This window comes from Halictus rubicundus, chromosome 3 (assembly GCF_050948215.1).
Source record: "Halictus rubicundus isolate RS-2024b chromosome 3, iyHalRubi1_principal, whole genome shotgun sequence".
Classification (NCBI taxonomy): Eukaryota; Metazoa; Arthropoda; class Insecta; order Hymenoptera; family Halictidae; genus Halictus; species Halictus rubicundus.
The window spans coordinates 19,968,636-20,112,814 of NC_135151.1; the positions used below are offsets into that span (position 1 = coordinate 19,968,636).

General features: G+C 43.0%; 1 long non-coding RNA gene across 1 annotated transcript; it reads right to left on the minus strand.

The window, feature by feature from the left end:
- Positions 1-28,561: 28,561 nt before the first annotated feature.
- LOC143352926 (uncharacterized) lies at positions 28,562-111,946 on the minus strand. The gene is made up of 4 exons (XR_013082020.1): positions 111,342-111,946; positions 105,780-106,068; positions 75,824-75,957; positions 28,562-29,226 (listed from the first exon to the last, which is right to left on the minus strand). It is a non-coding gene; the product is annotated as an uncharacterized LOC143352926 (long non-coding RNA).
- Positions 111,947-144,179: the final 32,233 nt, after the last annotated feature.

A 144,179-nucleotide genomic window follows, 5' to 3' on the forward strand; every position in this document is an offset into this window, starting at 1 on the left:
AGAGAAACGCAATTGTGCCTCGAAATTCGTACGGTGAAAGATATCCAAACACGTTTCCGTCTAAGCTAAAGTTTGAACGACGCTGAATGACCTCGAGTGACCTTGCAAGTCGAGAGTGTTATAGAACAGTGAATTCGTCTCGGAATAGGCTACACGCTCATCCAAATAAAAACGTACAGTTCCGTATAAAAAAGAAAAACAGAGGTCACCTTGAAATCTTGTAAGCACATTCGCCTAGAGAAGATTTGTGACCGCCATAACATGTCTCGCTCGAAACAGAATAATTTGAGATACTTCTCACAACGAGCTGTAGTTTGAAAAATAATTGCGTGCGAAACTTCAAATGCAACACGAGTTGAAATAATCCGTAAACGTTAATAAAACACGGGATCATCATTTATGAGAAAGTACAAGATAGAACGGGGAAAATCAACAGAGACAGCACGGCGGCTGCGGTCGGATACGTGTTAATGTTTATCGTCGCTACTTTGCCTCAATGAAAAAGCGTCGTTATCGCCGAAAGCATTTAAAATAAACTAAAGTGTCGGGGGGAGTAATTAAGAGCCTCCGTTTCGGAGAGCTTAAAACATTTCCGAATGTGAAGGTAATAAAGTGACCGGATCAAGGTGTCGCGTTCATTTAGGAAACGTTCGGCCGTGTTTTCTTCCGGTTTGACCTGGTCGTGGGCTGGAAAAACCAAGTGTCAGGGAGGGGCGGGGTAAGAGAGAGAGAGAGAGAGAGAGAGAGAGAGAGAGAGAGAGAAGGAGGGAAAAGAAGAGAACGGAGCTTACTACCGGCGATAATGTAAAAATGAGAAAGCGGTCCCAGCCAGATATACGAGGGACGAAATGCTTTCTACTTGTATTCCGTGTGGCTTCCGCTAAAAACGAAAGCGACAGCACGGAGCTGCGGGTTTAATGACGTGAAATGCATTTTCCAGCCAACCAGTTTAAAATGAAAGGCAAAAACGGACTAAAACGCCTGGCCCCAGGCTTTCTAATTAAAATCAGTTTAAGCGGAACGTACGGCCGCGCGTACAGTACAATCGTTCTTTTTTTTTTCTTTCTTTTTTTTTCGGGTACACCGTTACTGTCGACCCGCGAACTCTTCTCTCGTGGACAACTTTGTTTTCAATCCTGGAACTTTATTATGGGCTTCTTTTTAATGCCCGAGAAACGAACAATCAGCGAAATGGTCTCCGCGATTTCTATTTTAAACGTTCACTTGCTTCGTTAATACTGTGGACGTAGTGGTTATCCCAGAATTCACAGTGATTTCTCGATATACGTCGCCAAGGCCTGGGTGATAAACGTCGCGGAGTTATCCCCACTACCGCGAGGTATACACCTCGGACAGAGGAGTGTAAACATAACACGGCTCGGGTATGTCTCCTCTATCTATATCATGATCCGTGTTGCCGACATATATCGAGTTTTCACTGTACAATCAGAGAATAATTCTACATGAAAAATATGTTAGACGAGACTTCATTTTCGAGAACATCGAGGTTTTAAATTCATCGGGTTCTCGTGTTTCACTATAGAAGGTGTATCGGGTAACTGAGCCAAATTATAATTCGATTGTTATCGAAGAAAATAATTTCAGAGGAGAGGGAGATAAGCGTAAAATGCATTATCAGAATTTCTATAAAACGGTCAATCAAGCTGGTTTCTTCGAACTTACTTTCAACTCTTTTCTCGAAAAGAATCATTTGAAATTTGATGCAACTTGAAGCATTCGTTGTTTCGTCCCCCTTTGTTGCGTCCTTCTACGCAAATAAGAAAATAGCGAAACATAACCGAGTAATTATTTATCCCTTACCTTTATTCAATGAAATTTTTATTCTAATGATTCCCAATATTGAATGGAAAACCGTTGGCATTACCGCATACTGATTTCAGGGAGATCTCTAAATCGCGTGCTTTCAATAACACCAATGAATATATAGTTACTGAAGGTCGATTCAAGGGCAGAAACTACTTTAAACATTTTCACGACGAAAGAAGGAAACCCTGGTACACGAGGAAAAATTTATCTCGAGAAATCATTGTGACCATTAAAAGAATTAGATCTGGTCATTATAGTCTTAACTTCTCTCTAGCTAAAATCAATGTGGTAAATAACCCTGGCTGTTCATGTGGTCATGAGACACAGGATATTGATCACGTCTTATGGCAACGTCCTCTATATGACACGCACAGATTGAAATTTATACAGGGTCATCCGTTTTTAAACGGCCAAACGTCAACCAGCTATAGAGGACCCCAAATGAAACAACTTTCACTCCTAACACTTTTTTTGATTCGGTCTTGATTTTTAGATAATTGCAAAAACCCGTCATTTTTTGCGTTCACTTAAGATTAAATATATTAGGACTGCAATTATGTATCTTGATGATTTTTCCTTTGTTTGGTTTAAAATAAATAGGGGCATCTTTTTTATTAAGTCAACTTTTTTCTATGACCTTTGGATCTTGGTTTTTTTTTTGACATGGGGCACGCCGTGGAGACTGAATGAAATAACTTCGAATCAAAAAAAGTGTTAGGGGTGAAAGTTGTTCCATTTGGGGTCCTCTATAGCTGGTTGACGTTTGGCCGTTTAAAAACAGATGACCCTGTATATAACCTGAGATTACAGGGTTGTGTTCTTCCCATGTCGTGCAACGTACTACTCCACAGACCTACAAACACTCAATGTAAGATTTTGTGTTCCTTCCTGAAAGATTGTGGATTGTGTATATAATGTCACCATCACGTCCATTACCAATTAAGCGACTTCAACTGATATGTATCTATTACGTTACCTTCACATTAGTATAAGGTTATTATTGTAATATTATGTATGTAATACGGATTGCAGGATAACCTCACATCGGAGGTTACAACTGCACAATAAAACCTCATGTCAGGAAAAGTTTAGCGTCCGTAACGTCGGTTGGAGAGCTTGTTTGGTTTATCACCGTGGAATTTGATCGAACTGGTCGTCGTGCTCGTTACGGACAAGCGATCGAGAGCGGATAGGAAGGGTCGCCCTTGCGCTTAAGAATTTGGCGTAGAGCGATCCGCGGACCTAGCCGGTATTACGGCTGAAGGGCGGACGGGCGGCGGAGCGATCCTAAGGGTTAAGCTTCCCCGGGGCAGCCATAATTTAAAGGACGAACGTATGCATCAGCCGCCGCGCGTCCCGGCAAGAGATTCGCCGGCTATAAATCAGGGACTTCCTGCGAGCGTAGTTTTTCGAAATCTCCTCTCCGCTCCGGCGGAATATTTTTTCGACGAGCACCATCTTCCCGGATCGAGTAAGACGATCCGGAGGACAAGTGGCTAGAAATTCTTCTGACCTCTCGAACTTTATCGTCGCGATAACCTTTTTCCACCTTCCGTCTGATGGAAACACTGAATCAGTATGATCGGATATCGCATGGTACGTTGGATTCACTTGGTTACTTCTCTACTCCTATTTCTCTTCTATTTTCACCGTAAAAGCATCGCCGCTTCCTCCACCTCCTCCTCCTCCTCCTCCCCCTTCTCCTCCCCCACCGCTCTATGCCGGTTTTACTTTTTCCCTGTCGGTCGCGCAGTCTTCTTCATCGTGTCATCGATCGCGATATCGTAGAAAAAGTCGAGTGAAACGCGACCGGTCGCCTCTGCTTTATTCGCAACAGCTGGCGAGGAGAAGCCGGAGAAGAAGAGTCCAGGGGAAAAAACGGTACAGTCTTCTTTCGCCGGCCAAGTTGGGTTCATTCCGTTAATTGATCACCGGTGATATCAGTACAAACCCATCTCTCGGTCCGTAAATTAATCCCGGCAAGTTTTTCCGCAGCCATCGCCGCCGTCTTACCATTCTCCTGTCGTATTCCCTCGATCTTTCTCTCTCTCTCTCTCTCTCTCTCTCTCTCTCTCTCTCTCTCTCTCTCTCTGCTGCTGCTGCTGCTCTCTGGCTCTATCGTGCTCTCCTTTTATCGGTTCCCGAGCGCTTCATCGGTCGATCCTCGAGAAGTTTCGGCAGCCACGAGCTACTGATCAGGGCGGGAGTAAAACTGGATTTTCACCAGGATAAACTTCCAGAAGTTCGTGATCGAATATTGTTTCTTTGCGAGCCCGGTTATTTCCGTGGCCGTTGTTAATTAATTGCTTCGATAAATTGAAGCCGCGGGACAAAAACCGGGTAGGGGAAACGTCGATACTGGGACGCGATAGCGACGGAGATTCGCCGACAAGATGGAGGGTTTCATCGGCAGGACGTTTCGTGGAATAAAGAATGTCACCGGACAATGTCGCGAATGGCCATTGTAGGTGGAAAGAAGTCAGAAAATAGATACAACATTCATATATTCTTCTTTCGGAATGTTTACTGAGCCTAATTATACCCGTAATGATTCATTTGATAGCGATATAAGTATCGAAATACGTGAAAACTCCGAACAGTAATGCGGCAAAATCGTACGATTATATTTGTTCTGAAGAAAATTATGTCAGAGCAATAAATATGAATCTTTAAGCTTCTATGCACGATATTCTATATTCACATAAGTAAATATTTACATTAATGTTCACAAAGTTCGTTAATAAAGTCCTTTGCAATCATTTTTAGAGATTTCTTATGTCGGTTAGTTGACTTTAATAGAGCTGAACTAGAAAGTCTCAAATGATCCCATCTTGAAATTTTTATTGCATTAAGTTCAAACTATATAGAAGGGATTCTGACAAAAATCAGCTGCAAATATCTGCCAACCTGCCTGTCACAATTTTTTAAAATCTTTGTAACAACGTACGGTGGACCGAATGGCCATTCCAGGAAAGCAGGAGGAAATGGCTCCATAAATGATGGTAACACGGCTAGACGTATCTTCAAAAACTTTGCAAAAACTTCGAAAATAGCAGGCATTATTAAGGAACTTCTTGAACGATTTTTTTATATCTGCTCTTTCTTCAGGTCACGACATTAATTTTCTAAATTTCGAGAAATTTGTTCGCGAAACAAAAGATTTATATTTATATCCTTGGTTTTATATGCCCGTTACAGTGCACAAAGTATTATTTCATAGAAATAAGTAAATCATGTTTATTGCCGATTGGCATGACGTCTGAAGAGGCTTAAAAAGCTCGCAACAAAGACATAAGAAAGTTCAGGATTGGCCACACAAGGAAGAATTCCCGTGTATCTACAAACTACGACTTAATAACAATGCTGTTAATTACTTGTGATCCCATCATAAATTATTATAGGATGATACCGCAAAAAAATACAAATACCGAAAGATGTGTTAGATCTACTTTTAACAAGAACTTCCGTCTAATCCCATAAGTAACTGATAGCGACAGCGATATCAGTGAAGAATTATTATTATATTGTTATATTTAGATATTATTGTTATACTTATTTAAAATTATATTTTTCATTTATTTTTATATCTGTTTCTATAATTTATATAATATTATTTATAAAGGTTCTACATATGTTGAATCTGATTTCATGACCTAACAAAAAATTTCGACAGTTTGAAGAAGCGTGAAACGATCTATGATTTTTTTCCTTCTAGAATGGCCATTCGCGATACTGTGCGCCAGACGTCCCGGGGTTCCTCTTTAATTGTAACACAAATGTACCGTAAATGCGCACCTGTCGCCCACCTGAGAAAATATCGATGCCCATGTTTACTCGTCAAATATTTTCCGTTCGAACAATAATATATAGTTTCTACTGGACCGTATGGAATACATCGGATAAAAGAGTACATACCGTGTGGATATGGGCACGGTCACTCGAGAGACCGATCCACGAGACAACGCGCGCACGGGAACACATTTTTCACCCCAGGATCAACGATCTTAGGGCTTCGACCTTTGACCCAGGCAAATAGGGATTTTCCTCATAAACCGGGATTCTCCTATCAGAATAACATTTCTCGATCCCCGGGGACAGTTCTGACTTAACTCGCTTCGTAAATCATGCCGCTGTTCTACGCCGCAATTTGAAACACAAATTAATAGATATTTAAATATCGATACAAGCCCCAGGCTAAAAAGATTCATGATATTTCGGTGGGAAAAATTGATAGCTCGTGCAAACAGCGGAGCGGTTTAGAAGAGGTAGATTTTTTCACCTTCATAGTTTATGCGGGAAAAGTAAACTTTTACTTGTATAAATACGAACGAAAGTATCGATGGATTTTTTAAGTTTCAGCTTTGGGATATCGGCGATACCTTTTACAATTGTATCGCTCCTCAGTCTATAAATATTGTAAGTGATATAAAAGTGTATGTATCTTTTTTTTTGTAATCGCTCTCGACAATTTTTTAACCCAGCAACATTTTCACATTTTTAGCTTCGCTATTCCCCATTTAGCTTCACCTTCCTCAATTAAATTATTATTGCTTTGATACTTTAACTTTCACATTATGATTAATATCACATTAACTTTCCCGTTATGGTAATATCACATTATAATTAATATCTATTAATATCTATTAATATCTTTGTTATCTGTACAGATACAAAAAAAAATCTTTCAGCAGAAAGTTACGGTATTTGTAGTGGTGCATAGGTATATGGACGAAGGTCATCTCAAGGTCACATTTTCCGAGCTCTCGCGAACAGTAACATTTCTTTAAACGGAACGTACCGAACAACTGTGACCTGCAGCATTAAATAAATGAATAGCAAAGCTAACGACCACAATCAGATTATTCCGACAAAATGAAATGCATTTCAGCTTCGTCCGAGGAGATCGGGATCGCCGTCGGTATGCTTTAATTCCCGTCACAGCTTCGCGAAGCAGTTCGTATGCATTCACGAAAACTATCTCCGGGATCGATCGTGATCTAACGTCCGCCGGTTAGAAATGGAAGGACGCGCGGGGGGGGGGCTGGCTGTTCGAAAGAGGGAATCCCATAATCAGCGCGTTCAATGCCAGCACGAATTGGAAATCCTCGGCGTCCTCCGGCATCCGACCGCAAGCAGGATCGTGAAGGTGCAAATTGCCGTCTAATTTGTCGTCTCTTTAGAAAGGCGGCCAGCTCCCCGGCGGTTGGCCGAGGGCACGAGGAAGGAGCAAGGGACCGTTGTAGGAGGAGGGGAAGGGGGGGAGGGAGCATTCTGGTTGCGGTTCGTCATACCACGGAATATTGGAAAAGCGTTATGAATTTCAAAGGCCCGCTGTCAGAAGTACCCGGACACCGCACAATGCGAACAGACCGCAATCGCCACTGTGTCCCCTTTGCATCGCTCGCAGGCTCCCCGTGTCCTGCACCTCCTCCCCTCCCCGCGATTTCATACTCATCCTTTAACCGCATACCAACGGGACGCCCGGAATTAATAGCGAAAAAATTTCGCGTGCAGAAGGCACCGAGGGGTCGAACGGAGCGAGGGAGGACACCGGGGGGGTTGTTTGCGCGCGGCTTTCCAATTGGCGCACGTGTGACGAGCGCCGGGGACAATGTCGAGAAAATGGCGGTCAGAAGTCCACTTTGCGATGCAAATGGACGATCGAAACATTTGCCCGGGCCATCGCAACTACACAAAAGCCACCGAACTCTTTACGACTTCCGATTTTGCGGAATCGCGATATCGTTTACCCCCCCGATTCGAATGGCCGGCGAATGCCCGCGCCTGCGGAGAGAACCGAACGATTTTCCACAGATGGAAATTCGAGTGACACCGGAAATCGTACCTTCGAACAACGTCGCACCGTTTGTCTGGTCATTGGGGCAAAATTATTGCCGTCAATGCGGTAGAAGAAAATATAAGTTAACCCTTTGCACTCGTGTGGTGACTCTGATGCACCACTAGAAATTATTGTGGCATTATTTCAAAGAAATTACAAAAAATATTACAAAATATTTGTTACATTACAAAATTTCTATTTAATAGATTACTAAACATTTAATTATTATATGTGGTAATCGGATTAGTTTCGTATAAATAAAGTGAAAATATTCCAAGACGGAAGAAAAATTTAGTTTTAGAATGAAAATAGCGCCGAGTGCAAAGGGTTAATGTATTCACCGTGTTGTTTTAACCCTCAGCACTCGAATGGCGACTGTAAGGCTCCACTAAAAATTGCTGTATCATTATTCAAAATATTGTTTACATTATTAAATTTGTTAGTATCTAATAAATTACTGCACATTTCGGTATTGTACGAGTAAGCTGCACCATTTTCGTACGTACAACATGAAAAAAATATATACATAGAAGGGCAGTATTCTAGGTCGGAAGAAACGTTTCGTTTTGGAGTGAAAATATCTTCGAGTGCAAAGGGTTAATATCTTTGAGTTTGGAATTTCTGACAAATACAACAGTTGCGGCATTATTGATTGTTGTATCGAAGCGAGAAGAGATTTTCCAATTGCTTGCATATTCATTATTCAAAATATTGTTTACATTATTAAATTTGTTAGTATCTAATAAATTACTGAACATTTCGGTATTGTACGAGTAAGCTGCACCATTTTCGTACGTACAACATGAAAAAAAATATATATAGAAGGGCAATATTCTAGGTCGGAAGAAACGTTCCGTTTTGGGGTCAAAATATCTTCGAGTGCAAAGGGTTAATATCTTTGAGTTTGGAATTTCTGACAAATACAACAGTTGCGGCATTATTGATTGTTGTATCGAAGCGAGAATAGATTTTCCAATTGCTTGCATATTCATTATTCAAAATATTGTTTACATTATTAAATTTGTTAGTATCTAACAAATTACTGAACATTTCGGTATTGTACGAGTAAGTTCCACCATTATCGTACGTACAACATGAAAAATATATATATAGAAGGGCAGTATTCTAGGTCGGAAGAAACGTTTCGTTTTGGAGTGAAAATATCTTCGAGTGCAAAGGGTTAATATCTTTGAGTTTGGAATTTCTGACAAATACAACAGTTGCGGCATTATTGATTGTTGTATCGTAGCGAGACAAGATTTTCCAATCGCTTGAATATTGTAGCAAAATGTTCCCATAATTTCAGAGAAATGATGTGTCCGGTACGTTCGCAAAAATTCGTCAATTTCCGGCAGTTCGAATGAAACAGCCTCCCGAGCTGCTTGATGACAGTACGCTCGATATTAGCCGGTAACTATATGCAGGTATGTACATTTGCAGGTGGGCGGGCGTGAATTTTCCGTGTGACAATGTAACAAATTTTCGTTTGAGCGCGAGAACTTGTTTTCCCGCCGTTTCCCGGCGCTCCTAACACGACAAAAGCATTATCCGCGGGAGAAAATGTTTCCGGTGGATCGCAGGTGTGACACGGTTCCCACGGGAACGATGCTAAAAAATGATTCCATTTTCCTGCGCCGCGAACGCGGCGTTCGGGCGATTAATTCGCGGCTTAATCTGGGTGCTCGCCGATTCGATTTAATCGGACGTCACGCGTCACCTTGCCCCGCGATATCGTCTCGGTGGTTACGGGGGCAATTGCCCGCGAAATAAACGATAGAACGCGGATACAGATAATTTACGGCCGGCAGTAAAGCGTCCCGTTTTTTCCAGAAACCGTGAACCGGCGCGGCCCGGTCGACAGGAAAAAGGAAGAGCTGGTATCCCACCCCCACCCCTCACCCCCCGGTTGGGGGATGTCGAATGAAACGGGACAGGGATTGAAATATAAATAGCCAGGGACGGAGGGTATCGGGGCAAGATTTAAGGGCCTATTTACGCGTTAATTAAGATCGTGCGCGCATTATCCTGGTATGGCGTGTGCTAGATGAATCGGGGAACGAACCGGGCCCGGTAATAATTCTGGCAGTAAAGCTTTCCGCCGACACCCGGGCCATATACCGTCAGCAACCCCCGTAGTTTTATGTTCCGTCGTTCCATCGCGAAATGATCGTGATACAGTGTGTCCCCGGGTTATTTATTATATTTCGATGCTCTCATTCCGGGATTACGTTCCGTCGCGCGAGTGCGCGCAAGCGCCCACACCCCCCCCCCCTATCCTGAGGCCCTTGTTTCCCCGATAATGCTACCCAGACGATTCGAGAAGTGGAGCACTCAAGAAAATGAACCGATCGACCGATCGCCGAGAGGAGAAACGCCGAGCCGCACCGATGCGGAATTACGACTGTATCGCCATCGAGGGCCCGACGATTGGTCAATCGATCTTAATTGTGCCGCTTGAATTTCCACCTGTTTTCGTTGCTTGATTCGAGCGCGCTCTCCAACCGGGACGTTCTTCCGCCGATAACCAGGGACGCGAGAGACTAGAAGAAAAGTGCTCGAATCGAACAGAATCGACCGTGCGTTGTATGGTTAAATTTTCTGCGGACACATAGTTAAATACGAAACACCTTTTCACGTGTTTCTTTAACTCATAATTATAATATTTCGTATGTAGACCCTTATTTTTAGACCGCAGCACACCTTCGCGGCATGGATTCGATAAGTCTAGCACATCTGCCAGCAGAATTCCATGCTTCCTGCACGATAGTGTACAATTCATCAATATTTTTCGGTTCTTGCTTTTTTATATGTTTGTCGACATCAATCCACAGCATCTCTGTCCACTGTCAAAATTATTTGTCCACTGTATTATATTTACATTCATTGCACCAAATCTGATTAGGGCCTGTAAAATGCAAGAAAGTTGGAGGACCACTCAATATTGTACATTTAATTTTTTCAATTTTTTGCTTCATTAAATAACTTACTGTGATTTCATGGAATTTTTCAGGTTTCCAACCCTTAACACTAAACGGAGCACCACCGGTCCAATAACCGGTTCTAGATTTTTTATTTGACAATTTTTGAAATTATAAAGATGCTTTCGCGAGCAATGATTCAGTAAATATCTTTAGTAGAGCACGCATTGCAATGGGAACCGCGCAAAGTCTAAATAAATTAAATCTTGTCATTTTTATAAGGCAACCTGTTACATTTATAGCTCGGCACGTTTAGTGATAACACTACATAAAACTACCGCGGTCAAAATGACCGGTTCTCTATTTCATAATTATTGAAATTATAAAAACGTTTTACAAATTACTGTAATGACTTCTTCATTTAAGCACGTATGAAAATCGTCCAAAGTTTAAGTAAATTCATTCTTCTCCCTTCTATAAGGCGTTTCACTTTTACATGTTTTGTGCTTGGTTGGTTTGTGCCCGCGCCCATAATTTTTTAATGACCAACGCGAAACAGGAGAATTTTTCAAATTCACATATTTATAACACCTAGATTTCTCGCGTCCCCTGTGATCACTAACACGCCGAGTACCTGGTCGTTCTAACTTGAAAATCAATTTTGACAACAATTTATTAAGTAAACCAAATGTTACTGGGACCCACGAGTCCTGAGCATGTTACAAGAATTGTTTTTACGAGTGACTTTGTCATTTTAATTTTTATATTATCAAACAAGCTGTTCTGATTTTACGACTTGATTTGTGTGACTTTTATGGGCACCGGTGTGGCACTCGCCGTGTTAATGACATTTTGACACGGCACGTAATGGCACCGTGACAGGATATTTGCTAACTTTATATTCCGGTTCTGTTTATTCCATCCTCGATGCGACAGTTTTACGAGGCAATGTTTTAAGAAATACTTTTTCAGCCGCACTACTAGTCACTTTTACGGCGTAAGTGAAATCTGTAAATACTAAAACATCCTGCGAGATTCCAATATTTTAGAGCTTTAATTCTCACAGTATTTTTCACAGGTCGTACTAATTAAAGAGCGATTTTTTTCAAAGAGCCGTAAAGCGTGGAATACCAAGAGAAGAATACTGTGTCCCTTCGAAAAGTACCATTACTACTTCCTGTGGAGGTTCGCGTTCGAAACTGTCATCTTCGTCTGCTAACAAGAGCAGCGGAACATTCACAGGCGTTATGACGCAGGTACGAGCATTTCGATTAATCTTCGATGGGTCCCGGTTTTTCTTCGTATCCATCCTCGTCATCCCGTCCGCCTATGATTACGAGGACGCCTATGCAGCGACGCTTCAATTAATCTGCATAGACTTGTGAATGTCGGGGAACGATCGCGGCCCATTGAAACCGAGTTTAGTTGTCTCTCGGCTAGGAATTAATCCGGCGAAGTGACACGACACACTGTAAGAGGACTCGAGAGTCCGCTTTTTTCCCCCCCGGCTGGTACACACGGAAGACAATTTCCTCTCGCTTTTTCCGCGCGCGTCTTTCCACGGGGAGAATAGGACAGTCTAATTATTTCAGAATCAACAGCCGGCTCGTCTCTCCAATCACCGAACCATCGTTTAAATAACGCATTCAATTTGTTCGAATTAATTGACGCAATTTCTTGTGCAATCTCTTCCTGCAAATTTGACTTTTCTCTGGTTATCCCCGCGCGATTCGTCGACCCTGAAAGGATGCACGCGTCCGCCACGAAGAGACGCCGAGATTTACCGACTTCGCCACGTATTCCCACGCGGCCATGTCCCCCCATTAGTCCCAACCCATCCGTCATACCCATCAAAAACGACCCTTGTCTTCGTTCCTTAAATCGACCCTCGCGCAAAAAAAGAATCCACTTTGCTCCCGCGGGTCAGGCTAACATTTCTGAATCGTTGATCCCACGCAAACAATTCCCCGCAGAGACATTACCGGGGACGTCTGCGTTAACGTGATTATCAAAAATACCACCGTTATCTCTCGAAGTACAGGGAATCTCGCCAAAGAAACACGCGCGGGTTTTCTGCACGGATAAACGGGGCCTCTAACGATAATAGGATACCATTTGCGAAAACAACAACGGCAACGACTCCTTTGTCACCGCACTGTGTATTCAACGTTCATGATTTTTCCCTTCGATCGGCAGAGCTGTTTCCTTCGGTATTTCCGTATGTTCCTGTCGCGTTCATTATTATTTTTATTAGAGGCGCTCGGCGATCTCAGAGGAACGTTTACAATATTCGCGTGGACCTCCTATAACTCGGTTAATTGGTCCCGTGCAGCATCGAATAGATTTCGCATGGATTTTTGCATCTATAGTTATTATAGATAGAAAAACCATCCATCGCCCTAACCTCAAATCGGTGAAGTCGTAGCTTTTCGTCAGGTTTACTATGTACAACAAGTATACACCACACGGTGACATTTTCAATATGTACCCACTGTTGATGAAGTACGTTTCACCTCTGAAAACTATTTTCTTAATTTTTTAACACCAGGTTTTCGGAATGAGGGGTTCTAATATTTTTAATTGAAAATTATTAAGATTCCAAGGATGCGTACACGAGAAATTATTTAGCAAATTTATTTATTTGTATTATTTTTAAAATATTGCTAAAAATCTCGGAGTATCACGCTCTTGTTATTTTTACAAAGTAATGCAAAATCGTCGCTTTTAGTGATCCCTGAACCTAGTGTTAAGGAACAACGAGTCTTCCGGAGGTCACTCAGGACATGTGACAGGAGGAATGACAGAGTTAGTCAAGATCAAGGTCAAGGTCATTGAAGGTGAATCTTCAGAACGTCGTATTTTCTGTACTCAATTCCGAAGTATTCCTGGGAGTCGGTGCGAGGCACGACAGAGGTCGTCCCTGTGGGGTTAAAAGTAGAAATATTGAGATTTCAAGTCCCGGTCCGGGAACGCGGCAGTTCCGGGAGCGGAAGAGCGATACGGTATTGTGATACGAGCTGAAAGAGTAATCTCGAAGGTCTTTAAGAAGGCGGGTCCACTTAGCGGAAGGCCGAGGGCGACGGGGAGCATCGGGAGAATCATATCAATTAAGTGATATCTCGTCGCGTCGCGACCTCGAACTTTCACCCTCGAGCCTTTCGAGGAGAGCGCGGAAGTTCGCCGAGTGGCAACGCGGCTGAAAAGAAGCGAGAAAGGCGGACGGCGAGGAGGCGCAAGGAGCAGAGAGACCCGAGTGACTTACGAGGCCGGAGCCGCCGCTTCAGGGTGGTAGGCGGCGTTGTTTACCCTTTATTTATGACGAAAGTTTGCCCAGATTTCGCGAACGCGCGGTCCCCGGGTCGGTTAAGCTGCGGAGGCTCGGTCACAGTAGTTGAACAAAGAGGGATGGAGGGTTAGCTGGCGGGGTATAGAGGGTGCCGGCACCCGGGGGTAACGGAAGGGGTGCGGGTGGCAGAAGCTCAGCCGTGCAGTCATTTGTTAATGTCATCCCAGCGTGCCCCCTCCCCTCCCCTCCCCTCCGCCGCCGCCTGCACCTCGGCAACCCTCTTCATCCCCGTTAACGGAGCCAGCCCTGTCCTACGGCCGATGTTACCCGTCTCATACGCGATAATAAGCGGGCTAGTTAGTGCAGTCTGTAGAGCCGTGCCAACGAGCCTAACGATTCTTTTATTTTCCTTTTTCCTCCTTCCCCTCCTTCTCCTCCGCGCCACTCGTCTTGGAGAAAGTGCGTCGTGTTCGAGGGTGACTTTCGTGGAACGAGGAAACGGTGAATTTAAACGTCTTAAAAATGTACTTGGCCCCGAGATGAAGTTCTGAAGAGCTGGAAAGTTAAGGATTCTCATCTCGTTACTGTTTTAATTTTACAGCCGCGTTTGTCCGGATTGTAGAACGCAGACGGTCATTCATGTTTCCTTGCGTCTAATAGGCTCTTTAGAAAAGTGGAAACTAATCGGATACCCATTAATGAGTATACTCCTTTGGAAGATAGGCTGGGGTAACTCATTTCGCTGTATTTTAATGTACAGCGAATTCTCGATCCATGTCAACAACACGACTCTTGCCAGCGTCGTGTATCGTCCAGGAGACATACCCCAGTCGTGTTATGTTTACACTCCTCGACGTCCGAGGCCCCTCGGAGTATACCCCGCCGGTAGTGGGGATCATTCCGCGACGTTTATCATCCAGGCCTTGGCGACATATATGGAGAAAAATTTTGAACGGACAAAAACATTGCAACAATTGATTTATGCCAATTCTTACACATGATTGGAAGGTAGTAGTGCCACTCGAGAGAAATTTTGGAAGTGTTCGACTTTTTCAATACGACAGTCTTTAGCTCGAAACGAAAGAAACTTTCCAGGAACCAGGAAGTAATGAACGTCGCTGTGATCATGTTTAGAAGAAACAATTGGCAAAGCGTATTAACGCTTCACAACGGTTTACAACTACAAGCAAAACAGCCCAGGTAGAGGAGACGGTGTAATTGCAAATCTTCTCCGACGGTTGCCGCGAATCGCTTCTGCAAGATTTCTCAAAGATCCTTTTCTTCCCTCGACTGTCCGCTCAACGCCCACCCTATTGTTTTGCCACGGTAGTCACAGTTCCGTAGGAAATTTTGTTTTCCTCTGCTAATCCAACCTCGGCTGTTTCAATTCTTTCGCTAAAATGATACCGTGGACGCTTTTGTTTCGTTTCTCCGCTACTGCGTGAAAGTTTTTGCCTCTCAACCCCCCCCCCCTCCCATCCCTTCCCCGTCGTTCTTGAATGGTCTTTATCGAGGCTCCGCGGACTGCGCAAACAATGCTATTTAACCGATATCGGCGTAAATATTAAAAGAGATTTTTCTTCCTCAACCGCTTCCGCGCCGAGCTGTCGCAACTTGAGCGGGAAAGTTTCTCGTCCGCTGCGCAGACTGTTTACGGTCGCTACACTGCCTCCGCGGGATTAAATGGATCGGCCCAGATGCCGAGCTCTCTAATATTAAATTTTATTCCGCCGACATTCCCCCCCTCAGGTTCGTAAATTTCCCCCGGCGTGGTTGGTCGTGCGACGAGGGCGCGAACTGTAGACCCGTTGCCGCGCGACGCGGAGTACGGTAGAACCTCGCTCGTTGCACGAAGCGGGACCGAAATTTAGTGCGAAAACGAGGTTGTGCGACGGAAGAGGCAACCAACCCATTTTCCCACTCCGTATCTCCCCACTCCCCAAGCTGCTTGGGATATCACGTGGGCTGTTCTTAAGGGGGCCGGCATGGCTTGAAATCCATATACGTATGCAAGGGTCAAAATCTAGACAAACTGCCGCTTCAATATCGCAATGAGCAGTTTAGAAGTGGTCAATTGTGTTTCCTAAAAGTCCAATCTACGTCTGTATGGAGCCCAAATTGCGAATTTCTACCTCGTCGTGGAGTAATTTGTAATATTCGGCAGAAAATTCGAATTCTAAAGCAAGTATGACGTCACAAGATGGCTGCTGCTGAGAGATTCTCTTAACTTCGAGAGATTTAGTGTTCGTATCCAAAAAAAGGCTCCATACAGACGTAGCAAAGACATGTACAAACACGGTGGTATGCACTTTTAATTGATTACTTACTTATTTAAGACGTAAAATGTCTAGAAAGAAAAGGCACAGCGTAACATAGCGTGACAGTCAAGGCCAAATGCCTGCCGGCCCCCTTAAATTTTAAGCGTGTTGTGATACTGAAGCTTTACAATTGCGAAGGAAACTTCTGAATTATCAATTTTTTAAAATATTAATCACCGTGCAAATATATTCGATGTAAAAGTAAAATCAGTTCGGAAATTCTGACACGCCCACCCAGAAAATCATAATAAATAAATTATAATATTTGGAAGAGTGGGCGAGAAAGAAATGCATCCCAAAAATCTCTTAACTTCCAACGAGCCACGTCTTTACGCGAATAATAAAAATATTCTTTCTTGTTTAAAGTTTCTCAAATTGATTTATTTTTTTTTTTTTTTGGGCCAAGTGTTCCACTGTGCAACGGACGAAACGTCTCGCGCGCAAACCGCGCCGCGTTCTTGTTCCGTGGATAAGCGATCGATGGATTCGCGAAGATGCAACCGGGTAGTAAATCCGCGCGGCTAAATTGCTAACTAGCCCCAGCGCCATTTAAATGTACGACGTCCCGGCCAATCGGTATCTCACTCGGAGCGCATAAACTTTATACTTCATTCGCCTCCTCCTTTCTCCTGTCCCCTCCCCCCGACGACGACTTTTATAATTTTAGCCAGCTCTTAGACGGCTGAGAGACTCGTATCAGCCGCGCTGTCCGGTCTAAAGCAAAGTCTTGTAAACGGTCGGTGCACTTGATACAGAGTTGCCTGGTCGAGTGCATTTTCCACCGATGCAAATCACGATAGTAACGCCTACGGTCCGGAACCGTGTATACGGAACCTGGAAATATTCCATGGCGTCGCGTAGCCATATATATTCTCCTCCCGAGCGTTCTGTCTACCTCTTCAGCCAGCCACGAACGATACCGTGAAAGACTGTCGTTTGGTTTATTCGTTGCGTGTTCTTTTTTTCTCTTCGAAGTTTACTACGCTCTTCGCTAAATTTAACACCAAACCTACACTTCCTACACCGACACTTCTTGTACACCTGTTCCTATCGTGCGTGGTCAAAATGACCGGTCCTTGAAAAAAGTGATTGTTAATACATTGAACGTAGATAATAGTCAATTCGTTGCTGAACGAATTAGTAGACGAACAACTTCCATAACATGATGATACAAAGTAGGAAAATACTCGCGAAACATACAACGACGCCATCCTTCGGCAACAGGCAAGACTATACAGGACGTCCGACGTGTGTAAACACGCAGTGGACACATCATGTAATCGTCTAACCCGAGATCATTCGTTCATGAGCCTATGTATCGCAAACACGTTGTATATAGCTGTATCACAGAATTAAACTTGTTTCAACAAGCTGTATCACAGAGTTAAAGTTATTTCAACAAAATTTCTTTTTATATAATTGCAATTGTATAAAAAATACTGCGACGCTCTCTCCTCGATTTACAAAATTGTACTGTGTTGTCCACCTTTGCCGATGTATTTGCCATGAAACGCCATATTCGCCAATAAGGAGTTGCACATGCCACAATTGGGAATAGCCTTTCTTTTATACTGATTGTTTAGGTTTAGAAGAGTAAATACCATATTATCCCGTGCGCTCAATTTGACCGGCCGCGGTAGGTTTAGCGTTAAAGGATAGTTTACCGTCGCTGTGGAACCGATTAAAACTGCGGATACTGCTAATCGTTTCCTTTACGGTCGTCTCGCTGCGAGGCGTACGTATGATGGAGTTTTAGCGCTTACTGTTCCTGCGAATTTTATTTCACTCGGATCGCCTTTGTACACACCGGAACAAAAATATGGCACACACTAATAATTATTTCATTTATCTTTATGGAGTAATGTGGATTTAATTTCGTTTGGCTTTTTATCGAATAAGGCATAGCTTTATTGACACTAGGGTTACGGGACCCGTGAAAATAACGGGTTCTAATATATGTAAGTTAAAATTATTAAGATTCTAAGAATGTGTACATGAGAAATTATTTTGCAAATTTATTTCTTCGGATATATATTATTTTAAAAATATTGTTAAGAATGTGGGTAGCACGTTCTCGTTATTTCATCAGTGAGCAGGATGTAAGGACCGCCGGAGACTCGTTCATTAATCGTTAAAAAAAAAAATTTGCTGAAGTTGCTGGACATCATTTTGGGTACTTGTTCAAATAAAATATCACTCACAAATCCTTCTACCATAGTTCTTCCACTATTTCCCATCAACTGCCTAGTGTTAATGAATTTTTCGTACTCAAGGTCATGCGAAGGTCATGGTATTATAAGCGGTTGGCTGTAACTTGATCTCGGCTATCGTGCCGCGATGGTGAGGATATATAGTTCCGCTTACAAAGAAAACTCCGACGACCTTGAAATCTCGGAAAATTTGTAAAAATCTCTGAATTTTTGAAATTCTCTTGACTGCGCGTTTATTTCGCATTCCCTCGCGAAATCAATTCTCTTTGTCGTGTCATGCTCTCCGTGAGACACTCTGTGAAACGCTATCCTGCGACGGAAGAATTTCACTTCCGGTTCCCGAACTTTGCTTCGAGCGAGCACCACCGGCATTACGATGTTCCGCGTGATCAGCGTTCACCCTAAATACCAGAAAAATTTTTCTGGAAAATTTCCCTGCGAGTGGAACGAACGGCAGGGATCGCAAACGAGAAGGGTCGCGAGAAAAAAACCGAGGGCAGACATCATCGCGCGTGGGTCGCTCGAAGGAGTTCCGGTTCGAAACGAGCGGGCCCCGTCTTGCGATTGGGGGATCGCGGCGGTTGATAATTGGACACGTGTTTCGTCTGGTGGCGACCGCAGGTGAAGTGGTTCTTGATCGGGCGCGTGCGCTAATTGGGAGTGCAATTAAAAACGGCGGCCCTGTGTCCCCAAGGACGGGACGTGAGGGGGGGGGGGAGAAGAGGGGCGGTGTGTAGAAGTCGACAATCCGCGCGCGACCCGGCTCGGTGTGACGTGATCAAAACAAAGTGCGGCCTCGTACGAGTCGCGACACAAGGGAGTAACCAAGGGGCGTAGATAGCGGCGGCAGAGGGGCGGGAGGGAGGGGGGCTGAAACAAAACCAACGGGAATAAAATAGAAAGACGAAGCACGTTAATTGACTGGGCTGACACGGGACCGGAAAACAAAACGCGTCGACGCGCCGAATGCGTCGATGCTGACACCCCGCGTGTCTAGCGCACTCTCGAGTGCGTTGCCGTTTGAATACTGATTTTCATTTTTTTTTTCTCCCCGCCGCGCCGGCCAACCGGCACCTACGCGCGCGCACACAAGCGCGCGTGACTTGTTTCGGTGAAAAATAAACAGCAGAAAAAAACACAACAACGACTGCGGGGAAAAAACGCGGGAGACAAAAACAGAAGAGAGATGAATCGCGTCCGCTGCGAGTCAACCCCGTCGCGTGTCCGTGCCCGAAATGGGGATTAAATAGCCCGCCATTGGATCGGCCATTGGAAAAATGAGTACGTGGGAAATATTGTAATTCCCGTTCGATCGAATCGTCGCAGCCGGATATTAAATGTATCGGAGATTAATTTCATCGGGCCCCGACGAATTCTATTAAGAATCGGCGGATCGAATGTTCATCGGACGCGGTTTGTATATTTTTTAGTTGCAAATTCGGACGTCGCCGACAAATTTTTGACGGTGAACCCCGACGAACAAGGTGGCGCCGCGACGCCTATTAATCGCCGGTTTTTTTTTTTACCGGTGTAACGTCGAATTGATGGCCGCCGCCCGTCAAAGTGAACAAAATGTCGCGGTGTACTCGTCGATAATTTATTTACACCCGCGGTGTTTTCCACTCGATAGGACCCGAATGAACGCGAAACCCTGACAGTTCGTTACCTCACGGCGGAGCCGTTCGCCGCCGATAGCCGTCGATACGTTTATGTTTATTGCGTTATTTACCGACGCGGGCCCCCCGGTCGCAGTTGGCGGGAAAATATGTTTCGCATCGTCATTATATCGAGAGAAACATTAAACGTTGAATGGAAATCTGATTTCATCCGGGTGAGAGCGACCGAAAAAAAAAACGCAAACAAACCGAACGAAGGAAAAACGTTTCACCGGGATAAAATTGAGGCCAGAACATCTCTCTGATAGCGTACACCTATTTCGTTGTAAAAACAAAACAATGACCCGCGTTCGATCCATTAATTCTACAGGGTGTTTCGGAAATGGTGGGCGAAACTTCAGGAGTGGATGTCCTAATGCTTCGAGAAGACAAAAAAGTTGTATAAACATTGGTCCGGAAATGATTAGGTTTCGGGCCACAATTCTCGTCGCATGGTCTTCGAGAAAATGTTCAAGCCTCAGCTCGTCTCGTTGAGCTCCCAATACGCTCCGAAATAAAATATAAACTGTAAACAAGAATACAGTGAATGCTCGATATTTGTCAACAATACGGGTCTTGCCAGAGTCATGTATCGTCCAGGAGACATACCGAGCCGTGTTATGTTTCCTCGCGACACTGTGCGTCTGAGGCCTCTCGAGCTCCGTGGCCCCCCACGGGGTACTCCCCGCGGTAGTGGGGATAGTTCCGCGACGTTTATCATCCAGGCCTTGGCGACATATATAGAGAAATCACTATAGACCGGCGATTACTTCAAAAACACTGTTGACGCCTTTAACACTAGGTTTACGGAGCATTAAAACTGAGTATTTTACATTACTTTATAAAAATAAGAAGAAAGTGTCTATCCAAGTTTTCAGCCATTTTTTAAATAATATATACCTAAGGAAATAAGTTTGTTGAGTAATTCCACGTAGATGGATCTTCACGATCTCAATAATTGTAAATTAAAAATATTAGAACCCTCCATTTTGACGGGTCCCGTAAACCCGTGTTAAATGGGTCTTTAAGATGATGTAACTAGAACTAGATGATGTAACTTTTAAGATGATGTGCTAGGATGTAACAATAACTTTAATAACTAGGAAACTAATCTTTTCCGGACCTATATTGATATAACTTTTTTGTCTTCTCTAGGCATTAGGAATTAATTCCTGAATTTTTGCCCACCATTTACGAAACGCCCTGTATAATTTAAATGACGCAGACCCGGAGTATTACATTTTAATTTGGCTCACGTTTGTTGTTCGTCGGTCGATACAATTGCGCGATCGTAAATTCGAGACGGTTTCACTGCGGAGAATCGCGATCGAACCGCAACATGCATTCAGCAGGATGAACGAACTTCTGTAATATCGAGATCGCTATACAGGATGTTGCATTGCGTGTCGGAAGTGCAACAAGGGCGAATTCGACGTGCTAAAATAAGCAAAAAATGTCGGTCGTATAAACGTACACACACTGTACGATCCTGCTTTCGATTTACAGCTTATTTTATGTTGTAATCATATCTTATGTGGCTTCGAAGCGATCGACGTGGAACATCGTCTACATGCCAACCTCTCTATTCATACTGTAATACCTAATGACGATCACCAATTCGTGTGATCTCATTGCCCCCGGGACGTGCAGAAAAACAGTAAATCAATATCCAATTTCGTTTCCCGTGTGCATTTATACGCGGAGAAGATTGTTGCAGCGCGAAATGCATTATAATTCGAAAACACGATCGTGGACGATGTGTATTTGTATGAACTGTTTTTTTTTTGCTACTTGTTTAAATTCGCCCCTTCGCCAACTGCATTTTCCGCGTGCAATACTATACTTTGCATAATACCGTATAAAAGTTACAGTGAAAAATGTATATGCACGTTTGTCCGAATGTGTAATATGTATTATGAAATATATATACAGGGTGGCTGTTTTATCCCAATACAGTTTTAATCTCCGTACACTGAGATCTTTTAAAAAATTAAATTGATTTTGATATTTTAACAGGTACCAAAAATTGTTTATACCACATTACATCCCCCTTCATACCAAACAACTTTTGTTGAAACATTCTTTTCGTAAGGTCATTCCCTTAAAAAATATCTCGCTGCACTGGGATAAAACGGACACCCTGTATATATAACACGCGAATTTAACAAATTTAATCTACGCATTTAATGGAAGCAAAGCGAATAAATTTACTAAATTGATCACGTATCGATGCTAAAATAAAATGTATAGAAGATTCTTAATTCATTAAATTCGGGCATTGTGTACTAAAAATAAAATTAAAAATAAAGGGAGATGATAAAAAAAAGGGAGTATTCTAAAACTTTAGGTGCAAATTTAATTCTGGATGAATGTGTAGAATTCCTACTTCCTCGATTATTTCGAGTGACATGCATTGCCAGATATTGCAAAGTCAAAAAATTAGTAACCATCATAAAAATAGTAAAACATTTTCTTCTACCATTATTTCCGAATATTCTACGAACACCCTGTACGCTGTGCAAACTCCGATTTGCAACGCACCATGTTAGTTTATGGTTTATGGTTTATTCTTTTCTTTATATACATAAAGATGGCGTTGAAGAGCCTGAACTCTATCTGCCCAATACAAAAACAGTCCTCATGTAGTATTGTTGATCTACATCTAATTACTTATATACTATATATGAAAATATCTGTAATTCTATATATAATAAATTCGTTTCGCCTTACTTTGTCTATTATATAATCAATAATCAACACTTATAAACTGGGTATTACACCATGTTAGTAGTATTTCATTTTTTTTTTTTTTCAAGATCGTAGCAGTGTGACACAGTCAGCGTTTGTTATTTTCCGCGTTGGTCGTGCGCCATAACAAAGTGGATGAAAAAAGTCTTCCAATTCCGTAACGAACAGGATAACAAACAAGAAACTTGGCGTTTGGTTTTTGGGGTCCAACGTTCAAGCGGGAAGGATTGTTCTGCCAATTGCAGCCACAAAGGAAGCCAGGAATCGAAGCGCGCAGGGAAATTAATTGATTCGACAACGCTCGCTATTGATCGAGCGACGTGTACAAATGAAAAAAGTTCGCAGCAATGATAAACTGAATGAATGAAAGTATCGCCGGTAAATTACAGCTATCGAGATCCCCCGATGGACCTCGTTTCTGCCCATTCAGAAACGCATTTATCTCGGCAAAAGAGCTCTCCCCCGGCTCGCTGTTCGAAGAACTGCGAGAGAGAGAGAGATATCGATCTCTTTGATAATATAGATTTATACATAATAAACAATTTGCAAATGCGCCTAGCGTCGAGCGTGCCGCATCGCCGGCCATTATTCGCGCGTAATTGATTCTGCCGGTGACGCCCGGCGAACGAATCGTCCCGGCGCTGTTTTATTCTCGGTTACAAACCCCGCCGACAAAACCCACTGTGTTTTACATAATTGCCGTGAAAATTACGCACACGATTTCCGCCTACTATTTCTGACCTTTATTAATTCGCTGCGGCCGGCCGGCCGGCCCGCTAACTGAATCCGCTCAACGGACAGCGGACGCGCGCGACCTGCTGGCATATTAATATTTCAGCAATTAATTCGACGAATACGTGATAACGTCTGCTGTCAACCGGCGCCGGAGAGAAAGTTCGCATAGATCGCGCGGAGGCTGCGATTAGGTTCGCGGTCTTCCGTCGACGCGAATTCGATTACGGCAAGGATGAGAACTCCTGACAACGGCTAACTGCTGACAAACTGTTCAAAAAATTTCGCACGCCGAAAATATTCGCATAAAAATTGTATTTATTATTATTATTTCAGCACCGCCGAAAATGAGAAAACCAGTTGATGAAGCTTAAAATATAAAACTGAATATCTTTTTCCATTTTGGCATTATAATAAAAATAAATGGAATACGCAGAGTACAATAAAAATATCTTTGACACACCGGTGGAGTGTGAAAATTGGTACATTATAAACTGTTAATTACACCCCGCGACAAACCTAGAAGACATAGGGAAATGGATGAAATGTGTACTCTAGTAAGAATGTCCTCGTCCTTGATTTCTAATGTTATTGTTTAGATCGTGTAGTAACATCTTGAGCATAAGGGGAATTAATGAAAAGTGTATTCTAGTAAGACTTTCTTTATTACCTTTAATGGCAGGTTTTCTAATGAAGGCAATGTATTTCTTAAGAACGTATCTTTTTGGCTACTAAAAGTGCCGTCAAATAAGTACTAATGTGTATTGACTCAGCAACGGTAAGTTTTAAGACAAATACACTTTAGTACTTTTATGCTGAGAATGCGCCAATCTATCGAAAAGTGACCTCTATATCTTCTCTACGCCTCCACTTGCAAGAATATCATTTATTATGCAGTTTCTTAACCCTTTGAGCGCTATGAACGCATATATGGGTTCCCACACAGCCATTCAATTTGGGCCATTAATTTTGTTTATATTCTTCATGTTATTATTGCTCAGCGAACTAAATGGTTCTGTTAAGGTTTTTGCGGTCAGATTATTTCAGCTACAATCGACATATTTCGCAATGAAATTTTAATCAGCCCAGCATGCGCTTCTGTCGTAACAAGTAGGCGGTCCACAGCACACGCTTAACTTCGCACAACTCAGCGCTCAAAGGGTTAAACCCTACAACTTCTGTAAGTAACATTTTCTCGTACTGTTTGAGATAACCAGGATATTCAAGTTAACAGAGCTCGTGGGACACACTGTATATAGAGAAATCACTGTACTCACTTTTCTTATAGTTCTGTCGCGGGGTGTACATCGGGCCGCGGAACTTTCGCAACCTACTTACCATGATCGTGTAAACCCGATTGCGACAAACTCGTTCAACAGCAACTCGAAGGAGACATTGTCAAACGGAGAGGTTGTCGATATGAATCGTCGATTCCTTTCAATCGACTGGCGAATGGCTAACGGTATGAATGAAATGGTAAGCTACCGCGACGAGATATTGTTGTGTGCCGACAGGAATTCCGGGATTAAAGGGAGCCCAGGCGTTCCCGTGGAACTGGGGAACAAAGAAAGTGATAGCATATGCCAGCAGTTAATGAAGTTGTCCGGAGGAGTTGGGCGAACCACTCGATAGTTAAGACCCTTAAGAGCAACTATTTATGTTGAAGTTTGCACATTAATTCGGCTGTTGACCTAAGCTCCCCGAAGTTTCTCTGCTTGGAAGACATCCCTCAAAGTAACCGTTCGAATTTCCTTGGGAGGGGGGGGGGGGGGGAGAGGAAGCTGCCTGTGTCACACCACCATGTAAAAGGCTTTCATTACGCAAGCACTTTAGCGGAAGTTCTGCTGGATCGGCGGGACAACGGCGAAGAAACGCGCTCGCGAGGATTTCGGTGACCTGGCGAAATAATGTTAAGCTGCGGCCAGGGACCCCGGAGGGATCATTATGCCAGGATACGGTGCCAGCTGACGTTGAAGGATCGTCTCCGCTGATTGCTCGGTTCGAGAGCAACGCCTTTCCAACGGCGAAACTTTGTAATTCTGATGTGTATTGATTGGTAATATTTTCTACGCCACTACGAATTAATAACGTCGACGCTGCTTCGCACGATCTGCGAACGAAGGTCGCGGAGGGCACACGATGCATTCTCCTGCGCAAACATCCGAGAACTTTCGACTCGAAGGAACGTCGCGAATTAGTTAAAGTTTCAAGGGTACCCAGAATAAGAGACCTAACACTCGGCGGGGAAGCCCTTGCAGCGAGACCCACGTCAAACATTATAATTTAAAATTCTACGATCTATATTTTAAAGGGAAAAGTTTCCAAGAAAATCTCTGCAGGCGCGTTGATTAATTTATATAATTTGAAAATTATTTGAGTCATTTATACACAGGGCGTTCCACATAAATGGGAACACCTAAATATCTTTCGTATTTACAGTCCTCTCAGAAAACTTCAGAGGACAAAGTGACACTATTGCAGGGGGTAATTATAATGGTGAAGAAAAAAATTTTTTATGTCGTGTTTTTTCATGAAATTTCAAGGTCACCGATGGTTTTTTTTAATGGAATAGTATATTTTTTGACGATAGCATGATAGACAATAAAAAACTGAATTTAGTGGATACCACCTTTTTGACCTTGAAATGACCTTGAGCAAGAATAATCATGTTGAAGCGGATGAAATGTGGAAGTTTAAAACTTACGTGTTTCAGCAAAGATTGCGCGTTGTTTGCGTCGGGTTGACCTTTACATATCATAATAAATGTTCGAAATGTTGACCATCCTCATTTATGCAATATTGCAATCTTTTAATAAATGATCTGTAGGCATTGTCGATTTACCCTGTATTTTGAACATTATTTTTGGTGCGCAGATATGAGGGTCATTCTGTTTTGAATAATTACGAAATCAAAAACTCGAAACCGGTTATTTGACCTGCAGTGGTAGGTTCAGTACTTACCGAGATATTTTCGAGATAATTCGCCGTAAACTAAGCGCAGTTTCGTTTATGACGGCACGTTATGTTTCCGAGTATAGTTTTTGATAGATTTTAGATATTATCGACATGAGGCACCTTACTATCTCGTAATCGGTTCAGTCTCCCAAGCTCGGTGAACAGTAAAAGTTGTATATTGTGGAAGTTATTGCGAAAGATATTGCGGGCTACTTTTATGACCTTGTTTAGTAACAGTTCCAAATACGATATAATCATCGTTTACGGTGCATGCGATGACAATGCCGCGAGAACTGAAATATTATATGTCAAACTAAATATCCCGGTTCAAGTCGGTCGTCGCATTCTACTCTTTGAGATTCGGTAAAATGACGGAAGAGTATGTGTCCTTCGCCGTGCGAAAGCTTAATAAAATTGTAGAAAACGACGAATACTCCACTTTTGTTTTTGCACGGTACTCGGAAAATATCACATAATGTGAAACACAAAATCTCAGTTTCACAAATACATCCATAACTTCGCAAATGCATCCCGTATACAATGTTGCGAATGGTCACTGAATCGGATGCAAAATACAAATGGCACATTTGTAAAATTCATTTCATGAACTGTAGAAGCTATAATTAACAGATCGCAGGGAAGTAAATTTTGAAAATATGCACTACTGGGCACAACACGATCCTCGTTGCCTTCATGAAATCGACCGTCAACACCGGCGGAATGTCAATATTTGGTGCGACATAATTAGTGAGCAGATTATTGGACCGTATTTCATTAATGGGTCAAAAATACTCCACTTTCCTGTCCGAAGTATCGCCAGCTCTATTAGGAGACAAAATCAATGTTAACTAGTAATGAAACTTTGGTATCTTTTTTACGAGAGTAAAATACGATGCGGTAAAAAGAATTTCACCGTGATTTTCAAGATCAGGGACAATTTTATGTCAACTTTTCTTTACAGATCCTCACCGACCCGAAGTCATAGAATATGGCTACGATAGCTGAGATCAAACATTTCTTGCCATACCGATTTTTCAAAAAATCAATTTTATATGTAAAAATAATGTTTGCGGTTTCGTCGCTTTTAACTGTTCAGAAACGTACAACTTTCGCGAGATATGTTAAAGCTGCATATCTCATTACTTAGGTTAAAAGAATAATCGGAGAAGTGTAGGTCACTCGGAGAGGTTATAGATCATTAGGTTATTACATTAATGGATATGTATTATCGAAATAGGATACCAAGTTGCTGACCCACATACTAACTGACCGAATCAAATTCGCCGAGCCTGACGTAAAATCAAATTAGCTTGATTAAAATCACGATCAACCGGATCAATCCGGTACAGGTTATTATTAAAATAAACCTGTTATTTTGAGCTTTATCAAATAATTACTTTTTAAAATAATTAGTCTCTCCATCTCGAAGACTTCACTGTAACGCAGGGAGTTCTAGCATTGGTCTCCTTCCCCGCTTAGGTGCTTCCCCCACTTTTAGACTTCATCGTTATGTAGTAGTGTGTAACAGTGTCGCCAGATGAGGGGAGGGAGACATGAAGTATATCGATGACCCTTCTTCCGCAATCAGGAGACACAAAGGTTGCAGATTTATACTCTCGCTTTTTGACGTACAACAGATGCCAGGTTATACTTATTATACCTACATGTAATTATACTAATTAGCCGCCTGCAACTGTGATTAGTGATTCATCAACGCAAGAACATAGTCAAAGATTGTTTCAACCACCCGCATACAATTTCTGATAACAAATAGCTTAAAGATTTTACGTATTGATAAAAGAAAAAATAAGTAGATGAGATATAAAACAGTAAGAATTGAAATATAGAACAGTAAGAGTTTTTGTTCCGTTGCTAATCAGACGAGGTCGATGGCGTGAAGCGTTTATCAATAACAACGATCACAATGTAATTCCAAAAAATCCCGTTCAAACTCGTAGAAATTTGTTGTCAAATAACACGACATTCCGCTCTTTTTCCAAGCTCACTGATCCTTGAATAACCTTGTACTGACCTTTATTGTATATGTTGTGAAGGCTACGCTTTCGAGTGACCTTCAGAAGGTTTTAGCCGCAGTTCAAAGACTGTTCAAAATAGATTAACCCTTCGAGGTCCATTTCGAGTGTACCTCTACGTGCAACATCAACTAAAAGTTGCTGGTTGTTGCTTCCGCGTGGACGGTAGCTTTACCGGAATTAGTCATGGTCGAGAACCACGCTCGTAAGACAGGGCGCCATCGTTTGACTGTCAACGGGAGCCGAAAGAGCAAGTTGTTTGCGCCTTTGGCCTGGTCCGAGACATTCAGTGGGGGGGGGGGGGTTCATCAAGTTCGTTGGAATTACCGGAACGATGGTGCGCAGAGCGACGGTAGACATGCGTGTTTTCTCAGTCGCGGGTGGAATATTTGCACGATGTAACGGCGAGAGCCGGGTAAATATTTAGGATGCACGCTACTCGCCGCAATTTCCTCGTGTCGGAGCCTCCGGTCCCGAAGTGAGAATACAACGCAATTTCCACTTTACCGTCAACTTTCCTCCGTCATCAGCGAGAGCGAGCTGCCGCGCCGGGGAGGAAGAATAGCGCTGGAAGCGGTTTTAACGGAAAGCTCGTCCAAGATGACGATACTCGATTAAGTTTCGCCGACCCGCATCTTGTAGCAGCTTCGGCATTCGTTGGTAATGGTAAGTAATTTAACTCGACAGTCCTGTGCCGCGCATCGGCTGAAATAATGGCGGAAAAAAAGATTAGGCCGGGATAACGAAGTCAACGGAAACTACGAGTACTAATGTGTATTCGTCCTGAAACTTACCGTTGCTGAGATATTTGACTGTTTTCATGAAGAATGATCGAAATGTCGGCCATCTGCAACCTTGTAGTCTTTGAACTGTTGCGTCCCTTACAGGTCTTATTGTTGGGGCGTCTATTGTATCACACGCTGCGATAATTCGTTGCTTCGTGTTGTTGGTGCAACTCGATACACAAAATTTTTCATGTTTCCAATAAGAAAAAATCTAGGGGTGTTAAATCTGGACTTTGTGCTGGCCAGCAAATAGTGCCACAGCGTCCCATCCATCGATTTCGGAATATTTCGTTAAGTGTAGTTCTCACCTTTCGAGCATAGTGTGTTGGACATCGTGCTGATACCACATTGTCTGACGAGCGCTTAATGGCACGTTATCTAATAAATTTGGCAATGTATTTCTTAAGAACGTATCATATTTTTGACCAGCAAAAGTGCCGTCAATGAAACATAGCCCAATTATTTGTTGCCCTATGATTCCACACCATTAATGGACCAGCGTCTTTGATGATCAATTTCTCGTAGCCAGTGAGGATTTTGTATTGACCAATAATGCGTGTTATGTAAATTAACGCGCCCGGTGCTGGTAAAGGTAGCCTCATCGGTAAATAGTATTAAAGAGAAGAAAAGTGGATTGATTTGTAGCTGCTCTTGAGCCCATCCACAAAATCTAACACGATTCACATAATCCCTGTCATGCAATTTCCGGTGAAGGTTAACGTGGCACGGATGATATTTGCGACGAGTGAGAATTCGTGATGCACTACTTTTGCTGACTTCAGATTCGCGCTGAATCTGACGTACGAGGATTACGATGTACCATTGCAACAACATTAATTTCATTATCTTCATCAGTGCATACTATTTACGATTCATCTTGCCAACAGTGAGACATCCAGTTTCCTTTAACTTGTTACACAATCTTGCAAAAATCTTGTGTGAAGGGCATATGCGGTTTGGACATCTTTCACCGTACAAATTTCGAGCCACAATGGCGTTTCTCTTACTTCCTCCATAAATTAGAAGCATCTCTAATTGTTCTTCAAATGAAAATTTCACATTGACTATCTTATGTTCGCTAACTGAGGAACTGACTGACACTGAGGGACGTCGAAGGCCTACCAATGTTTACATTTGACGTGAACATAGCCTTCAATACGTTCCATAATGAAAGTAATAGAATATAAACAGTCAAATATCTCAGCAACGGTAAGTTTTACGACAAATACACTTTAGCACTTTTATGCTCAGAATACGGGAATCTATCGAAATCGGGCGTAAAAATTGGACATTCCATTAAAAAAAAACAGAGGTGACCTCTATATCTCCTCCACTTGCAAGAATCTAATATAACTTCTGTAAGTCCTGTTCTGTAAGTTCTGTTTTCCTCGTATTGTTTAAAATAACCAAGATATTCAAGTGGACAGAGCTGGTGGGACACGCGGTATATTCCCTTTTATCAGTTTCTGAACGGCAGGACGATCGCAGGCAATAAAAATTCTAGTTTTAGGTGACGATGAGAAACGTTGGCAGATGAGAATCCGCGGTAGAAATGTTGCGCGAAACGAGGAGGGAAAAGGAAAGTTTCTGGTCGTTGCGATACATTTGCCGATTAAACTATCCCCTTAACATAGTATCAACGATCCGGTCCCGTCCCCTATCGGCCTGTTAAAACAGCGCCTCCCCTCGCACAGCCGGTCGCCGGTCGCGTCGTAACGTTTAATCCGGTTTCAATGGAGTACAACGCGGTTCGATTAAATTTCAGGGTAATAGTTTAACTGGCCGCCACCACTGGACAACCCGGTTTCTTTGCTCTGTTTTTCCGCTAAATGCAACTGACACCGGTAATACCGTTCCTATTGTCATTACAATAATCGTTATCGCGAACAGTCGTTAAGTTGTCGCGCTATATCACGGTTACCGGCACCGTCGAACGCTCCACCGTAGTTTTATTCCGGCGCGCACCGCTCCCGGTTTCCGACCGCCATTTTGCCCCGGAACTACGCGAGTGTTTACCGGGGTGCTTCAGACTGAATTACCGTCGATAGTGAAACACTGGACTCGTCCCGGGGACACCGGGCCGGAACAACAAAAAGCCCCCGGGACTATCGGTGAAAGATCCCCACTTGACAGTCGGAATCCCGTCGAAAGACAAGGGAAACCAGTGTTCGAGCCTGGCTTACGACCACATCTTTAACCGATACCTCGACGAAATTTCATTTAACCGGTATTTGCCGTTCTCTCTCTCTCTCTCTCTCTCTCTCTCTCTCTTTCTCCCGGTTCTCATTCTTTTCTACTACTTTCCGAGCCGATGGTTCGCTCCCACACCTCCGCTGTCGTGGCAGGTGGTGATCTCGATGGGAAGCTAGGAGAGTTCTTTTGCGGCACGGCTACACCGTGCACGACCTCTTCTCTCATTATCACTCTTCCGCGATCCCGTTCGAATTCAGACAGTCATCGAAGACAGGGTGACTTTCAACGACACGGTCCGAGAGCACACCGCACGTCAAGACTCGATCGGGAACGCCGGTTGATTCGCGTGTTATTTCCTGCGTCGCAGGAAAAATCCATTTTCCATCCGAGTAGAGCACTCGACGCCTCGGAGTCCGTCTCCTTCGCTTGCGTTTCACGTTCGGAGACTGTCAGCCGTTAGTTTCTTATATCGATCAACCGTGACACACTCCGAACGATATTTGGAACTGGTTTCTTCTTCGGAAAAATAGCTTGTCGACGCGAGTCCCACCGGCGTGTATGCGCAGCTGTGTGCGGGTAAACTTTGGTTACCGCGGATAAGAAATTTCGACTATTCGAATATATCGATTGCAGAAATTTAATTTAACTTAAAGAACATGTACAATATAAATGTACCTTTCCATTTGTATTTTATTAAATTATAATGGCGTAAGTCTGTTTATCTGTTATTTAAAGAACATGTACAATATAAATATACCTTTCCATTTGTATTTTATTAAATTATAATGGCGTAAGTCTGTTTATCTGTTATTTAAAAATCATGTACAATGTAAATATACCTTTCCATTTGTATTTTATTAAATTATAATGGCGTAAGTCTGTTTATCTGTTATTTAAAGAACATGTACAATATAAATATACCTTTCCATTTGTATTTTATTAAATTATAATGGCGTAAGTCTGTTTATCTGTTATTTAAAAATCATGTACAATGTAAATATACCTTTCCATTTGTATTTTATTAAATTATAATGGCGTAAGTCTGTTTATCTGTTATTTAAAAATCATGTACAATGTAAATATACCTTTCCATTTGTATTTTATTAAATTATAATGGCGTAAGTCTGTTTATCTGTTATTTAAAGAACATGTACAATATAAATATACCTTTCCATTTGTATTTTATTCAATTATAATGGCATATGTCTGTTTATCTGTTATTTAAAGATCATGTACAATATAAATATACCTTTCCATTTGTATTTTATTAAATTATAATGGCGTATGTCTGTTTATCTGTTATTTAAAGAACATGTACAATATAAATATACCTTTCCATTTGTATTTTATTAAATTACAATCTCATAAGTCTGTTTATCTGTTATTTAAAGAACATGTACAATATAAATATACCTTTCCATTTGTATTTTATTAAATTACAATGGCATAAGTCTGTTCATCTGTTATTTAAAGAACATGTACAATATAAATATACCTTTCCATTTGTATTTTATTAAATTACAATCTCATAAGTCTGTTTATCTGTTATTTAAAGAACATGTACAATATAAATATACCTTTCCATTTGTATTTTATTAAATTATGACGGTATAAATCTTCTTTTAATTTTCTTCAAGTACTTCGAGTGTGCTAATTGCACATTCTGACATTTTCGTATATGCGGTGATAAGCCTGCAATTCTTTGTGCAAATCTGTGTTAATATGTTCAAGGCCGCGTAAATTGTATTTAGTTCTATGTTTGGTGAGGAGGTCGCGTCAGTTATTAAATATAACTCCAACCGTGGAGTGGACAGTACAAAAAAAAAAAACAATTCCAATCGTGACAAAAATCATTCGATCAAACGTCTATTATTATCATTATTCGGAGTCGCCGGATTAAGACTTGTCTCCCCACTCTACCTTCCCCCTCCACGACGTCATTCCCCCACTCTTCCGCCACGGCTTGGTCGCGTGTCGCGTTTCGTCTCTATCGTGTATTTGTCACAATGCCACGCGACTAATCCGGTACTGGCACAGAGAGGGTAACTTTTCCCCCCAATTCGGGTCAATCAATTAAAACATTGTCTTGAGGAAGGGTAATCAATGATGACAGCGACGAAGACTAATGCGGCAGAGGGGTGAGAACTCTTCCACGGAAATACATGCACATTGTTTAAAATTTTATATAATATCCATCTAAGAAATATGAGTCACATGAACATGGTACTTGTACGGAAAAGGAAAAGGTAAAAAATAGCGGTTTTTTATTTTTTTAACTATGTGCCCCGCACTTTGAAAAATCTGAAAAAATTATATGCTGACAACCATAACCAGATGCTAAAACTGTAAAAATATGAACTTAGTATCTCATACCTTCTACAAGAAATCGGCGTTTCAAAGCTTTTCTTATTTTATAAAATTCGGATTCGGGGCTAAAAATTCGGACAAAATTCATAGATGTGCATTCTAATACCTAAAGTATGCCAGATTTTCTTCAGAATTTTCAGTTGAGGAGGATGAGAGAAATTACGGTAAAACCTGATTTTCTTTGTCGCCCCGTTATTACCCCCCGTGGCGACATATAGGGTTGAAAATTGGCACGAGGTATTTTCTTTGGATAAGCTATCGAATACCGCAAATGACACCCTTTACACCCTGGCGACACCCTTTCCCAAAAGTGCGCCATTAAAAACTCGATAAACAATGTAAAAATGTAGAACCCTCCATTTTTGACAGGTCACGTAAATCTAATATTAATAACAACAGATGTCACGGAAGTAGCCGGAAGATCCGAGAGGAAAAATTTGAGAAACATTTTGTCTTTATCGCAGTGAAAAATCGTGAGTGAAAAGCGCACTCGGCTGTATGAATTTTGCACAGGAGATTATCGTACGGTACGCGCAGAAAACGGAATGGTCGTTTACCTGGAGAACACTTAATCATGTTCCGGACGTTCATTCAAAGTAGACGCGGGCTGATTTCGAAATTCGGTAGACGAAATACGAATTTGATCGATTCGAATTGGAATTTTGAATATCCTAAGACCAGCTAATAGATGTTCGATGGAAATAGGAACGGCTATGAAAGCCGCCGGCTCATGGAACGGAGTCGTTTTGATCGTGTGTTCTGGCGAAACGCGCAAAAAAATTATGCGAATTCGATTGGAAAATTTCACCATACCCCCAATATTTTCCAGATATTGCCCCGACGAAGTATACCCTCGTTCAGGCACTACAACATTTTTTAACGGAAAAAAAAAAAGAATCCCACCATATCGAACACATAAAAAGGAACGTCGAAAAGCAACGCAATCAATAGACCGCGGATCTTTTTTGTAAAACAAGAATTATCTGCGCCAGATATAAGAGAAATGAGCAAGATAAAAATTTCTTTAATAATTTTAATAAGTTGGGCTCGGTGCATCGGTATTCTTAAATTCTTTTTATATTTGTATATTTCCAGGATTTTAAATACCGATAAATTTTTGTTATAAATCATAAAATCTGCAGTTCATCTAATTATCAGAGCATTAAACGGTGCGAACTAATGGGCCAATTAATACTCATCGGCGGCGACAAAAACTGAAAGTTAAAGTCCCCGGAATATTACTGTTAATTTGATTGTAAAATTTCCAAGACAAATTCCAACACTTTCAAAGTCCGAAGTACACGTACAATCACCACTGTGCGAACATCGAGTTTTATAATTACAAATTTGTTCCACGTGTTCGTTAGCCATTCCAGAACGAAATACTAGGAAACTTTGAAGGCTTCCCGCAGAATGTACGGTGCACGCAATCTAATAGGCCGCTGATTATTATAAATATGCAGCGTAATATCGCATCCAGTTTTTTGCCGCTCATTTTGTGGAATTGGACGAAACAGCTTCGATAAAACAGCGAGGCCGGACGCGAAGTGATTAAATCGCCCGAACCGCGTTATATACTTCAAAAAAGGGCCTCGCTAATTTGTATCGGAACGATGTGTTTTCGATAAGGGACGGCCTGCCGTTGCGCTCGATGACGACTTTCGCGATAAACCGTGGATTAAACCGGTTACCATCAACCCTTTGCTTCGCGCTCAACGGAAACGACGGATAGCCGTAGCAATTACGTTAATTGTGCCATCGAAATTAACCACGACAATGATGCCTCGAATTGCTCCGAAAACATTTCGCGTAATAATCGTCTTCCATCGCGTCTAATTTCATCCTGGAATTTCTTCAATTCAATTTGTAACGATTCCAGCGAAAGCAATAATCGTGAAAATTTTCAATCGTATTGTTAACAGACCGACTCTAATGTTACACTGACACGTTTCAGGAATAGCGCGTGTGCTTTATTTTGAGGAGGTCTCAATCTAGGAAAAATCGATTTCATCTTACATTTTTCACTTATTTGACGTTTATCATCCAGGCCTTGGCGACATATACAGAGGAATCACTGTATATAGTTTTCTTAGCCGATGGAATGTCTAATTCCAACAGAATTTTTCGAGAGCTGCTACGTGAAGCAATGTTGCCGCTACTAATATTTGTCCGGCGGATGTATATAACAAATTGCGAAAACCGCTAACTTATTTATTTTTTCAGAAAGAAAATCCTGAAAATCATCTTTACCTTTCTGGACCGAAACGTCCGTTTAAGGCGTTCATGAATTTACGAAATTGTTTTTCGTTCTGCCCGATGAATCTCTGTACGGTTTTGTGTGCGCTTGGGAGAATAGCGAAGCTGGAAAATCTGTTTGTGGTCAAAGAGCGTGAACAAATACCGGGCCATCAGGAGTGCAAACGCGTCTTTGTTTAAACAGCCGCGGCCCGTTGACAGAGAACACCGAATAAAATAAAATTTGGTGAAAGGTAATTGCGCGAAATCGGATATTTATCATAAATCGAAACGTCACGGAACGGATATCGTGATCGAAATGAATTTTCATTTCGGCGCGGCCGGACGTTCGAACGAAAAGCAGATTGTTTCAGAAAACAAGATTATTAATCAAACGCGCGCGCACACTGCAACCAAATTAATTGCCGCGACTGTTGACCCTGGTGCCGCAATCTCAGTAATATTGACGGGATAAAAGTGTGCGCGTATAACCGGACGTATAAATTTCATTAATCGTTTCGCTTTATTCTTTCCAAGTACGATTGGGTTCGATTGAAGACCAACAAATTGATCCAGCTATCCTTGCCACCGTCCTGTGCACCCCATTGACTTCAAATCGGCCCATGAAATGGCGCGCACTTTGTCCCCGTTTTAGCGTTGATTAACACGGCCTTGTCACGCATACGGTTATAATAGTACGTTTATAATCAAATGTGTGCGTGCATTATCGCCGGCAGGATATTCAAACTCCAATAAATGTGACACACGTGCACATTGGTCGCAGCAGAGATAGGTACGTGGCCGTTGATATACCTGGTAATACGATGGCCGCCATTGGTCCCGTTAACGAAGCTTGATGTCGCGCTAATAAAGAATTCTGATTGTCACGCCGTATTCCCGCGAAACAACGCGCACGCGCGGATCTGCACAAAGAGAGAAAAAGAAAGGCCGAGAGAGAGAGAGAGAGAGAGAGAGAGAGAGAGAGAGAGAGAGAGAGAGAGAGCGATGATAGCGTGAAAGGTACTGCGGAATTGTCTGATCCGTCAGGGTTTCGCCGAATCGCTTTAAAAGGCCCTCATAAAATATTCAATCGAAGCCAGATATAAAAGAAGGAATGTCTAATGACACTCTCGAAATGGAGCTCATCGCAAGGTCCTCCCAGTTCAAATCCCCGGCGCAGAAGTTGGGTCTGAGGGGCCAATAAAGAAAATTGTTACTTATTCAACTTCTCTGAATTCCTTAAGGGGGCCGGCATGGTTTGAAATCCATATACGTATGCAAGGGTCAAAATCTAGACAAATTGCCTCTTCAATATTGCAATGAGCAGTTTGGAAGTGGTCAATTGTGTTTCCTAAAAGTCCAATCTACGTCTGTATGGAGCCCAAATTGCGAATTTCTACCTCATCGTGGAGTAATTTGTAATATTCGGCAGAAAATTCGAATTCTGAAGCAAGTATGACGTCACAAGATGGCTGCCGCTGAGAGGTTCTCTTAATTTCGAGAGATTTAGTGTTCGTATCGAAAAAAGGCTCTATACAGACGTAGCAAAGACATGTACAAACACGGTGGTAAGCATTTTTAATTGATTACTTACTTATTTAAGACGTAAAATGTCTAGAAAAAAAGGCACAGCGTAACATAGCGTGACAGTCAAGGCCAAATGCCTGCCGGCCCCCTTAAGCACGTGCGCTTTTTGAACTGGAGCGATCAGTGCGACGACATAACGTCATCAGAAAGAGCTGTATTTATTAAGGAAAGTGCGTATAGGAGATTTCCTGTCTGCGCTTCGCTGAAAGTTCTACCAACTATGTCAAATGTAAACATCGGTAGGCATTCGAAGTCTCTTAGTATCAGTCAGTTTCTCAGTTAGCGAACATAAGAATATGAAATTTTCATTCGAAGAACAATTAGAGATGCTTCTAATTTATGGGGAAAGTAAGAGAAACGCAATTGTCCCACAAGATTTTTGAAAGATTGTGTAAAAAATTAAAAGAAACTGGAAGTCCCGCTGTTCGTAAGATCAATCGTGGAAAGCCTGCAGTGATGAAGATAACGAATGTTGTTGCAATGGTACAACCCTCATATCAGTGTACGTCAGATTCAGCGCGAACCTGAAGTCAGCAAAAGTAGTGCATCACGAATTCTCACTCGTCGCAAATATCATCCGTGCCACGTTAGCCTTCACCGGAAATCACATGACATGGATTATGTGAATCGTGTTAGATTTTGTGGATGGGCTCAAGAGCGGCTACAAATCAATCCACTTTTTTTCTCTTTAATACTATTTACCGATGAGGCTGCCTTTACCAGCACCGGGCGCGTTAATTTACATAACACGCATTATTGGTCAGTACAAAATCCTCACTGGCTACGAGAAATTGATCATCAGACCCTGGTCCATTAATGGTGTGGAATCATAGGGCAACAAATAATTGGACCTTGTTTCATTGACGGTACTTTTACTGGTCACAAATATGATACGTACTTATGAAATACATTGCCATATTTATTAGAAAACGTGCCATTAAGCGCTCGTCGGACAATGTGGTATCAGCACGATGTCCAACACACTATGCTCGAAGGGTGAGAAGTACACTTAACGAAATATTCCGAAATCGATGGATAGGACGCGGTGACACTATTTGCTGGCCAGCACGAAGTCCAGATTTAACAGCCCTAGATTTTTCTTGTGGGGAACATTGAAAAATATTGTGTATCGAGATGCACCAACAACTCCGGAAGATACGAAGCAACGAATTATCGCAGTACGTGCTACAATGGACGCTCCAACAATGAGACGTGTAAGAGACGCAACAGTTGAAAGACTATAACGCTGCATCGCTACAGATGGCCGACATTTCGAACATTCTTCACGAAAACAGTCAAATGTTTCAGCAACGGTAAGTTTTAGGACAAATACACTTCGGTATTTAAGGTACTCCACTTGCAAGAATATCATTTATACCATATTCTGTAGTTTCTTAAATCGTACAACTTCTGTAAGTAACATTTTCTCGTATTGTTTGAAATAACGAAGATATTCAAGTGGACAGAGTTTGTGGGACACACTGTATGTCAAAAACACATGAAGGTCCTTCATGTGTTTCAGGTCCAGCGAAGTTCTAGAGGCCTCGGTTCGTGACCCCTCGCGGGACATTTCTGCGACGTTTATCCGCTAGGCATTCGGGACATATATAGAGTAAACGCTTTATTACTTAATTCCTGATGATCCAATGATTACCTATATCGCCTCTCACCATTTTTGCATCAAGCAGGCTCATTTAAATAAAATTCTTCTTTTCAATATATTAGGTCGTCCCATAAGTTCGTGCCGCAGAAATTTTATAGTGACGGTATGATGTCTTTGCCAAAAATGTCAGAACAGGTTGTGGAACGAAAGGGTGATTACATATTTTATTTTTAGAATTTAAATGGTACAAGCAGTAAACGGCACGAACTTATCGGACGACCTAATATTATGTATCAAATGGATCAAAGTTAGCCTAATAATGGTCACACGAAACGCTCGATACAATGAAAGGTGTGAAAAGCGATCCACAGCAGTTGCTGGCAGCGTCACTATTTCCTGTCGATTATTCAGAGGTTAATCGGCGCGTCTAAAGCCGATGAATCGGTCGTTTTGAGCGAGTCGATAAACATAATTAATCTCGGCGAAGTGATCGTCGTATAAAACTTGGCCGGCGCGGCGTCGGCGTCGGCGTCGGCGTCGGCGTCGGCGTCGGCGTCGGGGTAACGCGAACTAATTCCATTATACCCGGGGTGCTCGAACGACCTATCTTGAAGCGGTGCTCGTTAGGCGGCGATAACGGGGCTCGGTTTTCCAAGTTCCGCGGGATTTTCGTCGCCGTGGGCGTTCGCGCGTCAACGGCCGCCCGGGAATGATCAATCTCGGTCTGTCCCGGCGACAGGGCGTGCAAGATTTTCGGCGGGACCCCGGAGTACTACAAAGGACCGGGTCCATTCAAACCGGTCGATAAATCTTCATCGTGTCGGATGGCAGGCTCGAGTCTTCCGCTGGCGAATGAAATTAGGAGGGTGACTTACGAGTTTCGCCGTGGCACTCTTCGCCGGGGATACCCTTTATCTTGGCCCGGGACCGGGGCCGTACGTCGCCAATAAGCGGCGGCAGGACTCGAACACACATAGAGACCGAGGGAATCGTTTGTTTCACTTTACAGGCGTTCCGTGCAGGCCAATGGAGGCTGGCCCGAGATAATGGCGGGGCAAACTCGCCACGCGAACCAGTACAGCCTCTCTGCCCTCGTAACTGCGAAAAGAGACCGGGAGAGAAAACGCGGAGGAGAGAGAGAGAGAGAGAGAGAGAGTGATAGAGAGAAAGTGGCGGGGCGAGAGAGTAGAGAGAGAGAGAGAGAGAGAGTAGCAGGTGAGAGGAAAAAGCGAGAAAACGGAAGAAAAAGGTTGCGAGCAAGGTGGAGGGGTCACGGGACGGGAGGGGAGGCAGGCCATAAAGTGAAAATCCGGAGGTACACCGTGACTAGTACAAATTTCATCCTCGCGGCAGGAATACCGGAGCTGGCTTTGTGGAAATCAATATCGCGACCCGTCGCTGAAAAATCTGATGGTCTATTTTTTGCCACCTCTGGCGCGCGTCGGATCGTCGCAGCCACGCACGCCGACCAATTAATCCGCGAGCCCAATTAAACAACCGTACGAATCCGCCGTTTAATTTGACTCCGGAAAACTTTCATCTTGGAGGCTGCCTTGGTGTTCGACGCGCTCCATCCCCCGCCGCGGGGTCCTCTAGCTAACCGCGTTTCGAGGGGATTTTATTACCCGGCAAGCGCGAAACCTCGGATCGATACCGATTACTTCGAATTAGAGCGAATAATCTGGAAAGATAGTTCGACCTCTGGGTTAAGGGTGGGGGTTGAAAGAAGTTCGACGGCGGGTGAACGTCCTTCGGACGTCAACGCGAGAAGGGATGGGAGGAAGGAAGGAAGGGTGGCGGTAATCCTGTTGGAGATTCGACTGAAGAATTTTGTCGCGGGACAAAGAAAACCGACTACTTGAAATGATAACGCAAGAAGCTTCTCCTGCGGCGGGCAACCGGCAGGATGAAAGGGTGGAATAATTTGCTTTCGCTTTCGCCGGCGCGGCGCACGGCGCACGGCAACCACCTTCGAGTAAGACGAATTTCGGGAATGTTCTCACGAGCCCGTCTGCGGCCGGGTAATACATTTAAATATCCTTTCTGGAAAAGGTTCTACGTGAACCGACTGCGCTCGAATTCGCAGCGAGATTAAGTATTACCATTCCTCGTCCAGGGTGGAACAAATGACTGGCGTTAGACCGATAAAAATTCATTGCCGGCGTCTTGAGGCCGCGCTTTAGCAACGAAATTGGCACACGGACGCGTGAGCTGTTTGCTAATCTGCCCCGGCTCCCGTCCCCGGCCGAAATGTTTAAAGCTAGTAGGTCGGTAAACGAAAGAATTTCGTAGACGGCGAAGCTGAATAAAATGGCGAGCTACGTGCCCGGTTCGAACACCGTTGCGCCCCTGCGCGCACAATTCTAAAATCACTCGCACGTACTTTGCAAAAAACTTGAGAGACCATTCGCAATCACCATCGTGAAAACAGTCGAAAAATAGGAAAAACAGAAAAGCGACGCGAGGAGACGCGTTTCATTTATATTAGGGCTACCCATACAGTGACTCCCACTAATATTCGGACGATTTTAAAAATCGCATAACTTTGTCGGTATTGGACTATACAACTTGAATTTTTTTGAGAAGTTGGAATAAATGTCTGAACAAAATGTCTGATTAAAATTGCGATTTGGCGACATTGCGGAGAAAGTACTAAAAGTTGTATTTTGCAACTTTTTTAGGCGAGCTTATATCAAAAATTTAAAAAGTACGTTTTGTACATCTGTATCGATTATACATATTTGGAATATTGCATCTAAATCGGTTAACGTTGCAATGAGCTGCAAACGTTTGACGATAAAAACTTAAGGGTAAAGTGGCAGAATTTTGGCCTTGTCAGGGAATTTCGCCCTAATGTGATCATTTTGAAACATATGTAGCTCACTGCAACGTTGATCGATTTTGATGAACTTCTCAGAATATGTATAATTCATACAGACCTACAAATCGTGCTTTCTAAATGTTCAATGTAAGTACACATAGAAAAGTTGCAAAATACAACTTTTAGTATTTCCTTGCAATTTCGACCAATTGCAATTTTTGTAAAATATTTTTCTCACATTATGTAGCAAACCAATTGTGCTAACTTCTTAACCAGTTAGCTGTTGCGACCTCTTTGAAAAATGTGTACCTAAGTTGCGTCGCAAAAATTAACCGCTGTTCGAATTATAGCTGCTTTGACGAGTATACTCGTCATGACACAAAATATTGCCATTTCTTCATGACGAGTATACTCGTCAAACACAGTTAACTGGTTAAAAAAATTCAAGTAGAATGGTCCAATGTTAACAAAGTTATACGACTTTTAAAAGCGTCCGAATATTAGTGGGAGTTAGTGTAAGTAATCCATTATTTGCAAAGAATTTGTTTTGCATTTAGTTCTGTACCGATCGTTGAAAAGGAAACGCGTATTCTTTTACAGTTTTCGGTGAAGCAGCCTGTGTTCAAAATATTCTAAAAAGTATAATTTTTTTTTTACAATAATAAAATGGCGGCCGTACCTTCCGAGGATCAGATTCGTCATTGCATACTTTTTCATTTTCATGCGGGATTTAATGTAACAACAAAGGAAATTTGTAATGTTTATGGAGATGCATTGAAGGTCAACAAGTGTCAACGTTGGTTCAGAAGGTTTGCTGCTGGCGATTATGATCTCTCCGACAGGCCTCGAAGTGTACGACCAGTTGAATTTGATAACGACACCCTAAAATCTCTAGTGGAAGCTGATCCAAAATTAAGTATACAAGAATTATCGAGAAGCCTAGGGTCCACATGGTCAACTATACAAAGGCACCTACACGAAATGGGAAAGGCATATAGGCAAGGAATATGGGTACCGCATCAATTATACCAACAAGAATATTCGTGGATCAATTTGCACTTGATTGCTGTCCAAATTTCGTAGAGATCCATTTCTTAGCGGAATCGTTACCGGAGATGAAAAATGGATTCTTTGTGATAACATAAAGCGTTCCAAGCAACGGCTTTCTGCAAATCAAACCGCAATATCAACCGCTAAACCTAGCTTATCACTTGGAAAGGTGTTACTATGCATTTGGTGGGACTGTCGTGGCATGATTCACTTTGAGTTGTTGAAACCTGGAGAAACAGTTACTGCTGAGTTGTATCGTCAGCAATTACAACGGCTGTATTCAGAACTATTGAAAAAGAGGGCATCTTTAGTCCACGGAAAAGGTGTAATACTGCAAATTGACAATGCCCGGCCCCGTACAGCGAAACTCACTCAGGAAAGAATCAAAGAATTGCAATGGGAAGTTTGACCGCACCCCCGTACTCACCTTATATTGCCCCCTCTGATCTTTTCAGATCTCTGGAGCATTATTTAAGAAATAAAACATTCTGTAGAAGATGTTAGGAGGCACCTTGAATCATATTTTGCTCGACGAACCCTGGATTTCTATAAGAGGGGGATTGAAAATTCGCAGGAAAGATGGCAAACTGTCCTTCATAATGATGGAGATTATATAAAAACCTGAATTTACTACAAAGTTCGTTTTAGATTTCAAAATAATTGATTACTTATGGGTCCCCCTAATATCGCATCAGCACAAGGTAATTTGGCGCGTTCTCCTCGCGTGGCGAACGGGCGGCTACCTCCGAATATCTCCTTGGCCAAAAAACCCTTGTTCAGCGAAAGTCGAATTGTTCCCACCTCGCCAAATAAGGGCTAATTCCCTTGCGAGATGAGGGTCCGCGTTTGTCACGTCGCGTCGCGTCGCATCGGCGCCGCGAGATTGAAAGGCGACAAATGCAACGGGCGAATCCTCGGCTCAAATTTCCGTAACAAAACGTAACGCGTAATTTATGAGCGATACAATCATCTTGTCAATCAACGGTGAAAAACCGGCTCGCAGAGGTAAGCGGCGTTTCTCGGCGCCGCGCCGCGCCGCGCCGCGCCGGAGGGGCAGCGTAGCTTCGAGCGGACGACCTTCGCGTCGCAGGAACAGCTATGCCGAATGCTTCTCGTTGATTTGTACTTAATTACAAGGAGGTCGGCTGCAAATACGCGGCACGGAGATGCAATCGTAAATCTTAATGCGGGGCACGGCAAAACGAGCAAGGAGGAGGCAATTTGCGGACAGGTGGGGGCTGCGACCGCCGCGTCGCGGACCTCCTTATTCGCATTTTTCTCGAAGTTACGTCACCGTCCGGGAAAAATGAAGAAACATCCTCCCGAATCGGGGGAGGCGCGTTCTGCCACTCCGAATTAGCCGGTCAGGTCGTAATCCTGCGGGTAACGCGTGTTCGAGGCGACAACACGCGACACTGCGACCGGGTCTAAATCAAAAAGCCGAAATTTCGAAGCGGACCACACGCGCGGCTGTCAGATTTATGCTGCGGCGACGCAGTGATAGAGATCATTGACTCCGGAGGAGAAAAATCTCTGATCTTCATTATCAGACTGCGGATTTGATGCGTTCATCACAAAAATTAGTAGGTCTAGTTTTAAGTAGCAGAAGTATTGGAAAAATTTAAGCACACTGTTATACTATTTTCAATCTATCAATTATATTTAACGCACTATCGGCGGGAAGGGTATTAATACCTTTTATGCAGAACGTACGCTAAGTGTTAGTAAAGCACTTACCAATGCTTGTTTTTTTTTTTTTCATGTAACGAATATTGTGTTTTGCACAACTCTTTGTAAGCAACCTTGAAGCAACGACGTGACGTGTGAGTCAAGCTCATGATGTTACCCGCCGATAGTGTGTTAATAATACTGAAACATTAACCGCTTCAACAATATTACGAAAATAATTGGAGCGTGTCCCAAACAAACGCAGAATAATTTTTGAATTCTCAAGCAGCTTCGCAAATGTCCTTAATTTGCGAAGATGTATGACCAAGACGGAATGGCCAATTTGGTACAAAATTGGTAGAAAAATTTGGTACAGTGTGGCCAATTGATAACGAAGCTACACATGTTCGCTCCTGGCTTGTATCCAGGTTAGCTGCGTGTAAACAACCTGTAAGAGCTAATTGCCCATCAAGAACGCATTCGTTACGTACAACAAGTAACTTCTTCGTCCTCCCAATAGCAAGTAATCACATTTTTCAATTTCGCTGAGCCGGGCGACGCGTTTCGACGAGTTTCCCGCGCGAGGAGCGCAGACAACGATACCTCTGATTACAGTAAATCCAGGGGCGTTCCAAGATATTACCGTCGGATGTACAACAGACGAGAAACAGTTAAGTCTGGCTTTAATTAAATTCTGCTGTTCCGAGCGAGGATTTCGGATTCGGGCTCGTTCCGGGCGATAATTTATTTCACGGCGGCGTACAATGCCGCGCCAAAGATTCCGGGCGAAGAAAGTTACGTTTCGGTGGGAATGAATGGAGCTGATGCGCCGCTCGAAAGCCGAAAAGCAAGCCGTGCCAGCCAGCTAGCCGACCGAAACCTGGCAGCAACGACGGGAAATTCCGCGTGAGAAACTTTCCCGCGGATAAATAAGATGTACGCGCCAGACGAAAGTTCGACAACGACCAACGGAACAGAGATAGATTACGGTTGGCGGCCATCGCTCGTTCCACGAACCATGTCCCTCTTCAGGAAAATAGCAGCACGCCGGCTGCTCTGCGAACAATCGTGAACAGAGTAACAAACGTGTCTACTGTGCGTGTCGCGCAAGAAGTCTCGCGAAAGGAACGCGGGGCTGATTGGTCAGAGTGGAACTGCCACGCCCACTGACATTTGAAATTGCGCGCCATTTTTTCTTGTGGTGAACACAGAGTACTAATCTTTGGCAACTGGGGAGTATTGAGGTTCAGTCACGGAGGATTACACGATCGAGCAACGCATAGAAATTGTGAAAATTCACTACGAAAGTGGTGAAAACTTTGCAGAGACGGTTCGAAAAGTCCGCACGGATTTTGGTCATCATAACGCACCGTCTCGCAAAATCATTTTCAGCGATGAATTTGGAGGATCAAAAATCCACAAGCGATTCAACAGCTTCCCACGCATCCACCACGAGTTACCGTTTGCTGCGGATTTTGGATTGGCCCGTACTTTTTTGAGAATGCTGCTGGAAATGCGGTTACCGTCACTGGTGTTCGTTATCGTGACGTGATAACCAACTTTTTATGGAATCAATTGAACTGCACGAAGACATATTCTTCCAAGAAGATGCACACTGCGGGCGAAACAATGCAGTTACTGCAGACGAAGTTTCCTGGTCGAGTTATCTCGCGCCGCGGCGATGTGAATTGGCCGCCAAGATCCTGCGACTTGACGCCATTGGACTTTTCTCTTTGGGGTTTTCTGAAAGGAAAAGCGTATGCCAATGATCCACAGACCGTTCCGGAGCTCAAGGAAGAGCAATTGGACGCAGCATTACTGAAATTAGTCCGCAATTATGCCAAACTGTTATCGAAAATTTCGTCGGGAGAGTGAACGTTTGCAAACAGGGACGAGGCGGCCATTTGTCGGATATTCCACACGTAACCTCCATGTTTGTACGTTACATTAGAATAAAAACATTCATACTTATAAAAAGAAACATGTTTTATTCATAAGTTAAAATGTCAGGGCATTTTGGGACACCCTTTAGTAGGTACACTAACGAGCAAAACTGAGTCTGCACTATTTGAAGCAACATAACTTTTTCAAAATTAGATCAAATGACTTGAATTTTATTGAGAAGTTAGAAGGATTAGTTTATTAGACGAGGTGTAAACAATTTTTGAATAAAGTTTGAATTGGTCGGAATCGCAAAAGAAATAGTAAAAGTTGGTTTTTTCAGCTTTTCTATCTGAGCCCGTATTGAAAATTTAAAGAATATATTCGATTCGCTCGAATAAATTATAAACGATTAAAAGTGCGATTTTAAGTCGAAAATCGTGAAAAACGGCAATTTTTCCACTTTTAAGCGTTTATAACTCGTAAACGAATTAACCAATATCGGTGAAATTTTCAGCATGGATATAATTTATACGAGCGAATCAAACACATTTTTTAAATTTTCAATACAGGCTCAGATAAAAATCCAACTTTTACTATTTCTTTTGCGATTCCGACCAATTCAAACTTTTCTCAAAAATTTTTTACACCTCGTCTAATAAACTAATCCTTCTAACTTCTCAATAAAATTCAAGTCATTTGATCTAATTTTTAAAAAGTCTTCAAATAGTGTAGACTCGGTTTTGCTCGTTAGTGTAAGTCGAAGATGGTGGAAGATGGTTCACAATTAAAGCATGAAAAATCGGCGATCGGTTATTATCTCAACGCGACCGCCTCCTTCCAGATACTAGAGACTCGTCCGCTTGCATCGCTGCAGTATAGATTTCACCACAGCGAGTACATGGAGTACAATCGTGCTATTGTCGACCGGTTCGAAAAGGCTGATGGAAGTTTGCCAATTATTTCGTCTAATTCATTGGACCCGGCTGTTCCGTATAATTCGGCCGGCTCTTCTGATTCCGATCGTTTCGACTGACCCGTCCTCTCCATCGGGCCTGTCCACTTCACCGGGATTCGAATCGCTCGATCATTTCCGCGTCGAGATCGCGCGGCTCTTCGGTTCGGCAATTTTTCGAATTTCGGCTTCGCGGATGCTTCAACTGTGAGATCATTTCTTCTTTTTCTCTTTTGCCGGGATACATGTAAGTATAAAAGACCGGGGGCCGGCCACCGGAAATTCAAAACCCGGTTATTCATAATTCGCGGCGCAACGACTGCGCAAACTTTCGCGCCGGCGAACTTTTTATATGGAAATCATTTGCGGCGCGTGGAAGGCGGTAGATAATTCAACGATGCCGGGAGAAACGGAGGCGGATACGGTCCGCGGCAGCCTCTTTGGTTGCCAGGGGGAAAAAAAATAAGAGGAAAACAAAGAGAACGAGAGTACTTCCGCGCCGGGTCAGGTCGGGCCGGGCCGAGCGTTGTCTTGCCTATTCGCGAACCATTTACAGAACAACAGCAGGAATCAGCACGCTTCCTTCGGCATCCCCGGGCGTTCAGGTTGTGCTCCGCGAAACGATATTATTAAATAAAACGTCCGGTAATAAGTTCTCGTTACGGCTGCTTTATCCTGGACGACTTCGCTCGGCGAACGGTTCAATCAGGCCGCGCGAGAGTAGCACGCACCTGGTTGGAAATTATTAATCGATCGCGAGGGGAACCGGGCACGGTGAAATTCCGATCGCGCATCGCGATTCTTTACTTCTCCGGCGGAGCGGAATCGCGGCGTAATAGACGCGCAATTTTCAATCAGCCACCGACATTACACCTTCGAACAAGGGCCAAGCGGCGCGGAGGAATTCAAGAAACGTGATCGAACACCGCGACCGAACTCGTGTGAGAAATCGGAGAAACCGCAGGACACAACACGTACACGGAGAGAACTATGCTTCCATCCCCCCCCCCCCCCACCGCCCTTGGAACACGTGAAGACAGGGATTACGGGGATCGATTAATTTCTTGGGGGCCGCAAGAATCACTACCATCGCGGCCAAGATTTCAGACCGATGTAGTAATTTATACCGCGAGCGAGCCCGTCTAATACTGCTTATTAGCTCATCGCACCGGCCGCACCACTCCGATGATTGCCCAGTTCCGTGCCGTTATTTGGTTTATTTTACGCTCGTCCTTTTCGGTTTCGGCGTACTTTACCACCGAACCGTCGCGTCGTCTCGTTTATCGACGTTTCTCCGCGTCCGTTTGCTCCTTTTCGCTGGATTGAAAACACTGCAGAGTGTCGCGAATGGCCATTTTAAATGGGGGAAAAGTCACGTCAGAAAATAGATACAACATTCATATATTCTTCTTTCGGAACGTTTACTAATTATACCCGTAACAATTCATTTAATGGTGATATAAGTATCGAAATACGTGAAAACTCTCCGAACAGTAATATGGCGAAATTGTACGTTTATATTTGTTCTGAAGAAAATTATATCGGAGCAATAAATATGAATCTTTAAGCTTCCATGCACGATATTCTATATTATCATGAGTAAATCTTTACATTAATGTTCAGAAAGTTCGTTAATAAAGTCCTTTACAATAATTTTTAGAGATTTTTTAAGTACCATTTTTCTATGACGGTTAGCTGGCTTTAATAGAGCAGAACTAGAAAGTCTCGAAAGATCGCATCTTGAAATTTTTATTGCATTAAGTTTGAACCATATAGAAGGGATTCTGACAAAAATCAGCTGTAAATATCTGCTAACCTGCCTGTCACAATTTTTTGAAATCTTTGTAACACCGTACGGTGGACCGAACGGCCATTCTAGGAAAGCAGGAGGAAATGGCTCCACAAATTATGGTAACACGGCTAGACGTTTCTTCAAAAACTTTACAAAAACTTCGAAAATAACAGGCATTAATAAGGAACTTCTTGAACGATTTTTTTTTATATCTTATCTGCGCTTCCTTCGGGTCACAACATTAATTTTCTAAATTTCGAGAAATTTGTTCGCGAAACAAAAGATTTACAGTAAGGAGCAAAACTGAGTGCACACTATTTGAAACAACATAACTTTTTTAAAATTAGATCAAATGACTTGAATGTTAATGAGAAGTTAGAAGGATTAGTTTATCAGACGAGGTGTAAAAGTTTTTTGAAAAAAATTTGAATTGGTCAGGATCGCAAAAGAAATAGTAAAAGTTGGTTTTTCAGCTTTTTTATCTAAGCCTGTATTGAAAATTTAAAGAATGTGTTTGATTCGCTCGAATAAATTATATACACGCTGAAAATTTCATCGATATTGGTTAATTCGTTTACGAGTTATAAACGCTTAAAAGTGGAAAAATTGCCGTTTTTCACGATTTTCGACTTAAAATCGCACTTTTAATCGTTTATAACTCGTGAACGAATTAACCTTACTGTATATTTAAATTTATACCCTTGGTTTTATATGCCCGCTACAGTGCACAAATTATTATGCCATAGAAATAAGTAAATCATGCTTATTGCCAATTGGCATGATGTCTGAAGAGGCTCAAGAAGCTTGTAACAAAGACAAACGAAAGTTTAGAATTGGCTACGCAAGGAAGAATTCGCGTGTGTCTACAAACTACGTCTTAATAGCAATGCTGTTCATTACGTCGGATCCCATCATAAATTATTATAGGGTGATACCGCAAAAAAATACAAATTCGCTACCGGAAGGTGTGTTGGATCTACTTTTAACAAGAACTTCCGTCTAATCCCAGAAGTAACTTAGTTGATAGCGACAGCGATATTAGCGAAGAATTATTTTTATATTGTTATATTTAGATATTATTGTTATACTTATTTGATATTATATTTTTCACTTCTTTTGATATTTGTTTCTACTGGCTGCGCGTGGATGTGTCAACGTTTAAGGATAGAAACGTCGGATGATAAGAAAAATACTCCACCGCCGGAAAGGGGGAGCGGAGGAGGAGGAGGATGAGTAATTATACCAATGGGAGGACTGCCGCGTCATTTACCATTAACCTTGAAAGAAAGCACACAAATTGAACCGACCACTTCTCCGATGCAATAGATTTTGCTGCCGCAAAGCCAGGTGGAAACATTAAACTCAGGTTTCTTCACCGCGACCCGTGTACTCGAATGACAATTCTCATTAGGCTAATTTTTCATTTAATTACTGGACAGCAAGCGACTACACATTGTGCCTCGGCCGAAGTAGGTCGCCTGACGATCTCCATTGTTTTTACTGTTACGAATCAATTGCTAGAGACAGGTGATTAACCAAAATTAATCAGCTCAAACTAATACGTTGACATTTAAAAATTTTGTTATTCTGTCTAATCACATAGTTAATTATATATACATAATTATTTTTTTTAGTTCTTTTTCAAGGTAATTGTCATTTTGTTTGTTGGAAATGTGCGGTTTTTCTATATTATATAACATAACAATATAGTTATATACTATATACTATAGTTATATAGTTATAGATAACAAGTACAGTTATATATGCCTGCACGATGACCTTCGGATGACCTTGAACACTAGAAGATGAAATTGTAAGACAATGGTATGAGAACTTACGGTTTACGTTATTAAGTGACGACGTCTCTTGACGGTTTATGCTCTTTCTGAAACGCATAATCGCTGATTACGATGCTCTTTCTATTGTTTCCGGAATAATGGCAACACAAACACTAATTATACTGTTCACTGTGCCTTCGAAAGGAACAATCTGATGGAGTTAAAGCAGACAAACGTGTTGGCCAATTTAAGAGTCACCTAAATGGGTAAACTGTGGTACGAACATTTTTCATAACATTAAAAGCAATGGAGATGTCTAGGTGACCTGCTTCAGCTAGGACACTCTGTATAATTATGTTAAATGAACATTAATTTAAAACGCTTCTTTCATGAAATACGAGAAAGGATACTAAAAGTTTGCACTCGGTGTAATTATGTTATCACTCAAAATTACATTTGTCTGGGAATAAATTGTTGAAAAGTAACACAAAGCTATTTTTGTCGTGGCGATTACTATTCGTAGAATGTTTCTAAGAATGTTAACGTTTTTCATTTACTTCAGGATATTATCGTAGGAAAATTCGTAATAATTTTCCTTCATTACTTTAATTATTAAACCGTCTTCTTACATCTGCAATGCACTTCAGATAAATCTTTCCTTTGATGTTTCTCTGACGCTCATTGTTATATCTTTATTACCCGGCTTTCAAACTTGCACAATTAAGAGCATAACAGAGTGCCTCTGACGAAACAAGGTGAATACTGGCATTGTTTATTACGGAGCAGAATCTAAAATTCAAACTAGAGATTGTAAAAGTATGAAGGAAAATCGAAGAGAAAAGTCGACAAGTACGTACCAAATAAATTATTGAAAAATTCGAGATACTAAACGAAACATTCCCACAGTACGGTAAAAGGTGCCAACAAAAAATGTTTCAATGCTCAGAAACGCAACATTTTATGCAAAACACAACAGTTTATGCAAAATAAAACATTTCTATCTGAATTCCAACAAACTGAAGTGAAATAGAAATTTATTTCCTATCTTAATATGTTTAATAGATTGGAAATACTATGACAGTATTTTCAAAATCTAATATTTTTACTGTTTTAAATTGCACCTACTCATTTTTGTCATAAATGCATAAAATCCACAGTCTATTAATAATATATATTTTATTCCAGAACAAATTAGCAAGCACGCACAGCGAATTAGCAAAGGCAAATTTATCTTCCAGCATGAAAACGCTGCCGTTCACCGAGCCAAGGTTGTCGGACAATTTTTTAAAAGAGAAAACATCAGTTCTGGCGAATCCAACGCTTCCCGGATTTGAATATTACCGAAAACTGTTGGGGAGAGTTCGGACGAGCTGTATACATGAATGCCGAGCAGTATGGTAATATTCAACAATTAAAATAGGGTATAACGGTCGAATGGAACAATTTGTCGCATAATATAATCAAGGCAATAACCAAATAAATCTTTACCAAATCGAATGGTTGAAGTAATGGAAATAAAGGTGCTCATTATTAATTACCTGGTAAGTAGTATGTAACTTTTCTCTTTACGTAAATATGTGTTGTAAATGTGCTTTTTGTTTACTCAGACAGCGAGCGAGGTCAACTTCATGTACTGCACTGTAGTGGAGGCGAAGAGGAGAAGTCGTTCAGCAGGCCTGTACTACAGTAAAGTCTTGATCTAAGCCGAACGGAGCTACACAATCTTAGTTCGCCTAACCCCTCCACTGTGGGGCATACCCCGCGAGGGGCCCAGAAGCTCGAGCTGCCTCGGCCGCCGAGCAGTATAAGTATAAACAGACAAGCATAGCAGACCAATACTTCATTACCCCCAAAAAGATATTATCCATGTACCATCTGCTCGCAGGCTCATAATCCTGAACTTCCTTGGTGCTTGATTCTCACCATGAGAGAGATCAATAACTCAAAAACCGTGGCATGCCTACCTGTTCTTTTAGCTAACAAGTCAGTTATTACGTCGAGCCAACAGGAGTTCTCATAATCAATGCAGGTCCAGGCTGTCAGTATCCCCCCCCCCCCCCACCCTTCTCCATCGTTCACCTTCATCGATTTCGAGTTTCCCTGGCAAACCTAGCAATCAGTATAACCCAGACTCAATCCACACCTCCGTGTTATCGTAAATTACTTTTTCCTCGATTTCTGCAATTCCATTATCACCACCGATTTGAACAAAGTTTTTCCTAAAGGTCTTCCTCTCCGCCTGGGATAGTAATTCACGGTAACACGAAGGTCAGGGTTAGATCAGGGCTAGATTCAGGCGAGACCCAGCTTAAGCTTGGTTCAAACGAATCTCATTGGTTCATTGCACTTTACACAATTTATTTTACTTCTTGTTTGTACTATCTTTCTGCCATTTGACAAATGACTTCGGTAATTCCGGAATTTTTTCGGGCAAACAAGATGTAGATGGGAGGCAAGCATAAACAAAGCAATTGTTGATAAGGTACCGCTCACTATGTACGCCACCAATCAGCGAACAAGTGGGAAATTGTCAGCCATAAACCGAGAATACGACCGAAGAGCGGCAATACTCGAATCGCTTCGTGCCGGAAAATCGGCCACCGAGATCATTGCGTGGTTTGGCTACGGAATGGCGGAAGTTTACGACCTTGCCGAGAAATTCTGACAAACAGTAGAAGGTTACTGCGTCGCGAGCAACTCCCAACAATGGTCCAATGATCGCAAGAGAATGGCGAATCGAAAGAAAATATTAATCAGGTCTCACGAAAACCTCGGTTATCACTGGTCTTCCGATTTTTGGCTTACCTCGACTGCGACCTCCTTGACAATTACAGTGAATTCTCGATATATGTCAACAACACGGGCCTTGCGTCGTGTATCGTCCCGGAGACATAGCGGTGTTATGTTTACCTCGGCGTCCGAGGCCTCTCGAGCTTCGGGTATACCCCGCGGTAGTGGGGATAACTCCGCGACATTTATCATCCAGGTCTTGGCGACAACAGTCAAATATCTCAGCGACGGTAAGTTTTAGGACAAACACACTTTAGTACTTCTATACTCGGAATACGCTAATCTATCGAAATCGAGCATAAAAAATTGGACATTCGATTTAAAAAAAACAAAGGTGACCTCTATATCTTCTCTACGCCTCCACTTGCAAGAATATCATTTATCATGTGTACAGAGTTCGTGGGACACACTGTACAGGGTGTCAAAAAATTATATGTCACGGCCACCATAGCGTGATTCTACACCTGTGATTTGGTGAAAATTGACATAAAAACTCCCCGCAAAATTGACCTTGACCTTGAAAATCAAGGTCAAAAAAACAAAAATTTTTTTGTTTAATCGTGTTCTACTGGTCATAAGGATCAACTTTGTGAAGAAAACCATGGACCGCATCTCAACCGTTCTCTTAAAAAATGATGTTGCATTTCTTATAATTTTTGCAGCTTCTTTCTTTCATTCTGTAGTTAGGGCAATAGTAGTATCACGATTTTGATAATTTCATACCCAACGAGATAGCTTACGACGCGTTAGCGTAGAATTGTTCAATAGATTCGTTTCTTTGAGCACACATATTGTATGTGTGCTCAAAATGTTTACGTTTGACGCAGTGAGCACATGAAAGTAATAGAATGAAAACAGTCAAGTTTCGAATTTGCAAGGTTAATTTGCAGGCGTCGTACCGAGAATTATGGACAAGAGTGTTATTGGTTTGTGCGTGGCAATGTCGTCGCGTTCTCTCGTGGATGCGGCAGCCATAACCGAGCCGGGAGCGCGTCTGCTGTTTTAATCTTTGGTAAGAGCGGCGGCGAACGCGCTGCTACACTTTGTAATACATCGGGCTAATGCCTTAGACAACAGGACCGTGACGCATCGCGGTGAGTGCTCGACCCTGGTCGGTTGTATCCTGCGTAACCAGATCACGACAAAGGGAAGAGCATGTTGCCGGTCGATCGGAGGAGAGCGGACCGGCGTCGGCAGAACAAGGAAGCGCGCAAGGAGCAGGAATAGCTTAGGCAAGAAGTACAATGCCGCCTCGAGGTAAGCAGGTGCGCAACATCCTATCGCCTCCGCTGAACCTCTGTTCCCTGAACAGCCTGTCTGTCCCTCTCTGCCGCGCACCGTTTTGCCATAAGCGTCTCCTTCTCGCGACGATCTCTCCCAACCAGGCCCCTTCTTTCTCTCACCTCCTCTGCTCCTGCGCACGGTTCCGCCGGCACCTGACCCAGCATCCTCTCCATAGTCTCCGCGTGTTTACGCAACACGGGGAACAGGATCGATCGCGATCAGCGAACGCTGCACGCCGCACAGTGGTCCAGATCGAGAAATTCAGTGACTTTTTGTTATAACTTTTGTACCATAAGAGTTATCGGGATGAAATTTGCACTAAAATTCATTAAAAAAATAGTCAATTTGAACTAAAGAAAAATTAATATTTTTTAAATTTGTTAAACAATAATTTCTTATTAATTTTCATTGATATTTTTCACTAAAAAAAAAATTGTTTAAATACAATCTTCCAAACCATTTTTTCTGTCTAAGTGTGTATTTTATATTTGTTTCACACATGCAATGTTTAATGAATTGGGAAAAATGTAAATTTGAGGAGTCGGGTAAGGTAAAAACGTCACATAACTGTGTCAAAAGATATTTTTTATAATAATTGATAATATTTGTAATATTGTATATAATATAAAATAATTTAGTAACATTTTTGTAAATCTTTTGTGATAAAAATGTGATAACAATGATGGTTTTATAATATAATAATAATAACATGAAATATGAAAAAATAATATTTGTTTATACTTTGTCAGTCTTCATTCTCAAATGGTTTTGTCTAGCATTATTTTTTATAGTCCATCCATTTCAAAGCCTGCCTTTTCTATTATTTAATTATTAATAATTCAGCTTCTGGTTCTAAATTTTGTATTCTTTTCTTACATGATTTCACTCGCATTGCTGACATGTGCGGGTCCGATGTCAATAAAAGTCTATAAAATACATCTTCATTTGTTAATATTCTGTCTGATTTTCTTGTATGTTTGTATCTAAATTGTTTAAAGTCTTTGTGACGTGTTTCTTGAGCCTCCTCCGATAATTGTCCGATTGGTAATAATGCGTGTTTTATTACATCTGCACCATGCATTAATAACTTATGGACTGAAGCAGGCATGGGGATACCAATCATAATCGTAAAATTGTCAGTTTTAAACTGCTATAATTTGCAAAGGCGGAAGAGTGCGGAAATAATTTTTATACCATCATATAGAGGAAGGTGTACTGAAAATAGTCGAATTTGTTAGAAACTGGGACTTCCTGGGACTTTAAAGATATCTCTTACCGAATATAAAAAATTTTTTTAATTTTCTCCATTTAGTCCAGCATTAACTTTTAATACATTGTGCAGACTAATTAATAATGTAAGACACGATTTCTTATCGCAAAAATCTGCTCTTTAATTTAAAAAAAAAAAAGCGCGAGAAAATATTAAATAGGAACGTCAGGGCATCGCATCAAAGTGAAGCAATTTTTCTTGTGAAAAATACTCTTCTTAAAATGTCCAACTTTCAATATTTATTGCAACTATAATATTTAATAAATTGTACTAATTTCTCCATTTCCGAGGTCTATGGACATTTGGGAAGCAATGTTCATTGATCAGGTATCGATACATGAAAGTTCATTTTCGGGCCAAAAGTCACTGAATTTCTCGATTTGGACCACTGTGCGCCGTCCAACTCTCGAATAGAGAAGAATGTAAATTGCGGTCGCCGCCGTAGAAAATAACCGAGCCATTTAATAAGGACCTAAACACCATCCGTTGCCGGTCGCAACGGCTAATTTCTAGTCGGCCTTCTTTGCCGTGTCGCGTTACCTGTTCTTAGGGGCGTGACGCGTCGCCGAGACCGGGACCACGTCGCGGTGGGGTCATCGATTATGAAATTACACGTGTCAAAGTTAACGACTCTTCTTACGAACTCTTTATCAATATTCTTTGGTAATACTTTAATGTTCTTCCAATATGAAAGCACAACAGATTTCGTTACACGAGATTCTAAGACTAATTTAAAGTATCTGAGGTTAGATGGATCAGTCCTCGCAGCCAGAAGATCGAAAATAGCTTCTGAATTTAATTTTGGGAATATTCCTGTGACGTTTTTCACTACTTTGATAGGTGGGTTAGGCCCCGATTTGACTGGTGCTGATACAGTTTTTCTAAAGAGTATTAAAATATTGTTAATAAATTCTTATTGATTTCTTGTTTCAACGACCAATAGGCGGTTCCTATTAACCCTTAAATGCATGAGTGGGGTCCGCAAAGGACCCCAGTGTTGGATTTTGTGTTAACATTTTTAGCCGCGCCATTTTTAGTTTACAGAAATTTTACAGTTTTACAGAAAGTTTACAAAAATAAATTGTTGCTGTGATTAAAGTTAGCAAGGAATTAGGTAAGTGGGGTCCTCAATGGACCCCATGTATGCATTCATGTTCCTAATATTTAGTTTATGCACTTGAGGGTTAAGCTTTCTACCCCAAGTTATACGCGATAATTAATTGTTTATAGCCCGTGAGTATTTCCTGCCTCGACAAGTTCCACAGCTGGGTAGAATTTCGGGAGGAAAAATATTTCGAATACTATTTTAAATAATCGTTGTTCTACGATTCGAATAAACTATTCCAAAGAAATTAAATTATTTTTTGGATGCCTGTAGCACAGAAAGTTTGAACAATACCGAAGAATTGAAAATCACGTGATCACTCGGCATAAAACGTCCCAGACACCTAATCCCCCTCCCGATCTCCCCGGGGTTGTAAACTATGCGTCGCAAAGTAGACTAATTACGAGGGTACAATAGTGTATAAATGTTAATACAGAGGCGGGCGCGCGCACTGCTACGCGACTGCACGTACGCAAAATTGATTTACGAGATGACGCAGGTGTTGTGCAATTATTGCCGTTTAATAGAGGTTTACCCCGATTAGTGAAAAGCTGATTGTGTCTCTTGTTAAGAGCGCCGACTAAATTATGACAATCGTGAATTATCGGACAGCTCGGTGCCAGACGCCTTGTCCCGTACCTCGGAGACGACAGGCGTCTCGGTATTCGGGATGAAAGCAGTCGGTCCCAGATTCCCTTGAAACAGGTCGCACAGGTGTTCATAATTGCTTTTCTTTTTCAAGGCTGGCCATCCCAAGGATACACCTCCGGGAGGATTATAAACGCGGTTTGGAACCCCACACTCTGTTCAGACGTTTTATTAGCATGAAATTCGCGAGATTCTGCCCTTCGAGGACGACGACGAGCTGTCAGTTTCTGGCACGCTAATCTCTCGATCATTCCGACTTTTTCATATTTTCCCTGGCTTACCTTAACATTCTAGAAAGCGAACAATATTCTTCTGTAATCAATCGTGATATATTCCTCAGGGTCCGAGGGGTGAACTTTAACCCCTTCCCGTGCCCTTTAGATCGACCAAATCCGGGCCCAAGCGGCAGAGGTCAACGCGCGGTAAACGGACCAGAGTGATGATCGAAAACAGTTGCGATACTAACCGAAATGTGAACACCTGTGGACGTAAACACTAATTCTTTTTCCTTTCGTGTATACAAGGTGTTCACGCTATTGCTAACCAACGTTTTTCTTGTAAATACTAAATATTACTGTTTTTTATACGCAACACGATGGCGTATGTGATTTTTTTGTGTTCATACTATTTTGTCAGAGACGAAGGTGACCTTCAATCTTTTAAATGAAACGCTGTATAATTTTTCATATCACATGAAAGCATACGTCCACACGAATTCATCCGTACACTGCACAGTGACCTTCAAGGTCGAGCAAGGTCAGAAATAAAAACAGTACTGCTTTCTCCCCTTTAATTTTTTCTCTAATATTTACTATTTACAAGAAAAACTCTGGCTAGTAATAGCGCGAACACCCTGTATATATTATCGTTCCTCGAGTGAATCGTAGCAAAATGGCTACGATGACGACGACGCATCGAGAAGAAACACGAGCGGATGGGGCATTACGATCGATGGATTGGTAAGAGCTACAATTGCCGCGGTAAAAAATGATCTGGAGGATCTATATAGGCGGATTCGTACCACGATCGTGTAACCTCGAGCTACGAACTGGAATCTCTCCTCGAATCGGGGGATTAAGAACGATTGAATCAACGATACGGTGCAGTAACTCGAGACAAACAGAACGGGAGATCAGGCTTCAATTGGGATCGTTAACGAGTCATTAACGCATGTACACGCATACATCGTGCGGATACGGGCACGGGGAACGTCGTAACTGCATATATTCGCATCCCCGGACGCAATCCGGCGAGTTACGATACAGGAGGCGAGCCGCAGAATTAAAGTTCCCGCAGTTTCGTGAACGACCAATAGACGAGCTTATAAAGAGGGATCGCAGAGAAGCCGGGGCGTGCCGCGGTTCCGGCGTGCTCGCCGCTATCTATTAAATTTACGTCCGCCCGTAAAGATATCGGAATTTATTATTCCTAAAATCAGAAGCACGGTGTTGGCCGTGTCCAATATTCGTGCTGTCCTAATTTATTTTCGCGTGATTCCACCGGCTACATTAATTTTCCAGCGCCGTTTGCTCGCCTTCTTCCTCCCTCCCACCCCCTCCCCCTCCCACCCACCGTCATTCCCGGTTCTGTTTTCTACCGGTTCACTAAATCCCTCGGGCGAATTCCTTAATCAAAGGAACGATGTTGGTTCGCGCGCAATTCACAACTGTGAAAACTTAATCATGCTGCTCCTCAACAGGGTGACAAAGGAGGAGGAACGGTTCGTAAACGGGTCGCAGATAATCGAGCGCCGCCGCTTTACGAAAGAAGGGAAATAGTGTGCGTGTGGTCGTTCGCAATGACTGTTTAACACTAAACCCACCACGGTGAAATTAACCTTTTCAAACATACTTGATCACATCGCTATGATATCGCTTCACGACTTTTCTTGACACGTTGACTGGCATGTCACCCATATGTGGATGGCGAAATTATTTATCCAGGTTTTAGAATGAATTTTTACGTTAATATGTTCATTGCACCAAATTAGATTAGGATCGGTGAAATGCGACAAAGTTGGAGGATTAATCCTTGGAGGATTTTCAATCTTTATATCATTAAATAACTTACTTTGATTTTATGGAATTCTTGAGGTTTCTAGTGTGGCAGTCAAAGTGTTGAACAATGTATTTTTCAGTATTATTTTCTCGTTTTATTTAGTTTTACTCCAAGAAATATATGTGTCTTGTCCTACCTACCGGTCACCTTGACCGCACGAGATAATATGGTATTTACGCTTCTAAATATAAACAATAAAAAGAAAGGCTATTCTCAATGTGGCATGGCCAACTCAAAATAAATGAGCCGCCATATTGAATGAGACGCTATCAACTTACGCACGCGCCTGGTTGATAATACTGTTTCATGGCAAACGCATCCAAACCGCAATGGTGGACGACACAGTGCAATTTTGTATTTCGAGGAAAGAGCATCGTATTTTTTGTATAATTGAAATTATATGAAAATAAATTTGCATCGTCATTTTATGGAGGTTGTTCGTCTACTAATTCATTCTGCAACAAATTGACTATTACCTACGTTTAATTATATTAACAGTAACTTCTTTTAACACCTTCACGCGGGCTCTGCTATTTGTGTTTCTCGCCGTGGGGCGGCGCTCGTATTCGTGCTTTACTTTTTTTCAATTAATATACGTTAAATTTTCAACTATGTGGCAATTTTTTCTAAAAAAAACAAATGTTTTCAACTATGTCGGCCTGTTCCTTGTTTCCAACGTGTAGCTTCATGTTCCCATATAAAACACGTGGAAAATAATTTATTAAGGATTATAACACCCAAGATGGCTGCCTACTGGCCACCAATGGCTGATTACTGGAACAATAACCCTCATAACAAAAATGATAGCAGGCAAGGGAGGCTGCTGAAGCTTATCAGTAGACTGCGGATGTTTATGCAATTTTTAATTTTGGTAGGCAAATTTTAAAAAACTGGAATCATGTAAAATCTTATTTCCAGTTACAGTAGTTTTTGTAGTTCCGAAGTAAATAAAAATCGTACTAAATTCTGTGGAATTTTATATTATAAAGTTCCGCGGTCTGCTTACCGGTAACGAAATATTGAAGCAAACATTATTTTCTACCTTCGAAACCGGTAACGGAACAATTAGCACTATTTGATTAACTTTCTAAAAATATTATTTCCAGAAAAAGTGTTACGAGTACATGGTTATATATAAATATGTGATTATAAATTTCAGAACTCTCTCAGATAATAATAGCGCAGAAATATTCTGACGTAGTCGAATTATTATATTGAACAACACAAAACCTGTTTAACGGTGTCCGTCACTGAACGACATTACAGGATAAAAGAGGAAACATAACCTTGTCGCTGAACAGGAATCAGTGTTCCATTGCACAAAGCATACAGTGCGAATACAGGGTTGTGTGTAGTACGTGTACATAATGTAAACATACTCTTCTGTCACGAATATTACGGAGATATCGCGTATAACAAGCGCTTTATCGAACTATTCGAGAGTAAACACGAGTCTTCTCGTCGTGCACTCCGCGAAAAAAAAAATGATAAGACATGTTGACGAACATAATAATATAGTTACGGAAATGGATGTTTTATTCAAATTTCAAGCGAGCTCGCATGTTCTCCTCTTTTCTACAACATGCTGAAATAATGAATACAAGCGATAAAATCAGTAATATTAATTTCTCATAATTATAGAGAATAATTTCTCTAGAGATATGCACTTGAACTAATTTCTATCTTTTCTTGCTGTAGTTTTTTGCTAATCAAAACGACGTCCAACGCGAATTTATTGTTCTAAAATTAATTGATCCGCAATGGTTCTGCAGGTTGCGGTAATTTTATGTGCATATGTAGTTATATAATAATTACGACAATCCGTGGGGATAATAGATGCGTCAGAATGATTAATAACATCCAGCAAATATTCATGATTTGAAGGATCAGCCAAAATGTTTCTTGTACCGAATTCAATTTCGGAAAAAGCTTCCTTATTAGGGTGCGTCGTCGGAGGCTATGGTGGTAGAAATAATAAAGTGGGCCTCGTAGAAGCTTATACATAGTGTCCAAAACCAAACACGCTTCCTCCAGATTATCTTCGTTCAATTTTCGCAGCGATCTCCGCCGAGATTCGCAAAACATATAGAGTGAACCCAAAAAATATTGGAACAATTCTCGAAAAATTGTGGACATCTAAATAGCAATAATTACTCTAAGAGAAAATGAATGAAGGATTGAGAAAACAGAAGATTCAAGCTTTAAAATGAGTCCAAGTTTATCCTTGCACTATTTTCTCTAACAAAATAATTACTGTTACAATGCCTGTTTCCCAGAACAGGAAATCGAGTGTTCAAACACTTCGGATCCACTGTATGAAATACCTGCGAGCAACTTCAAACTAACTAACTAACAACAACAAACTAGCATTTGTGTTATTTCGCCGGCGAGTCGCAAGGCGAATTTGATTTGCAAAAAGCTGCGCACGGTCTGCGAAAGAGTAAATTGTAAAGCTTGAATTGATATTGAAAAATGCAAAAGAATCCCGGGTGCTCTCGAGATATTTTATCGCGGAGTGTACCCCAGGCGAGATAAACGGAGAAAATTGACCCTCAAGACAGTTAGGCTCGTAACCGGTGGAACGCGGATATTTTCCTGGTCGTGTAGACGCGCCGTAAAGATACTCACCTACGCAAATACGTGTTCGCGTTTCCGTGGAATGGCGCCCTTGTTTTCGAGTAACCGCGGACCGTCCTGTCGTAAGCATCCATCGCGGGACTATGACCGATAAACAAGCTGCGAGCCATAAAGCGCTCTCCTCCGACGCGGCGGAAACTCCGATCCTCCGCAATTACGGCGTTAATCGGAACGATTCCACTTCCGGCGTCAACCATAGAGGAACAAGCGAAACGGATGACACCGGAAACCGTGCCACAGTGTCGCGAATGGCCATTCCAGGTGGAAGAAAATCATAGATCGTTTCATGCTTCTTCAAACCGATTGAAATCCTATGTTAGGTCATGAAATATTATATAAATTATAGAAACAAAGATAAAAATAAATAAGAAATATCGTATTAGCACATCTTGCGCGGGCACTTTGCCACCAAAGTCTTACCGTGTTGCATTCATTCTTGCAACGCACGTTTTGTATTTTTGCAACGCATGTCTATCCGATTTTATTGTAAAAACACGTCGATCACAAAAATCCATCGATAACAATAATCCATCAATAATCCGTGAAAAACGACTTTAGTCGCTTCCCGCTCAAGATGTGAAATGCTCACAAAAAGACTCTAGTCGCTTCCCGCGCAAGATATGTTAAATAAGTATAACAATAGTATCGGAATATAACAATATAAAAGTAATTCTTCGCTAATATCGCTGTCGCTATAGAAGTTCCTGTTAAAAGTAGATCTAACACAGCTTTCGGTAGCGAATTTGTACTTTTTTGCGGTATCACCCTATAATAATTTATGATGGGATCAGAAGTAATTAGCAGCATTGCTATTAAGTCGTAGTTTGTGGATACACGGGAATTCTTCCTTGTGTGGCCAATCCTGAACCTTTTTATGTCTTTGTTGCGAGCTTCTTGAGCCTAATCAGACATCATGCCAATTGGCAATAGGCATGATTTACTTATTTCTATGAAATACTAATTTGTGCACTGTAGCGGGCATATAAAACCAAGGGTATAAATTTAAATATGCAGTAAGGTTAATTCGTTCACGAGTTATAAACGCTTAAAAGTGGGAAAATTGCGATTTTTCACGATTTCCGACTTAAAATCGAACTTTTAATCGTTTATAACTCGTAAACGAATTAACCAATATCGATGAAATTTTCAGCGTGGATATAATTTATTCGAGCGAATCAAACACATTCTTTAAATTTTTAATACAGGCTCAGATAAAAAAGCTGAAAAAACCAACTTTTACTATTTCTTTTGCGATTCCGACCAATTCAAATTTTTTTCAAAAAACTTTTACACCTCGTCTGATAAACTAATCCTTCTAACTTCTCAATAACATTCAAGTCATTTGATCTAATTTTAAAAAAGTTATGTTGTTTCAAATAGTGTGCACTCAGTTTTGCTCCTTACTGTAAATCTTTTGTTTCGCGAACAAATTTCTGGAAATTTAGAAAATTAATGTTGTGACCCGAAGGAAGCGCAGATAAGATATAAAAAAAAATCGTTCAAGAAGTTCCTTATTAATGCCTGTTATTTTCGAAGTTTTTGCAAAGTTTTTGAAGAAACGTCTAGCCGTGTTCCCATCATTTGTGGAGCCATTTCCTGCTTTCCTAGAATGGCCATTCGGTCCATCGTACGGTGTTACAAAGATTTTGAAAAATTGTGACAGGCAGGTTAGCCGATATTTTCAGCTGATTTTTGTCAGAATCCCTTCTATATAGTTCGAACATAATGCAATAAAAATTTCAAAATGCGATCTTTCGAGACTTTCTAGTTCTGCTCTATTAAAGTCAACTAACCGTCATAGAAAAATGGTACTTAAGAAATCTCTAAAAATTATTCTATAGGACTTTATTAACGAACTTTCTGAACATTAACGTAAATATTGACTTATGATAGTATAGAATATCGTGCATGGAAGCTCAAAGATTCATATTTTATTATTTTATTATAGGATCGGAGTTTTCACGTATTTTGATATCGCTATTAAATGAATTGTTATGGGTACAATTAGTAAACACTCCGAAAAAAGAATCTATGAATGTTATATCTATTTTCTGACATGACTGTTTTCCACCTAAAATGGCCATTCGCGACACAGTGCGTGCTCCGCGTGGAAAACTGCGAACCTCTCCGTAGCGACTGCTTTATCGCGTCTCCCCGTGTCGCCGCGTTCGCTTCTTCAGGCCGCAAACGTTTTCAGCGTCGTCACAGCGAAACGCACAGGTAAACGAAAATATTTAAAATGGAAATCCGGCGGAGCAGAGGGACGCAGTGCCGCGGAAATTGATGCGACAAAGCTTTATAGACGCGGTCAATATAAAGAAGGTGTCAAGATCACAGTCGGTCGGGTTCCCATGCGAGTTCAAAAATGTATGGGAGCCGATAAGCGGCGGATGAGCTCCCACAGTTTCTCCAGCTTCCTCTTCGCTGTCGTTACACCTGCGAACATGCTTCACGTGACACCTCGGCCGCGAAGCACTCCGCCTGGAAAAATGTTCTCCGCGGTATCTCTTCGACGATCGTCAGACTGCTGTTTTTATCGTTCCCGCGGCTCGATACGTATTCTCTGTGCCTGCGCGGACGACGTATCTACAATTTGCATTCCAATGTCTGTCATCGACGTTTCGAATTGCCGTCTAACGTTCCCGCAGTTTTTCGCGCGCCGCGCATCCGCCTAGCCGTCGACATCCTCGCCGGATACATGAAATTGGAAACCGTCATTACTGAATTGTCGAGGTACAGGGACGTTTCTGAACGCGCGCGCGCGTGTGTGTGTGTGTGTGTGTGTTTGCGCTCGCGTGGAGCTTGCGATAATCGGATTCTATCGTTCACGCTTGATGCGGGTACTATATGCTTGCACTTCGAAATGTTTTCGAGCAAACGTACCGACGAAGAATGAGGGAGAAACCATGACAAATAAATTCTTTAGAACAGCGTCGCTTTGGATTAGCCAGAGGGGGAGAGAGGGGGAGAGGGAGAATTTAATTCCTTATTTGCCAATTATTTAATTGACATACTACCGACGTGCGAATTAACACCTCTCTTTTGAGGGTAACTGCGGATTTTATGCGTTTGTGACGAGAATATAGAACAGAGAATACATTTATGGAATTTGAACATTTGGAATTTTTATTGCTTTATTTCCAACAGGATTTCTAAGAGAGGAAACGAATGTCTTCGTAGTTCTTGCAATTAATGAATACAATTTTGATTGTGCATAAGAAGTCACTTTGCACTGAGCATCTCACTGTACGCCACTATAGTGGTTTCCGTGAAAAGCATCAATTCGAACGGTAGAGCCACTATAGTGGTTTCCGTGGAAAGCATCAATTCGAACTGTGGAGCCACTATAGTGGCTTTTGTACCATACGCGAGTAAGCGCGCCGTCCCTGGGAGACAGATTTGCGGACGAGCTCGCCGTACCTGGGAGACAGATTTGCGGACAAGCGCGCCGTGTTTAAGAGGTTAAGCAGAAATGCACTGTCGACAGAGAAATATTTCGAATGCACTCTAAACTATTTTTCCATGGCTCTAACGTCGAGAGCAAAAAATCGCTGCGTTCTAATTAGATGTCGTGCGAGCGCTCGATAGAATTTAACTTAATGAAATTATTTTGCAAGTTGGCTCGTACTCTGGAAACAGAAAATAACAATACGATCGTAGGTACGTGTACATAACGCAATCGGGACGGTCGTTGTCGTTGCTGTGGACAATCAGACAGATTAAACATAGCGGTCCAATGCAATAAATTCATTTCGATAGATAGAAACGTATCGAGATATTTGAACATGGGAAGACTGGTGGCACGATTCTTTTTTACATTTTTTTTTTTTTTTTTGTGAATGATGGTAACAAATGAAATGTCACGAAGTCCGCGTGAACCGGCTGCCGGTGTTGCAAATAAAACGGGACTCGCGTAATTGACCGGGCGAAGTAGAAATTTTCGTATAATTCCATTTATCGCGGGCCGAGCTGAAAAAATAGACGTTGCCCTTTGTCAATGATCCAATGATGGTTCGGCAATGGCATCGGTGTCGTTTGACGGACGGTGTGTCTATAAAACAACGCGCCGGCCATGCCACGAGCCTTTCACAAATAAACTGATCGTCAACAGAACAGGAACGCTACATCATACATATTTCGCATAACGAGTTGACCCGAGGAAAAATCTCTGGCACGGTCGGTACACTTCTCGTTCTTTTGTTCCACTCCTTTTTTTTTTTTATTTTAATATCCCCCATAACTTTGCGGCCGCGTATAATTTTACGCGAGGAAACAACGCGCGATATTCTCCCGAAATTAGTTTCTGCTCGAACAGTGAACAAAGAAAAGCTCGCGCCGCCGCCATCGCGAGCAAAAAACCGGGATTTTATTTCCGGCCGTTGCAGTCTAACCAATTTTCCTGAAATTATCACGTAATGTTACGCAATTATTTTACGCACGTTTAGTCCAGTTTCACCGAGCCGATAAAACCGAAAGTTTAACGCTTCCGAATTAACATTAAATAATTTCGCGCTCGTTATTATCACTTTTGCCGTCGGAGCTGACGAGATAAATGGAAATAAAATCCTCGGTGAAACTTCCGCGTTTAGTTCGCACTTTACCGGTCCACAAAATGTCTTACTCGTATAGAGAAGCGTTAGTTTATAATTAGAAATTAACAACAAGTCGGACTAATTTTCACATGCTAGCGTTTAGCAGGAATTTAATATTCTTGTATGCGTTGCAATTGTAACAGAAACCTTCTTCGAATGCTAAATTTAATATAAATGTTAATTATTGTAATAACTGTAAATTTCATATATATGCGCGAAGACAAAATTAGAAACTGTTTAGAAACTTACAATCGCATCGGCGCAGTTGCAAAATGCAATTCCAGTCGTTTTTCGAAACCCACTCTGCGATACTTTTTGACACGAATCGATCCTTCACGATGAATAAAAATTTATTAGAGTAAATATACTTTATTTTATACTTTTAAACATATTCACCTTTTTAGAGAAACACTTCTATTGCGTTTTGTAACTGCACTGATGCACTTCCGTAAACAGCCACATCGCAGGATGCTACAACATATTAAAGCATGCAAAATTCTACTTTACAGTGTTTTCTATTTTCAATAACAACCGAGTTATAATTCGACCCAGTTACTAGATACACCCCGTGTAGTCTCTCCGCACAATTTCACGAAAAAAATAGGAACGAAAAACAGGAAATTTTGCTGCGCAGCACAAGCACGAAATTTATTTACATTGCAAATACTCGGCTGTAACATTCGTTTGCTTGCAAGTACAAACATGTTCTGATTTTAACGATTCAGTTATGATGTTCCAGCCTACGGATTTTTATGCGAAATCAAAATTGTTTGCATGAACTACAATTTCTTCCGAATAATTTTGATAAGCCAGGCAGACGTGGAGGTTCTTAAATTCTTTCGAACCATCTACTTCTTCAAATTGCACCTGCCCATTGTTACCACAAAAAACTAAAATTTACACTCCACTTAAAATCCATTCTAACTGTATATAACTGTGCTCGAAGTTGCACTCGGCAATAATACAATTGACTGAACACAATTCCGTACTTCGTTAATGAATAAAAACAGATACAAAGCATAACCGAACGTATCTACGTAACAACCGAATAAATACAAGAATCGATATTTTTATAAACATTTTCAGTACCTCCCTAACTGTGCACAGGCATATTTTCTGCGAACAGCCTCGTAAACTGTCCGCACCAGTTTCTCTGCTGAGTGAGTCGTACTGTTATGCCGCAGGAAGGGGTAGATGAAGAGTATCCTCGAATAAACTCCAAAGTCTTCTAGCACAACTTAGGTTTATTTGGGAATAGGTCGCCAAGCAAAGATACAAAGCGATTTTGTACACGACGAATAGCTTAATGACAAACGAGTCGACTGACGGGCTACTTGTAACTTCTTCTCTGTCTGTCTCTGTCCGCGCCCTTTCGCAGGGCCTTATATAAGAGTACAACTATGGAAGTTTGGTGGGGATGGATGACACTAGCCCTTAGAGATAGGGAATGACGTGGAGGTCGGAGTTTTCGCAGGGTTGGACTTTAACATGAAATCTCTGTACCGGTGAGTAATTTGCCTTAGTCTAGTAGATGAGAAAGCCCGTGAGTTCTGACTCATCTATTTGTCTGACTTATCGATAGAGAATAGATGAGTCTGGTAGTCTCGCATAACAGTACGTCCGCGCGTCGTTTAAAGGAACAACAGACTAATAAAAAAACCGGTGCCGATAAATCACGGTATGAGAGTGGCAATTTAAATATTGGAACATCGACGTCTGCCCCAACAGTATGGTTGCCCCAACAAGCCTAACGAATCCGCGTAACCGCAACGCAGTCGCAGCACGTGGAGCATATTCCAGAAGGATGCGACTTAAACCCGAATCCTGAGCCGGCGGTGTATAATTCGCGGCAACGAGCCGTCGCAGTGACGAATACGCAATTCCGTGTGCCCGTGGCAGGGCAGTCTTTTCGCGTGGAGGCAGCAGCCGAAACTGTCGGAAAGGGATTTGCTGATGAAACCGGCGACGTTATCGAGCGCAGCCCTCTATTTAAATGTTACACGGTCCCGTTCGCCGTGACGATCCAGAGGCGAGCCCGGGACCACGACACCGAGCACGGAATATCTGATTGTTAATAAGATCACGGTAATGCAGTTTCGAGTGTGCAACGTTGTTGCACGCGGCGCCGCTGCCGGAAGACAAATTAGAGGCGAAAGAGCTCGGGCGACACCGTCCCCAGATGATTCACTGTCGCTGCTCGTTTCCACCCTTGGCATCGGTGATTCTCATTTGAGCAAATACTATTACAAGGATATCGTGTTCCTCATGCATATCGCCTGGCCTCGACAAAATTCCAGGAATATCCCCATGCTGTTTCCATTGAGCAACGGCGTACGTTGTTGCCGCAACCAATAATATCCCGCGTGTACGTGAAATCCTCGCGAGCCGCTTCCGACTCGTCCCTGCTCTGGAAAACTGACACGCACTGTTTTTAACAAACAGTTCAACAAAGAACGAAGTGTCGCCACACAATTGACCCTACAACTCTGTCAGCGAACGATCATATCTGCCGGTGTGCACTCGACTCCCTCGCGACACGGTATCTTGAAAACAATTATTCGATATACGGTCAATTCTCGATGTATGTCAGCAGTTCATTATACAGGCTGTTTCAGCTAACTCGAGCATCTAAAATACTTGTTTTTTATGATAGACGAAAATTTCAGAGGAAAATATTAGTTGGTTCAGAGGGGCAAATATTGTGATAGACAAACAAATTTGTTCAAGGTTATATTTTTTGAGATTTCAAGGTCATCGAAGTTTTTTGAATGGATTGATATATTTTTATAATCGCTATGCGATAGCCGAGGTCAAGGCGAATCCAACGACCTGTAACATTACGACCTTCACGTGACCTTGAGTATGAAAAATTCATAAAAGTAGGGCACTTGATGTAAATAGTGAAATAACGATGACATGATCCCCTTAGGGTTTCAAGAAATGTTCTTGAACCTTGACTAATGACTGTAAACACGTTTACGATAAATTGTAAACAATATTTTCCCCTCCGAACCAACCCTGTTTACCTCTCAAATTTTCTTCTATCATAAAAGACAAGCGACGTTTTCTAGATGCTCTTATATATCGCTAATAATAATAGAAAATATTAGTTGGTTCAGAGGGGCAAATGTTGTGATAGGCAAACTGTTCAAGGTTATATTTTTTGAGATTTCAAGGTCATCGAAGTTTTTTGAATGGAATGATATATTTTTATAATCGCTACACGATAGCCGAGGTCAAGGCGAATCCAACGACCTGTAACATTACGACCTTCACGTGACCTTGAGTATGAAAAATTCATAAAAGTAGGGCACTTGATGTAAATAGTGAAATAACGATGACATGATCCCCTTAGGGTTTCAAGAAATGTTCTTGAACCTTGACTAATGACTGTAAACACGTTTACGATAAATTGTAAACAATATTTCCCCCTCTGAATCAACCCTGTTTTCCTTTGAAATTTTCTTCTGTCATAAAAAACAAGCGAGATTTTTTAGATGCTCGAGTTAGGTGAAACACCCTGTATATGTCCAAGAGACATGCCCGTGTTATGTTTACAGTCCTCGGTGTCCGAGGTCACTCGAGCTTCGCGGCCCCTCACGGAGTATACCCCGCAGTAGTGGGGAAAACTCCGCGACGTTTATCATCCAGGCCTTGGCGACATATATGGAGAAATCACTGTACCGGATCGGTCGCTTTACCACAACCGGGATTTACTGGCGACCTACTTGTAGAATCGAAAAATGATGCGAACGAAAGTTGTTCGGCATTAACCGGTACGTGCGATATGATAATTGGTTTTTTAATATTTCTCTTTGTTATCGGGATACGACGGTGACTTTGAGTTTTTGTTTGGTAACGGGTGACGGTTAAATATGCAGTTTGATTGATTGCTGAGAGTATTGTGATTGCTGAGTTAGAAAACTATTGAGGCACGTGCATCTTTGTTATTTCAATAATTATAAAATAAAAAATATGACACCGGTGGTGGTACGATTATTGTAAAAAAAATTACGGAGGTGCACGGAGACTGTTCTGACTGACTTGTTTTACTACGTCATTGATTATTGACGACTTTGAATTATAAAATGTAACGTCCCCAGATTGTCAGACTTGTGTCCTCCGACCATGTTAATTAAATTAGATCGCCGTACAGACCTAAAGACTAACTTCAGTATACGGAAGTGATCCTTGAAGTCCGCTGTTTTGACGTGACCGCGCTATTGAATTATCGGCGTTATTTGTTTAAAGAAAAGCATGAACGTGGCACGACCATTAATAACCGTCAACAGGGATGCATTCACTGTTATCATTAAGGGTAGACGGCACGGCGATCGTTAGAAAAAAAAAAAAACTAGAAGAGCCAACGACTCGGCTCTCGCGACGTAGGACATGAGGAATGTATTGCCGGTCGCGATATAAATGGCGCGCACAGTTTTCCGCGCCATTCGGCGCAGCGTCTCTCATTGATCGTTGGATTCAGCGGGTGCCCCCGGTAGACCGGTCGTAATGACTTATCTGCGGGGGCAAATCGACGAAAATGCTTATCACGTTAATGAACGCTCTTCGAGACGGACGGTTGGCGTGCCACCCAAGGCGAACCGTAATCGATACGGCGTAAATGATATCAGCGTATTATCGCGTTTAACGAGGAACTTTCGCGGCATGGGAACCGCGTGTTTCGGTTTTCCGCGATATCCGGACTTGCGACAACGTTTGAATTTTCGAAATCGGGTACGGGTAACATGGACCAACCGATTTCTTCGCGGTGGTCCCGGTTGGGCAGCACTGGCCGCGAGTTAAGCCGCGCCGACCACCTGCTTTCCTTTCGTCTGTGTTTTCTTTAATGACACGGCCAAGGTCATTAATATGCCGAGGCAGCAAGCAGGATGGGTCGAGGGACCGTGGCGTAATAAGACGTCAGCGTGCGGGGCTCTAATGATCGCGTGAACAACGGAATATGTATGCCGAGCTCGCATTAGACCCACCGGTAAATACAAGGTGTCCTGCATTTCGCGTCCGGGCCATACAGAAGCAGATTTCTTGCCGCCTAACGTTACTCAGATATCCAGTCCCATGAAAAACTTAAGCAGCTTATCGGTGGACTGCGGATTTTATGCAGTTGTGACGCACGTGAGTAGGTATGACTCGAAACAGTAAAAAGATTAAAAGATTTTAACAATGATGGTATACTATTTTTCGCATGTGGAAATCACTAACCCATTTGCATCATAAGGAAATATGAAAAGAAGGCCTTTGTCACCAAACTTTTTTTTTATTATATTTAACACGTTCGCGGACGTGAATGCTATAGCATTCATTTTTATAGTGATACAAAATGACATGAATGCTACAGCATTCCAATTTTAAAGCCAATTTTTATTCATTTAATTTTATACAACCTTAAGTTTTTGTAATTAATATACATTTCAAAGTAATGACCAACTGTCACTTACTAACGACAGTTAACTTATTATTATTGTTTATGTCTAATCAGATTTCGGATAGCACAACTAGTTTCAAGAAAAATTGCCTGTCTATTTTTGCAGCTCACTGAAACTTTTCCTGTCCGTGAACGTGTTAAGTACAAAAATGACTACAAGTAAAACAACTTGATATTTCAGCATTATAAGAAAAAATCAGAATTACTGCTCTCATCTCCAACAACACCCTCCATTTCTATTTTTTAGCTAACGAATAATGGTAGTGACCAACAAACTTGAGCGTATATATACGCTAATGATGAAAATGGGTTAATGAGCAAAATAAATTTTTACTCAGCTCTTATAGATTGCAATCGAAGTGTAAAACTTTCATTTTGCATAAAGATCCGCAGTTTACTTAACATAGATAGCCGGGAGTACAGTTTTCTTTCGATATGAGACAACGATGTTTCTCTCGCAACAAGAAAATCTCCATCCCCTCTCCTTCTTTTGAAATTGTCCGCTTAGCGCCATGTCATATTCAACTATACCAACCCGCAAACTCTCAAGAACAATGTCGAATAGGTACCGTCATCCGCAACACGTTGGAAGCCGTCCCGAATCGTCGTCTTATATCGAATGTACTGTGCGTGCCGCGCAAGAAGTCTCGCGAAAGGAATGTGGGGCTGATTGGTCAGAGTGGCAGGCCTCTAGCTGCTCTATTGGCTGGAGCGGTCACGCGTACTATACAACGTGTGACGTCAAAGCCTAAGCATTGGTCTACTGGAGCGTCGACGGTGGGGGTAGGGGCGGAGCGAGCGAATGTCCCCTTTGCCCTTGAACCGTCCCGCGAGACTTCTTGCGAGGCACGTACAGTACGTTGTAAGTTCACTGCGGATCTTTGTGCATTTACGGCACGTGCAATTTTGCGGAATGCAGGGAAGCGTTGACGTTATAAAAATACAACAATATTTTGAGGAATCTTGGAATCAGTGAAAGAGGTGTTTCAAAATGGACTATAAAAATGGGAAATCGCATAAAGATGTTTATCCACTAAAACGGTGGAGTTAATCGTCGCCTTTGACAAGTAGACATTTATGATTCTTGTGTGGCCAGGCGAAAGAGTGACGGTAATAACTTGATATCTTAATGGGAACCTAAATATCCCCGGACGCATGCTGGAGGATACTCATTGGCCTTCGTTCCGCAAAAGTTCTCGTTTTGTATTAATAGGAATTTCTTTAGGGGTCTAGCGGTTGTTAATAACCGCGGATCGTTCCGCAGCACCGGAGGACATTACTTCTACCTATTTATAATAGTTTTTATCGAGTTCAGATCTCAATGAGTAATCGACCGTGTAATCACACCATTTTCTCGGACTACAGCGAGTTACGGAACACCCAGTGCACACACGTGCAATCGCGTGTACGGTCCAAAAGGAAAAAGTCTGCCCGGTAATGGGCAGCTTTGACGCGGTAACCCCGACGCGTCCGGATAACAGCGATCGTGTTCTAATTGCCGCATTAATGGCCGTGTTAATCGCGGACGCCGTGCCACAGAAAGCGGAGATGATTTATACCGGGCCTGGATACGTCAATGATAATTACGCTGACACGCGTGACTCCACCCTGGATCGTTATTGTTCGCGAAAGAATCGAATCGAATCGCCGAGACGCCGCTCACGTAGAAACGGCACAGAGAAACGATGACGAGAGCGTTAATATAATATCATCCAGCGTCATCGATTCGCTGATTTACGAGCAGGGTACTCTGAGACAACGCCCGAAGACTCGCGGATCTCACGGTTTTCAAGAACGATTAATATCGCGTTTTTGCACCTTGATTGCAATATAATTGAGAACGTTGGATAACCCAGTCCTCCGGGTCGCTTGAAAAATTGGCCGAGCAACTTTTTCTGCGTCGTCACTTGCTAGCCTATTAGTCAAATCCCAAAAGAGCCAGAACACCGTGGCAGGGTGGGACGTGTGTCTACATACCGGCTTCACTTACACAACGACACGATCCCCTCTCTTTTATGGCTTTGGCTTTCGCTGATTCTTTGGCTGCCCGTGAACCTCAAAGAGGAATTTTAATCTTTTAGTCGTGAAAGTCCCACTTGCGATCGCGCATCATGGCCGAAGTTCTTTGTACTCCATCAAAGCCGCCATCATTTCCGCGGATATATTTAAAATACAACTAATTTTGTTGCTCCGTTGTATCTGTGTTTCTATTTCGTTGCTACTCGGCTACGTTTACAGTTTGACTTTGTGTTAAGTTTTTCCTGCGCGGAGCAGAATACAACTGCGTAATTTGTATAAAAAATAAATATTATTTATTTACTGACAAATAGTTTGTCAAATTACAAAATGATTAAATTATTAAATCATGAAGCATCATTTGATTCATCATTAATTTATTAAATTTCCGTCTAATAATTTATCTATTTATTTTTCTAATAATTTATCTATTTATTAAATTTTTCATTTTATTTTGATTGATTTACCTATTTAATTTATTATTTATTTGTGTAGAAACAGTTCCTGTTTGCCTCCGAAGCGAAAAATAATATGAGCGTAGAAACGCCGATAGAAAAAGAAGACGCGGAAGAAAATGAAGGGAGCGAGGAGGATAATGAGAATGAATCACTGTCGTATTTTTCCGATTCTAGGCAAATTGTATTCCCGGACCATATTAGATGCAGCGTGCACACCTACTTCGGATCTCTGTGCTTCCGCCGATTTCGAGCATGCATTATAAAGGATAAGTCCATTACTACTCACGCGATGCCGCTGCTCTATCTTCTCGGTCCTTCTTATAATTGTAACGCAACAGTCTCACTATCTATCTTCCCCTAGCTTATCAACAATCCTATCCATTCTAATGTTCCTGGGTGTCTCCTGGCCCTAAAAATTCTCTATTACACAGAGCAGAACGATCGAATGTTATGAAAACCCCGTCGCAGTTAAAATTCTGAATTTTATTGTTAAATGTTCTAATACGTTTAATCTTCATTTTCCAATGCGAACGCCGAGTGTTAACACGTTTGCAGAGTCCATTTTTTAAAATCATAGTGTACACAGGAGTCGTACCGCGAAGTTATACTTCCTTGAAACAGGTGATTTCTGAGGTGATTTGCAATAACTTTTTCCTTTGCGAAATTGTTCTCCGCGGCTTCGTTCTCGAGTTATTCACGAAAAACACGGACCAATCAGAGGGCCACTACAGCGGGCGCTAGGCCAATGCGGAAGCCACGCGCAGCGCGACCAATCGCCGAGTCGCGATCCGCCCGCTATAGCCGCGCTCTGATTGGTCCATGGTTTTTCGTTAATAACTCGAGAACAAAGCCGTGTAGAAGATTTTCGCAAAGGAAAAAGTTACTTGAAATGACCTCAGGCATCACTCCATTCTAGGAAATACAACATTTTGGGGACACCAGGCATAGCAAAGGTGCATTGAATTTTACGATCTTCATAGCAAGTTCTGCAAATTTTTCGGATTCCAAAGGGTTAACGAACAATCAGAAATAATAATGAAACACTATTAACATGTGTATCAACGGTGCCTTCGTTCTTCTCGGCTGGTGCAGGGCTTTTTGTATAAAAGAATGTTTTATGCTGTTATTTTTCCAGTCGCGAGGAAAAAGCTAACCGTGATTCCTTTGTTTTACAGTGGTCGAGAATATAACAATATCACGACAACGGTTTCCTCCTGCTACGGACGGTTGGCAGAAAATTCCGTTCCCCGTCCACGCCGTCCAGTCGTATTATCGATTCCTCGCGGAGTTTCTTTTTTTTTTTTACTGGATGCGTAAAGTCGAGCGAATTTCCAGGCGCCTCCGAGAAGCTGTTAAAAATATTTACAGTCCCGTCGTAAACGGGGCGCAGGATGTGGAAATGTAGAGTTTGTGCAAGTAGCTCGCGCAGCCCGGGCGCTTCGAGTGATATTCGCCAACTTTCAATGAACGTCGACCCCCACCCCTCTCCACCCCTCCGCCCTCCCCTCCGTCGCCGCTCGTTGTTGTCCGTGTAATTCAAACGATCGTTATAATTAACGACACGAACATCCGAGCTAAATTGAGCACAAGAGGTTGTCGCGATTCCTGTTTTCCGGCCGGCCGAACGACGACGTGACGCGCGGACGAGAATGCTCGTTACAACGTTACAAGTTCACTTCGCCGGTCGTTATAGCAAAATTTCGAGTCGCATCTCGAAATTATACAATGAACGAGCTCCGAGCTCTTAACGACGGATACTCGTTAAATAGTATACCGCTCCGCCGGGAAATTGAAATGTTCTTCCGAATGGCGCCGGTGGTTAATCGAAATGGCCCGAAACGGCGATATCTCAGCTACGAGGAATCACATGTTCGGAAGACGCGGGTCCCCGTGGATTAGAAAATTGCTAATGCCATTAGCCGCTGCGTTACATGAAACTATACATAGAACTATTTACATGGAACTATTCTATAGTTTTACGTAGTTCTTATACACATAGTTCATATTTACATAGTTCTTGTATACATAGTTCATATTTACATAGTTCTTGTACACATAGTTCATATTTACATAGTTCTTATACACATAGTTCACATTTACATAGTTCTTATACACATAGTTCACATTTACGTAGTTCTTATACACATAGTTCACATTTACATAGTTCTTATACACATAGTTCATATTTACATAGTTCTTATACATATAGTTCATATTTACATATTTCTTATACACATAGTTCATATTTACATAGTTCTTATACACATAGTTCATATTTACACAGTTCTTATACACATAGTTCATATTTACAATAGTTCTTATATACATAGTTCATATTTACATAGTTCTTATACACATAGTTCATATTTACAATAGTTCTTATATACATAGTTCATATTTACATAGTTCTTATACACATAGTTCATATTTACAATAGTTCTTATATACATAGTTCATATTTACACAGTTCTTATATACATAGTTCATATTTACATAGGTCTATTACATAGAACTATTAGGTGTTCTAGTTAATTTTTATTGTAATTCTTTTTTTTAAGCTTCTTTGTAGTATCTTTTTAAAGGCGAAAGACTCTTCCATTAAAACTTCAGGTAATGTTTTAGAGTTTACAACAAGAAAATACAATTAATAAGTTTTCTGGGACCATGACGTGCAATATACAGCGTGGGCCATTTAAATGGGACCACTTAAACATTTCTGTTATTAATGATTTCACGGAAAAAGTCTACAAAGCAAAGTCGTACTAGTTTGTAAGGTTATGTTAGCGGTAACTAGTTTGTAAGGTTATGTTAATTATGTTTCCCAAGGTTATCTGTACTATCTTTAGACGGAACGATATGATCTTTTATAACGGAACTTTTATAAAAAAAAGAAACAAAATCATCGACCTGTATATCTATACGGGTCCGTCTATTGTACCACAAAATATTTGCATTAACATTTTCTAATATCGCCGAACTGTTATCGCAAATATCTCTCAAAATGACAATTTGTTAAATTTGTCGTTGTTGTAACGCGAATCTTGATTATACAAGTTCTAATTAACGACCCGAAAAATCCCGGAATATTTACGTAGTTTTTTTACCTAGATGCGGTAGGTTACTATAAAAATCCGGTGTCCACAAAAAAGTGGAGTATTTTTAAGCCGTTAATGATCCATTAATGAAATACGGTCCAATTATGCCGCACCCAATATTGACATGGTCAACGATGGTTAATGATGGATTTAATGAAGACGTGGGCCGTGTTATTAAATATTTTTAAATTCACTTCCCCGCGATTGGTGAATATCCATAGAATGGTTTTCACAAATGTATCATGTTACTTTGCACCTGATTCGACAGCCACTCGCAAAATTGTATACGTTTTACAAAATCCCTGTCCGTGCGGCTCTCGATGCATTGATAGGCGATACGAATGAAATTTGTGAAACCGAAAAATACGCGCAACAATATCCCAAAAAAGAAGCATTGTTCTCCGAGCATTTTGCAGAGCTTCAAAAAAGGTAGAATGCGACGACTGATTTCGAATATTTAAATTTTTAACCGAGCGACTTTTCAACAGCACTGTTGAAAAGACGCAATCAAAACCGAGTAAAATTGAGATGACAAAAGTCTTACTATAATTATCACGAATACGATATAGTTTATACCAGATACTATCACGCAATGAAGTGAAAGAGTTATTACGAATTAAATCGTCATCCTCAAGGAGATTAAAAGGTTAATATAATATTTTAGCGGCATTTTCATCGCACCCGCCGTAAACAATTGTTATATCGTGTTTACCACAGTTGTTAAACATTATAACAATAGTGGCTCGCAATAACTTCCGCAATAACCTCCACAATTTCATTTTTACTGTTACTGTGCTCGGGAAACTGAACCAACTATGAGACACTAACAATAAGTTATGACATCATAATTTGTATTTGGTAAAATGGCAGAAGATCTCATCACTTCATACATATTTTTCTAACATATCTCCTACACCATATTTGCCTAATGTACATGTCCAACCATATTCACAATTTCGATCGAATATTTCCAGAGGCATTATGTGACCCACAAAGTCGTGCAACTTTCGTTTAGAACATTTCTTTCTACTGTGAATAATTTAATAACTTTAGTAATTTTGTTTAATAATTTTTTTTACCAGCCTGACCATGTTACAGATCGATTGCTACGCGCTCGTGGCAAGAAAGTGAGTCGATGTCTACGTCACTAACGAGACGTTGCCATCCACCGCAGGGATAATCGAAGAGCTTAGGGCAACAAACGTTCAGCTCGATTTAGACGTGACTGCCCGCTTAGATTTTCTAATCGTTCGGAGCAACAAACAGTCAGAGCGACTGTAAACATTCGGGGCAACAGACGGTCAGCTCGATTTAGACATGACTGCCCACTTGAGAGCGTGAAACATCCATGAATTCATCCGTATACTGCACAGTGACCTTCAAGGTCATGCAAGGTCAGAAATCAAAACAGTACTACTTTTTCCTCTTTCATTTTTTTCTAATATTTACAACTAAAACGCTGGCTGGTAATAGAGTGAACACCTTGTATATATTATCATTCCGCGAGTCTGACTCGTGATGTTTACGTTTGGGCGAAAATCTTCACCACGAGTCAGGCTCGTTAAAGTACAAACGTCTCATGATATCACCGCTTGTTGCACCGAACTATCGCAACAAATTCTTTGTTTACAGTCACGTGGGACTCGAGCTGCGCGTTCGTTCTCTTCGATTTGTCCTCGAGTTGCGGACGAGCGATACAGCGAACAACCGTGTAACGCTGTCGTGAACTGTCCCGACGAGAATAATAAAAGAGCGTAAAAAAAAAAACGGAAAATGTCGAGGGAACATCGGATCGCAGAGACGGACGTCCTCGCCTCGAATCCGGTCGCGTTCCCAGCTGGCAATTGATGTGTCGGTGGGTACGTGCTTCGACGGGAACGCAACAAGTAAGAGACACATGGATCTGAAACGCGTCCAGAGCGTGTGTCGTCCGGTCACGTAACCGAAAGAAACACGGTTAGAACCGCGGTTAATTGCGTTCGCTCCCGGCGAAAGTTAACGCGGCGTTGCATCGATTGCTCTCTAATTGAGAACTCGCCGTGAATGGTAGCGTGCTTGGTAAAGAAACGCTGGGATTACGGTGCCCGGTCGGTACGAACGGTAAGAGAAGTGGGGAAGGGGAGAGAGAGAGTGGGGGGAAGGAGGAGAAGGAGGAGAGGGGAGAGATATCCGCGCGACATCCACGGACGTCTCGGGGCGAGCAATTTATCAGGAAGGTTCGCCTGGGAACGCTATAGACGGATAAAAACAGATCCATCAAAAGTTTGATGCGACGAGCGCCGTGCCGGCAGCCATACTTGACAATCGACGCCCGACGGAACAGGAGACGAAGGAATATCGAAGAATCAGGGATTCTGACGAGGGAAGGTTGCGATGGAAGGACAAAGGATATCGACTACGATAGGGAGAAGGGCAAAAGGATCGCAAACGGTGGCGGGAGTGGGGGGAGGAGGGAGAGAGGCGAGTCAATCGTAGAATCTTCCCACCGTGCAGGTTCCCGTTCCCGGTTTCTGGTGTTGAAAGTAAGCTGCTTAACAGCGAGCAGCGGAGGAGGATCCGGTAGAAAACGGGAAGAAGGAGAGGACAGCGAGGTGAAGAGGCAATCCTCCCGAGAGGAGGAAAGATTCGCAAGGTTTCACGAGACTTTTATTACCTGCTCGGTCGCCGGCAGAACTACAGTCTCGGCCCATTCCGATGTAACTGAAATTGTCTCCGCGGAACAGCGTCGTCGTGCCGATGATGGCGCCGAGGATTCCGCGTACGGTCGAATTGTTCACGACCACGCGGTGTCCTGCTTCGTTGTCGCGGCCCCCGGTCAATTAACGCGACGCTGCCGCGAATCTCTCGCCGGCAACGAACATTCTTCCGAAAGTTCTTTCCCAACCGGTCCTCCCGGGCAGCCGATCTCCCCGCGATTGCGCCATTTTGTTTCGCACCCCCGCGAACATTCCTGCGTAGCCCGTATCGCCGCCTGGATCACCCGAGCACAGGACCAACGAATTCCTTGGACGTTTTCGGGAGACGCGAAACTCGCGTCGTTGTTGCGTGATTTCTTTGGTCGCCGATTTTCTTATTAAGGTTTACGCTTTCTTAAAAATCTAAAGTTTGCGTGAAGAAACGTGCAAAATCCGAACGTTCCCCGAATCGTAGAAAGAGGCAACCCTCTGCACGGGTTCTATATGACCCAGAATCAACTTTGAGGGCAATTACCAGTTACAGGCAGTTTACGTGCTGGCAAGTTGGATATCAAGTGCGAACACGGCTCTGTTATTAGTTCTCCATACTTCAGCGGTCTGTAATAACTACTTCCTGGCTTTAATGATTGGCAATCTTTTCGATAGCGCGCTCGATCATTTCAATATAGTGTATCGCACGTTGTATTAACCCTTAGCACTCGAATGGTGACTCTGGAGCACCACCAGAAATTGTTGTGGCATTATTTCAAAGAAATTACAAAAAATATTACAAAATATTTGTTACATTACAATATTTGTATTTAATAGATTACTAAACATTCAAACACTATATGTAGAAATCGGATGAGTTTCGTTTGAATAAATTGAAAATATTGTAAGACGGAAGAAAAATTAAATTTTACATTGAAAATAGTGCCGAGTGCGAAGGGTTAACCTTTTACACTGTATCCAGAATAACGTGAATTTTATTCGCTGGAACTCTTCGAGAGCGTTGGCAGATTTTTTAACGCGTTCAAGGACAGTGAACATTTCAGCGAGCTGCAAAAATAGACAGGCAATTTTTCTTGAAACCAGTTGTACTATCCGAAATCTGATTAGACATAAAGAATAATAATACGTTAACTGTTATTGGTAATGACAGTTGGTCATTACTTTGAAATGTGTATTAGTTACAAAAGCTTAAGGTTGTGTAAAATTAAATGAATAAAAGTTGGCTTTAACATTTGAATGCTGTAGCATTCATGTCCGATAACGTGTTAAGATTGCTAATTCGACGGGGTACTTAGAGCCGTCTTTATACAATTTATCGGGTAAGAAATAGTTACGTTATTGTAGGTCAACTGTTTGAAAATTTGATTCACGTGTCTGGATAAGTCTCAAGATAGCGCGACGTTACTTTTCCGTTCTCGGTTATCGTTTAATTAATTATACGACTCATTCGGCATGTCACTTTTCGTAGCTGCCTGGTCGATAATGAATCAACTTCACACACGAAGAACATACAGGTCCCTTTATTTTTGGACTAGACTATGTCGATATGTATCAACGATAATTTCTTTTTATGGCTTGAAGAAATATCAGTACTAATAAATTTCTACTTCAGTCGACTGTCACTTCGTTAGAAACAATTTTATCTCCATCATTTCAGTTCCCAAGATGGAGGGAGTTCTATTTCATGTGTGAATCGAAGTATTTCATAAATTTCTCACCCACCATAATTCATTGAGAATCCAAAAGTTATATCCATAATCGTCTGTAGACCTTTGTAATAAATTTCTAGTGTCGTTAACACTAAACGTACCGAGCTATAAATGTAACAGGTACATGTTGCCTTATAAAAATGACAAGATTTAATTTATTTAGACTTTGCGCTGTTCTTATTGCAATGCTCTACCAAAGATATTTATTGAATCATTGTTCATGAAAGCATCTTTCTAATTTCAAAAATTGTCAAATAAAAAATCTAGAACCGGTCATTTAACCGGTGGTGGTACGTTTAGTGTTAAAATTGTTAGGACATCTGTGATTTCCAGAGCTGTTAGTATTATCAAATAATGTATCACTACAAATATATATTTCCATAGGTTAACGCACATTATTAAATATATTTCAGTAGAACATTTTTTGAACTGTTCAGAAACTACGAATGAATTATAGTTATAGCGACCCCTGGACAGATCACGTGAACGAGCATCACAAACCACAGAAAATACTTGGAGGAACATGTTAACGTCGGCGATATTATCATTAAAATTCAACCTACACCATCGACTATCGCATGTTATAGCAATGTACCAGCACTCCGTGAATTTATTGTGCACGCAACAGTGCGCCTTAGAATATCATAGGCGTTCCAATGCCCCTCGCGCATCAGTTTATTCATCTAACTCGCTTGCAAGAAGGCATTTGCGAGGCGCTTAAGGTTCGTCGAGACAATAAAAAATGTCAATTTGTTGCGTGGATGCCCGTCGAAATGCGTACAGTTATCCATTAGACAGATTATTTTCATACCGGGCGATTTTTATCCAGCCGGGCACGAGCATATGGACCACATCGACCATTCCGCGTTCATTCCCGTGTAACCATAACCATAGATCCCGGCGCGAGGAACGCCTCGAACGACTCTCGAAAACAGGATGTTACAGAATTTTTCCGCGCGGCGCTGCGGTAACGCGTCTTGCTCCCTGCCGCGAACATTATCTTTTCCTCATCGTTTTCTAACGTTACTGCCCCGCGAGAAAGACGAGCTTGCATTCGTCTAAGCTTCGTTAATGACGCGCTGCGCCGGACGTATCCGGTCTTGCCTTATCGAGAGGGAAAAAGAAACAGCCAAGGCACTCTCGTTCGTCTTCGTTCGCGGGCAAAGCTCGCCGCTCGCGCTGCTTTTTACCGGAAAATCGACTGGCCTGCCACCGTGTTGCTTAATCGCTCGGTATTCCGACCGATTCGCGGTAACCGAACCTCCCTTGTGTCCCTCTCGTCGTTCTTTCGCGAGAGGGTTGGTTGCACGTTTAACTCGCAGAACGTCCAGATCAATTTACTTCTCAGAACCAGCACACTCGCGTTATAATTATGGTACAGGAAATGTGCCAATGATACAGAAAGACTACCTTCTACTAATATGTAAACACTGTCTATACTGGAATTTCTATGAGATATTCTCTTAGGAGGAACGTAAACACACAAATAGATAGAGACAAAATGATAGCAGACTCAAGGTTTATTTTGATTTTCTTCAATATGTCGCCAGGTTTGAGGAGGTTAAAGTGGTCAGTCGGTGTTCGGTGTACCATAATTATAACGCGAGAAATTAAAGATGGCACGCGAGTGCTATCTTTTTCTTTGGGAGTGTAGGTGGGAAAAAATCATAGATCCTTTCACGGCTTCTTCGAACCGATTGACATTTTCTGTTGGGTCGTGAAATGAGATTCAATATATGTAGAACCTTTAAAAATAATATTTATACTGACAAATATTGTAGAGGGTGAGGTATGAGGGTGAGGTATTGCCACCTACAATGCAAAAAATCTTTTTTTCCTAGGTGGAACCGCTGCAGAGATGTGAAGGTCACCTTGGTTCTTTTAAATGAAGAATGCTATGAATGCTATGAAGAATGCTATGAAGAATGCTATGTTTGGTACCTGTTTTCTGATAGCGGCTACTGAGACGAATCCAACGAGCTACAACATTAAGGTCTTTGAAGGTCAGCGAAGGTCATTTGACAAAAAAATTTATCAGGTTTTTATCTCTCGTGACGGCTACTAATCTTACCATTCTTATATTTATGTCCTGCGATATCGTCCACAGAAGTGTTTATTTGTCATTGCCAGGTTTAGTAAATACGCTCGAAAATGTCCTGAACGCTCTCACCCTACATGCCGCACCATTGAATACATTTGTACAAAAAATTGTTACAGCATGCGATTCTACTCAAATACGAATGGCAATCACTTTGAACACCTTCTGTCAATGCAACTTTGTTTCGCATTTTTTGTCATACATGACATTTGTTGACCTTCGAAGACCTTAATGTTGCACCTCGTTGGATTCATCTCAGTAGTCTCTATCAGAAAACAGGTACGAAAATATAGCATTCTATTTAACATTAGAACTACCGAACCAGTCAAAATGACTGGTTCCTAATTTTTTCTTTCACAATTACTGAAATTATAAAAATATTTTTTTTTAAGCACTTGTTAGAATGAAAATGGTATTAGGTTTGTTAGGTATTAGGTTTAGAATGAAAATGGTTAGGTTTTAGGTTTTAACTTTTTCATTGAAGCACACGTTAGAATGAAAATGGTACTAGGTTTGAATAGATGTAGTCTTGTCACTATTACAAAGAAATATTCATCAGTTGTATTTATTACTCGGTAGTTCCGGCGTTAAAAAGACAAAGGTGACCTTCACATCTCTGAAACGACTCGACCTAAGAAAAACAGATCAACGCGTGTCTTCTCTGCGCGCGCAAGACACCGCTGCGTATGCAAACAAAAGGATCTTGATTTTTTCTCGATATATGTCAACAACACGGGTCTCGTCAGGGACATGTATCGTCCAGGGGACATACCCGAGCCGTATTATGTTTACCAAGGCCTCTCGAGCTTAGTGGCCCCTCACGGAGTACACCCCGCGGTAGTGGGGATAGTTTCGCGACGTTTATCATCCATGCCTCGGCGACATATACAGAAAAATAATTGTATTTTCAAGGTTTCACTTGGGTATCCAAATTCAGATTACCTTAAGATCTATGTTACTAATACAGATTTTTTACATATTAGAAAATGGATGAAATCGTAGGTGGTTCTGAATTTCATCGAATGTGCGGAGGCATAGAAAGTCTGTAGTAATTTCTCCGGTGCGTTGTTATAAGAGGCGCATAATGCACGGCGGGAGAATACACGGGCTCTTAAATACTAATTGGATCTAGGAGAAGTGGTTGCGGCCAAAGAATTGGATTAGTTGAGGTGAACGTCTTGTCAGTCTCGTTCGGGATTAAAACGCGATTCTATTCCTCGTTACCCTATATTTCACGGTGCTTCATGGAATACTCTGTGCGCCAAGGGGATGGGGCTCGCAGATTTACTGGTAATAAAACACGGTATAAATTTCCGCGGCATGGTACGCGTTCAGACGCGTTACCGAGCATTCAGCGTCGCGGCGCGGTTCACCCCGTCTGCCATGAAACAGCATGTATTCAGACTAATCGGCCTAAAAGCGTTTCAAGAGTGACTCATCGTTTTTGCGACTTTTGCGAGCGTTCACGAAAGTCGTGGAGATACGGAAAGGAGAACAAACACGATGGTTCGGACAAAGTTCCCATACAGTGGCTTTCCGGGGCGCGCGCGCGCGGGACCGACGCGGCGCGGCGCGGTGCGCGCCCTTAAAGCTGCAAAGCGTTTGAAAACGCGCACCCTTCGCGACACCGGGTATCCCCGCGACTTAACATAAATCAGTCATCCATTGATTCGCTCGGTTACTCTCGCCATTCAGTTAATCTGCTTCTCTTTTATTTTCTTTTCTGTTTTCTGCACAGACTCGCAAGAGGAACGCGCGCCTCCCTTTCGCCCCGGGGGCCTACGTCAAAGGGCTCAAGTGTCGCAACCCGCCACGGAAATGGCCCTTTTCTCTCCACGAGAATTTAAACCGGCATTGACAACTGGATTCCGAGTTTTTATGCGTCGCAACTTTTCACAGTTCGTCGGAGACATAATAGAAACGCTTCAATAGGACACTGTACACTTTCACCCTGTCTTTCGCTTAACGAAATTACCGGTGTAGCTGTGATACTGTACCGGGAAACTGCATACGCAGTTATGCTGGTTTAGCTAAATTATTATAAGACTGCGGATCTTTATGCAAAATAAAAGATATTTGCATTGATTGCAAGACACAGGAGCGAAATACAAATTTCTTTCTTGCTTTGTTTATTTTATTCGGCTAAAACCAACACGCTGGTGCCCTTAAATCTGTTCAATGTGTCCACTGCTTTAAATTGTGGACTTGTACTTCAGTATGATTTTTTTTTAGTTCTACAAACGCTGAGACAATTTTTTCCTTTAGCTCGTCGAGACTCCTACCATTTCCGGTGAGAAACTACTCGGTAAAAAAAAAATTAAATGTTAATCTAACAGTGGTATCTTTTCTCGTATAACATCTGAAAAAGTTGCCAGTATATTTACAGTAGGTATAGGTAAAGAGCTTGTGCTGATTAATTCTCTGTAAATCTGAATAAGTAGGAAGTTAATGAATCAAAGTTTATAACACATTTTTCCTTTTTTCTTTACCAGACGAAGTAGCAAACGGCAGAGAAAAATTTATGGAGGTTGCAGCATAATCTTCTCCAAAACGTACCTGTATTCTCCTAAATGTACCTGTGTTCGAACGAACGTTGAGAAACACATGCATGCTCTTAAATGCATGTCAAAACAAAAGGCCTTCGCCGAAAAACCTTGTGGATTTCATTCCTTCAATTCACTTCAATTCGTGGGACCGTGTGTTTCCATCAACGTTCACCGTCTGTCAATAGTTGTCGTGCCTTCTTCTCAAGAACATAGCAGTACTTGAAGTTAACTTAAATATTCAAAGACGCGGACCAACTGAATTACACTGCTGAAAAATCACCAGTGCAATTACCTCATTATTAAAACGGACAAAATCGACATTGAAAACCGATCGCAGTAATTTACCATAAATTGTACGCGAAAAGTGTCCAGGAGATTAAGAAATTTCGACGAATTCATCGTACCTATCCCGTAACCCAGGGTGGGGGAGGGGGGGTGGTTGTCTTCCATGTTTACCGTCGCATTTACATTATTGACCGTAGTCCTCGTAGCTCGGAGTATCATTACGATCCATAATGCGACCGCGGAATTGCGTGCGGGCAAAATTGCGTGCGAATGCGTGCAAGTTTGTCCACCAGAGTTTTATGGCGTTTCGTTGAAAATGAAGAAATCTCGATGGGCTCGCGGGCCGGGGCCGAGACCTGTAATTTCAACCGAGCGGCCCAGTTTCTTCGAAATAATTAGCGGGTCGCGTACTTTCATTAATAAACGAACCAGCGCCGAGTCGATCGGCTCGGTGGAACCGATCGCGGATGCGGACATCGTCGTTGTTAACAGAGGTCGTTTTCTTTTAATCCGTTTAACCTTGTCGTAGGGGACGGGGACATCGAGCGACACCCTGGGAAGAAGTTCTTATTCGGGCGTTGGTGCGCTGGGAATGGCAGCGGTGCAACCATGTCTCGCATACTGAGCACAGCACACCCACGGTTTTCCACGGGTGTAACGGCCATACTGGAGCAGCCCGTACATACAGTTATGCGAGCTCGCGTTGGACTGAGACCAGAACAGGCACCGTTACGCCTTGGAAATGGACTTTTCCTATTTCCTTAAACGCAATGCTCTGATACCCGCAGACCGCTACCCTTCGTCACGAACCTATTATCTCGACAAGGTGCACGGAAGAAATCGATACCGTCCACGATGCGTTTACAACGTTCGCCATATTGGACGAGCGTAAAAATTCTTAGCGAGGATGAAACGCGAGCGGCTACAATTTCGAGCGAACAGTTTTGTGAATCGATTGCAATGGAATCTGTTCGAACCGACATAGTCGGTATGCCCAATTTACCGAACTCGTGTTTGACGTCATATTATGTCATCTGTCTACATCCCCAACAGGTCTAGTATTAGGGGGGCCATAAGTAAGCTATTATTTGCAAAGAATTTCTTTTGCCTTTAGTTCTGCACCGATCGTTGAAGAGGAAACACGTATTCTTTTACAGTTTTTCGGTAAAGCAGCCTGTGTTCAAATTATTCTAAAAAGTATAATTATTTTTACAATAATAAAATGGCGGCCGTACCTTCCGAGGATCACATTCGTCATTGCATATTTTCTCATTTTCATGCGGGATTCAATGCAACGGTAACAACAAAGAAAATTTGCGACGTTTATGAAGATTTTGATAGATACATTCGTGTTATTTTTATAAAGTAATGTAAAATAGTAATTTTTAGTGCTCCGTTAACCTAGTTTTAAATCAACGGTGTCTTACTTGTATCTTTCGTGTAGGCGTGTGCACTAGAAAAAAACATCTGTGCCAAATCGCAAAAAGGTTCCCGCCGCCTCTGAAAATCGAACTTTTCCATCACTCGCGTTCCCTCCCCTAATTTTCATTGAGGAAGTTCGCTCCGAGGAATAATCGTTCTCAAGTTTCTAGTCCGGTGTTAAAACAACATGCAAAGGAAGAGAGAGAGAGAGAGAGAGAGAGAGAGAGAGAGAGAGAGAGAGAGAGAGAGTGCCGAGGTTGTTGAATATAATAAACGGGGTCGGTCAATAAACAACGCGCTGTTATTCCCGGGGTCTTAGCGTAGGAAACGTTGCAATTTACTCGCCATTTTTCCCCGGACTTAATTCACCCGGATTACCATTCATTTAAACGTTTAGATTATTTCTCCTCGCGATGCAAATCTTCAGTAATGGAGGCGAGGGCATTCATTGTTTCCATTATTTCTAAACCGGAGCTGACTCTTACCCGATTCAATGCTCTCAGAACTTTTTAAAACCATTTTATTCATTAACCGAAGACAGAATTGATTTAAGAGAAACTCGCGACCACGTTCTTATTGTCGTACCGTTCCTTGCTCTTGTTATTCACGAGTGCAAATAAATATGTGCGATAAGCTATTAATCCCTTGCCGTACAATTTTTTTTTCTGCGACAGTGATTAAAACTTCTTCGCCTGTAATAATTTCCTCGAAGAAAAAGGAAATTTATATTTGTTATAAGTAGATATAAATTGTTAGAAATTCAGGGGATAAGCGCATTACAGTACTTTCAGGATCGATGACGGGTTTAAAAATGTACAATGAAGTCACCATTTTTTATGCGGATCTAACATAAGAGATATTTGAGCCGTTCATTGCACAAATCGATTAACTCCATAAAACAAAAAGTTGAGAAATGCGATGAAATAATGTACATTGTTTTTTAAAATTCCCTTTATAATATAAATTCAAATAAATATTGTAGAATGCATAAATACAGATGTAGCTTTCATCTAATGGTATATATACTTAATAAGAAAGAATAGCCAAAACATAATCGTCAGTAATGTTACAATTTTTATGTGACTGGTGGAGTTAATTGATTTGGCAAATGAAAAAAGTAAGAAAGTTAAATTCAGTGTTTAAATTTTTATGTTTTTTATTACAGAAAAAGTTAATTATTATATATTTTTATTACAGATTTTCCATAAAAATGAATATTAACAGTTCTGTTATAATATATTATTTGTGATTAATTCATCAGCAATATACATAATGTCTTCTTTATCAGCTGTATGTGAGGACTCGTCATTTCGACTTTTTGTCAAGTTTTTATAGTAATCATGTTTAACAGGAGGAATGAATTTTAGCAGGTCCATCATGTCTCTCCTTTTTTCCCTTGTCACAGTTCTACTTTTAGGATATAATAAAGACTGATCTACGTTTTCCAAACTTTGTGGTCTACCTGCTATAGATTTCGTTATATTAATGGCATTAAATTCTGAATCTTCATTATAGTCATATTTGAATTGAATGAGGTGGGGTTTGGACCTTTCTAACTATTCAGCGCTTGCTAGTGCATTTGAGTTGCATTATAGCAACGATTTACATTAGAGTACGGACTTAATCAAAATGGCCTCTGTAATAAATTATTTATTATTCAATGGCCAAAAAAATTTTGTCGTTTAATGGTGTTAATCTTTATTATTCAGGAAAGTTATTATAAATATAAAAAGTTATGATTATACCAAGTGCTTTGACACTTAAATGTATGATTTTTCAAAAAGTGGAGTTAATCTATTTGTGCAGTGCACTCATTTGTTATAAGTAGACTGCGGATCTTTATGCATTTATAGCAAAATTGAATAGATAAAATTTAAAATAGTAGCAACATTTAAAAAATTTTAGATGTCAATATACAATATCAAAATTAGCAAGGGAAGAAAAAACGTTTACATAAATTTACGTTCTCCCGTTAATGAATAATTTTTCTCAAAACTGTGTCGACCGTCCCGAATCTCTAAAAATTGTAATTTTCAGCTCCTTATGAGAATTCGCTTTACGCCTGAAATCGGACTTGCACCGAGAGAATGAATATCTAATGGAGATATTAGTTACGTTCCAGCGAACAATTCTGATTATAAAACAATCGTGTTTGAACACGGTCCGTAAGAGGGTCAGGGTACCTTATTGTTATCGAAATTGCGTCGCCCCCGGAAACAATTACCTTATAATAAATTCGTGACAAGTTGTTCCAATTTATAATCGCCCTGTCGGACACGCTCGCCGGTCCGCGTTCCACCGATTCCTCTTGTAATACAATATCCGAAGCTGGCACTAAAATTCGTAGAAATTCTGATCCGCGGCGACGCCGCCATGACGGCACGAAACCGTGAAGCAAAATTTCCTCTCGTCCGACTGATACGTGGATTGCTTTCGTAACTACAGTAAATTCGTGGTGAAAATTTGCATTAAGATTTACATAATCAGCGTACGTACATTTACCTAGATTCAATTCGAGCCCGACTATTTCGGCGATATTCCACGTAGTCCGAGGGACCGCGAATCAGCAGGCGAGGGGCGAGAGACAAAGAGACTGGCCAGAGAGGGAAAGACAAAAAGAGAGGGGCGGGGGAGGGGAGAGAGGGGCGCCCGCGCGCGCGAGAGAGAATGAGAGAATTGGGATATGAAGGAGAAGGAGGGGGGGAGGCGAGCGGAAGGAAGCGAAATTAATTCTTTGTGGTTGGCACATTTGCTGCGCGGAATTCGCACGGATTACCAAGACTTCCGTCCCTGGTAAACGAACCCGCCCGGAGTGGACTGATCTGCCGGAGATCCGTATGCACGTGGCGTTGCATTTCATTAAAGCGCAAGGTACTCGCGAACGAAGTCCGGAAAAAGAAAGTCGCCGGGGGTGAGCACAGAGGGAGAGAGAGGGAGAGAGAGAGAGAGACAGAGGAACACAACGCGGAAGAAGCGTGTCCACGCAGGTCCAATTACCTCGCCTTCATGAAATTCACCGGCCATCCTCGTTAACAAAGCCCGCGTCTCCGCGGAGCATAATAAATTTCAATGTTTTTCTCCCACATAATTATAATTTGAAAACTTTTTCTATTTCGTTAGCGGTTGTAAATTAATATCATGCTACTCGGCCTTTGCCCACCGGCTGTCCCCCTTTCTTTTTGGATTTCCCGCGCGTCGCGTCGCCCTCCCCCCTACCCCCCTTTCTCTCTCTCGATGGTTATTACGCCGCGGCTAACGCACTTGATAATTTTATGTTTGCCGGTTAAGAAGGTGTCCCGAGCTGCGGCCAACTTTCGGACGGAAGCAGCCCGACCGAAATTGTCGCCCCGAACTTTTCCACCCCCGCCACAGTTTAGTTTTATGGCCGTCGCAATTTTCTTTTTACGTTCTTTGCTGTACGAAATGAAAAAAAAAAAAAGAAAAGAAAAGAACACCAACGTTTTTTTCACGTCCGGACGTCGCGTCGCGTCGCGTCGCGTCGCGTCGCGACGAATTTTCTTACGGGAATCGGGACACGGGAAATACGGGGATTTTCTTGTTAAACTACCGTGGAGGGTGTTGTGCGTACACCGGAAGTAGCCGGTGTTTGTTTCGCTGTCGCGGAAGCTGGATTTCGTCTGGCTGAGACATTCAACTTCGCGGCCCGTCGCGGCGGTATTTATTCGCAAACTTAATTGCCCTCGTAGTTACTTATGAAATTCCGCGAGCGCCGGGCACCACGGCCGCCGCGTTGTCTCGAAACTTGTTAAGCAGCGCGGCAGTTAAAAAGCTCGAAAATTCTGTTAAATTAATTATTACAATATACGCGTGCGGGGAAATGGAATACGGGATGAATTAAATATCGTGCTTGTGTTTCCCGTGGTTTTCCATTGAAGACTGTAAATCTTCAACCTCTTTGCCGCAGCGTTTTAAGATCTCAAATCTTGTATTCTGCGATGTAGCGATTTACAATTGTTCCGGGGGCGAGTTTCGTTTGCAACAGGGTAAATTTGGTTTGTGAAACAGTGAGTTTGACTTGTGAAAAGGAGAAATTGGTCAGCGTAGAAAGGTGAATTTCGAGTGGATTTTCACGGGAAAAAGGTCGAAACCGTAAAATCTGTTCTTATTTATCGGTTCCCGAGGAAAGAAAATGGGCTTTCGGAATTTTTCGAATTTTCCGGAATTCCGAACCGCCGTAACCCCGGTCGAAGATGGGCCGAAGTTCGTGCAACTCCGCCGATGAACGGTAAGCGGAAAATTATTGTCGAAGTTCGACCTATCGACCCCGTTCACCGGTTTCGCCGCACAACAACACGCGAGTCCGGTTTTCGCAGTCGCGACCAGAAGTTATCGTGCCGCGACCGGAAACGCGACGGGGTTATAAGTTTGAATATTCATGGACCGCGGAGAACCAACGGAGTTGAAATGTGTAACAATCGTGGCGGCGTCAGCATAGATCCCGCAACGATTGTCTCGATCCTCTTCACGCTCGGCCGGCGAAGGAGCGCAGAGGTCGTATTTCAACCGACAAAATTCTTCTTTTATCGATTTCAGGTTATGTTTGTATCGCTCTCCAGGACGTCGAACGTATCTGATCGGCATCGATCAAACAAATATGCTAACGAGCGTTCGCATCCGTCAAAATGTATTTCGTGGGAATGCCAGATGGCCGGACCAGTAATAAAATGGCGGCGTCCGTACCTCCCGAGGATCATATTCGGCATTGCATACTTTTTCATTTTCATGCGGGATTTAATGTAACAACAAAGGAAATTTGTAATGTTTCTGGAGATGTATCGAAGGTCAACAAGTGTCAACGTTGGTTCAGAAAGATGGCAAACTGTCCTTGATCATGATGGAGATTATATAATAAATTAAGAAATAAAAACTTGAATTTACTGCAAAGTTTGTTTTAGATTTCAAAATAATTGATTACTTATGGGTCCGTCTAATACAAATGTACCTAAGAAGGGAAACGAAGTAAAAGTTGAGTCAGCAGCGAGAGGCGGATATCGATTTTCCTATTGGTATCTAGACGGGCGTACGTACACGCGATTCCACTCGCCGACGTCGGAAGATATCGTGCTTCTACTTCAGCAATGCACCGAGATACAGATTTAAATATTCATAAACCGTGAAAAATGGAGGAATACTATTTATTACAACTCATATTTACCGCGAGGTACTCAACCGGCGCAGCGGTACTTCGCGCCGGTTCTACCAGCTCCAAGTGACGCGTAGCACGTCGGAAAGCATCTTTCCACTAGGGTAAAAGACCCGTTCACCTACTCAATTAATGTCGCCCTAAACTGTTCTACTTAAAACCAAAAAGTATTATATATTATACACATTATATATATTATACATATTATATACAAAAATAATTTTGCTTGCTACTATACACAAAAAGGAAAACAGCACTCCACTTGTTTCTCCGTTAATTTTTACAAGATCATCGCAAAATTTCTAGTTGATTGGAAGAGGAAAAACAATGACCTCCTTGCTAGGGAAAGCGAAAACAGCGGTCACAGTTACGGTAGAGACCTCCGCGACAGTTACGGTAGAGGCCTTCGCGACAGTTACAATAGAGACCTTTGCGACAGTAACGGAGATAATTGGGTCTTTCACCGTAGACGTTCTCCGGGTATTGCGAGAAACGCTTAGGCACGGCGAAGGAAACAGTGCTTATGGGAGTTCGCGTTGAAAATCGAGAATTCAGTACACCAGGAGATATATCTATGTAATTCAACGATGCACAAATGTTTCTTCTTTGTCAGGCAAAAACACTGGCTTTCTCGCCGGTTCTATTAATCACGAACAGAATTATTTATTTTCATTCAGGAGTTAAATAATTCTGAGTTAATTATTCTTTAATAATAATTTTCATTCAGGAGTTGTTCATTAATTGCTTTAAATACTTATTAATTTGCTGTCATTACTTCATCATCGTTTAGTGTTGTAGCCTACGGCATTATATCCTTCTTTTCGTCGGCAACAGATGTTCCTATAATTAGAGTAATGCTCGGTACTAATCCAGATAATAGAAGCTCAAGGAGCTAATTGGGAGTTAATTGGCTTAGCCGGCTGTTCGCGGGAATTTTGTTGCGATTCATGAAGTTTAGATAAATGGAGTTCTATTGTACTATTGACCGACGCATTTGAAAATCCGTACGGCACGCGTGTTATTGACCAGACATCAATCAACGTGTCTGTTCATGACCTGCCATATCCCCTTCTCTTAAACGCTTACGGGCCAACACACTCGGCCGATATTCATAGTCAATCAGACTACTGGAAACCAGCGCTTCGCATGAAAAGATTTTGTTATACAATTTTCGGCTGATTTACTTGTATTTTTCACCTAGAATTCTTCGCAAATACAGAGAAGAAAAGAAGAACTAATCTGGACGTCGAGTTGTGCGAGAACAGCGAAAATATTTTATTGAGGCAAAACTGAGTATCAAGACCGCAACTATAAAAATGTTATGACTCGGCTCTGCGGATACATTTGACGCGTTTACGATGCGAACGAATAGGCTCGATACAAAACCAAATAAACATTAGAGGAATTCGGAGATGTAGTTATATTATTTTCGAGTTTTCAAGATGATTAACCCCGTGCACTACGATTTATTTTACGACTGCGTTAGAACTGTTTTTTTACACGCTTACAACTTCTTAGTAGAAGAGCATTTATATCCATTCTCTGTGTACAGACTGTTCGCGCTAACACTAACCAGCGTTTTTCATGGGAATAGTAAACCTTGGTAAAAAATGCAAGAGGAAACAGTTATACTGTTTTTTGCGAGCCACGTAATGGCGTCAGTAATTTCGTTCATCTGTATTATGTTTTTAGAAGTGAAGGTGACCTTCAACTCTTTACACCGACTGCTATGTACTTTTTTTACACCGTATAGTAAAAGCGTGTGCCAAAACGAGTACGGCACACCGATCTCCGAGGCGATCCGTGGTCGCAAACGGAAGAAAAATTATGTGACAATGTTCGTTCTCCCATAAATATCCGCGGTTACAACATTAACAACGCACGGGATCGAGTGACGTATCCAAACAAGTATTGTAAAAGTATCGCCTGTGTTCCCCGGTCATATTATCCGCACAGTAACCGAGCGTACGGTTGTTTTATTTAATCGATTGTCATTGAATTCGCATCATAATTCGAATGAAAGGTCCGACATTAGCGCAGCCCGTGGACCGATCAACGGGTATAATTATTATGCTTGTTTCTACTCGTATATTGTTTGCCTGACACCGTGCACAATGCTTCCATCGTTCAATCATTTCAGGGGTTCACAAAACGCCGGCTGTTTTAGCCGCGGAAAGTTCGTGCGCAAGAGAAACATGACGTAATGATAGAGCATTCAATGCTGGCGCAATCATTAAGCCGGCTAATGAAACGCCCCTTGGGTTGCCGAACAGTCGAAATTGAATTCCGCACGGGATCGGGGCAACAGTCCGAGATATTTAACGATGCTGCTCGCGACGGATCTTGATCTTTTTTTTTTTGGTTTTTGAATAGAGGGCTACCGATAGCGAAGTGCAGATGAAACATTAGCGAGGATGAAAACGTGTTATTATTCGGATCGGCTGTTTTTCGCGAACCTCTGTACTCTCTCTCTCTCTCTCTCTCTCTCTATCTATTTAGCTTTCTCTATCCCTCTCTATGTGTACCGTATCTCGAATTTCGAAGCGGCAACCGGATTGCCGCAAAAGGAGCAACATAATGACACCGTAATACGGACGGCTAGCCAATTTCAACCTGCAAAACCGGCTAAGCCCTCGGCAGGAGCATAACAGCAGGTTACGGCGAAGGAACTCGTTCGTCCTTCGTTTAGAGGCTCGGTTTCATCGAATCGAGTATCATTCGACAGTGCAAGTCCGCTTTATTGGGCGAGAGAAAAGGTTCGAAGAGCCGAACGAGACCCGTTGTCGTAAAGCCCGCCCGTCAGATCTATGTGTTTATATTAAAATCGAAGAACGTTATTACGAAGCATCGCTAACCGCTCGTTCGTTAACTGCGCATAAAGGATCGGTAATAAGCGGAGGGCATGTTTGTGCCGTTACAGTCGCCAGCCATTTTGAGCACGTGGCTTTATCTGGCGATCGTACGAACGCCGACGTAATTAGAAAACAAGCCATTAATCGCCGTAACGATCTCGCCGGCGAAAGTGAAAGAAATTTAAGAGTCGCGGTGTAACGTCGACAAGCAACAATTAAATGATAAAAATCGATTAACGGTTCGCGAGAAAAATTGCAGAAGAAGATTCGAATATTTACGATATTGTTTAAGCAAATTAACTTTTTTGATATTACCTTGTCTTACTAAATTCCCTAATCGAGAAGCGACAGTTAAAGAAGATTTACTATCCTAGTCCTAGTTTCCGAGGTACAGTGAATTCTCGATATATGTCAATAACATGGGTCTTGTCAGCGTCATGTATCGTTCAAGAGACATATCCGTGTTATGTTTACACTCCTCTGCGTCCGAGGCTTCTCGAGCTTCGAGGCATATTCCGCGGCAGTGGGGATAATTCCGCGACATTTATCATCCAGGCTTTGGCGACATATATAGAAAAATCACTGTATTTCAAAAAATATGCTTTTGACCCTGAAGGATTGACTTTGAGGAGTGTTTTTGCCGGTTAAAAAATAATATTTATCGAACATTTTTCTAAGAACTACCTGCCACACAATACCCGCAGTTTTAATGATTACTAACAGAAGAGTCGAAGTGTGCTAGTAAGTGACTGAGCACCACCGATTGCGAGTGATCGTTATCAAATAAATAGTAATAGAAGGAGACTTTAAGTAATAATTTTCAACAGCTCTCGATATATAGATCGAGCCTGATGAGTCTTTCTATCATATAATTATCTGTGATTGAGAATTGTGAGGTTATAATTAACGCTAAACCTACCAAGCATTAACAGTATCTGGTAAATATTGCCTTATAAAAATGGCAACTCTAATTGCCTGTAGCTTTCAATACAATAAATGCTTGGACAAGAAAATTAATTCCACTATAATAAGTGGAATCAATAATTGTAAAATATAAAACCGGACATTTTGACCGTGGTAGGTTTAGTGTTAATATATTTCTAGTGCAGTTTGTAGTGTGCGTGTGTACTGTATATTATTATTTACTGCAACATTCATGACTTACAGAATCATATGAACAAAGAATTTTCTGTTAATTCCTCTGTCTGTGATCTTGAATGACCTTGAATGACCTTCACTAGTAATAGTCACTGAATTCCTACTTTAAATTATTAGTTTTAAAATAGTCATTTCTAGTGCTCCGTGAACCTAGTGTTAACAGGCTTTTCATGTAAAATCATTGTTCGCCTATTTTTGTCGGTAACCTGGTCGCTCTACCTTATCGCGAATCTACAGACTCTCGGCCCTTAAAACATTTGACGTACCCTTAAAAACAACAAAGATATTTGAGGTGCAAACGTTGGGTGACTCACCCTGTACAAGAAGAGAAGTCAAGTCTACGAATGATTACACCAAAACGCAACAAGTCATAAATAATTGCAGCATACCTGACTTTTAACTGATCACTTACATATTGAGCGTACGTACGTGAAGTTTTAGGTGTCCAACCAGCAAATGCATTAATATTTCCTGAGAAATCGTAGCGTTCTCGTAGAGATCGCGCGTACTAGACGTCAGATCCGTCGACGACGCAACGATACGCGTCGTCACAAAACGAATTCCCCTTGCATTTTCCCGCAAGGTTTCTCGCAAAAGTCGACAAACGGATTGTCGGTCGCGAGTACGCCCCAGAAGTGGTTTCGGTTGGTCCTTCTCCGCGAGAGAACTGTAAATATCGATGCGGCTTTGCCGTTCGAGGGCCAAACGGAGCCAGCCGGTCGCGGCAGGAGGGAGCAGACGCCGGAAAAAAGGCACCGCGACAAATTCGTTTTCGCTGGCAACAATATCAGCTGGCGATTTCAATTCAAATCGAACGATTGAACACGGGCCCGCTTGCGCCGGTTCGGGCTATTGAAAATAGACTTGCCAGCGGGAAAGAAAGAAGGTCGGGCTCTTGCGGGTTTGCGTTTTCCGCGTGCGTCCGCGAATTTCGGGATACGGGGACCGGAAACGGTCGGTCGCGCGCCACCTGCGACAAGAATGCTCGCTTCTTGTGCCTCCGGTGAACATTTTCCGAGAGTCGTTCAGATCGCGCCGGGTTTTCTTGTTTCGCTCGTGGCCTCGGCGGTGGAAATTCTTGTCCTTCATTTTTTCCCGGACGGACCGACGACCAACCTCGAACGCGACAGGCGCGTCGACGGTATTGTTACACGCCCGAGGAGTCCGGTTGCGTACGCTCTGTTGTTGCGAAACAGTGGACGTCAAGCGGTTCGTCGTATTATCAGCGGGACAGTAGCTAGGTGTCGAAGCGAGATAGAGCCCGGGTGGAGCACGTGTGATAATCAGAAGAATAGCAGGAGGCCCGGGGAACTAACGGTGAAAATAACCGAGGAAGGAAGAGGCCGGGAATAAGAGTAAAACGTGTAGCAAGAAGAAGAAGAAGAAGAAGAAGAAGGGGAAAAAAGGCCGAAGGTAGAAGACGTAGAACGGAGGCGGGATAAAAGGAAGAACGAAAGAACGAAGAAAGGGAAGAGAAACTGCGGGTGCAATGGATAAAAGTGTGCTCGGGCCTCTGGGGCAGACTGAAAGTACGCGAAGTTACGCCGGATAAAAGGGGTTGCCGAGATAAATATCTAAAACGTCATGCGTAAAGTTTTAATGAATTAAAGAGAAGCTCCCGACCATCGTTTCGCCGGCGCTTATTTAGTTCAGAGGCTAGAGACGCGCGCGCGCGACCCTCTGAATAGCACGCTCGGTCTCGACCTCCTCGTTCAACTCTTTTCTCCGACTTTCCCTTTTTCACGCTCGTTTGCGATACCGGCGTGGAACTGGGCGAAGACGAACAGACGAGGCCAGACACTTTCTTTGACCGGGCCGGCAGCCGGTACAGCTCGCGTGAACACACGAGGTCTAACAAGGTATCAAGAGGCCTATTTCATTCGATTCCGGTTAGTTTTCGGCATCTCCCGCCCCAGTGTGGAAAACTCGACCGAAAGGGCCGCGACGATCAACGGTGAAAAGATACACGTTTTCGCATTGAAAACGCCGTCCAACCCGAAAGCATGAGCTCCCACCTTCGACCTTAGAAATTCCCCGGGACATAAATCCAAGCTTCCCCCCTCCTAGCCCGAATCCCGACACATCAGCGTGCAAGCACCACGTTGTTCCCGTATCCGTGGACGTTGCGAAGCTGGCAGGTAGAACCGACTCGGAGTCGGTAAATTAGTCCCTGAACAGCGCCAGGTTGAGAAAGGAGCGGGACGGAAGGGACAGCGCACGAACAGCAGGAGGATGAGGAGGAGGAGGAGGAGGCGGAGATCAAAGCAGATTATGGCGGAGCGAGACAGAGGGGAAAGAGAGATGTACAGGGAGAAGGAGAGGAAGCAAGCAGCCGGCGGATGAACAAAGAGGAGGACAGAGCAGATGCGAGATTCTTAGCGGGGTCAAACCTCCCGGCATCTTCGAGAACGGCTCTCCGTCCTGCTCGCTACCATCCTGGCCCTCATCTTCGGCCCTCGTTCTCCGGTTTCTCCGGCAGCTCTCCGGTAAAAAAGTAGCGGACGCGTACACGTACACGTTGAGGCGCGCCCGCGCGCGCTCGCTCGCGCGTAAGCGTGGTATCACACGCACGGAGGAGACCGGGCACCGGGCCGGTTGTTCGCCCCACCAGACCTACCTGGAAGATCTCTCGGACTGGTCCAGCCGGGTCGGCGATCGCGTGTTGCTCGCGTGGCCGAGACCGGCCGAGCGACCACGAAGACGGCCGAGCGATCCGGCTATTACAGAAATTGCGCTATTACGCGGGGCCCGGTGCATTAAAAAACTATAGCGAATAGACGAAATGCCGACGAGAGGAGATGTCAAGGAGAGGGAGGGATTCGACAAGGAGGAATGCGGCCAATCCGCTCCGAACCCGAAGGACGCTCGAATATCATTATGGACGGCTTCGTGACGCCGGAATCACCGATGGATCTGCTCCGACCAGCTCAGGGGCGCAACCTGTGACAAGCCTTATCTCTCGCGTGTCCGCCGATCAAGCTGGCTGCCGAGCTTATTACACGCGAGAGGTCTATCTGCGTTCGTCCCACGTGATCGTTCGACTGCGCCTTTAATAGAATTTAATAAACGTCGCTCGAAATATTTTATCTAACTGTTATCCGCCGACCGACAACCAGCTCGGCAGCCAACCGTTGAACCGCCGCGCCGCCGATCCAGACGAAACGTTTATCGCGGGAACACCTCCGTCGGAGATGGAACAAAACGCCCCGTGTCTCCGTTGTCCTTTATCCGTTATTCCGCGTCTAACGATAAGCTTGATGGCCCGCCGTTAAACCGATGATCGAGTCGAAATGTTTCGAGGCGGGAATGCCCGGGCAATCGTTTAATTTCGCGAGCCGCTTAACGAGAGTAGATATGAAAGTTGACGAGAGACTCCGAAACCCGGAGATATTAATGCGCCGAATATATTCGCCGTTCATTTGCATAGATTAGACAAGCACCGGAGTTACCCCCGTAGTGTCTCTTGTCGGAGCGGCGGCGGCGGCGGCGCGGCGCGACGGTATCCGCTAAAGTATGTCCGTTGTTAATTTATTCACGATTACGGCGCCTCTTAAGAAGACAGCAAGAAGACGAAACTTTCCGGCGGATGGATCTTAAAATCTAAAGAGACTCGACGCAGAAAAGCCTCGGTCCCCTTGAAAGAGGAAGGCTCTAACAGCCTTACGAGCTGCTACGCTCTGTGTTGGAGGCCCGGAACGCCACGGGCGATCACGGGACTCGCGCTTGAAACGAGACTGACGTTCATACAACGTTCCAGGTATTTACGGGTCCAACGCTGACGTGGAAGCAGCCGGTGTAATCCGAGTTACAGTGAATTCTCGATATATGTCAGCAACACGGGACTGGCCGACGTACAGTGTGCCCCACGAGCTCTGTCCACTTGAACATCTTGGTTACTTCAAACAATGCGAGAAAGTAGTACTTACAGGAGTTGTAGGGTTTAAGAAAGTACATAATAAATAATATATTTACAGGCCCAACGCTGACGTGGAAGCAGGCGGTGTAATCCGAGTTACAGTGAATTCTCGATGTATGTCAGCAACACGGGACTGGCCAGCGACATGCAATGTGCCCCACTAGCTCTGTCCACTTGAACGTCTTGGTTACTTCAAACAATGCGAGAAAATGGTACTTACAGAAGTCGTAGGGTTTAAGAAAGTACATAATAAATAATATATTTACAGGCCCAACGCTGACGTGGAAGCAGGCGGTGTAATCCGAGTTACAGTGAATTCTCGATGTATGTCAGCAACACGGGACTAGCCGACATACAGTGTGCCCCACTAGCTCCGTCCACTTGAACATTTTGGTTATTTCAAACAATACGAGAAAATAGTACTTACAGAAGTTGTAGGGTTTAAGAAATAATATATTTATAGGTCCAACGCTGACGTGGAAGTAGGCGGTGTAATCCGAGTTACAGTGAATTCTCGATGTATGTCAGCAACACGGGACTAGCCGACATACAGTGTGCCCCACTAGCTCCGTCCACTTGAACGTCTTGGTTACATCCAACAATGCGAGAAAATAGTACTTACAGAAGTTGTAGGGTTTAAGAAATAATATATTTATAGGTCCAACGCTGACGTGGAAGTAGGCGATGTAATCGGAGTTACAGTGAATTCTCGATATATGTCAGCAACACGGGACTGGTCAGCGACACGCAATGTGCCCCACTAGCTCTGTCCACTTGAACGTCTTGGTTACTTCAAACAATGCGAGAAAATGGTACTTACAGAAGTCGTAGGGTTTAAGAAAGTACATAATAAATAATATATTTACAGGCCCAACGCTGATGTGGAAGCAGGCGGTGTAATCCGAGTTACAGTGAATTCTCGATGTATGTCAGCAACACGGGACTGGCCGACATACAGTGTGCCCCACGAGCACTGTCCACTTGAACGTCTTGGTTACTTCAAACAATGCGAGAAAATGGTACTTATAGAAGTTGTAGGGTTTAAGAAACTGCATAATGAATGATATTCTTGCAAATCCATTCCAGTTTCTTTTAATTTTTTACACAATCTTTTAAAAATCTTGTGCGAAGGACACATGCGGTTTGGATATCTTTCACCGTACAAATTTCGAGCCACAATTGCGTTTCTCTTACTTTCTCCATAAATTCGAAGCATCTCTAATTGTTCTTCGAATGAAAATTTCATATCTTATGTTCACTAACTGAGACATTGACTGACACTGAGAGACGTCGAAAGTCTACCAATGTTTACATTTCTGAGCATATTCTTAAATATGTTCCATAATGAAATAGTAGATTGAAAACAGTCAAATATCTCAACAACGGTAAGTTTTAGGACAAATACACTTTAGGACATTTACACCATATTATGTAGTTTCTTGAAACCTACAATTTCTGTAAATAACATTTTCTCGTATTGTTTGAAATAACCAAGATATTCGAGTGAACATAGCTCGTGGGACACACTGTACATTGTCCAGCAGATACTATACAGAAGGTATTGCACACTTTCTTGTGGCCCCTGTTAGGCGGGAGTATACCTCGCGGTAGTGGGGATAATTCCGCGACGTTTATCATCGAGGGCTTGGCGACCTATATAGAGAAATCACTGTAGTTCGGTAAGCAAGCTAGTCGGTCGATCAGCGTTTTCACGATCGGTGTAACGGAGTAAACGATGGGGGACATGGCGGTATTCCTGGTTTCCGTAGAGTTATCGCGGCGTGCCCGTACGCGGAAACGAGGCCGCGGGTTTTTGCGAGTCCAATCCACCCGTTACTAATCACAGAAATTTGTAGCTTCGCGAACACAAAAAGACGGCGAGCACGGAAGCGTTTCTTTGCGGAGCGAGAGGGAACGAGACGGCGGGTTTAATTCATGGAACCGGGATGACGGAACCTGCGGGAGACAAGTACAAGCGCGATGATATACGAGAAAAGTTTACTCTCAATCAATTTCTTCCGTTGGTGCCGCGCGATTGCTAAAACCTGGAAAGAAGTCGAAATAAATTAGAGACCGTGAAAAATTATTTGGCCCCGAGGTGCCACCGGTGGGAAACTGGAATACGCCGCGCATAAAAGTGGGCACGGGCACTTGGCGCTTTTAATTACTAAGTGTCTTGGGAATGATCGATGAAACCAAGAACCGTTTCCGTTCGCGACTGTTTCACGTGACTGTGTAATGCTTCCTAAATCATGCTCGCGCGGTGAGGCGCGGCGTCTGCGTGCGCGTGTGCGTGTGGGCGTTGGCTCGCCCCTTAAATGCGTAACTACGAACGATTAAGCTCGCCTGGAAATTAAGAGAACATTGTTGGATCCGTAATGTCTGCAGTTCTCCATTATATTCGGTGTATATCAGACGTAATATCGTTTAACTCCATCCAGCGCGATTTCATTTACTCCGGGCACGTTTAAATCCCTCCTCGAGACCGTTTCAAAACCCGTGCGATTCGTGAGTCCATTTTCAGAGACATCCACCGTTAATAACGGCAGGCAAGATTGCTAAAGGTGGGCGAGCTCGAACACCAGCACGAACACAAGGGCGGGCGGGCGGGCGCGCGCGCGCTAGCTCACGTGTTTCGACCTCCCCCCGTTAAATTTACCACACACGCGTTCACGGCATATTAAGTAATTAAAATTCAAATGCCCGAGCCGGATGTAAAATTTCATTGAAATTAGTTTGCCTCCTGTAAACGGCGGATTGGTCCCGGCCACGCCATTTACGCCCGTTTCAAACGGTAATATCCTCTTTCCGCGTTAGCCGGACCGGGCGGGCGCGCGAAAGTCAAACTTTCGGGATCGGGTAACGATAATTGGCAACCGGCGAAACACCGAAATTGTCGAAATCAATCGGCGAAACGTAACGCAGCGGTCCGGCCGCGCGATCCGACCCATTTATAACCAACGAGGCACACTTTATAATCAACACGCCGGTGGCTAAGGGGAGGAAGAAAAAAAGAAGAAAAATCATCGGCGGTTTACCATTACCCGGTATGCATTTCGCTGATCCCTGAGAGAGCCAGGCGTTCGCGTTCGCGTTCGCGGCTGTAATCAAATTTACATTTCTCCCGCGCCTAGATGAGATATTATTGATATCGGTTTCGCGGTTATTGTGTTGTAACACACCGTAGACGATTCCTGTGTATCGCGCGCGCGCGAGCGCGTACACGTACGCACGCCCCGCCAACAATGTTGTTGATAGCGGTGTACAGGGACAAAGAGATAATGAAAGACACCGGAAACCGTGTACCCACCGCCAACGAAATCCAAACTGTGAAACAGCTTTCGCGTGCGAGGATAATTCACGTACGGGGTCCTTCCTTTAGCGCACGGATAATTGCTTGCTATTATCAACGACCGGCTACGGCCATGCGATATCGAGCGTGAAACTGCGTGAACGAATTCGGACCGCGTGCATAGCAGAATGTTTCCACGGCTGTGTGCACAGGCGCTTCCTTTCCGAGCTCCTCTCAACCACGCCGGTCGTCTTCGTGTCCTTTGTGACCGGTATCCGACCGGGGGCAATTTTCACTCGGGGAATTTCTGGAAAACGAGAAACAAACATTCGAGAGACCGTTTATAACGTTATTAACTCAATTGCGTTGCGCGTTTAGCTCCCGCCGCGTATACGAAACGGTGGAAGAAATTCAGCCCGCGCAAACATTGAACACCGCAGATAAATTCGAAATTAGCCGCCGCGCCGCGGTTTATTAAATTCATTAAAATTTTCCGTTGCGCCGTGCCCTAAAAATAAACTGCAATCGTTACATCCGCGCGCCATCCTCGCCCACACAGAAAGCATCGCACGTTTGCGCGTTGTACGTGTGCAACCGAGGAAAACCTTTTCACCACTGATTTTCGAAGCAAATATTTGGTCCGTGCAAATACAATCAAATGATAATAATATTATTCTATCAACAATAATATTATAATTAATAATAATATTTTCTTCACATAAACTTCAGCGATTCTACTGAAGCGACGTTCCATATCATTAGTGCATTCGCATTAATTCGTGCCAGGTGAAAATCGATTCTCTATGTCGCGCAGGACACGACGAAATGCTCAGGTTATAGAAAAAATTCTTTTTTTCTTCTGATTCAGAATACCTGGGGTATTTATTTCAGATTTTCCAATATTTACTATCTGGTGTAAATAAAAGATTGTAAGAAATATAGTACTTTACTAGAAGTAGACTACTGGTACTTTACTAGCAGTAATACTTAATCTAGTAGTCTACTTTTACGTGTACTTAACACTAGATTTACGGGACCCGTCAAAATGACGGATTCTAATATTTTTAATTCACGAATATTGAGATTGCAAACATGAGGAATTATTTGTATTCATTTATTGTTCCCCTCAGGGTTACAATCCCATTACATCACATCTCCTTCAACTCGCAAAATCGCAGACCACTAAATACACACACAGAGAGAGAGAGAGAGAGAGAGAGAGAGAGAGAGAGAGAGAGAGAGAGAGAGAGAGCTACTGTCACTTTTCAATATAATAAGTATAATAAAATAATAAAAACGGACATAAAAATGTACAATAACAATATATAAAAATAAAATAAAATAAAACAAACATAACGCTCGCCGTAACGCCCACGAGGAATTATTTAACAAATTGATTTCTCTAGGTGTATATCATTAAAAAAATGGATACAGATTTTGATAGATATATTCATGTTATTTTTACAAGGAAATGTAAAATAGTCATTTTTAGTGCTCCGTAAACCTAGTGTTAATATTAGGGTTAGCCATACAGTGTATTTTACAGTTTTCGGTAAAGCAGCCTGTGTTCAAAAGTACAATTTTTTTTACAACCCTGTAATAAAATGGCGACGTCCGTACCTTCCGAGGATCAATTTTAGATTTGAAAATAATTGATTACTTATGGGTCCCCCAAATACTTGGAAGCATTTACTTGTTTCACTACCCATTCCGAAATATCAGTCGCCCCGATATTCAACGTTCCCAGCTAATTCTGTTCTCCGATTCTTCCGGTTGGAGCGGTGCGGCAAGAGAATCGTCGCGTCGGCGAGGACGGTCCAATTATTGTGGCACGAAAGATAATTGGACGTCCCCGGCCCGAAAAGACGTTCAAAGCAGCCGGCCTTAAATCTGCCGTCTCGTTATTACGAGGCCGTTTCTCGCGATCAAATGTTCACGCGATCGAACCGACGGTACACGACCAGCCACGGTTCGCACGGACAAAATTCCCCGTCGACAGTGGTAAACAAATTGTACCGTCGCAAAAATCAGCGCGTATCGAATTTTTGAAAGCGCGAATATTCCCCGTACGGATTGCGCATTTCGCATTGCTGGAATTCGAATTTCACGATCGGAGGATTTCGACCCGAGCAAATTGATATGTTCGGACTGCAGGAAACAGCCTGCGTCACGTTATTATCGGGCTTTACACGGAAACCAACTCTTGAAAAAAAACCGATTTTCGAACTTCAGTATTTGAACAAAAACCGACAAAATACAACCTAAAGAATATTCAGTTCGTTTAATAGGAGCTACAAAAACATAACCAAACATACGCAGTAAGAAAGAAATCAAAAGGAGAACTACAGTAACGAAAATGCAAATAATTTTTCAATTTTCTCTAACATACAGGGTGAGTCACCTAACGTTTGCACCTCAAATATCTTTGTTGTTTCTAAAGATACGTAAAATATGGTAAAGACAAAGTTGAATGGTACATTGGGGCTGACACGATGCAAAAAAAATGTTGTTTTTATGTCATTTTTTTTTAGAGATATCAAGGTCACCTTTTAAAATGGAACCACCCTTCTTTAAACACCTACAGTGATAGTCCCTTTCATTAGGAATTCAGTGACTTTATTATTCCAAGGTCATTCAAGGTCAAGGACAGAAAAAACGTTACAGAAAGGCCTTACAGAAAAGACCTTAGTATGTTTACTTTAACTACGACCATAGTATGTTTACTATTTACTACAAGTCTCAACCGTGATAAACGTATTCTGCTTTCATTCTAAATCTTATACGTTTTTTCTGTCCTTGACCTTGAATGACCTTGGAATAATAAAGTCACTGAATTCTTAATGAAAGGGACTATCATTGTAGGCGTTTAAAAAGGGGTGATTCCATTTTAAAAGGTGACCTTGATATCTCTAAAAAAAAATGACATAAAAACAACATTTTTTTTGCATCATGTCAGCCCCATTGTACCATTCAACTTTGTCTTTACCATATTTTACGTATCTTTAGAAACAACAAAGATATTTGAGGTGCAAACGTTAGGTGACTCACCCTGTATATGGAAATACGAAAATATAAATTTTGATTTGCTGTTTTTCATTCATTTGTTTTCGGCCACGTGGAATACCATAACAGAATGCGTGAGTGGTTGGAGCGTGAACGGTTGTCACGGAATAATTGTGAAATTTTCACATATTAATTCGTTTCACGCGAGCATCGGAGTTTTACAAAATCCAAGTGCATAAACCGGTTTTTCAAACCCGACAGTGTTATTAATGCAACGTTAAAAGTGCACGGCAGTAATTGTTCGAAATCGTTGGGCGCACCTGCGTACAGGCATAAAACCGAGAATTTAACTTTCGAAAATTCGCCGACAGTGGTTGCGCAGCCCCTCCCTGAATGCGCAACGCATTGTCTCCGTCATGTCTGTCTTCTGTCGTCGAATGTGCCGCAAGCGAGGTTTCACCGACGAGCGTGCACTGCTTCGGAACCTCCGGAAAAGTTAATGTTCCTCGTCGCCGGGATAGGAAAACGTTAATGTGTCAGTGCGACTAGGGCAACATGCCTGCGAGCATCTCATTAGTTGCACACTCCTCGCTCAGCCCTAAACTTGTACGACATCGCTGTACTTATAGAAAAAGGGCCCGGTAATACGACTATCGAAATTCTATCGCTTTCAGCCGCAATCTCCGCGTCCCCGTCTTTCTTTCTCGTTCCCGTTTATCGCCATTGTTTTAGCCCATTGTCTTACAATTCAATTCCAGGCTTTCAGATTAGAACACGATGCAGTGAATTCTCGATATATGTCAACAACACGGGTCTTGCCAGCGTCGTGTATCGTCCAGGACACATTCTCGGCGTCCGTGGCCTCTCGAGCTTCGTGGCCCCTCACGTGGTATGCCCCGCGGTAGTGGGGAGAATTCCGCGACGTTTATCATCCAAGCCTTGGCGACATATACAGAGGAGTCACTGTATTTCGTTTTGTCTGAGGTGTATGTTGCTTTAAAATTAATGTGAAATGGTTAAATTACCATTTTTAGGTGGCCTCCTTCAGCTGAGACACCCTGTATATGGTAATTTACGATGGAAAGTTAAAAATAATTAAGTTTGGCACGCGCGAAACCCACGAGGTCTCCTAAGAGACGATCGAGTAAGGGAAAATAGGTTAATTTGAACCGGTTTGTAGTTGAATCCAATTTGGGATTCCTAGTTAATTTATATCAACGACGTTACCATCTTTTTGCAAAGTACCTAGCTCAATTGGATCGAACGGTGAATTTACAGTTAATTATTATGTACCAATAATGCTGAAAATATTTCTCGTTTCTCGAACGACGCGACAATTCGATTTCGAAACATTTATAATTGAGTTGCGGATAACAGTGCAAATTGTAAAATTAATTTTTTGAGGATCGGGAATTCAGTGTTCGAATACTTTGCGAATCCACTGTAAATAAAAATAGACACCTCAAAAATGATAAAAATGGGGGGAGAGAATAAAATGATGTGAAAAACGAAGTCAAGTTGAGAATAGGGTTCAGAGTGTGCGTGAATATACTATAGATTAAAAAGCTGGAACACGATATTTATAATGAAAGGATAATGTGAAGAAACAGAATAAGCATGCTACATTTAAATTTATGTCTGTATCTTAATGAGGGCGCAGTAAATACTCTTATTACGTAGAAGCTGACCGTTTTAATCATATTTTTATGGGCAAGAAGTAATATTAAATTCGCGTTCATTAAAATTCAACTGCAGCTCGTAATTGCGTTACCATAATAAGTCCAAATATAGTACGGTCCACTGATATTTCAAACATCGTACTACTGTAACAGGCCCAAATGCGGTAAGGTCTACTAACATTTAAAATATCGTATGCACTAACCGCGATTTATCGCCCGGGCGAACGGTTAATTCGAAATGGAGTTTCAATTCGGTGCGAATTAGTTGCTGCATCAAAGCAGCGCGGTACATTCGACGCACACGGAAAACCGCGAAACAAAAATCGAGTGGAAAACAATGTCTATAATGGAAGTCTCGTTGAAATTTTGAAAATAATATTATTTCCATGGACGCGAGCGTTCTGTTTGGAAACACTTGAAGCCACTCCCCGACATTTTCAAAAACCGTTCAATATTTGGCCTCGTCTTTGCTCAAAGCTTTTTCCCCGGACGCATTAGCGATCCATTTAATTAAATTCGGCTGAAGCTCAAGCAGGCAAATCATGTTAATAGGAATAATTCCTGCGTCTCTTTGTCCCGGGAACCGACCGCAACGGTCGGGTACAAAACGTCATGAAAGATCCAACTTAACCCTATCTTTGGAACATTAAAATTTCATATTAGACATAGAACTCTCAGCTCGAAGCTGCATTCACATGTATACGTTGGGTTTACAACGTGAATACTCTCTCTCTCTATTCCTTTCTCTTCCTCGGTCGCATGCGTTCGCGCGCGAGTAACACATGCCGAAGAAAAGTTCTATTTCGAGCAATGTCGCAAAGTTTTCGAACTGCCGGAGAGATGTCGCGTCGCGTAGCGGCCGCTACATAGGAAAAAGTTAAACGAGATGTTTTCTCGCCATTATTTGCAGACGTCGCGATACCGTAATTGGAGAAGTTGTCGTTAGAATTCTCAGCCCGTCCGTCGTCACGGAGGCGCGTAATGTTCAAATTACACGGTCGACCTGTAAATTAGAGGACACCCGGTAGGCGCCCGCCGGTGGAACTCGATAACAAGCACCGATCGTTCCCTTCCGATTTCATCGCCTTAACCGTCGATGGGCTGATGTATGTCGGAGACATGTAAAATGTCGAGCTGAAAAGAGACGAGCGCGAAAACGAGGACTCTTTTCTGCCGTTCTCCTTCGAAGATTTATTTCTCGTGGCCGGTAACAGTAGGAGGGGGGGAAGGAAAAGAAAAAAGCGGTTGAATAGGAACTGCGAGCTAGCGTTCGTCATTAGTCGGCGTTACGGTTTTCAGATGAGTCACGGCCCGAGATACTTGTAACGGTAAAAAGGGCTACCCATATTCTGGCCACAGTTGAAAATATCCGGTGTAGAATGGTCGCTCGATGATGTTGCCGATGCTATCTGCACAGGCGCCGTTCGCACAATTAGAGCCGAAGGTCTTGTTACTTGTCGCCCTGCGCGATAGAAGTCACAGTCGTCGTCGTCGCCGGGGATATTCACGATTGCCCGGCCCGGTACTGAGAATCACTCGACATGCATCGGACACGTCACTGCACGTCATGCCCGGCAATAAATTCTCAGGATAGTCGGTAATCTACATTTCGTGGTTTCGTTTCGCCGTGCCGCCGCGCCGCGTCGCTGCGAAAAAACACGTCTTTGCCGCTAATCGCTCCGACCGAAATTACACCTTCTCGATCATCATGCCTGTATCCACCTTCCGGGAAAGAAACACCTCCCAACCACAGACAAAAACCTACATGTCAGGTCCTACATGTTTACATACAGTGGATTTTCCAGAACACTATGATTTACGAAGAAACACTAACACTATGATACACAGCGTAATTCACCCAACGGTTTGTATCTCAAATATCTTTGTTCTTTTCAAAGATACATTAAATGTCTGCAGGACAAAGTTAATTGGTTTGACGGGGCTCGCACAATACCATAGACATTATTGTTTGACATTGTTTTCAGAGATTAGAGTCACCTTAATTTCTTAAAATGGAGCCATCGTGTTTTTTAAAACAGCCACGATGATAGCTACTTTCGTTGGGACTTCAGTGACTATAATTACTCGAGGTTACTCAAGGCCACAGACAGAGGAAACGTATCAAGACATGTAATTTGAATGCTTAACGCGTTACATTCTGCTGTACCTACACTGCTAATGTGTAATCGCAAGTTATCACATCAACCTAATGTTGAGTGAAAAGAAAAACCATGTTATGTCGGCCATCGTCCACATTGAAGGGGTGAAAACAGCCCTGAAGGTAGAGGGTCAAAAGCATATTTTTTACGAATTACGTTGCAACTTAATGTTGTTAGTGAATCACCGGTAATTTTAGGTTATGATCGATCGTCTCCTATTTAAGAACAGGGATCTGCGGACAAAGATAGGCCATTTGAGCAGCAAGATGAGCTAGATTCTTCGCGTTAGTGTGCCGCCTCGGAGAACCAAAAACTGGCCGACTTCGTTCCTTTCACGGGGCTAAATTGCAACCGTAATCCCCTATCGCGCGAGAAACTCGGCTGTGAGCAATTTCGCGAACAACGAGGGCTCATTGTGAGTTAGAGCCGGGTTAGAGGGTTCTCCTGAATGGCGCGCCGGTGTACATATAGAGTTCGCGAATTGTGAGGGCGCAGGGCTGAACGAAATCACGATTATGCGGCGGAAAGCTGGTTACGGAATGCAGTATGACTCAGCGATCGAGCAATAATTAAAATCACCGGTTGCTCGCGAGGATCGCGGCGCACGCACGACAGATGCGAGTAATATCGTCCGCGCGTCGCGCAAGAAAAGAAAATCGTTGCTCAGGATGGGAGACCGATCGGCATTCCTATCCCCCTCGATCTTCTTGGAAACTTCCTCAGCATGCGAGGTTGCAGCTGCGACGCAAGTTGGCAACCAGTGTGATGCAACTCCTGATGCAACCTGAATGGTTCTAGGGTCGCGACGAACCATATAAAGTACGGAATTAGTGTGAAAAATCGCCCCGGCTGATTAACAAACGAACGTGTCCGCCGGTTTTTGCCGATCACCGAGATCGAAAGATCTTTCTTTGGGTACGAGCAACATTGTCGTACTTGGAACTGAACGTTCTACAATCGCATTCAAATGCAGTAGAACCTCACTTATGCACGCGGGTCAAGGCAGTTCGGGTAATCGACGATAATAGAGGTTCATGAAACGATGAATATTCTAACTCTGTTACATTTAATTTACTGGTTACAGCTACTGGTTACATCAGTTACATTACAAAATACCAGCAAGAAGATATATATTTAATAAAGGAGTTATTACCACTATTGAACGGATCGCAGAAGATGAAGACAAGGAGAAGATGAATACAAGAAGAAGCAGACAAGGCCGCTAGAAAAGGCCTATTGCCGAAAGCGATCAGCGTACCATCCGAAGACGTCGCGAAATTTATCGGGCACAAAATATTTGAGAAATGAGAGAAGAAATGGACTGCCATAAACTCTACGAAACCACGCAAAATAACAGTGCTGCATTCCAGTTTTCTCCCTGAGTTAGCATACAATAGAAGAGACCAAATCAAATTATTCAGGCCGTACAAGACTGACACGTAAATTCCTCCTGCAAAATGAAACTCCGACGCGATGTGAATTCTGCAACCTGCCACTCACAGTCCGGTACACGATTCTAAAATCCATAAAATTAGACGAGAAAGAATCAAAATTCCCAAAGGAACCTGCCGGAATTCAGAACACGGAAGGTGAAATGTAAATGCAACGACATAGTCGTCGTCAATGGCAATCGATGCGACGTTAAAGAGCGAAAGAAGAAGAGCAGTTACTCGACGGATATTAGAGATGATTTTCTTGATGCCTCGTATGGAACGTCCGCCAACTCATAAATTATTCCATTAAACGCCTGCAACCGAAAACCGCTTGGCATTAGTTGTAGGCGTTCCAAGCTCCGCCGCAGCGCAAAATCTAATTCGAATCTGAACGCATCACCGGACGAACACTTCTTGCAAGATACGTTTACAAACTCCCTCCGCCGCTGCAACCACAGCGTCGGTGGATGCAACAGTTGCAGTCGGGGACGCGTGTGCATGTCGTGCACACAGTGTTCCAGAAAGCGAGTCGACGCTACGCGACCGCGACCGAGCGAATCGCGTGCTCCGGGTCTATTAAAGTATTACTGTCGCTCGCCCGGAGCTAACTTTTCCGAACGACAGCACGGCTAGCATCCTTTCGGCTCAACATGGACAAATAGAACTACTCGTCCGAGTCCTCTTCTGCGAGGCACGAACGTCCTTTCAGCCGACCTTCCCACCGTGGTAGGCCGGAGCCGATAGTTGCCGCCGCGACTGGAATCAAGGTCAACGAACGATATTGCCAACCAGCTTCGTGCCACCACCGGCTTATTTCTTTATTTCTTTTTCTTTATCCACTTTAACGCTATTAATTGTTTTTTGCGCTCGGTTGGAAGACCAATGGTGCCCGGTACCTCCTTCTGAACTTTTAATTCAGTCTCCGATGGAACAAGTGTATCCCGAGCAATTACGCTTTTCCAATTTCTTCCGAAGAATCTTCGCAGCCCGCGCTGACGCTCGTAGCCAGTGCGCTGCTTGGCGAAGACAGTTTAAATTAAAGAAGTTCCCGGTGATTTCTTAATCGACAACCCTCGATCCCGCGACTCGTTTAATTAACGTCGCGGTTGTATTCGGAAGCCATTTCGTTCGCCCTTCGTCGACGAAAAGTTGTGGATTCGCTCGGTTTCAACCGTTCATAGAAAAACCTACGCGCATTAATCTAACGTGTTTTTATTGCAGAGCTTCGTTTGCCGTAGAAGCGGTCTGGTTTGCATCCGGAGCCAATATTTCGGGACAAACGATGCCGGAGGGTTATCAGAGCGAGGCGTGGCCTCGCTGCCCTCAATCCTCGCGGCGGAGTCGCCGGATTAGGGGAATCCGAGAGGAAAAAGTTGCCCTCTCTCTGCCGGTACCGGATTAAGTCGCGCGACAGAGACGAAACGCGTCACGTGACCGGGCCATGGCGGAAGCGTGGGGGAATAGGGCCGCAGGAGGGGAGACAAGACTTGATCGAGCGACTCTGGCCCGCGGAGCCACGGAAGTGCCCCACAGAGCAATCTGTGCCCCGCGGCAAGTGGACCGTTTCCTGGTTCCGGTTGGACAGAGACGCACGAATCCCCGGAGCCGAACCGTTAATGACCAACGACTCGCCCAGTCGACGATTATTCGACAAAACCTTGCGCCTCGCAAACTGTTTTGTGTTCTCGGGCGCGCTCGTTCTCGCCCCGATTATAATGTTCGTCTACGCACGGACCGAGAAAATGATCGTCTCGACGCCGCAAAATGTCGGGCCCGTTAACTGGACGGCGCGCTAAGAATCGGGGCCCCGCCGGCGATAGCAGATGAAACGCATTAAATTATACGGTTTCGTGGGACAAGAAAGGGGGACCGAGGCTCGAGCGTTTCTTACCGGACGACGCCGCGCGGCGGTTCGGCTCCTGAAAGTAAAGGAGACCGGCGTAACGAAACGACATCTTTCTGCTAATAATCAGCAGCGCGAGCCTGAAAATCTTGTAAAGGGAGCGGCGTCAATTATTGCCGTGGCTGCGGGCGAAAAAAGGAATGGACGGTCGATCTCGAGAAACAAGGTCGACTTAGACACCTTCAGATTGGTTCGCTTCAATTTGTCCTTTCTGTCAACTGTGCCCTTGTCGGACTTCAATCGCTTATTCCCATAGCGTAGATAACAAGTTGCACGCATACGAGCTAACGCATTTGCATCATAAGGAAATGTGAAAAGAAGGCCTTTATCACCAAACTTTTTTTTTTACTATATTTAACACTAGGTTTACGGAGCACTAAAAATTACTATTTTACATTTCCTTATAAAAATAACATGAGTATATCTATAAAAATCCGTAGCCATTTTTTTAATGATATATACCTAGAGAAATCAATTTGTTAAACAATTCCTCATGGATCCATGTGTGCAATCTCAATATTCGTGAATTAAAGATATTAGAATCCGTCATTTTGACGGGTCCCGTAAATCTAGTGTTAAGTACAAAAATGACTGCAAGTAAAAGAACTTCATATTTCAGCATTACAAGACAAAATTTACCGTCCCCGAACACGTACCGAAGTTACTAACAAACATTTCATAATTTCCTGGCTGAAGGTGACGTGTAGGTCAACATATTGCACCTCGTTGGATTCGTTTTTTGATCAGCTATAAGACTGTTGTAGTGAAAATATGCAGTCCCATTTAAAACAAATACGATGACCTTGAAGTCTCGAAAAAATTACCTTGAGAAAAAGATTCGGCCCATCAACGTATTGGCGCCTTCGAATATATTTTCTCCCCCTGCCATCTTTTCTGTCATACAGAATAAGCGATACATTTAAGGTGGTCAAGTTAGGTGAAATACTCGGTATACGCTAATGATGCTATGGTTAATTTACTTGGCACGTATAAAAATTACCGAGCGCAGTATAAATCTGCCCGAACGAATCAGCAGATGTTCGTACCTGCAAAGAAGTTTTTTGATTCTCTTATTAAATTCCGAAAGCATGACCTCAAAACACATTGTGAAAGTGGAATCCCCCCTTCAAGATGGCGGGAGCCGTATTGATTGAGAACCTGCTCAACGATTTCTATCGCTGTTCATCTCGGCGATAACGATGCATTAAAATTGCTGATCATAGTGTAAACCTGTACGATCGAATCTGCAGAGTTCCATGCACAGTCGTTTTTTCACTCTCTTTTTAAATTCCGAAAGCATGACCTTAAAACACGATTGTGAAAGCGGAATGCCCCCTACCCCTTCAAGATGGCCGAAAGCCAAGCCGATGGCCAGGATACAGTACGTATCTCATCAAGCGTCCCAGATCGAGTGGCAAGGAAAGAGAAAGAAATTTCATTCGAGCGATCCCTGATATTCGGCCAGGAAACCGTAACATACGATCTCGTTGCGATACGGTATCTCAGCCCTGTCGATATCAGGTGTCTAAGCTCTCGACCACTTTCTGGATGGTACATGGGCGTCATCCCTTCGTCCCTGCGCGTATCTTCTTTCCCGTTGCCCTCGACCAATTCCCAGCCGGCTGCTTTTCCCTACCCCTTTTCCTTCAATCTTTCCTCCCTGTTTCCTGGCGGGCTTGCAAAGGGGCCCGGTGAGTTGACAAAACTTTCGAGCCGTCGATCGATTCGAAACTCGGCGGAGGAAATTCCGCGGTGGAATTGCTTTCGGGATTTTTCTTCGTCTCATTACGAGTTCGAGGGCTGTCGTAGAGACTTGATCGAACGACGTTGCAGCGCGTTGTCGAAGGATCACGACTCTGGCGGTAGCCTCGAATGTTTAGATTTCGATTTCAATTTGGTTCCCTTATTGCAGGAAGCGTTTCCACAGTCGAGTTGGCAAGGATGGTCAGGCTGAACTTTGAGCGCGCCCCCCAGGTTCCCAAAGCCGGCAGCCATCCGGCGCGGCGATAAACACCTGACAAGTTCGCGTGGGCACGACAAGGTAATTAGCAGCGGATGTCGGCGTAACGAGAGGCCAACAGAGAGGCAAGAAAGATATCCCGTAGAAAAAGAAAAGGTATCCCAGATAGGAAAAGGCTAACGCTCCGGCCGGGCCGGTGCACAGGCCAATTTGAAAGGGAAGAGAGGCGAACGGTCCCCGCGGAGTGGAACTACGGAGACATAATTCTCGGGCTTGCCAGCGGAAGACGTTGCCACGGTTGAGCGACACTGCCGGTCCGGATGACTGGCCGGTTAAGTTGAAATACCGGTCCCATCCTAGCCCCGGCTAGTCCAGCACCGACTATCGTGCTCCGATAGCCGTTCCAGCTTCCGTGAAGCTTCAGGCACGAGCAACTCCCTTTTACCTGCGAGTTGAGCAAGAATCGGACGGGTCCGGGGCAAGGGGAGAGGAAGCTGGTAACCAGGCGTAGGGTAGAGAAAGGCGAGGGAACAGGAGGAGAGACAGAGAGAACGGAAGAGGGGAGCTGGAGAGCCCTTAGCGGCCTCGCGAACCACTTTTCTCTCGGCATAGATGCACTCTTGCCTATCCGACTTCGGCCGGTTTCGTGGCCGCTCGTGAACCTTCGGGCACGCGAGAACCACGCGCATCAAGGTCGCGGCCGTCTACCTTTCCCCGACGGCAAGTGCATGCATTGTGCTGCTACGTCGTCGCTGCCCGTTGCAGCCGAGGCGACTGCCCGTCTTTATTTCCAGGATCGGATCACCGGACTCACCCGAGGTCCTCGCTCCAAATGTCGTTGCCCCACCTTCAACCTGTCTCCTCCAGTCCCCAAACAGATTCGTATCGGTTAACGTAATGCCCCTTGTCAACAGGGCCCGCAACAAGGCCCCCCTACGCCTGAGAATCCTCAAAACCATCCATTTCGAGAAAACGGTGCATTCTCGGCGCGCGAATTCCATCTCGGATCAACGCACAGGTGTCAATTAACTCTTTGGGGCTAGGTGGGTTAAAAACTATCCCCTCTTTTGCTTAGCTTTCTATGCACGGTGGGATATATTTTAACCCACCTCGAAAAGTTGAAGTTACTCATAGTCATACAGTTTAATATTTTGTTTAAAGTTTTTCAATCAGTTGGCAATGCTATGCACCAATGGTAAATGCGTAAAACAAATTTATGCAAATCAAAACGCATCAGTAAGTTGTGTGTGCTGCTGTGATTAAGGTTGGCGCATTGTGTGACGCAGTGAATTCGCAAAATTCTGTGCAACTCAGGTTTTTATTTTCTTTAAAAGCGTGTGCCTCAAAGAGTTCAGTATTTTAACCCCCCCTACTCGGTGCTCTTTGAACTCCAAACCCAAGACATAGGTTATACATTGATTTCTCTATATATACCTTACTCGATCGTCTCTTAGGAGACCTCGTGGGTTTCGCGGGCGCCAAACTTAATTATTTTTAACTTTTGTAAATTAACATATACAGGGTGTCCCAGCTGAAGGAGGCCACCTAAAAATGGTAATCTAGCCATTTTACATTAATTTTAAAGCAACACAAACCTCAGACAAAACGAAATACAGTGATCCCTCTATACAGGGTGCGGCGCGAATTAGTCCCCACGATTTTTCACCTCCTTCGGATGGTCGGACAGAAAAATGTTTCTTACCAAAGTTAATCGGTATCTAACCGACAAGAATTTACCTCCAAATGCGAGGCGTTGCTATTGCGTACCGTCGAAATATTTCAAATATTCTGGCAATTGATTTATGGCGATATCATCTTTCAAGGTCATCTGAAAGTCATTGCATAGCAGGTCGTTGAATTCGTTTCGACGTCGCCTACAATATTATCAAGTTAAAAATACCCAGTTCCATTAAAAGATATGACAGCGACCTTGATTTTTTGTTGAAAATCGATTTTCTTTTAAATTTAAACTATTGCAATTTCTTGTCGGTTAAATGCTGATTAACTTTGGTACGAAACATTTTTCTGTCCGACCATCCGAAGGGGCTGAAAAATCGTGGGGACTAATTCGCGCCGCACCATGTATATGTCGCCAAGACCTGGACGATAAACGTCGCGGAATTATCCCCACTACCGCGGGGTATACCCCGTAAAGGGCCACGAGGCTCGAGAGGTCTTGAGGTATGTCTCTTGGACGATAGACGACCCGTGTGGATGACAAATATCGAGAATTGACGCGAAGCGAAACTGTCGGACGACCATTGCTTTCTCGAAACATTGGCGCATGTCGCAGCGTCGTAAAGGCGCATCCGAACGTGTTCGTGGAATGTCGCGGCGACTCGCTAATCGGCGGCGTTAGTGTCTTTTCGATAATGCGATTGGCCGGGCCGTGAGGTCCCATCGCAGGAACGTCTGGAAAGGTCGGGACGGCGCGCGCTAAGAACGGCGGGCGTTAACGTGAAAAATTAGTGCGGCCATTAACAAACTTCTGTCGGCCTCGGGCGCGAAGCAGCGCTGAAAATGGCCGGCCGTAAAAATTCTTTACGGCCGGCCGCGTAAAATATCATTGCGCGGGCATGTTTATGCACGGCGTAGGCGCCGCGAATAAACGGTCCCGCGATATCCGATGGTTGCACTTCAGACTGTCGATATCAATCCTCTTTGTATTCCGTCTATCTATGCTCGCCGCAGTAAAAGTTTTCAGTATCCATCTCCGTCTCGAATAAAATTCGATGATGAACAATACCGGCGGAAATGGCGGTGCGGGGCCGAAGGAAACCTGCTGACTTTTACTCTGCCCCGGCGCGCGGAAAGAAAGCATAAAATCGATCCGTGTAAAGATCGCATTTCGTTCTTGAAGAGCGAGAGGCGTGCGTTCTTCACGTGCGGCCCTGGCCGCAAGGTGAAGCCAGGCAACGGCAGCCAGGCTCCGCGCATCGAGGGAGCTCGGTCCAGAACTAATCGTCAAAATACAAGCGGACCAACCGAGCCACCTGCTCGATTTGAAAGGGTACCAGTCTCCCCATAATGCATCGGCAAGAGGAGGACGCGTGAGGAAAGGGTCGGGGAGCAACGGAGAAGGGAATAGGGTACGCTCATATCGCAGAAAATTACCGAAGAAGTCGGGTGCCGCGCGCTGCGCTGCGCTGGCAGCATTGCACGCACACCGGCGCAGAGCATTGCGGTGCGTTGCTCGCATTATTAAGGTCGCCGCACACAAGACAGGCAAGATGCCGAAGTTGGGCGTCTAAAATCGTCACCCATAAGGACTGAGCCTGTCCGCAGGTCACTTGAGAGGCGCTCGAGGTGCTCGCAACAAAGGCCAAGTGCCGAAAATCGTCAACGTGCACTCGGAACGCCATCTGGAAGCGATAAGACGTTCATAGTTATGGGCCCAACCACGTCGGAAAATATTTCTGGCACGGAGACCATTCTTCGGCAAATTTCTAACCCCTGTTCTTGAATCTAGGCGCCCAAACAACTTCGACATCTTGCTTGTTTTTTTCTTTTTTTTTTTTTAAACAGGATTAACCAAGAAATTTAATCTGAGGGTTTGGGTGTTAAGGGGGCCGGCAGGCTTTTTTCTAGACATTTTACGTCTTAAATAAGTAAGTAACCAATTAAAAATGCATACCACCGTGTTTGTACATGTCTTCGCTATGTCTGTATAGAGCCCTTTTTTCGATACGAACACTAAATCTCGCGAAATTAAGAGAATCTCTCAGCGGCAGCCATCTTGTGACGTCATACTTGCTTCAGAATTCGAATTTTCTGCCGAATATTGTTAATTACTGCCCGATGAGGTAGAAATTCGAAATTTGGGCTCTATACAGACATAAATTGGACTTTTAGGAAACACAAGTGACCAATTTTAAACTGCTCATTGCAATATTGAAGCGATAGTTTGAAAAGGTTCCCATGCATAAGCATATGGATTTCAAACCCTGCCGGCCCCCTTAAAGGTACCTAGAGCAGAGTCTCTCTAACCTTTAAACATGAAGGGTATATCTGGTAGTCGATTGATAGGTTGTGTTTAGCGTGAGCTAACGTGAGGGTGAATTATAAGAAAATTTACAAAAAAACTTATAGAAAGAGCTTGCAAAGAGTTTGCAGCTTCAGGGTAAACAACTTGGGCGTCTTGCTTGTCTTGTGTGCGGCGACCTTTATACTCAACTCGTCCGTCTGGTATACACACCGGTGGAATTTTCTCTGCGCACGCGGCTCGCGAACGTACTCAGCCTCCGCCCGTGTATCGACGACGCATCAACACGGGAATGAATGCCCGTGGAAATCCACGAGACTTCGCGTATGTATCCAGATAACGGTAACTCGACATTAGAAACGTGATCGCGTTGAATTTAACGACGCTTAATAATAATACACCTGTGATCGTCTTAATCGTTTACACCGTGGAGCCATTAAACCGCGTTCCCAGTGTGTTTCGAACGGAAAAAAAAAGCGAGGCCGTAAACGTTCCCCATAGTCATCGGTGCGCTCCAGTTATTTTGGCGTTGCGTTGTACGTTCTCCAGTCCGTGCAGCCGGTATTACATGTCTGACTGTTAAATGTAATTGTCCGATGTAATCGAATCGATTTAGAGAACTCGCGCGAACACACGCGTTAACGATCATAATTAGACGAAAACATAATCGGCGCAGGTAAACCTCCGAGGAGGCTCGATCGAATCCCCTTTTGAACGAGCATTTTCATTTCCTTCTGTAGGAGAGATCGAGTTGTGCCCTTCGTGGGTGTCGTTGACCCACAGTGGTCGATAAGTATGAAAAATGGGACTGAAATTAAGAAAAGGTATTTTAGAAGTTGAAAGTTTGTTATGTAGTTTGATTTATTGATGAGAACTGTACGTCTTTTCACATTTTAATCTCATTTATAATTACAGAAATCTCTATAAATACATTTTTTCCCCCCTCGAAATCAGGCAAAACAGAGCAACGTGAAAAATCGCGATAACGACTTTATTGAATCGATGGCTATGTACATTTTTTTACGGTTTAATCTCATTCATAATTACAGAAATCTCGATAATCGGAAATGTTTGAAATTTTAACAATCACTTGGAATTGTTTAACACGTTCACTGCCATGGTACTTTTCAGGATTCCGGTGTAAAAATCCACTATAATTTAATCATCATCGCAAAAGACTGTTCTTCTCAAATAATTTATCATTCCATACGCGAATGTCGGCTCTTAATGCAAAAATATTGTTAATCATATTATGGCAAGTACACAAACTACGAATTATCTCGTAGTTGGCAGTGAACGTGTTAAAAACTGAAAATGTGCCTTGCAAGTAGTAAAATAATCAACAATTTATTTGGGTAACAGGTGCCATAGCATGAATACATGTATGAGACTTCTTTGGGATGTATTGGTACGAATTCGTCCACGTTGCATATAATTCAGTATTGATCACAGCAATAGCACAAAAATAGCTGCGGCTTCTTGCGGTTTGCAAACATGATTTCGGTGATAGAGAAGTACAGTGAATTCTCGATATGCATCACCGCATTATTATAATTAGGCTCAGTAAACCGAAAGAAGAATATGCAAGGCCCAATCTTTGCTGAAACACGAAAGTTTTAAACTTCCACATTTCATCCGCTTCAACATGATTATTCTTGCTCAAGGTCGTTTCAAGGTCAAAAAGGTGGTATCCACTAAATTCAGTTTTTTATTGTCTATCATGCTATCGTAAAAACAATATACTATTCCATTTAAAAAAACATCGTTGACCTTGAAATTTCATTAAAAAACACGACATAGAAAATGTTTTTCTTCACCATTATATTGCCACCTGCAATAGCGTCACTTTGTCCTCTGAAGTTTCCTGATAGGACTGTAAATACGAAAGATATTTAGGTGTTCCCATTTATGTGAAACACCCTGTATAAATGTTATATCTACTTTCTGACATGACTTTTTTCCACCTAAAATGGCCATTCGCGACACAGTGACCTATGGAGCTTCATGGCCCCTCACAGGGTCTACGGTAGTGGGGATAATTCCGCGACGTTTATCATCCAAGCCACGGCGACATATATAGAGAAATCACTGTATTGAGAATGCAAAATCGACTGGCATACATTCCGTGTTGTTTACCGTTTTTAGGACGCCACTCCCGCGGCTATGCCCTCATCGGATAAGCGGGATGCACTGAAATCTCGGCAGAAACACAGATGCGTGACGAATAGAAATTTTATGGTGTTTGTATACGGCCGGCGCGGCGTTCCACGGTGGAGCATCCTACGTGCCGGAGAGCGCGTATAGGGGCGGGCGGATAAACGATTTCCGGTAGCGTCTTTCCGGGCCCGGCTCGGCCCGGCCCGGCCCGGCCCGGAATTCCACGGCGCACGAACGCGGACCACCTGATAGGTGTACCACCCGGGGATTTTAAATGGATGCCGAAGGGAGCCGTACGTCGGGAATTAAATGGCAACTAGACGGAGACAGAGGCAGGACGGTAGCGTGAACGAAGAGGGGAACGAGGTGGCCAGGAGTTGGAGAGAAAACAGCAAGTTGCAACAGCTTGCCCATAGTTCAACCCCCGGTACAGTTCCGTGCTCGCCGTGAATTTCAATGCGGTTTACACGCCGAGCCATATTCTTCGAGCTGTAAATTGCCCGTCCGGGCGAATCACATTTGTTTCCGACCTGTCTATCTCTCTCTATCCACCCTGTGCAGCCGTCGTTCAGACTCCCCGGAGAGTTACCCTCGTCTCTCTATATACACACACACCTATGTGTATATATATATATTTTTTTTTTCTCTCGTCAAAATCAAGCAAAACAGATCAACGTGAAAAATCGCGATAACAAAATTGAATCGATGTCTATGCCCGGCTTGGCCAGCGTTTCCGCGATCGTTTGTTCCCACGAATTAAACTCCTTTGCCTTGGCGCGGCGCCCGTTACTAACTGTTATACGAGTGTAATTTCATTTATGTCACGGCAACCATAAGCCGCGTTGTTCGAGCACGTCGTAAACTTCCTTCGCACGGACACCGTGTTCCAAGCACCTTTGTGTCTTCCCTATCGCGACATCCATCCATACGTCCAGGCTGTACGGTCTGGTCGGGAGGGAGGCCATCATCCTCGATCCAACAAGATAATAACTTTGTTTTCTTTTTCAGCCGGCTGGTGGGAACAACTAATTCGCCTTGGCACCTTGGTTCCCTTGCGGTCGATGCCGAGCAAAACGACGTCTTCGGCCGGATAGGCCGTAGGAGAACAAGCGAGGAAAACGTACGACCGTAATATCGAGGATACCGTATAGATAGGGGATTGGGGGGGGGGGCGGGTGGTCTGCATATAAAAACCACTCCCATCGTATCGCGGAAAAAATTTAATTAAAACCGATAGCTCCCGCAGACCGCCACACTGTTACCCATATAAACCGGCGGAAGATGGAATCGTCGGACGGATCGGTCGGCGCGGCAGACCTGGTATTTGATATTTTCTGACCGCAAACATAAACTGCGTGTTTTCAGAAAATTTCCCCGGAGGACAGCCGGCGCCTGTGCGCCATCGCCCACGTGTAACCGTGTGCCTCTGTACGTATAGCCGTAATAGAGTATGGTTAATCGGGTGCTAAGCGAACGTGAGATCGACGCAGAAACTAGCGTGTAAGTTGCGTGTTCGTTTCTAATTGCCACGTCCATATCAGTTAGCACAATTAATGCGACCGGGTTGCGTGGGACTCGTCCGCGAATTGAATATTCGAAAGTATCGGCTTTTTCCGTGATGTTCACAGCGAACCAGTCCGAACGACATGTTGTACGCTGAATCATCCCTCGGAAATGGCAAATAGAATTAATTTCATACCTTTCCTGCCTGGTAAACAAACCAGGTAGCAACTATTTACTGATCTCGTTTGAAAAATGCAACCTACAGCAATTTCTACAAGAGCGTCACGACCAACGACGAAATGTTAACATATTCCCACCGGATGACGCGTACACGCGGCTTTAGATCCCTTTCATTTCCGCATTGAAATGATAGACAAAAAGTTAGAGATGGTTGAATGTATCTGCAGACGTGTTCTAATGTTTTACGAGTTAGACATATAAGATGGTTGAAAAAGTAGTAGTTCCTGTAACGTAACTTTGCAAAAATTCGTACAGTAACCAACAAAAGTCCGAGAAAATGGCTAAGTGGAATAAGAGCGTAAGACACGTCCACTATGGTCTTCCGCTTGGTCTTGTCTAGGTGAAAACAAATACAGGGACGAGCAAAAGTGTAAACACACTTCGCTGGTTTTACATAAAATGTGATAATACAACCTATTTTTCAATTGAATGAAAAAAGCTTAGGTAATTATAATTATATGGTGAATGTGACAAACAAAACATAACAGTTTATGTTAGATAATATTAAGAATATATATATAATATTTTACAAAAGTAAGGGTTTGAAGCAATGTTTGCAGTTTTGCACGTTTCATCAGAAACGGTTAAGATAGTACACAAATGCTAGGGAAATGAGATTGTCAGCAAACACTGATAGCCAACTGTAGTAAGACACGTTTAGTCTGGTGTTTACACAGTTTTTCTCCTATTTGAAAGTTAGTTGACACGCCTAAGTCAAGATGAAACCAGCAGATCAAAGAAACAGTGTCATTTCAATAAACAAAATATTAATTTAAAGCTTTATTTCGACGAGCACAATTCAAGTGAAAAACTGTAAAAATTGTTTCCAATCCCTATTTTCGATAAATATTCCGTATATAATTTAATATTAACGAAAATAAACTGCTGTGTTTTGTTTATTCTATTCACTTTGTAATTATTACTACCTAATCTTGATCATTCGATTGAAAAATAGGTTGTATTATCACGTTTTATGTAAAACTAGCGAAGTGTGTTTACACTTTTGCTCGTCACTGTATGTGTGATACAAAATCCGGTTAATATCCGACTGATTCGATTGAAAACATTAATTCTAAAATTCTTAATCCTTAGTTCTAGAAGATTAATAATAGTTCCATATTAATTCCAGAGTGCAGGCTAGAGGAGCGACACCATCGCTTGTTCGAGGGTGACACCGTGGAACGCGCAGGTTCCTGTAAATTTGATAGACCTTAAAGAAAAGTGGTTCTACCAGATGTTCGAATATTTAATCGAGTTCACCGCGTCGGTGTAGAATATCGAGCACGTCACGTGCTAGACACGCAAGAAATATATCATCGGCCGAACGGGTATGTGCCGAAGAATTACGGCGGTCCGCCGGTGCTTTTTTACGAGCGCGCGAAACAAGTTGAACTGGTGTTTTCCTTGGTTTTAACGGAGACTTTAATTTAAAGTTAACTTGTATACTGTGTCGGCGTCGTAACCTCGACGATAAATACGAGAACTAGTGGCGAGCGAAAGAAGAAGAAGAAGAAGAAGAAGAAGTAGAAGAAGAAGAAGGAGGAGAAGAAGGCACACAACCGGACGTGTGAGTCGTGAAAATGCAACGCGGGACTGTGAATATTTCAGGACAGTTCTTCCCGGTCTTCCCGGTTCTATGCAGAAATTTTTCCGCGGCGCCCGACGAAACTTCCCTGGCACGGTTCTCGCTCGGCGAAAATGAAGATAGCTCCCGGTGATTAATTAAAGCAACACCGTAGATTTATCTTGGATCCCGTTTTGAGCGAGCTCGACCCGCAAGAAAAATACAACTCCCGGGGAAACTGATTCGGAATGCTTGCGCGTCGCTGTTAAATAAAAGGTTCTGGGTCGCATTTATTACGGCACCGCGGCCTGTCTTCCGCGTATTATCCGTCTCGTATAACTGACACGTTGGAGAGAAAGAGGGGGGTTACAACGACGACGAATCGTCTGTTCGGTGTAGTTTCTAATACGTTTTCCCAGGGTGCTCGGCGCGCGAACAGCCGAAACGGGCCGTCGCAAATCCTAAATTACATCCTGCCTCTTAATGCCATACATTAAGCTTAAAGTTCGATATAATATAGTAATAGCTGTCTGTCCCGGGGCGAGGAACACCTACGAGCAACCACTCATTAGTTGTATACGAGATAAAATCCCAGATTGCGTGGCTTCGCTTCTGCATCGCGCCACCTCCATGTTTGTAACGGGACGAGCGGCACCGGGGAAAAAAGGTACCTCGAAATTTCATTGCTTCCTGAACGGTGCCGCCACGCGGTCAATTCCACTGCGAACACCGACACGCTCGATTATGCCCGCTACCTCTCGTAGTTTGCGAGTCGTAAGAGCTCCCTTTTTTACCGCTGGTCGTTTTCCAGACGATATATACAGGTGGTGAGTTCAACAAAAACCGTGATCTGTCCTTGGTGGCGCAACTGGAACTATGGAGCACGTTCGTAAACGATCATGCAATTTAACCCCGCGTACGCTCCTCGGAAATAGTTGCATAAAAGGCTCTATCATGGTAATGTGATAGACATCTCACAACGCTGACAGAAAGTGATCAATCATCTTGCCGCATGTAAAAATAGTGTACGTGTGAATTTTCTGCGCATCCTGCGCTGAATCGTTCCTTCGAAGTTCTTGTAAAAACTCGAGTCCGCTTTCGAAAAACTCCGTTTTGAAGGGTATAGCGAGACTTTTTCGATTCGCTGAAGATTTCACTCGAAATGATTCGAATTTCTGCCTTGAAATGAAAATGTCCGAGATGACATCGTAATTGAAACTCTAATCTCCTATTCTTCGTGCGGCGTCATACTTCGAGATTCGTTTTGGGTGACTAATACAGTGATTTCTCTGTATATGTCGCCAAGGGCTGGATGATTAACGTCGCGAAGTTATCCCCGAAGCTCGAGAGGCCTCGGACGCCGAGGAGCGTAAACATAACACGGCTGGCTAGAATAATAGTATCTCCTGCACGATATTTGTCGCTGGCTAGACCCGTGTTGTTGACAAATATCGAGGATTCACCGTAATTCGCAGTGGCCTTGGCAGATAATTAGACGAAGCGACCGAGAACACATCGCTGAGATTGAATACAGGTCCAACACTTTCCAATCTCGAACTGTGAAGGTCCCCTTTAAATCCTGACGCCTTCAACATGGCCGACTGCCAGTAAAAAATGCGTGCCATATATTTTGTCCGGGAACTCTCCACAAATTAACGGATCGGGGCGTGTTCCTTTTTTCGCCGTTCGAGACGAGAGCGATAGACAGCGGATTTGAATCCTCGAGGAGGTGTCGGGAGAACAGGAGCAACGCGAAACGAAACGAAATGGAGGAAAAACAGGTTGCGTGGTCGCCCGGCAGGGCTTACCCAGACATATCGGACACGCCTAGACGACCCTTCGTATTTTTGCGAGAATATTAATGCGCGACTGCGAGGGCAGCCGCAACCACCGCGCGTGTATGCGGCGCGCTCCGAGGGGGATGCCGAACTCGAAGAAGAAACGAGAGGGAACAAGGAGAACGAATGGAAGATGGGGCAGGTGAACGGAGACATCGGCTGCTGCAGAAGGAGGGAGAAGGAGACAGTAAGAAGCGTGGCTTGATAGGAGGCTCTTGCTACCGCAGGAAAAGAGAAACGTTGCCGCAGGCTGAACAGGTTGCGGCGTTTGCTGCCTTCTTCTCCTACTCCCTCTTCATCGAGATACAGATCGAGCGTTGTCCTTGTTCTGCTCGTTAAATCTGCTCTCGCTCGTCTCGGTGGCAGGTCGAGGGTAGAAGGTGGAGGCAACAGCAAGAAGAAAAAGAGCCGAGGGTGAGACGGTGGGGATAGCCGAGCCGTGGTAGGGAGCGGAAAAAAAAAGAGAAAAGAATATTTCCAAGGTATATCCTTTGTTCCCCATGTTTCGAAATTAATGGTTGATGCCTCTACCGAGACTCTCGGGCAGAAGACGATCATTTAATTGAGCCGAAGCCGAGCACGGCCGCTGTTTCGACGCCCGCTTTACGTCCGGGACATTATACTACTACTTCTTCTTCTGCCCCTTCTTTCCTCTTCTCTTCTCTGCTTCTTCTTTTTCTTCTTCTTTCGACCGTTCCTCCCTCACCTTGCACGTCTGTTTTCTCGCACTACTCCTCCTCCTCTTCTTCTTCTTCTTCTTCTTCTTCTTCTTCCACCTCTATTACCGTTTCCCCCTTTGATACCACTGTATCAACCTGCGCGGCCGTTTCCTTCGATTTTCTCGCGTAGCCGGCGAACAATGTCTCCTGATACCGCTCGCCGAGTCCCACTACGGTCAAGAAGAATCGTCGCTGGCCCGAGGGCCTCCTCGGCCAGCCTCGGTTGCAGCTGCTGTTAAACAAATTTCCCAATGCATTCCCACGCCGAGAGAATCCAATCGATCCGTGCACGCTCCTCGGCAGCTTCACCGACCGAACGGATCCGTGTCCTTCCCGGACGTCGCGCAGTGAGCCAAAAGCGCCAAAACGTGGCCAAACTGCAAAAAAATGAATTTCACGTTAGGGGTATGACTCTTGCCGTATTGGATTCTCAGGTAATGACTGTATAAAAAGCCGAAGGTAAAAAAGTCTTACTACCTATACCTGCAAAATGGTGGGAGTACAAATATCCCATACAGTCGTCTCGCAGTTTTCGTGCAGTGAACTACGTTGTGAAAAAAAAAGGTGTCAAGCTTACAATTTTACGGAAATTGAATTTTTTTTTTTGTGCGTGTACGATGGGCGCTGTTCCTGGAAGTAAATACTATACATAATAATAACATTGGATTTATATTAATTAATGTTTGGAATGTATGAAGTGAACGATAATACTTAGTGCACAGATTTTACAAATGTATACTAAAAGTTGTGTATTCCACAATATTCCACGGAGATTCTTGTCGAGTCTTGTAGTAGGTGCTATTATTTAACATTATTTTGAAAAAGTAGCTGCCCAAAACTGCCCCCTTCGTAATGCGATCCATTCTTGTGACGCAGAGGTAGTCATGGTACTAGTTACAAGCATGTTTTGTTAAATAAGCATTGTATGGTTCCACTTATAGAGTTTTCTGATACAACAATTTCTTTCTTAACAATAATTTTTTTATTGTTTAAAAAAAAATTTATTTTTGTTTTTGTAATTTTTACATCAGATTCATATTCGCCGGCCCGAAAATATGGGAATACTAATTTTCCAGAAAGTCCAATAATTTTTTTGGTTACGCATCCGCCATATTGAATCCGTCATTTTGGTTTTTTGCAATTTTGACATCAGATTCATATTCGTCGGCCCGAAAAATATGGGAATACTAATTTTCAAGAAAGTCCAATAATTTTTTTGGTTACGCATCCGCCATATTGAATCCGCCATTTTGTTTTTTGCAATTTTGACATCAGATTCATATTCGTCGGCCCGAAAAATATGGGAATACTAATTTTCAAGAAAGTCCAATAATTTTTTGGTTACGCATCCGCCATATTGAATCCACCAATTCATAATTATCTATAAAAAGAGTTCAACGTAACGTCTCTTTACATCTCAACCGTCTTTGGAATAAATTTACTATGTAATATAGCGAGGAGGAATACGCAAGAAAATAAGTCGAGAATATTCGATAAACATTTCTTGTGTGTGGTCTTAATCTTTTGCCGATGGAAATGTAACAAAAATGTGCTTTGCTTTTGCATGTTACGTCTATTGAGGTTAGGAGACGCAAACCTTTGTTGTCAATATGGAAACAAACAATTAATCCGTTACCGACAAAACAGAAACACTGTATTCATGTTTTCCCTATAAAACGAGCGATTACTTTCTGTTCTTCCTGTTCTTCTTAAACTACTGTCCGCTAATGTATATCGTTTCGCTGTCATCGTCACAGTCTAAGTACCCCAGAACACAGAGAAAGCTAATGGCTTCTTTAGAAGCAATAACAACAAGTCTTCTCTTAAGTAGATTACCTTATGCGATTCCACGAATGTTCACTTTATTCGCAGAGCTGGTTGTCTACGAACACGTATACCGTATTCAGTTTTTATATTCTAATGCTTCGTGACCCATATATGGGACGTGGAAGTGCGAACGTGTTAATCCCCAGCGCTCCGGCATGCTTTCATACTAAAGCATGCTAAGACCGTACACTATGTTCCGAAGAAACATAAAAATGCGAATTTATTTAGGTTTATATCCGCGCGTTGGTTTAACGTATCACAATACGAATGAAAATGGTACTACAGTGATTTCTTTATATATGTCGCCGAGGCCTGGCCGATAATAGTCTACCTCGTGAGGGGCCACGAAGCTCGAGATTCCTCGGACGCCGTGGAACGTCTCCTGGACGATACACGACGCTGGCAAGACCCGTGTTGTTGACATATATCGAGAATTTGGTTGACATATATCGAGAATCGGCGCCAACGAAGTACCGAAGAATCATAATTGAAACGAATGTGGACCACTGTGCTCCAGTCAGCTTCGAACAATTCGATCACGTCGATGAACTGTTGCATAATTCACGCTCGCTCTGTTATGTCGCATTAATTTTAACCGACCAAGCGTTCCGCGTTGCTCATTATTCTGTTTGCACGACCGCAGAAAAAGCATGCGGCGCTCGACGCACCATTCGACGCGACGACTTTTGAAATGTAATAGCGTTTGATAAAATTCGGAGAGGTGGGGGGAGGGGAGAGGGGGGTTGAAACGGAAGTATCAAACCGGTCGGTTCATGTCGAATTAATTTTCAATTGTTTGAAATTGACGCGCGTTGTACGTGCATCCGTCTCTGTCAATTATGCAGGCGGCACGGGGAGAGCGAACGCGAGAGTCGCGAGATTGCGCTGTTATGCAACGTAAAATCCTAATAGGTTGGAAAGCCGTTCATTAAATAATATTCCAATTTTCCGTGGGGGTATTAGCCTGTTCGTTCTGGAATTGATACTTACGTAGATCATCCGCGGGATTGGGAAAGGGGTGAACCCCGAACCGTTTCACCCCTTAACCGTTTTAAGAAGCGTGTTTAAAGGGGCGCGGCCGGGGCCGCGATGAAACTGCACGAAAGCGGGCGTAAAATTCGAGCGCAAGACAGAACGTTTTATTCATATTCAATCACTCGCACGCACACACTGGCACCGGGCGACCGTAAAGCAAAATTTCGTTTCAATCACTGTGCCCCGTTTAGACGGGGAGCCGGAGTGGGTTTTAATTATGTCGCTCGCTGCACGTTAAATAATACATTCCAATTTCCCAAGGATATTAACCCCTTTAGTAGACGGGCCGAGGTGAAACCGGGCGTATGATAAATAAATGATTTTGATGAAGCACGTGCTTTGCCATTCCTGATTAGCTTGATCTACTCTATAACTGAATTATGAAGGAGCTGCTCCTTGGATATATTCGGCTCGTTATGACGCGTTAATTGCTTCCATGAAAGTAACTTGGAACCGACGTCGATGAATTATTATCGCCCCGAATCGAAATAGCAGACACTCCAATGACTAGCTTGACAGAAATATCAATCCTTCAATCGGATTGGGAGACCACATTATTTTTAGTAGCTCGATCATGATGAGACGCTTGCAAATTACACCCTGTGCGAACAGGCGAAAATATTGTTCAACACCGACGAGCTATAGTGTCGTATATCGTGCACACTTTATTTGTAAGATACAATAGAACTTGTGGAACAGACTCGGTGATTCCGAGATAATTGGAAAATCGTCTTTGTTTACATTCATTCGAGATTTTTCAACTAGAGGTCAACTCAAGGTCATAGTTTATTATGAGGTCGGTGAATTCATCTCGGTGTTGCCTGCAATGCTACGAAGTCGGACACATGATTTTGTTTAAGAACATCATGGTGGCAATAGTTTTTTGTTGAAGACAAGTTTTCTTCCTTTTTTTAATACTAGATTCACGGATTTTTTTCAATTTACAATTATTAAGATTCTAGAGATACATCCATGAGGAACTATCCAATAAATTTATTTCTTCAAAATGGCTAAAAATTTGGGCAGCACGTCCTTGTTATTTTTATAAAGTAATGTAAAATAATCACTTTTGGTGCTCCGTAAACCCAGTGTTAAAATTGCAATTTCTTGCTGGTTACATGCAGATTAATTTTCATACTAAACACATCTTCGTCAGATCATCGGCGACTAATTTCCGACGCACCCTGTATAAATGTTAAATGACCTTGGTGCACGATTGCAAAATGCTGTCCACGGGTACGCGTTCCGCGAGAAAATATTCCGGTACAGTTGATTCTTTCGCTGACCCGTGTTCATTTGTCGAAATCTTCGAACCGGGTCGCGATTGTTCCGCGAGATTACGCGGAAGAGAAGTCACGAATACATCGAGAGATTAGATGAAATCTGCGATCGCGTTTCCCCGGGTAAACACTCTCGCGCAGATTATGTCGACGGTAGAGAGCATCCCCCAGCGACACGCTAAAGACGATCTACTCGACTCGAGAAAGGTGGAGATGATATCTTCTAAATAAACGTTTACTTTGCTGTATATCCGCTGAATGACGCTCCGCCGAGGTCTCGCCGGTTAAGAGGCCTCGCCCTTGTAACTCGATCACGCCGCTCGGCCATCGTCGGGCCGGGCTTCTTACACGAACTTTCTTTCTGGGAAAGCTTTCGCCGATGGCCGATCATCCCCACGGATCAGTTTCCGCCGCTTGGGAAATGATTCTTTTTGCTTCGTGTACGAGTCGGCCCACAGTTTACTTCCACTTCGGCCAGACATCCCCCAAAGCGCAATCGCACGATGCCACTGCGAGTCACTCTTCCGTTTAATTGATTCATCCTTCGGATAAAGGGGGATTCGCCTGCTCGCTAATTCAATTCCGAGAATCCGATATACCGTCTCGCAGTGGTCGGAATCGGAAAATTTAATAATACAGTGATTCCTCCGTATATGTCGCCGAGGCCTCGATGATAAACGTCGCGCAATTATCCCCTCCACCGCGGGGTATTCCCCGTGAGGTGCCACGGAGCGCGAGAGCCTCGGGCGCCGAGGAGTGTAAACATAACACGGCTCGGGTGTGTCTCCTGGACGATATCGAGAATTCAATGTGTTCGGATTAAGAATTAATATTTTCACCTTGCTATCTATTGAATACCAATATTTACATTGCTCGAGTTTCTTGGCCCCTCGCGGAGTATGCCCCCCAGTGGAGGGGATAGGCGAATTGACTAAGATTGTGTAGCTCCGTCCGGCTTAGATCAAGACTTTACTGTACTTAGTAGAATCGCTTGGAAAATGACCTCTTGTTCCCTAAAAACCAAAGTTCTGCTCTTTCTCATTATGGTAACTATCGCACGACGTTGTATAAATTAACTAACAGAGAATTATTCTATTAAAAACGAAGGTTTCTCGCTTTAACATCTCTACATTACAATATTCTTTACGCGAAAAGATCGTTATTTTATCATAGTTTATCATACGATGCACTCGGTTTTCCTGAATTATTCTTCCTCTCGGTGTATAAGCGACGATAAAAATGAATATGCCGGTGTGAAAAAGCGAACATTAACTCATGTTTTATGGTCGATATCCGTGGAATAATATACAGGATCATAATTTATCCGCGACTATTCTCCCCGATCGGAAATGCTTAACAGAAAGCGGAATGTTTCGGCGAAAGATATAGTCGTATTGCATCTACAGATTCATAATGATCTTCCATTTCATGGTTTAGTTCGGACAATTGGTGTTCTTCGATGCGATTCATCGAATCAGGAGTTACGGTGCAATACCGTAGATTAAAAGATCTGACAGAGATCAATGATTCGGGAATCGATAATCTTTTTGTTATAAATCTTGTCATATTTTATTTGGTCGCATGGTTTGCTAGTGAATTCTCGATATACGTCAACAACACGGGTCTTGCCAGCGTCGTGTATCGTACAGGAAACATACTTGAGCCGTGTTATGTTTACACTCCTCGGCGTCCGAGGACTCTCGACCTTCGTGGCCACCCGCGGTAGTGGGGATAATTCCGCGACGTTTATCATCCAGACCTTGGCGACATATATAGAGGAATCACTGTATATGTTTTGTTATTGACAAAATAAAAGTTTCAGATCAATTGTTCCCCAAATGGCAGAATAACATCATCCATTACTTGCAGAGACGACGTAACTACGACACGACGTGAATCAAAAGAGCGCAAGTCGAGTATGACTGTTTTCATGGTAGCTAAGTTAATACCACAAACGTAACCTAATGCGGGATTTCTATGTAAAACGATCAGAGCTATTCGGACATACAAAGTGGTCAAGCTTTTGGGAATGACGTCCACTTAGGAAAGGTACTAATGTTATTAACTTTCGATTGATATTGACCACGGCTTATGTCCACTCGACATCAAATCCTCTCAGGTTCGTACTAAATTAAGCTCCAAATGGGTATTTCTTAATGTGCAAAGCTTCTATGATGGACGTTATCTGGGTCATTACGTAATCGGTAACTGGGATTACGATATCTCTCGCCCAAAAATTTTGAAGATTTCTTTGACTACAAAAAAGAAAAACACCACATTGTGGAAGGGGAACTATCATCTTGGGAATTTCATACTTAATTCAAAGGTGATTTCACAACGATGCGAAACAAGAGGATGAATTATGCTGTAACCGCCTATCTCTCATCTTTATTAGGTGCTTATTATTATACGCTGGCCTTCCTGAATTTAATATCGCAACGGGTTCTCCGACGAACCTCTCCGCCTGCGAAATACAACCGCCAACGTGCCAACAGGGATGAGTCAATTTCAAATTCGGGATAAACGCTGCAAAATTCTATCCAACTACATCCAGATACGCATTCGCGAGTTTTCAAATTCCCGGGAAGATGCGTGCGACACATGTTTCGAAATTGCCGTCCATCTCGACGATTGTCGGACGACCTGCAGCGTAAGAACCACTGGCCCAAAACTGGCCCTAGAATCTTGCAACCTGATACTTTCTCCCGCGGCGGGTACCTGATTCCTGCGGCCGATACAACTGACACTGGTTTCCTCGCCTGCATCAAAAACCCGCGCCATAGAATAAACAATCGGCGACCGGGCGGATCGGGATTGGTGTTGCCGTCGGCAGTTTGCCACTAACAAGTGGTCGTTGAGCAAAATCACCTGGCTATCCGTGCGGGAACAGGTTCTGCGATCACGGAAAGTTCGAGGGTCTATTTTGCGGTTCTCGTTTCATATCCCATTCCGAACCTCCCCCTCCCCCGGAATCGTTTTACCTAATTCAGCGGGCAGAAACGGTGTTTGAGTTTGGTTATCGTATGCTTTTACAACCGGCTGCGTTCGTTCTATCTTCGATCTTGGGTCCACGGACGGGCCCAGCGTTCCAACCAGCCAGCCCAGCATCCCTTTTCACCTACATCGACGGGTGCGTTCCCAAGGTAAACAATCGCGTTTAACGAGGAGTTTCAGGAATCGAGTCACGGCAAGAACCACCGTCGGCGAACCAATAAGCAGCAACGACGGCAGAGAGCACCATCAGCGCCCGAGCGGCAGGCAGCCGGCGCGTCGAGGCAATCTAAACAAAAACAGGTTCCGAGGATGATCGCGGATCGTTAGAGGGTCCTCTCGAATAAATGCTCCCGCATTTTTTCGGATTACTCCCCTGTATCCCCTATTGTTCTGCCTAATCTCGCGGGTGAAAACATACGGCCGGGTCGCAGCATCGGGCAGACTATAAATATAAAAGACGACCGTTCCTCGATCGGCCTGCGTAACGCCGCTGGCACCTGTCGTGTGGCTTCAGGTGGGGCCCGGGTGGGGAGAGCGGGTTCCACGATGGGTGGAGAAGACAGAAATCGACTGCTATAAGATGGTTGCTCACCCGTGGCTGCTCCCAAGACCGGTTTAGGAATCCGGGGCCACGCTTACGCGCCAGTGATCCTCAATCTCGATCCTCGCCGATGCTGGCGCGGCTACCGGCAGCCACGGCAACCTAGGCTGCCGTTAGAAAACACTGTTCGGCCAGTGGTCGGCCGATGACGAGCCGCTTTTACCAGTGACTCGGCTATGCTCATTTCTCTCCTCTCGTTTTCCGCAACGCCGCGCAACCCCGTAGAAACGCGAAGACACGCAGTCGGAGAACGATCACGGGAAGAAGAAAAAACATTCGAGATGTTTTTAGAATGCGCGAGGAAAAGAGAGGAGCAGAATGGTCGTGGTCAAGATTCGAGACCGACCGTGTGCTATTAGGGGGGCCCATAAGTAATCGATTATTTTGGAATCTAAAACAAACTATGTAGTCAATTCGAGTTCTATAGAATCTCCATCGTTATCAAGGACAGTTCGCCATCTTTCCTGCAAATTTTCAATCCCCCTCTTATAGAAATCGAATATGATCCTCGGAAGGTACGGACGGATTTTATTAGGCTGCTTTACCGAAAACTGTAAGAGGATACGCGTTTCCTCTTCAACGATCGGTACAGAACTAAAGGTAAAACAAATTCTTTGCGAACAATTGATTACTTATGTGTACCCCTAATATTTTTATCTGTATCTTTCAGCGAGAGAAGGACGCAGCGACATTGACGGTAATAACAACATTTAATCCCGGTGTTTGGAGGAATTCACTTTCGACGCGGCAGAACGACGTTTCCAAGAAGATATTTGAGCAGGACGATCAAGTCACTCTCCCTCACCACCTCACCCCCTCCGGTTCCCTTTTGCCCGTCGTTCTCTTTTAAGACGAGTTTCCTTGAAGGACGTCGCCCTGTCGCGAAACGCGGGCTCTCAAAGTATTTTTAATCTCGTTTCAAATCGGGGGACGACGCACCGATCCATCGATTTCCACGAGCGGGGCTGCGAGGAAGCCGGGAGGATGCGACCGGGCTCTCTCTCTCTCTCTCTCTCTCTCTCTCTTTCTCGCGTGGCAATATCCGAGGCCGGTGTTTCGTTCAGCGTCGCGTTTAACGCGGAACGGTCCTCGGATTGGCCCCCGTGTCTCTCGATTGGGTTCGTTCGGTCGGAAAATTCCTGGCAAAAAGCGTCTCCGCGCCGTCGAGTGGCGCGCGGAGTGGCGGTGTCTCAATCGCGAGTTCCTCGTTGAATCGAACAAAACAATTCGACGAGTTAACGAGGTATGCCGGGGCAAGTTTCGCCCCGCTTCTTCGATCGGGATCCAGTCATTGAAAGATTCCTCCGCGGGTGCACCGAGAGACCATAATGCCGCGGCGATCTTCCTCGTTGCTCGTGTTTCCGCTGCGGATTCTCCGCCGAGGAAAAAAAAACCCGACTGCATCGTCAGTTTATGGTCCGCGGGAGCGCAATGGTAGCGTGTTCCGCCGATACGCGGCAGCCGGCTCGACTCCGCTCGGCACCGCTCGGCACGGCTCTCTGACTTGGCTCGCTTCAAGCGACAAAATCACCGTCCCTCATTACGGTCGATGATCCGGCCCGACAGCGTATTTCAATCTCCGGGGGATCGAACTTGAAGGAGCTGTCCTGCCGGGGACAGCGCCGCTCGGGCTTTCTAGCGCGCGTTGATGCTGCCGCTCCACAATCCTCGATTTTCCGGAAATATGCATAGAATCTATTAGGTTGGCAAGAAAGTAATTTCGGTTTTCACTAATAGATGGCTTTATTGTTTTGTTTGATTGACTTCTGCTAACGTTGCATTTGTTTTCTTTCTGACATTTCATAACTGCATCTTTTAGGTTACTATTGAAGCAAATTACACGTAATTTTGATTGAAATTGTTGGTTCTGTGTCGATTTGAACATGGAGTGCAAAAACGAACATTATAGGCACATATTGCTTTTTTATTTCCGTAGAGGTAAAAAAGCAGCCGAGACTCACAAAGATATATGTGAAGTTTATGGTGTGGATTGCTTAACAGAACGCACGTGCCAGAATTGGTTTAAAAAATTCCGTTCTAGAAATTTCTTACTTAAAGACGACCAACGTTCTGGTGGACCATCTGAAGTTGATGATGACCAAATGAAAGCCGTTATTGAATCGGATCGTGATATAACTGTCCGAGAGATTGCAGGCAGGTTAAATGTCTCGCATACAACTATAGAATATCGTTTAAAGAGTCTCGGAATCGTTAAGAAGCTGGATATTTGGGTTCCACACGAATTGAAAGAAATTCACTTAACGCAACGCATCAACATATGCGATATGCATCTCAAACGAAATGAAATCGACCCTTTTCTGAAGCGAATCATCACTGGTGATGAGAAATGGATTGTTTACAATAACACAACTCGAAAACGATCATGGTCCAAGCGTGATGAATCAGCCGAAACCACGCCGAAAGCTGAATTGCACCAAAAGAAGATCATGTTGTCAGTTTGGTGGCATTACAAAGGTATTGTGTATTTTGAGCTTCTCCCAAGGAACCAAACCATTAATTCAGATGTTTATTGTCGACAACTAACAAAACTGGACATAGCAATCAAAGAAAAACGGCCAGAATTGGCAAATCGCAAAGGAATCGTGTTCCACCATGATAACGCTAGGCCACACACATCTTTGGTAACACGTGAAAAGTTATTGGAGCTTGGTTGGGAAGTGATGTCACATCCACCATATAGCCCTGACATTCCACCACCAGATTATCATTTATTCCGAAGTTTACAAAACTCTTTGAATGGCAAAACTTTCACTAATGATGATGGTCCGAAATCGCACTTGGATCAGTTTTCCACCGAAAAGGATCAGAAGTTTTACGAGCGCGGAATTATGAAGCTACCAGAAAGATGGCAAAAGATCATAGAACAAGATGGAAAATATTTTATTGATTAAAGTTCATTGCTTTGATAAAAAAAATTGGATTTTATTTCACCTAAAAATACCGAAATTACTTTATTGCCAACCTAATAATTAGTGTTATTGGTATATGGGTTATGAAATGGAATCTAGCTTTGAGCTATTTCACATTTTCTTTTTCGTATTACACCAAAGTACTACAGTCTTTTCTCGATATATGTCGCAAACCTACTCTTAAAATAGTAGTTTCGAGTGTAACATGTTTTTGTTTGGTTCTGGCTTCAAACTTATTGCAGGACACTTTGTTCTTTGGTAAAATTACATGAAGTTTCACTAGGTAGAACATAGGTTTTATGCATTAAATTTCGTAAAGATATATTCGTAGATAACGTGTTGTAAGATTCATGCAATCAGCCGTCTTTTAGGTTTTACGAGATGTTCATGATAGGGTATAAATTCACGTTTCAATTGATTTTATGATAATTTTGCGTTCATTCGCATGCACGAACACAGGATGAAATTGTTGCTTACGCCTGTGTTATGTTCGTATTTTTATTTTTCTATATAGAACGAAAAAAAAAATGTAGTCGCTGGTATCTGCCTCGGAAACATCCCTTATTAGTATTTTTACCGAGCGTGCAACGTTACTTACATGCAAGTAACATGCAACCGTTTGAAACTTAATAACTTAATGGCGCGTGCAAAATGTACAAGTTTAACACGTTGATTGCCACGTCACCCATATTTGGGTGACGGAATTATTCCTCCAGACAAATTCGCTAACAATTTGTGAAATGTAAGCGGTCTGAGAAAGTAATTAACACCATAAATCGTAACTTCCCGGTTTTCGTTTTATCGAATCAATTTCTTTGATCTTGCTCCATTTTTGTGGCCATTGGAGTTAGGCCAATCAACGTAATAAGTAGTGTTGGCGTCAGTTGTAAGACTATGTGCTAAAAGACATAGAGTTTAGAAATTTGAATGTGACAGGATTCTCGAAGGACATTACAAAGTCAAATACCATACAACATTCGTCTTAAACATTTCTTTTTCTATTTTCAATATTTCTTCCCAAGTCATAGTGTCCGGAAATCAATGATAAAAGTATTTACTCGGTTTCACACGAACGAACCATCGTGTAGGGAAAATCTGTCTGGAAAGGTGTTGTTAACAAGATGTTTCGAGGTCATTAAAATCGATGAGGAGGGCAAACGCCGAAACAATTACCCCTGAAAGATCCAGAGATGAACCGCAGGCCGTCACAGGTTTTCTAAGTTGAGCCGAAGCTTATTCGGGCGCGTGACCAACGGGCTCTTCGACGTTGCCCCCATCGACACCTTGACGAATGAGATTCTTCGCCCCGAATACGATCAATCCGTCAAACTGATTGGTACACCCGAATCGTTGGATCGTGTTCGCGGGCGTGGATACCGCAGGGTTGGTTCCCGTTGGGTAATCATAGGCATTAATAGCTGAAGACGTTGTAATATCGTGTAATTGAACCGAGTCGTTGGAACACTGCGTGCCTGGGGTGATCTCATGCATAGACAATTAATCGTTCTCCGCACGGAATGACGTGAATTCGTTTGCCCGCCGGGTGGAACGCGTGTAGAACCATAGTGTAATATTCAATCCGCCGCGGAGAAGCGCGCCGAAATTAAAACGGATTTTTATTCCCCCGGCCTGTTTCGCCTGATTAATCGAGCATCCGTTTAAATAATGAAACAACTGTTACAGAGGCACCTCCGCTTGTCGACGGTACTCCGTTTACTGCCGGCGTAACCTAGCCGAGTTTACGAGTAGCTCTAGATTTGAAACTCGGGAACTTGAAACTCTCCAGACTGCGACGCCATCCGAATCGCTAAATAGTGATGTAACGGGAATTTTACGAATCCTTAACGAGGCCCTCAACGAAGCGTTAGCAGCCTTTGTCAAGGCGACATTCAATCCTCGTCTCGTTACCAGAGATTCAGTGCTGCCGATCTTCGTAACTAATTCAAAAACACCGATCCGCGCGTGCCCGAACTATCTCGGGGTTTCTCTAGGTCTCTGCAAATTCTAAGGTTCATTACACGAATCGACTGTGCAGATTTTTATGGACAACATGGGACCTGGACAGAAATTTATATTATGATTAGACAATTCTGAAAATATATCTTCCATTTTGCATATTCTGCATATTGCATGTATTTTACATAGTGCACACTCTTTGTATTTCTCTGATATATTAATAATCGAAAATAGAATAATTTCTAATAAATATCTATCTCGCTAAGAAACAGTTATCCATATTATTGCACGACAAGAATCGTAGCAAGGTACGTACAGTCATCTCTCGATATAGGTCGCAAACACTTGGCTGATAAAAGTCGCAGAACTATCCCCACTACCGCGGGGTATTCCCTCGGACGCCTAGGAGTGTAAACATAATAGATTAATCATAGTATCTCCTGGACGATATTTGTCGCTGGCAAGACCCGCAAGCAAAACACTGTATAAATTTATACACTGATATACGTTTACAAGAACCATTACCAAATATATAAACTATAGAAAGTCAATGTGAACCTGAAAAATTGTACAAAATGCTCTTATTAACCATTTGGATTTTTCTTACTGACACCATTTTTCTTACAGCATTCCTAATTCCTTTCAGTGTCTTCAGTATTTCAGCTGGTCGTTTTTGCAGAATATTTTGAAAGTCAACCGAGACTCCGAATGATAAATAATCTACCAGGACCGATTAATTTTGACGACACCCAGATTACAACTGAAAATCAGAGGCTTGATATTAATTGAACAGGACGGAGTGCACCAATTTGTTAAAAGTCGATTTAGGTTCCTTCCATCCCCGAATAACTTACAGTTAATATTTAATTCCCTCCTCACGACTATCAATCATCTTCTACAAATATCCTACCGACGTGAAAACTTTAGAGTGACTGCCGGCGATAAAGTCAAGCGGAAATACCAAGTTTTTAAATGAAATTTTTATCTAAGAATAAAGAGCGCGGTGATTTTGCGAAGAATACGATGAGAAGACGCAAAGAAATAATATAACGTGATCGGTATATGCAAGAACAAAATTTCTAGCAAAATCATTCGTTTGTGAATAGGTGATGGGTGAATAGGCGATAGGTGAATAGGTTATGGGTGAATAGGTATGATTTGGGAAAAAGTTACGCTTGCTACGTTACTGTTGCGAATCGGCCATTTCGTATGGACCAGCCAGTTTTCGCGAAATTAAAAATAATTCTTTTGAAATCCATTTAAGCTTAAAATTTCCCTAAACTAAATGTGCACGCATTTTATCCGGGAGTGTGCGAGCGCGCTTCGATCAAAAATCAAAACCACGGCAAAAGTGATCGCGACGATCCGTCCAATGGCGGCTTTAATCGGTGTGTCAGGATGTCGTAAATTTCAGGCCGATCTCTCGCACGCATCCTGGAAATATTGTCCAACTTTATTACAAGGTCAAGCGTATCGCTCTGTAAACTGCATCGCATCGACCAATCCCTTGCTCGCGAGTTGGCCGGAAAATCATGGCGCAAAATTCAAGTAAATAGCCTCGGCCATAGAGGGCGGGTAGCGGACGGTGTCACCGTTTCTCATAGTGAAACGCGTGCGAATGTCGTTGTTTGCTTGGCCCGCGCCTGTCGCATCGC